At 42.1% G+C, this 142,590-nt stretch overlaps 4 protein-coding genes across 6 annotated transcripts; 2 read left to right on the top strand and 2 right to left on the bottom strand.

The window, feature by feature from the left end:
- Positions 1-349: 349 nt before the first annotated feature.
- On the bottom strand, positions 350-12,847 carry HELQ (helicase, POLQ like). Of its 2 annotated transcripts, XM_063415105.1 has the most exons (18): positions 12,635-12,847; positions 11,530-12,268; positions 11,039-11,217; positions 10,274-10,474; positions 9,079-9,151; positions 8,508-8,605; positions 7,859-7,957; positions 7,048-7,193; positions 6,121-6,360; positions 5,345-5,486; positions 4,843-4,947; positions 4,113-4,332; positions 3,582-3,739; positions 3,032-3,130; positions 2,573-2,746; positions 1,978-2,091; positions 896-1,030; positions 350-540 (listed from the first exon to the last, which is right to left on the bottom strand). In XM_063415105.1, the coding sequence occupies exons 1-18, from the start codon at positions 12,785-12,787 to the stop codon at positions 454-456; spliced, it is 3,162 nt and encodes a 1,053-aa protein (XP_063271175.1). In that variant the 5' UTR covers positions 12,788-12,847; the 3' UTR covers positions 350-453. The 2 variants fall into 2 exon arrangements, with proteins under 2 accessions (XP_063271175.1, XP_063271176.1); XM_063415106.1 differs by lacking the exons at positions 11,530-12,268; positions 12,635-12,847 and having other exon boundaries at positions 11,019-11,402.
- Positions 12,848-15,409: 2,562 nt separating this feature from the next.
- ABRAXAS1 (abraxas 1, BRCA1 A complex subunit) lies at positions 15,410-21,228 on the bottom strand. Of its 2 annotated transcripts, XM_063415107.1 has the most exons (9): positions 21,116-21,228; positions 20,105-20,195; positions 19,206-19,242; positions 18,695-18,761; positions 17,853-18,046; positions 17,136-17,255; positions 16,895-16,979; positions 16,305-16,413; positions 15,410-16,160 (listed from the first exon to the last, which is right to left on the bottom strand). In XM_063415107.1, the coding sequence occupies exons 1-9, from the start codon at positions 21,200-21,202 to the stop codon at positions 15,733-15,735; spliced, it is 1,218 nt and encodes a 405-aa protein (XP_063271177.1). In that variant the 5' UTR covers positions 21,203-21,228; the 3' UTR covers positions 15,410-15,732. The 2 variants fall into 2 exon arrangements, with proteins under 2 accessions (XP_063271177.1, XP_063271178.1); XM_063415108.1 differs by lacking the exon at positions 18,695-18,761 and having other exon boundaries at positions 21,116-21,159.
- Positions 21,229-29,693: 8,465 nt separating this feature from the next.
- On the top strand, positions 29,694-36,577 carry LOC134559875 (glycerol-3-phosphate acyltransferase 3-like). The gene is made up of 11 exons (XM_063415191.1): positions 29,694-29,829; positions 31,341-31,611; positions 31,980-32,054; positions 32,355-32,444; positions 32,760-32,853; positions 33,121-33,236; positions 33,918-33,973; positions 34,314-34,399; positions 35,038-35,166; positions 35,550-35,629; positions 36,072-36,577. Exons 1-11 carry the CDS (start codon positions 29,802-29,804, stop codon positions 36,184-36,186), a joined length of 1,140 nt encoding a protein of 379 aa, XP_063271261.1. The 5' UTR covers positions 29,694-29,801; the 3' UTR covers positions 36,187-36,577.
- A 6,690-nt stretch (positions 36,578-43,267) lies between these two features.
- On the top strand, positions 43,268-65,238 carry LOC134559899 (glycerol-3-phosphate acyltransferase 3). Its single transcript, XM_063415234.1, has 12 exons — positions 43,268-43,523; positions 52,851-52,923; positions 58,361-58,631; positions 59,100-59,174; positions 59,609-59,698; positions 59,892-59,985; positions 60,385-60,500; positions 61,574-61,629; positions 62,101-62,186; positions 62,592-62,720; positions 63,184-63,263; positions 64,101-65,238. The coding sequence occupies exons 1-12, from the start codon at positions 43,383-43,385 to the stop codon at positions 64,225-64,227; spliced, it is 1,338 nt and encodes a 445-aa protein (XP_063271304.1). The 5' UTR covers positions 43,268-43,382; the 3' UTR covers positions 64,228-65,238.
- The last annotated feature ends 77,352 nt before the right edge of the window (positions 65,239-142,590 follow it).

Raw genomic sequence — 142,590 nt, forward strand, 5'->3', positions numbered from 1 at the left:
ATTAGATTCCATTCCATATCACATGGAAATAATGGATATTTATCACAATAAATAATAATTGAATTCATCATGTTGCTTCTTTCCCTTTAACACAGGCCTTCATATCTGCATTTTTTAAAAAGGCTTAAACTAAACATAATTTACAACCTCTTGCACAACTCTGGGACTTCTTTGTCTTCTTTGTTATAAATTGCAGCTCCTTCCATCGGCTACACTTGGAGTACAGAGAATCCTGCCTTGGGGGTAGCTCACTCAAATGCACCTGTCCTAAAGGAAATATCCAAACCTTCAAATGAAGTCAACTTTCCAGGAAACATTCTGAATTCAGAACTCACTCAAAACTGTGGTATACAAAAGACATTAAATATTTATTAAATTACAGCAGCTTTAAGCAGGAGAGTTAAAAACTTTAAAATATCCAAATTTTGGATTCAAGGCTTTTCTTCATGACAATCAGGGGGTCCCTGGGATATCTGTTGGCACTTTTAAGAGTTCTTCGACTTCTTCCTGTAAAGCCTCAGCTTTTTCACTCAGCAGCATCTACAACAAAAAAACCCCAACAAAACCCCAAAAATTAGAAAACAAATGCAAGCATCAGCTATAACTCTTACATTAAAACACCAATGTTTCTTTCCAAACTTGCACCCAGGTCTGTAAAAGATTTCTGCTGCTGCTCCCAGGACTGCAGCAGCTTTGCCTCAAAGGACCAGGATTGTTTTTGCTGATAAGTGTACACCTAGAGATTGTTCCTAGCACAGATCAGCATTTGGATCACAAACATCCACCAATGCCTTTCCTAGTAAAAGGAATTCTCCCCTTTCAACATCATTCCAACACCCACTTTTGACACACTGCAGTTCTGAAGGAGGTTTTTGTAGCTTTGTTTCTAGCTCACCTTTGCAGATGAAACGATTTGTTTGGCTTGACGTCGTGACAAGTGCTCAATCATCCTCACCAGAGTTTCTGGATTTGCATTAGCCAAGTGTGCTAAAGTTTTGTACCCTGCATTGTAAAGCTGTTTGGCTCGTGCCTGAAAGTACAAAACTGTGTTAGATTATCACAACAGGAAATAAGAATTACTGGTAAGTGCCAATCTCTGCACCACCTCAAATATTTCATTCTGCAAATCAATCCAATCCTCTTTTTCTAACATGAATACTCAGTGAGAATCTTTATAGCCCAAAAGCACAGCTGTACCACTAAGATTTACCACCCTAGCAATCTTACCCAGCTCTTAGGAACTCATTTGCCTTTATTTTCTCTGAGCCTAGATGATACCAATGTTGCTGTCTTCCCTTGTAATCATGTTTTCTGCATCCCCTGTCACTGACAGGAATGACAGTCCCACGTTCTTTGGAGGTGTCTGTCTGGTTTAGCTTCTCAGATTAAAACCTCACTGCCACTAAATTCAATGGTTTTCTGAAAAACTGATTCTAGAATATGCTGGACAGGCAAGTCAAATCATTTTGCAAAGAATAGAACCTTGGACTGAAGCCCCCAAAGAGCTTTTATTTTAATAGGACTCTTTGATTCAGAGCCTGGTTAAATTTCTTATTTAAAATATGTACAGTACTGCAAGTGATTGCCAAAGCCAAAGTTCCCAACAGGACTTTGCATATTTCTGTAAGGATCTTCTAACTTAAATATGTAAACTCTTATTTCTCTTTACTCCCATGAACTGAAGAATCCTTACCACAAAAGAAACCTGGACTCTGTTTTCCAACTGAGTATACAGCTAAATTATTGTCCAAATACTGTATTTGCATGGTTGCTGTGGCAACAGCCAGAAGAAAAACATTTTCTCCAGCTCCCATTTCCTCAACAGATCACTTTTCCCCCAGCCTCCAGACTGTTGTGGATTATCTGCTGAATTCCTAGTAACAAATTAGCTTGGTCTTCCAGATACACTTGAAATGCACAGCAACATTTAGCACACAAATTAACATTAAAAAGTTTAATTCAGCCAGGTTTACTGACCTCTAGAACCCCTGCTACCTCCATCAGAGGGATGAGCTCTGTCTTCACACAGTACGTCAACTGCTTGGTAAGTTCTGTCAGCAAGGCTTTATAAACCCAGAATTCTTCCAATTCCTGCAGAGACAAAGATTGCTAAAAATCAGCTCCAAAGTTCTGTATTTGGGAAATATTACTGACAAAACTCTGCTATGGTAACAAGCTTATATTTGGCTTTTAGATGGGGGAAGCACTGTTATTTCTAGTCATCCTTTCAGGAGAGCTGCAGAGGTGTATTCAGCATTCTTCAGCTGAACATCCCAAAGCTGGGGCAATTCTGAAGTTTAAGCAATGCATTATTTCAATTATTTCACCAACAGCACTGGCAGTGATCAATGCCCTGTACAATTTGTGTATTTTCACCTTCTCAGTGCGTAAAGCTTGCTTTTACTATCAGAAATGTCATTGCATGAACATGCTTTGCTCAATAGAAAAAATAACGTGTAACAGGAAAGGTGAAATACCACACCTGTATTCAGTTCTAAAACAAGAGAACAAAACCCCAGATTTTGCAAAACCAAACCACAAATAATTTCTTTGCATTCTTGTAACACAGTACCTCACAGAAGTGTAGAAGGCAGGATGCAAAGGAGGCAGCAGAACTGAGCAGGTTTTGCACATAGCCCCGGGACATGTTGAATTTTTCTGACACACTCCATATGTTGGTTTCTTTCAGGAGGGCATAGAGGACAAATGTCAGGTAGAGCCTGTTCACCACAGCATTGTCCATGTTCTAGGAATAAGAAAAGCTGGAATTCAGAGCCAGAATCACACTGAATATGTTCTGTTAGTACTACAAGGCAAATCTTTTCATTTCCGCTCCCTTCACTGCTTTAAAACATTTCTGTATTACACACAAAGACATTAAAACATTAAGAAAACCAAACAATGAGATTAAATAAACTTTAATAACCAGAACAGCAATAAACAACACTAGCAGAAAAATAATCTGGAATTTGTAAATAATCAAATTAAATGATTCAACTCTCATCTTAGGTATGAGAAATCTCCAACCTACCTTTTTGATGGCTTGACCAGAAGCCTTTTTTGTAATAAAGCTTTCAGGTACTCCCACAATATCTGCTACTTTTTGCTCTGCTGCACTTAGCTGGTTGAACTAAAATAAAATTTTATAAAGAATTTTGAATATTGAAATATTTAGTTCTCTTAATATTATAGAATATATTTAGTTCTCTTAATATTATATTTAGTAATAATATTTAGTTCTCTTAATATTATAGAATATATTTAGTTCTCTTAATATTATATTTAGTAATAATATTTAGTTCTCTTAATATTATAGAAAACACAAGTATATTATTGACAGTGCAACAATGTTTTTGAGTATCTCTATAAAATCAGTAGAGTAGTAATTGAGTCACCAGTTACAGGCAGCTCTGAAGCTTCTTTGCCTACTTGTTTGATTTATCTGTAACTGTCCATCTCTGAATGCCTCTTTTTAACAGAATTAAATAGATTTTAGTGCTCCCCCAGTAAAAAAAAAAATAAAAATAGTGTATTTGCCATCAGATTGTTACCCCACTTCATGTCCTATGTGTATTTCTCACCTGTCTCAAGTATATCATCCAATCTGGGCTACAGGTAGAACTCATATCATAGGGAGTTGAGAGATACAGCAGGTGAAGATTGCTCTCCAGAACCAGCCCCTCCAAACCCTTCTTTAATTCTCTGTACAGAAGATTGCAGTATGCCAAGTCTATTGAGCCTAGAATAAGCACACAGGGTGAGAATAAGCACAATTATAAACAGGCACACTGAGTTAAATGAAATACATTTTAACATAGAATCAGGATTGTCTTAAATCCCTCTATTTACAATGACCTGCTCATAACAATTAATTGTAAAACAAGGTCCTGAGTCACTTTGATTACAGCCACTAGATCAAATTTTTAAGTTTTTTAGGGGTGCATTTCTGGTTTTGTTCCCAGTGGGATCAATATTATCACACTTCATTCCCATCACATTCAGTCACGTGCTGCTTCACTCCCATTTTCAGTTTTCTACATCATGTAGTAAAACCCTTTCTCTACAACTTATTTTTCATTGCAGTTTAATAAAAAGAATTTAAAAAGCCTTACCTTTATATGTAGCTTTGCCCAAGGGTGTGATTGTCAGCGTAGATTTGGAATCGTGGTCCTTCTCAGATATTCTTCCTTTTAGGAGTCCTTTTTCTATTAGATTTTCCAGCCCTTCTTTAATTATTTCTGAGAGGCTCTTCTCTTTAGACATCAGCTGCTGCTGAACACCCAGCAATGTACAGCACATAAAACTGTCCACTTCCTCATGGGTAACTGCTATCTGCACCAGTTTGGGAAGGGATTAGTATATTTAAATTATAATTTAACACATTCAATAAGACATAGGAAAAAATTACTGAATAAAGAAAGAGTTTGTGTTTCTCTAGAATTTCATCTCAACAAATAGAATGATAGATACTGTATGGTGGGTCTGATGGACTGCTGTCCATCTGTTCTATTATTCTAGCTACTGCATCATGTTAACTTCTTTCCACTGTTTCTATTTGTATTTTAAATCAAGTATCAGAAATAGAAATATTACTATTCTATTGTATAATAAGGTAGATATAATTTTTGCTTTTACACATAAGATAATAGTTGCATTACATCATCACTTATTGAGTTAAATGAAAAGATCTAATCAGATAAGGACAAAAACTTGATTAAAGCTGTTCTGAACTTGCAAGCCCAAGTGTTTAAGCAGTCTGTATTTTTCTACAGAACTAATAGATGACATTTTCTTGGCATTTCCAAGCACTTAAGTTACTCACAGAGAAGAGTTAACTGATACCTTCAGTCCAACCAAAGATAACAACAGGCTCTGCATCCCCTTGGTCAACTCCAGCAGAAGATTGCTGTAGCAATTCTCCAAAGGACTGTGAACTAAATCCTGAACCTAAAAGGGGCAAGGAATATATTAGTACAGTGGAATATTCATGCATTAATTTTACACTTTAAAAAAAATCAAACCTGATATGCATGATTCGGCTTATAAATAAAATAAGGGTATATTAAATATACCCTTACAGATAAGGGTGTACTCTTAGACCCTTATATATAATCACTAATCCCTTCCTATATCCTTATATATAAGGGTATAAAATAACATTGAAAGTTTATAGTTCCCATCTGAAAACAAGCCACATAAATCTAATTTAAAGGTATTATTACATAAGTCAAATACTTGTAACTTTAAGAGGTGAACAAAAATTAAGCTAGGCAGCTTAAACCTCCTGTTTATTCCACCATTTTAAACCAGCAATTTAAATTACCAACAGCTTTGTAAAAATTACCAAGTGTTTGTCTTTTTCTTGCACTATGAGAATACTTTCTCCAGCACTGTCAATGCCAGCTCGACCAGCTCTGCCAATCATTTGTTTATACTGGTTCTTCTTCAGGAAGTCACTGCCAACATAAGGAGCTCTGAGAATCACCCTGCAAAGAAATCTTGAATAAATTATGCTTCATATACAAATTACTAAAGCAGCAATAAAATGTTAAAATTCAAATTCATCCTTTATATGTGCCCCTTACCTCGTAACTAATAAAAATCAAATACACCTCTTTGGACAGACGTAAATCAATTGTAAAGCACTAAATTATTTAAGATGGATTAAATGTGCACACTTCTTAGCAAACAATCTTTGGTCACACAGAGTACAGCAATCCTATCATCAGAACTTGCATATGAAAAGATTTTTGTGTTAAAACATATTCCAACTGGAACTCCTTACAAAAGGTTTATTTTACTCTTCTTAGGAGAGTATCTAAAGAAATAACTGTTCTCTTGAACAACACTACTAAAAACGCTAAAGCAATTTTCAATTTATTAAAACTTCCTTAATCCATTTAGATAAGTGCTCTTCAATCACACTCTGAGGTACTTCCTACCAATTCACATTTCCTACATAAATCCTGCACAGTCTTATTTCCCAAAATCCCTTCTACTTCCAATTTGCTGGTAAATGCACAAACACACTTTAAACAGCACTGAGATTTCCAATTTATTACAGATTTTTTTTACAAAGCAAAAAAATCGATGCAAAAATTAAACATTTTGGCTACTAACCTTCTAGCTGGCAGGTTGACTCCAGCAGCTAGAGTGGCTGTGCAAGCCAGCAGACACAGGACACCTGAAGAATAAGCTTCCTCTATGCTTTTTCTTTCATCATTTGTAAGGCCACTGTGGTGATAGGCAACACCAAAAGGGATTGTTTGCTTCAAAACAGGACACACAGTTCCATTTCCAATACTCTTCAGGTTCTTGATGAGATCTTGTTTTTCTTTCTCCATGTAAGCTCTAAATTCTCTTGGAGGAGGGAAAGCATTTCTTTAGACTTTGATCAATCATTAACTAAAAAGAAAATAAAAACCAAGAGCCCTGCTTGCTGTCTACTTCTGTTCATCATCCATTCCTCTAACATATAAGCTGGAGAAAAAGTTATTTCCAAGAATTATTTCCAGTAACTTTGAAACAGCAATAAACAGGAGGCTGATTTAGTTGCAATAGAACCTTTCTTGTTTGGAAACACAGGAACAGAAGGGATCAAGTACTGGCTGCTTTAGATTTTACAACTCAGATTTCCAAATTGGGTGAGGAACAGAGATATTCAACTGACTACCAAAGTATATGACCAAATACCAGGGTATAGAGAAAAATGTTTATTTCTAAGCTTCCAGAAACCAGTGCCAAAGGGACACAAAATTAGATTAACTTAGTATGCTTTTCCTTCTTTGTTTTAGTATTTGCCCTCTGACAATCATCTTTTTCTACTGTTTTTGTATAAAAATAAGAATTTTAAAAAAAAAATTATTTAATAAGCTTTTTGCAGTTTGTTATCACTTATGTAATTAGCAGCTTTATATGATTCCATGTTCAAAGCATTTACTTTTAATCACCAGGGAAAGACACTTGCAAACTAGATGACAATAAATCCTAAATTGTAAGCAATTATTTCACATATAATTAAAAGAAAAAAAAAAGACAGAAACTTACTTCTTGAGGTACTTGCACACCATTGAAGCCACATTTTCACAATTCTTTTTAGTGGGACAAAAGATTAGGCAGGAATATTTAGGAATAACTTCAGTAACCAGTGCAACGATGTGGTCAGGATCTGCTTTCTCCAGATTACTAGAATACTGTAATAAGCACAGATTGACAAATATTTAAACTTAGGAATTAAGTCATAACCTAAATATCCAATACTTGTTGCCAACCACTGCTTGAATACTCCCACTGGATTTAAAGTGAGGTAATTCCAAGAAGTTGTAGGATAAACTCTTCTCCCACTCCTCATTTGAAAGATATCTAACTTGAGGGATCCATGGATATACAAATCAAATTCTTTGCTTTTTCCCTTGATACTTCATTTTCTTTCAGCAACACTTGTGATACTGGCAATCTACCATTAGAATATTTTTCTTTGTAAGGGTTGAAATTAATCCCTACAAAACTACCAAATGTATCTTCTTTCAGTTTTGTCTGAGAGTGATCAACTGTTGAGAAAATCCACCCCCAAACATAAAACCTTGAGTATTTGGAATACTCAAACATTTTACTCTTCACATGTCAAAATACTGAAGAAACTTCTGCCTTGAGGAGCAAAAAAGAAGTGACAATCAAGGTAAGCATTCAGTATTTTAAAGCTTTTTTCCTTCCCAAAGCCTACCACTTCTTTCTCATGGGTACTACAAATTAATTATCATGTTTAAGTAATTTCTCTAGTAAAAGGTTTGTAAATAAATCAGTGTAAAATAATGCATTTCACAACAGCTCAAAACAACTATAAGCACTTTGTTCTTACCTTAAAATTGAGGAGACGTGAAAAAGCAAAGCCATTTTCTGCTGTGCTGTCAACTGCATAAATGGTGTCTCGTACCTTTATGTATTCCTTTAATTCTACCTAGCAGGATAGAGAAACTTTAGTTAAATTACTCAGTTTTCTCCAAAGCTATTGCTGATGTACAGCTACAGCTGTTCTCTAAGCATCACATGTCACATACACACTTGCATATAAGCACATGTTTTTAAGAGAAATTAATTGTTTTAATTATTTGCCTTGATAAAGCATGGAATCCTGATGAAGAATGCCAAAATTGCATGAACTATTATAAACTATGCAGTCCTGACAGCATACAAGAGCCAGCACTACAGATTCTAGTTACACCAAATGGACAGCAATAATTAATCACAGTAGCTGTAATTTAGAAATGCTTAAGTTAAAATGAAACAAATGCTTTGGCAGAGCAGTATAAAGATTATTGCATTTGTGTATTTAGAAGTGCATAGTGCTATTTATTGTATTGTTATTAATTAAAGAGCAACAGCAGGCTTTATATTATACTGTGCAATTCAGCACAAAATTTAGGATTGTGATACAATCCTAAACAGATTTACTATGATTTTAAAGGCAAATATTCTCTTTATTAGTTCCAGTTATCTTGTATACAGACCGGTCTAAAATTATTAGTGTAGTACTCTGCTTGCAGGAACTTCTGCAGGTCTCCAACATTATTCAACGTTGCACTCATGCCAATGATCTGTGTCTTTTCTGCAAAACAGAAGTTGAGATGAATTTATTGTCACATCACCAATTTTTAACACTTCTATTCAGTATTAAAGTCCGGAGACTGCTTCATCGTTAGTCTTTTCAAAATGCCAAAGTAGCAGGTTTGAAGGGAAAGGCTGCTACTAAAGAAATACTAACTAATTAAGAAATAATACTAAGTTATAAAATACTGAGACTTAAATATAAAAAACCAAGCATTTAATTGCATATCCAAAGAGCTGCTACAAAGAAATGGAAGACATTTGACAATACTCAGGATTTCACAGAGAAGTATCAAAAGAGCTTCAAAAACTCCATTAGAGGTTCAATTAACACTTAAATGAGTAAATGCTGTTAATACATGGAGTCATGCCTTGTTTTTCAAAAGCAGCACAAATGCAGAAAGTGAGAATGATTTTCCTCAGAGAGGGCACAACTACAAAACTTTAATGATATTTACTGTAGCCATGACTTACTACTGGTGTAGAGAATTTTGGCCAGAGTAATTTCCAGTATTGCTCCACGACTTCCCTCCCCGAGCATATGCAGCTGTGCACAGAAGGGAAAAAGAAAAGGCAAGAATGCTGCTGAGTTATTTCTAAAAAAACTTCCAAAATATATAGATCTAAAGAAATGCTACACAACTGTCTTTGTTTGGCTTCCTCATGATATTCTTGGTGTAAATTTGGATTGCTAAGATGTATAACCTCACTCAAAAAGCATTTAAAAATCACAGAAAAACAGACTCATGGGCAAATGAAAACAAGATTTACCTTCCATTTAACAGACCACAACTGACACAGTTAACTCCTGACAGTAAACAGTGTGGAGATTTTTGTATTCACCAGCCTGAGGCAATTTTAAACAAAATTTTAAGCAACACTTAGAGTAAATAACATTCCCAGCAGCCAGCTTCCAGGAAAAGCAGAAGTCAGTGCTTCAGCTGCCCTCTGTTTAGAAGCCAAAGTATGGTCAGTCAGCCTGAAGAATTCCATGAATTGAAATCCCTGCTGGAGTTATTCGACCCCACAATTATAATAACAATAATATTATAATATATTAGAATGCATTATAATACATTATAATATTATTAATTATAATATTAATAATATTATTAATAATTATTATTATAACCCCACATTATTCAACCCTACAATCAACCCTTGATAGCACAACTCAGCCCCACCACTGTAAGGAGCGATTCTCACAGCCAAACTTTGTGTTTTTCTTTTTTTGCCCATGTTTCATGGGTCATTAATACCAGACACAAAGTTGCATGGTTTCACATCTAGGAGTTAAGGTCCAGCATTCATAAAATACATTCATACAATTAAAATTCTTTATCCTTTTTTGCAACTCATTAGAGACTTCTAAATGACAAGCTGTTGTGCAGGAATTTACCATCAACCACTACCACAGCAGATCTCTCAATTTAAAATAAAAACTCTGAAATAGCAATAAATGCTTCATTAAAAAAAACCCCAAAAAAACAAAAAACAACAGCTTTCAGAATTATGTGCCAATTCAGAACATAGAAGGTAAAAGTAATTTTCATGATGAACACTCTAAGCAAAACCAGGCAGGCAAAGAACTGCTCCTTCCTAAATAATTGCTGATTAGAACTCTAAAAGAACTTGCATCTGATAAATGTGAGTACATCTTGTGGCCTACCTCATCAACCACAACCAGGCCAAGGTCATAGATTCTTTCTGTTTCGATTAAGGAGTTCACCAGACTGTGTCCTTTTTCTATAGTAGCAATATAAAGAGATTTTTTTACTCTCCTCTTGACTGGTGGAAATCGTCCTTTACTTCCTGCATATTCTTCAACCAGGAAACCCAATTCTATCCCAAAACTTGATAAACCCCTAACCTATAAAAGAAAATCAATTAGAGAACAAATTCACACTCATTTTGGATTTCATTTTCCATTTTTTGGGGCTGTCTCAAGAACTCAGTGTACAGAAAACCAACCCACATCACAATCAGCTGCCTGAAACAGTGAAAACATATTAGCTAAGAATATCTATTCCAGCTACAGAATTGAAGTGTCTACACTCATTATTCTTTATTATGAAGTTGTTCTCTAAAACTAACTTTCTCTTTACACCAAGAAATGTGAGTTTTTATTTCAAGATCACTTCTTTAGCAAGTTGGGCAGCACAGCTCTTAGGCTGCAGAACTAAACAAAACACCCCAAAAAGCCATGATTTCAAAATTCAGTACCCTTTACTTCATAACTCAACATTTTCACCTCATCACTTGTGTTCTGTTGCAAAATTACTGACCCTCAGAGCAGCATTTAGGAGAGGTCACTCATTTCCCACTGTATATTCATGAAAACCTTGCAGAAAACCATGCAAGTGAGCAAATAAACAGAGCATATCAGGAAAGATTTCTATCAAACAAAGCAGTACCAGAAATACTCCATCCAGACCTTTTCTTGGACAATGGCAACATAAGGCAGGATCATCAGAACATCCTTCTGCCTGCACAGTAATTCTTGGAGAATTATTATTTCGGCTACAAGAGTTTTTCCACCGCTGGTTGGCAATGAGTATATCAAATTCCTCCTTTGCTGCAGGGATTCCAACATTAAGCAGTCGTGCTGCCACTCTGCAAAATGAAGAGGGAACTATCAGCAGCCCCAGGGGCATGTGAGTTGATACCAGAATGCCTCAAAAAAGCACTTAAAGCCTTTGGTGATGGTGATTTCCAAAGTATTCTGTAATCCAGATGGATACCACCCATCCATTCCATCCATCCAAAACACCAAAACAGCCACTTCCTAAAACAGGACAACCACTTTCCAACGTGGTTTACATTAAGCATTACCTTAAATATTTTTACAGTTTAATGGGTGAAACAGACAATATTCTTCTAGCAATTCTTTTTTTTTTTTTTCCAACAGACTATTAGTTACACTACCATAAAGTGTTTCAATCCCTCGAAGTTGTCTGAATAAATCTTTAACCTTGCTAGGTAATCCATAAAAAGGGCCTATATCAACAGAAGAAGATTCAATAACTTTCCTAGCCACAAAAATCTCTTCAGATAAAACAGCTTCTTTGAGCTGCTTGGTCTTGGAGACCTGCAGAGTCTGGGCTCTGGCATTTCCAGTCATAGCACTTTTCAGGTGATCTTTGAGACTCTCGGTTTTAGATAAAACACACTTGGAATGCGAGGAAGAGTCAGTAGGCCTGTTCCTGTGCTCAGCACCAGCATAAAAAGACAATGAGTCCCTGATTTTGTCTGAGGAAGAAGTCACACGTTCATCCCTCCCTTTCGAGACTGGAGATGTTCTGGAAGCAGAAGACAGTTCATCCATTTGTTCAAAATACAGAAGCTGTGATGATGGCAAGTCATCAAAAATAGACTCGGTTAACTCTTGATTGCCATCAGCCAGGTCACTGTCACGCACTGGACAAGCACCCTCTTTGTCACTTTTAAGGACAACAACATTTTCTGAGGCAGCAGAGTCATCTCGCTCTTTCCGATGAACTCCTGACTGGAGGTTCCCAAGCACGATCTCTCCAGCTGCTTTCACATCCGTATTTTTATCCTGCAGGTATTTGTGTTCAATATCATCCACCTGAGCCATCAGCGAATCGTTTCCATAGAAGCTGTCATAGTCACCGAACATATCCTCCTCGCTGTCCTCAGTGCACTGCAAGAACGAAACAGGAGTTTATTCAAACACCTGAGGAAACACCACGAAAGGCAGAACAACCTGCAGAGCACAAACATCGCAGCCAAATCACCTAAGTCTGCCCCAAACTTTACACAAAAGCATCTTGTCTGATATCGTCTGAGGAAACCCCAGCTTGGGTTCTGAAGGAACCTTGATTCAGTGAAAGAGATATCCTACAAGCAGGAGGATCCGTGCTCGGGAGATGACAGAGATGACAGAGATGATTTATTTTTTAAAGTTAAGCCAAACAGCATCACACCCTCTCACACACAGCACGGCCCTTCCCGGCACACACCACCCTCCCACACGGAGCCACCAGCCCAGGCCCCCGCCATCCCCTACCGGCGCCTCCGCCGGGGCTCCCTCGCCACCAGAGCTCGCTCTCTTGCGAGCCACCGGCGAGCTGGCGGCGACGGGCTGCGCCGGGGCCCGGCTCCGCTTGCGCTCCGAGCTGGAGCGGCTCTTCCTCCGCACGGCGAGCCTGGGCTCTGCCATGGCCGGGGCTGGCACGGCGGGGCTGGCACGGGGCAGTCACGGCGGGGCCGGCACGGGGCAGTCACGGCGGGGATCGGGCGGAGGCGGCGGGGCTGGCACGGCGGGGCTGGCACGGGGCCGTCACGGCGGGGCCCGGGCGGAGGCGGCGGGGCTGGCACGGCGGGGCTGGCACGGGGCAGTCACGGCGGGGCCCGGGCGGAGGCGGCGGGGCTGGCACGGCGGGGCGGCGCGGCCGCCATGGCGGGAGCGCGCAGTGCGGGCGCCGCGCGCGCGCCCCGCCCGCCGCCAATCGCGGCCGCGGCGGGCGGAAGCGGCGGCGCGCGCTGCCGGTGTCATGGCGGCGCGGGCTGTGGCGGCGCGGAGGCCCTGGCAGCGCCTGGTTCCCGGTGCGTCCTCCCGTTTATCCCTTTCCCCTCTGTCCCGAGCGTTCGCGTGTCCGTTCAGGTGTCCGTGCCGCCGCTAACCGTGTCGTTCTCTCCCTTGCAGCGGCGCTGTGGGCGCGGCCGCGCCGCCTGCAGCATGAGGGGCAGCGTGAGGGGCGGCCTGAGCGCTCGGACCAGGTGAGGCTTCCCCGCCCTGCTGTCCCCGCTGCTCCGCTCCGCAAGGCACCGGCGGTGGCTGCAAACGCTTTGCTGTGGTCGCTGTGTAGATCTGGCTCCTCAGGCCCCGAATCCCTTGTGGGCAGCTAAGGCCCCGCGGATCTGTGTTCCAATATCTTAACTAGAGCCTGTTAAAGCTGCTGGCTCAGTAGCTCGGATGTGGAGCCAGCCACAGGACAAGGACCAGTGGCCATAAACTAAAAACGCAAAAAGTTTCACCTCAGCATGAGGAAGAGCTTTACACTGAGGGTGGCAGAGCACTGGAACAGGCTGCCCAGGGAGGTTTTGGAGTCTCCCTCTCTGGAGACATTCCAAACCCACCTGGACATGTTCCTGCTCCAGGTGCCCCTGCCTTGGCAGGGTTTGGACTGAATGATGTCCAAAGGTCCCGACCAACCCTGACTATTCTGTAACTCTGTGAAAAGTGAAAAATCGCCTTTCATATCTTGTAAGAATTTGGTGCTGGGTGTTCTGAAGCTTGAGGAGGCTTTCAGTCCTTGGGAGGTATTTCTGAATCTCTCTCTTTAGAAAAGTGTGTGAGCACACAAGAGCTTCCTCAGGGTGTTAACTTTTAAATTAGTTTCAAAAAAAGAAATTCTTGTGACTTACCAGACAGAACTACTTCTCTACCAGCTTCTGTACATTTTGATTTCAAGGAGAAGGTGTAAGCACTATCTTACTGAATGATTTAATAGAGTTGCTAGTGTTATTGTTGCTAAAATATAAAAAGCTTGTGAGAAATCTTTTAGGCTGCAAGGTACCAAGGAGTGAGTTAATAAAGTTATTGAAAAACTTCAGTGGTGCATTAAATATCTTTTCTGATTTCAAGACAAATATTAATCAAAGGATTAAAAGTAATAAATGTTCTCTATTTTATCAAGAAGCTTACAGATAATAATTCTCTAATAATTCTCTGATTTCAGCCCATACAAATGGAAAACCCCTATAAAGACCCTCCAAAGAGATGTGTCTTATGTGGAATAAATGTGGATTATAAGAATGTGCAGGTGAGTCTGAAAATTGCTGTCCTTGGATGAAGATAACTGCTTTACTGTTTTTAAATGTGTGTGTAGGAAATAACAATGATTTTTAAAATCCATTTGTATTTGTAGGGGTTTAAAACTTAAAAGTAAGAATGTGTGCAGGATAAGGGCCAAATAATGTAGCTGTGCTAAGATGCTTAATCTAATTATGTGTGACAACTTTGCTGTTTAACAAATAGAGTGCTTGGTTACAGTTCAGCTGCCACAAAGCATGGAAGTTATTCCGTAGAAAACACTGTCTAGCTCCAAGCTGTACTTTTTTCTTCAGGTTGAACTGAGTTTTGAAAAAACATGAGAAAATTAAAAATAGGGTGCAAGTAGTAATATAATGCTAAAAAAAGAAGTTCTTAAACTGACTTTGATTTTTCTTAATTTTATGTAGCTTCTTTCTCAGTTTGTTTCTCCATACACTGGCTCCATTTATGGCAGGCATATCACAGGTATGTGATGTATTAAATTAAATCATATATGGCTTAATAATAATGTTTTTTGAGTCCAAGTAACTGTGCATCAGCAGTGTTTCTGAAAGTAACCAGTCCCAACTCTATACATTTTTAATAGTATTCCCCTGACTTAGTAGCCTGCATCAAGAAATTAAAATATTCCTTAATTGTATGCATTTTGTATTTAACAGTAAAAGCACACCTGCATTTTTCTAGAACGACTTAATCAAAGCTAGAGGGAATTGTCAGTAATGTACCTTTCACCCTCTAATGACATGCTGAGTGTTGAAAAGAATTCATCTCTTTAGGCTTGTGCAACAAGAAGCAGAAGGAAATTACAAAAGCCATTAAAAGAGCTCATGTATTTGGTAAGTATGATTTTGCTTTTGAGTTTTCTAACTCAAGGCTACTTTTCTACTAAGAACACCTCCATCTTTTTCTTTTTTTAAACAGGATTTATGCCAGTTATGTTCAAGAACCCACAATTTCTCACAGACCCCAAGCTATGTAATATCAAGTATCCAGAGTGATACACTGTACAGAAATAAATAATAAAACTGTATTTCATGTTCATATATTTGTTTGCTGGCTTGAAGTTGTATCACTTTGAGGCAGTATGTGACGTGCTTATCTGACTGATAGCATCCTGTAGTCTTTGAACCCTGAGAGAGAGAAGACAGATGGAACTCTGGAAGGCAAAGTGAGGGAATGTCACCTTGGACTTATCTTTATAAGGATTCGTGCACTGGGGGGAAAAACACCAACCTGCAAAAATGCCCTGTTACATACATCTGTGCAGTGCAATAATTCATACATCACTGGAATACACCAGCAGCAGCTTTTGGGGTGGAGTCATCAGATCAGAAAGTAGGGGAGTGTGAATATTCATTTGCATCTCTGTTTTTTTCAAACATATCCTCATCTGTTTCAGTGCCACTCAGTGTAAGCTTCCTTTCCTGGTCACTGTCCTCTTGGTCTTGAAGTGATTCTTGGTGAAGCTGCAATGATCTGGATTTCTTGAATGACTTTGAAAATGTTGTGGTCCCCCTGAATTTACGCTTGTTTAGGTGCCTTGTTTCAGCCTCAGTGAAGTCTCTTTCCTCTACCATGAGAGTCAGTTTGTCCATGACATTAATATGATGGTCTGTGTTACAGCAGTTCTTGGATATCTGTTGGCCTTTGAAGGAAACAATGCATGTCTGAAGTCCAGAATTGGGGAAAAATGTTTGCAGCGCCTGACAAAGGAGAACATTCTCCTCTGGCTCTGCTGGGTGGTTTTTGTCTTCTCCTGAGGAAAAACAAATAAGTCAGCATTGCAGAACCTCTTGCACCACTGCTGTTTTGGCTGCCTGAGGTTCAGAAGTGTTTTCTGCTTCTGTCACTTGAGTCATCTTGGAAAGGGCAAGGTTTGCATCACACTTGGTTAACTTACCTGAACAACTTTGTTGCTTTTTCCTCTTTATTTCTTCTTTTAATTGGCTCACCTCTGCTAAGAGTTTCTCTACAGATCGTTCACTGACTTCTACTGTAATGCATATTTTCTGCAAGAAGAGTATGTTGATCAGATTAACAGTATTTACAGCAGCTGATGTTAAAATTGTTGCAAAATCCTTAAAGGTACTCACGGCTACATTGGACACAAAGTAGTAAAAAGCTTAAGTAATGATCTAGAGGTGGATTTGTCAGAAAACTTAAACCTTGTGTTGAATAAGGTGCAAGATGTTTGATCCCATCTAGGCAAAGGAGATCTAACAAACTACAGATAGTACTCCTTCAAGATAATCCTCATGTGAGAATTTATTTGAGCACTTGGCGATTAAACACTGTACTTTCATCAACAGGGAACTGATATCCTCAGCTTTGAGGATCTAGTGTGCAGCACAATAAATGGAACTGGCTGATCTTTCATTTGTCCATGTTTTGGACACGGCTGTGTTTTCTCATGCAGTGCAAGATGTTGTAGCCCTTGGCTGCCTTGGTTTTGTAGAAGTGCTGGAGGTGAGGCAGGCATGCCTGGCTTACCTTCAGTTCCTCCTGCAAGGTTGCATACATCTCATTGATCTTATGAACCTCTTGTAGGGACCCATCTTCAAGGAAGAATTCAGACCTGTGGACCAAAAGTAGACCTGCATAATTGCAAGTTAGTGATCCCAGTGCTTACTTAGTAAGAGCTTTAATGAGCAAAGAAACATTTTGAGCTTCAGTCCAGGTGCCTGTGTTGAGACAGGCAGCTCCTGGCAAAACATGGGACCTTGTGTTGTACCTGTGTTGTCTCACAGCTCTCACAAAACCAGAGGATACGCAGGAACCAGACACTGTTCTGTAACCTTGCTGTTCTGCCATGCCCAAGTTGGTAACCACCAAAGGGACTTTCTGGAAAAGACTTAAAATGCAGAAGAATGAAAATGTGTTTCTTAATATCCCAAGGTCTCTCTTTGAAAATTAAATGTTCTTGACAATTTAGGGTCTGAGGGGAGGGTTACAGTATAATTAATGCTTGCTAAATGTATTATATCACATGCAGATGAGACTAAAGACAAACTCCAAGAACAACCAGAAGCTGAGCAATGCCCATAATTTTCCCTCCTTTCTGACTGCAACACACACTAATGCAACACTTGGTTGCTAAGCCTAGCCTGTGAGCAGGATGTCTCTGAAGATGAGGTTAACACCAATTTAAATATTTAGATGAACACCAATATGATTGAAGTCCTGTACACAAAACAATTTGATCAGGAGCAGTTTATGTGTGAATAAACTGACAGCGTCTATTTGGTGATGCTGGCCCTACAGATAAAAAAGGCAATCCCAGAATAAAATTCCAGGGTAAACCTTCAACTGGGCTCTGGCAATGTAAAGAACAATCTTATTAAAACTTTCAAGTTTCAAAGGTGAAACAAACAGTGTTACTCATTCAAAGTAACAACAAAGCAACAAAGTGGAGAAACTTTCAACTTTTGGTGCACACTGTAGACATTACCCTTCCTGAGGCCGATGTAGAGCATGTTCCAGTCTGTAAGTAGAACAACTTTCTGTCATCACACCAGAGGTTAAAAGGAGGAACACAAGCCCCTGGTTTGACAGGTGTGACTGCAGGTTTTTATGAAGAATTCTTTCCCGGAGTGTCATGGTCTGCTCAGTGTTACGTCTGAATTTGTACCATCCTATCACACTCTGCAGGCAGAAGAAAATTCACAGTTACTGTTGAATCATGATGTCCCTGAATGTCACACTGAAGCGAGTTCATTCAGTGCAGTCATGTCTGAATTGTTTGATAAGTAGGTGCATAGTCAAGCAGTTAGTTAACTTGAAACCCTTAAAACTTCTAAGCCTAATTCCCATCTTCTTTCTTTCAAAACCATGTATTGAACCGGTCTTTTTCTGTGCTCAAACTGAAACTGCAAGCTTCCTTCTGTCTGTTCTTTGTTTCTTTACAGCTTCTACTTTCCCCTTGTAAAACTTTGTTCTGTGGAAAAGACTTAAGTTTTTTTTGATTAAGTAGTCCTTAACCACTTGTGAGCTGACCTCAACTGATCTCAAGGTGCAAAATGGTGCAGTTCCTTTGGGATCCTTCAAGTGTTCACTTGAGAAATTAATAATTAAAAATAAAGTTGTGACACATGCATAGGCAAACCCTAGTCAAAGATAAGCAAAACTGTTTTTTTAAGGAGGAAAAGGATGTAGCTGCCTTGACCAGCAGCATAAGGGACTATAGAAGGTTTAAAATGAGAAAAGAAAAAACCTTGATGCAAGGGGTATCCAGAAGAGCCTCCAAAATTTGAGTGAGCTCCTCAGTATGGTTTAGATTTGAAAATAAAATACCTTCTTACAGCCTGACAGAATTTTCTTCAGGGCAAGTTCATTCACTTCTCCTGCAGAATTATAAAAGCTAGAAGAAAATTAGGACAATTTGAGGGGAAGAAATTGGACTGGAAAAATAATTATAGCATGCTGGGAATCATCTCACTTTTTAATTTTTTTTCTCAATTTTTAGTTTTAATTTTTAGTTAAGGATGAGGGGTGACAATGCATGGAATGCTTTTTTTTCCAGTGTGTTGATATTGTTCTGTAGTTTATGTGGTATCATAGCTCACCAGGAGGTGCAGTATGCCTTATCTCTATTTCTGTATGCATAGACAAGCACAAAACAAGACATAAAAAACCAAAATAGGAATGACATGAGGCATTTTGCATCTGTAATTCCAAGAGGTTGATACAGCTACTATAGTAACAGCTAGGTGATTTCTCAGGCAATATAAGTTTAACTCTTGAAGAGTTTAAGTTAAGGTTAATTTTAATTTATTTTCAATATCTGCTTATTTAAGATTCTTACCTGAACAACTGATAGCATGGAATATGCTTCTGTATGTCTGGAAAGAGAGAATGTAGTATTACTCTGGGTTCATCAGCTCAAGATTTATATTCTTCTGCATGCTATGATCAGCATGAAACTAACAGAAGGACCAAGAAATAATTCTGTATAGTTTCTTAAAATTGAATGCATTAACATCTAATTAGGTGAAGAAAGGGAATATTTAAAAAATATATTCTAATTAATTTTGTCAAATGTAAAGGGAACCACTTACATAAACTGTATTTTTTGTATATTTTTCTACTTTATCAACTGAGAAATCAAGCTGGTACTTTATATTTTTCTCCTTCCTGCTGGGTGCAGGAGTAGTATGTAGTATAAAAGATTTCACTTGAGTTACTCAGTGTACATCAACTGCAATCACATCAAGAGGATAACGAAAAATTCATCTGGCATCTGCTTAGTGAAATTATTAAAGAGCTTCCAGCCTTCACACACAGAATTTTATAAGCTCTAAATGAGGTAATAGATGTTAATACATTACAGTTCACATCACTGATAGATCAAGCATTTATTTGCAGGGCAGCTGTAGTCTAGGAGAGTTTGTAATGTAGTCAGGACAAGGGTCTAAACCCCAAGGTGTGTTTAAGGTAAAGATATTTGGCAAAGAGCAGCCATTCAAGGAACTAAGAACTCTTATTTCTTTTAAATTACTGGGGTTTCTGCAATAAAATTCTAATTTTTTAGCAGTTGAAATGTTACAAAATAACCCTTCCACGTGTTTTCGGCTGTTAGGAATTTTTACATCAGTGAAACATGTAGGATCTTGCCATAGAATTTTGACTGCTGTCCCTCAAAACTGAAAGCTGTCATTTACTGCCCCGAAACCAAGCAGGCTATAAAAACGTGGGCACACTAACCAATTGTATAAACAACTTCAACATCATCCATTTGTGAGTCTGTAATGCTGTTCTTGGCTTCACCTTTCACATCTCCAAGGAGAAAACCTTCCTTTAGAGGGGGAAAAAAAAATACCACATTAACAGTAGCATTGAACAGACACTCCTGCTCTCCTCAGCGCTGGCGCGGCCTCACCCCCTGTCAGTTTTGGATGCCACAATGTAAAACAAAAATACAAAAGTATTAGAAAATGTCCAACACGCTGGTCTCTCAGGACCCGAGGGAACAGCATGCAGCTGAGCTGGGGGAGGTTTAGACTGGATATCAGGAGAAAGTTCTTCCCCCAGAGGGTGTTCGAGTGATGGAACAGGCTTCCCAGGGAAGTGGTCGCAGCACCCAAGCCTGGCAGAGTTCAAGAAGCGTCTGGACAGCACTCTCACAGGCACAGGGTGGGATTTTTGGGATGTCCTGTGCGGGGCCAAAAGTTGGACTACATGATGCTTGTGGGTCCCTTCCAACTCAGCATATTCTATCATGATTTTCTCTCTAATACTAAGTGAAAGTGTTGTATTCAGGAGAGGAAAAATACTATCAAAACTACTTTTCCTATTTTTTTTTTTTTAACAGATAGGGGTCTCACTCATTTTTCAATATTACCCCGCAGTTACGAAAACTAAATTCCCCAGCGCGGCAGTGCTGTGTGCCGGTGGGTTTGCGGTGGCTCCGCGTTCGCCGAGCCCGAGCCGCCCGCGGCCGTGCTGGGGCCGGGGGCCCGGGCAGCGCCGCTCGGCCGGGGCGGACACGGTGCTGCAGCCGCCGCCCGCCCCGTTCCGACACGGAACACCCGCGTTTCTCCGCCGCTCGCACACAAAGCCATTCCCGGGCTCGGCGGGGCGGCACAGCCCCGAGCCCCAGGCTCTCTCCCGGCAGGGCACGGCCGGGCAGGGGAGGCCCGGCAGCAGCGCGGCCGCGGCGGGGGCGGCCCGGCCCTCCCTCCTCTCCCCCCGGCGCGGCTCTCCCGCGGCACCCACCGTGTCCGAGTCGGTGCTGAGGTGCTGGAAGGCGAGGGCGCCGAACACGAAGCCCGAGAGCAGGGCCGAGGTGCTCTCGCCCTCCATGCCGGCAATGGCGGGACGGGCGGGCGGGCGGGAGCCCCCAGCGGCCGCCGGCGGCAGCGCCGGGCCCGGCCCGCCCCAGCCCGGCCCGCCCCAGCCCGCCCCAGCCCGACCCGGCCCGGCCCTCAGCGAGCGCGGCCCCGCGGCCCGGCCCGGGCTCTCTCCTCAGCCGCAAAATGCGGTTTTTGGACAAGTGTTCTCTAGAAAGCATGTTCTCTGCTGTTTGATCTTTGTCTGCTTTCAAGCCTAGTCGGCAAGAAGGCAGATTTAATCCGTGAAACAGTCACAGAATCAATTCGGTTGGAAAAGACCTCTGAGATCGTCGAGCCCAAGTTGTGACTCAACCCCACGATAGGCCATGGCCAGTTCAGGAATTCTCCCATAGGACCCTGTGCTGTGCTTGCAGTCACTCCTAAGCCAGAGCTGGAAGAAAACTGTATGCATTTAATCAATTCCACTGTAGATGTGCAGAATCTCCTTGATTTTGATGTCTTTCCCAATTTGGGTGGTTAAGGTACAGGTGTTTTTTTCTGTTTGATTGCTTCTTTTTCTCTCCAAACCACATGAGATCAATGGTAACAGAATAGTAAGAACATCAAAATGGTTTTCATTATTTTGGGAGGTACGAAGGGGATAAAGCAAAGAATAAATGTAAAAAGAGCCTTGGCCATATGGATCTTGTAGTACCTTAGGGCTGGATGGTTTGACCACCTCAACAGAGAGGCTACTAGAAACTCTTCAGTTCTTTCTTTATATGGTTTCACAGGATGAAAAACAACTCTCCCTCATCCAGGACTGGAAACTTCTTCCTCCCACCCAGGCTAGGGAAGTCTGTCTTTCCCTCTATGCTTTTAAAAAATTATCTCTCTTGTGTGCAACTTAGTACTGAGGCATCCCACCAAGTGAGTCACCACATCTTCCTGTCCCTTGCAATACTTCATTTTGCCCACCTTTCCTGCCTCAAATCAGGTCCCAGAAATGATCTCCACCCTCCCTCCCACGGGGTTTTTAGCATCCAGGCTGTGTGCATACCGATCCCCTGTGCCGAGGCTGATGGCAGCTATGCACAGGTGCTGCCAGGTGGATCAACGCCCTCTCCTCCAGTTCTCCACCTCGGGCAGAGCTAGGGAATGTGTGGTAGCTGGACAAGCCACAATAGAACAATAAGGAATAGTAGCTAAAGAGGAATGGTTTACAATGGAGCGTTGTTCCTAGAGAAGCCTTTTGTCGGGCAGGTGAGAAATAGTGTTGATGGTGTACCCAGCAGCAGCAAGGTGGAGAGTGAGGGGCTTAAGGTTGCCACTGAGAGAAAGAGCATTGGGAAAGCAGAAACACTTAAAAAACCAAACCAGTGAGGTTTTGTAGAGGATACAGAAGGCTTGAAAGGCGGCCAGCAAGGGGAGAGAAGGTAAAGAAGCTAAGCAATGAAAAGATACAAAAGAGAAGTTATATTGCTGGAAGAGATTGCAATGCAGTTCGAAGGACCTGAGGGACGTCACGCAGCACCAAATCTGGAGGTGCAGAGGCTGCTCCACTCACTGTGTGGCACAAGAAGCGTGCCAGGGATCCACCTGGGCTTGTGACAGTCAGGAGTCTGCGTGCTGGTGCCTGGGTGTGAGGTGTAAGCTGGAGGTGTGCAGCCCCCTCTGACAGCTGTGATTCTCTGCTTGGACAGTGTTTGGTGCACGTTTTGCACAGCAGCTTTGGGGCTGCTTCCACTTCTAAGGAATCCAGCTGCTCCACAACACAAACCAAGCAATGGTGCTTGGGGATGGGAACGTTTTCAAAGGACAGCCTCGGCTTCAGACAAACACAGCAATGTAAGTATGGGCAAAGGGAAGATCTTTTTGTGGACTGGCATGTCACTGTCTTGTAAGTTTTGCTCTAAATGCCCATTCCACCCAGGCTGGTTAATTTATTCTGTGGGAAGGTTGTAAATGATCAGCTGGTGGGCTCCTCTGAGGTTCTAGAGTTACTCACCTTTGTATCATCTGTGATGCACACAAAAAGGCAGGAGAGGGGTGGCTGTAAGAGGTTGAGCTGGGTATTTTCTAAAAGATACTGAATTAAATCATTGAAATTTGATAGGCTAGAAGGAGAAACAGGATTATCTATTGCGTTTCATATCTGTAGTTGAATAGGTGCAAAGATAGATGGCTTGTTACTTCACCACAGTGTGTTTTGTAACCCTGTAATACAGGCTTTTTGGCAAATTTCTGATAGAGATAGAGTGGAGGGAGCAGGTTTATTGTCCTGTCAATCCTTGCCTGCTGAAACTTGAATCTTCATTTCATATGTGTTATTAAAAATAAAATAAAATAGAAAAATGCTGACTTGCAGGTCAAGCTTCTGTTTCATTCGCTATCTCACTATGAAGGCAGTTATCTCACCATGAAATAGAAAATCTGACTGAATAAGTCACAGATTTGTGCAAATATCATGTGTATTAATAAGATTTAGAAGAGAATGTTTTAGGCAGTCTGAAAAACACACCCACCTAGTTCTGTATTGTAATTTATTGGCAGGACACCTTGTGAAACCCAGTTGTCACATTGACAAGGTTCCTTATTAGCAGCACCTAATTATCTAACGTATATTATTACTTATCATGTTTTTTCTTTCTTCTCCCCTGGTGAGCAAATGCTTATCAATGACAAGGAAGTGGGTGGAGTTAGGGTGGGACAAAGGGTAGAAATTACCTTATCATTGGGACTATCAGTAGTGTCAGTCTTTAGTGAGGCACAGCCTTCTCCTAGGGACAGCTTTGGCTTTTAGAATGTGTAATTTTTATTTGCCTCTGTCTCTTGAAGCTTACTAGATTCTCCACTCCAGATGAACATATATTCTCAGAAAGGCAGCTGGTTGGCATTTTGGAGGAGCAAACATGGAAGAAAATAGAGAAGGCCATGGCCTTGCAGGAGGCAAGATTTTGTCTTTTTCCATGATGTTGTTTGTGGCATTAGTTTTGTTGCCTTCGGTGTTTCGAGTGTCACTGGGGATTTGTCATTTCTATGTGAAAATTGTAATTAAAATGTTAGAGGTAAGTTGAGAAGTGGGTTCAAAAGGTATGTGTTTGCTACAGGACATGTTTAATAAAAATCTAAAAATCTGTACATTTGGTAGAAATGCCATAAGAGTCAGCAGAAAAAAAATCCATTGATTTGCATGTGTCGTTGGCAGCTTTACATGATAATCTTTTAGGGAGTGTCTTTAATGATCTCTAGTTATGTGCTGGTTTATAACCTGCTAATGGTTTGAGGCTTTTTGGGGTTAAAGTAGAGGTTCAATGATACTTTCTTCTAGTTCATGCTTGTTAAATGCAAGTTGAATAATCATGACAAGTCAAGTATAAAGAAAAAGATCTATTAGTTTGTGGGAGTTGGTAAGTAATAAAAACAGTATTTTAGATGTATATAAATTCTGGTGGTTTTATTTGGAATATTTTAATTGCACGGAATTAATATTCCAGGTAAGAGCACTGATTCTGTGTGTTTGTTTCACTCAGTTATAAATCTGGGGGATCCAGAATTTACGAGTTCTGCTTTAAAAGACCTCAATGAATCTGTGTACAACCTTTTAAAAGTGTAATTTTTCTAGAGAGAAACAGATCATGGCTAAGATCCTGATCCTGCTTCTATCAGTAAAAGGTTTCTGGGGCTTTTTAGAAGCCAGAATCCCATTTAATTTTTCAAGTTTGACTTTCGATATCCATGATTAGCCAGAAGTAAGTGCTGCAAATTCATCACATTGAACAGTGAAGCATTTCCATTTTCCAGCAGATTACTTTTGTGCTTCTGGTATAAACCTGCTTTCTGTGAATATACTTTCTACTTGTGGCAGGAAACATGTTACTGTTATCGTTGCTATTATTATTAAGCCTTTGGAATAATCTGTTTTGCAGTAGAAAATGTCTGTAACAATGTGATACAGTTAATATCATGGCCATCCTACCTTGCCAATTCTGTCTTTTATTCTTATGTTTCCTTTTGTTTGTTGTTGTTTGGGACGTGTTTGTTTGTGGGTTTGGGGGAGGTTGTTAATTTGTTTTATTTGTTTTAATATTGATTTAGAGCTCTTGGGCAGTATCTGTTTTCAGCTGTATGAACTTCATCTAGTGTAGTGCACAACTGCAAAATTTAGGGGTTACTTATTTTGTTTTCAAAGGAAGTGTATCTTTAGACCTTACTTAATTTGTTGTGAGCAAAAAAAGAGGTGTTTTAGAATTAAAGCTCAAGTTTTCAGCTCCATCACTAAGCAATGAGTAATGGTGGCATACGATAAGTCATTTTGATTTCTTGACTTCACTGAAGTGTTTTAGCACTGTGACTGGTGATTGGAATAAATGGCAAATTCGTAATCATGTATGGAAATAATTTTTGCCCTCTGCTGCTTTTCTGTCAAGGAATCTAGATACTTGTTAGTGTAAGAAGAAAATAAATAATTTTATAAAAGCAAGATCAAGGTTTGAAAATTTGGGGCGACTGCTTTTGTTTGCAGGTGTTTTTTGTGGTTGGTTTTTTGTTTGGATTTTTTGGAGGTGTGTCTTTTGAGGTCATATGGATAATATAATAGCAAAAGACCTTGAATACAGTAATTTCTTGATGGCATATCTGTTAGCCCATATTATTATTATTAGTAGTAGTATTACCCTTAATTTATCCTTCAAATATTTCTGGAAATGATAAAGGTGAACATGGTTTGGGGTTTGTTAGGGTTATTCTTTTACATATGCTTCTAAACTTTTATTTGTAAATAATGTCTTTTCTCTGAGCTTTGTCCATCCTGGGGTTTGCTGGAGATGAAAATAGCAGCAAAGCTGTGCCAGGGACGTTAGTCCAATAATTGCAAAAGAAGATGCATTTGCTAGGATGAAATCTGTGCTGTGCTCTCAGAGCCCTGTGAAAAGCCAAAGCAACACATTAAACAGGTGCAACTCTATTTGCCAGGAAATATTTTGGAGTTTTACAAGATCTGAACTCCTGTATAAACAGGAGCATTGTTGCTTCTTGAGAAAAAGAAATCAGCCAGCTAGAAATTGTGAGCAGTTTTTGCACTGAGAGCTCACTTGTACACAGAGGTAGCTCTGTGCTGTAAATTCCTGCTGCAGTATGGCAGATAGTGCAGACACTTCAGCTGGTGACAAATTGCACTGCTGTGCTTTTAAACTCATGGTTATCCTTAGCTGGCCTCTCCATCAAAACCCAAACAAGTGAGACCTGTGCTTTTATCCCAAACAAACCCTTCTCAGCCCATTTCATCAGTCCTCATGGAGATTTGTGAGTCCTTTTCACAGCCTGAGGGTGGGCAGTCACATCCTCTCAGACACTGAGCAGAACACTCACACCATCTGATCTGGGTTCGTGTTTGTGGTGGGCAAGGGGAAAGGAGGCCAGGCAGAAACTGCTGTTGGATGAAGAGCTCACAAGTGCTTGATTTTAGAGGGGGATTTTAGTTTGTGCTGAAACCTACAACCTTCTCTTTGCCACCGTAGTGGAAGACTTTACGTGGAGGAATTGCCCCAAAGCCTTTGTCACTCATGACGAAAAGATTGAGAAAATTTTGTGTAAAGAGCGATTAGAAAAAGCTTTTGTGAGAATATGGAGAAGGGGTAGTAAAATATGGAGAGAGAGGCAAAACTGAATTATTACTAATATGGAAAAATGGAGTACTGAGCTGTACTTGAAAGAGAAAAGGGAGGAAAAATCCTGCAAGAAATGAGATGTCAGGAAATGAACATTCCACATTGTATTTCACGTCATGTCCTGTGTAGACAGTAACTAACATAATGAAGTATTGGGCACCCTCATTTTGTTTAGAATTTAATTACAGGAAGCTCAGACAAATGGACTGGTGGAGTTAAGCTGTCAAGTATTCAGTATTCCAGGTGGGATCCATTGTGTGGTGTTGGGACTCCTGATGTCCTTATCACTTCAGAAATGGGAGTGAGGAAAGCACAACACCTGAGTTCTCATTCAGTCAGCAAACGTAGGAATGATGTTGCTACATTTAATACTTAAATTCTGTGTTAGTTGCAACATCTGTGTTTTTTTTGTAAGGTATTTAAAACATCCTTTCATTACTGTTTTGCAACAAAGACCAGCATGACAGCTCTGTCTCAATACTGTGCAATACAAAGGTGATCACAAAGCCTTATTTCATTTTTGAAAACAAATTGTACATACAGATGCTGCCAAATGCAGAACACCACAGTAGCCACTCCAGAATTAATTAATCCAGAATTTGGACCAAACAAATGGCTTTGACAGGTGTCAATTCAATTTGACATATTCAATTCAATTTCAGTGACTGAAAGGCAAAGGCCTGGGTCACTGTACAGCTTTATTCCCCCCTCACTGCTTGTGCTTCAGCCTCCCATGCCAAGCCACAAGTTAGAAGAATTTCCTGTCCCACAATAGTTTTGTGGAAATATATTGCCTTTTTCTTGTTGATATGCTCTGCCCAAAGCTTTCCCATGGTAAATCTTCTTCTTGTAGTAGAAGAGAAAATGGATAACTGTTCCTTAAGCACCTGCTCTGTGCCAGTCCAGACTTGTAAATGCCTGTCTTAACCCGTCTCAGCCAGCTCTTTTCCAAGCTAATGAGCCCTGTGTAACTGTTCAGCCTTCGAAATCTCTTCCTCATCTTCCTTGGACTCTGCCTTTGTAGCCTTGACTATTTAGTTAAAGTCTGCCTCACTCTTTCTCTATGCTAGGAGGCAAGATTTTATAATTTACTCGTAAACCTTTCAAAATTTTTGTTGGTTTTGACTTGTCTTCCTCGTTTAGATTACTTAACTTGTAATTTTGGAGTCAGCTTTGTCAGTGATTGTCACCCTTTTCTATCTGGGAATCAAAAGCCAGCCTCCTGGAGGTATTCCAGATCCTTCAGGACACTATGAACAAGCTCATTTCTGGCAGTGCTGGCCAGCTGACAGGTGCTTTTTATGTAGGAGGACAATGATAGGCAAGATAAGGGTGGTAGACAAGAGACAGGAAGCAGAGACTAAAGCAGAAGGCTTTATTTATCAGTCTCAAATATTTTATACTTTTTCCTCCCTCATGCCACACAACTATCCTAAAGGATATTGGGGAAGGGATGAGGATCAGCAGTATTTTCTAAAGAGGTTAAATTTGCCACATCTGCCTTTACTCTCTTTTGCAACGTTCCTGTACCTGTCCCGTGTGTTCTTTCATTTCTCAGTGTGTGGGCTGCTGTTTTCATGACATCCCCTGGCTCCACCATTCTGAATGACTGTGTTGCAAAAGATTGAGAGATATAATGTACCTGTTGACCTTTTCAGGAGAATAATTGGGAAGTATAGACAAGATGATGGTCTGTAGTGTGTGTTTTTAATTCCTTTTTGGAATTAAAATTAATTGTTTGCTCTATGTTATCAAAGATGGTTTGTATGGAGTTTAAAATACCACATCAAAGCCTATTCTGCCTTCAGTTTTTCTTTTCTTTCATGATGGCTGGTAAAAAAAAGGTCAGCTAAGGGTAACTAAAGTATCCTGATTATGTCAAGGCAAAGTGTCCATTTTGTTACTTAACTTTAATGGCTGCAGAAAGAGCTGGTAGAGAGCATGCAAAACTTAAGGTTTGCACATGAGGCTTTGTAGTGTAGTGAGGACTATTTGAGATCAGCTTTGTGGTGACTTGTGTGGCTGCATGTGTCAGCTAGAGGGAAATGGAGTGTTTAGCAAGAGTTTATATGAAGCAGGTGGATTATCCTTATCTATTTAATACCAGGTGAAGGCATAAATGGAATAGGTCACTGAGCCTTTGATAATGAGCAGAGCCATCCTCTTTGTTAGGGCAGCTACCTTGACATAAATACAGTCAGATTTTAGTACTTGTGAGAGCTACTATTTATATGTCTATGTATGTATGAGGAAAACATTCAAAACTAGGAAAACTTCAAAAATCAGGCATATTTTTATATTTGATTTTGCTAATGGAGAGTTTTATGATGCACTACACAAGGAGAAGAAATGGTTGAGCTCAAATAGAGGAATACAGGGAAGGGTGAAAGCTGGTTACCAAATTTTCTGAATTACTATTGATACCAAATGTTGCCAGCTCTGTTTTCTGTCAACAGAGACCACTTGGATGCCCTCAAAATGAGATAATCTCTTTTAGTCTTTAAAATCCATTTTTGAGATCTACTTTTCTGGCATGTCTCTAATGTCAGTGATGTTATTATGTATAATCCTATTGCCTGAAGCTAACTGGAGAAGAGAGAGTTTTGGACACATTGGCTCTTATAGAGTCTCATAGGTAGCTCAGTGATTTGTTGGACCCCCAGAAAGAAACATCTGCCCGTGTCCTGAAAAGAAGTTTGAGCCAAACAATTTTTCCTGGAAATGCCAAAAGGAAGTCTATGTAACAAATTACACAGGAGACATGCAGGGCACCCTTCAGGCTGAATCTGAAAAATGAAAACCCTAGACCTGGCAGGGGTAAAAGAGGCTCAGACAATTCACCCGAGGTAATTACAGAATGTCTGGAAATGATGAAATGAAAACCATCAACATCTACTTTTCTTGTTTTGGGAACAGTGGGCCACCCTGCAGATTGAGGAGGGAGTAAAAAAGCAGAAGGCGATGGCACCTGAAAATTTAATCTCCACTGGTAAGATCTCTGGATGAAGGGGACACAGCACTATTTATCTTGTAGAAAGGCAACTATTTAACAATCCTACTTAGAAAGGAGTTTGATGAGCATATATCTGTTAAAGTTACAAACTACATAAGCATGTTATAAAAAAGATAATCTCTGACTGAGTTTTGTGAATAAAAGGAATTAGAGACTAGTATGGGTATAGAAAGACATTGCTGATAAGCATTTGGGAAGCATCTCTGTTTTCACAAGTGTTTTTTGCTTTCTGGCTCCATCAGCTCTCTCTTTACAGGACTGGAAGGAATGAATGTTCCTTGTGCTTGACATGGCTCTGCATGGTTTTCTTTTGCTTCTTGTAATTCCTAGCATGCAAAAAATCCAGAGTCTCTCAAGTAAAAGAGTTACATCATCCCATGGATCACAATTACAATTTGCACTCTTCTCTAGACATGAGTATAAAATCCAAGTAATTTTTTCCCCAACTATTTTTATCCAACTTCTTTCACCAAAGGGGAGTGGGTTAAGTTCTCATAGTTATCCTTTTATTTGTAGTGCCATTTTTAGTAGTTAGTCATGTAGGCTGCTTGGTTTGTCAGCGAATAATTTTCTGATCTGATGATTTCCTGGAAGTTGGAAGTTTTACTGAAGTGCAGATGGAGGAAAGTTTTGTGATTCTGATCAGGGGTAGGTAGGTTAATCAAGATAAATTAAGTGTATTTTTATAATGCATACTTAATGTTATCCAATACAACCCCTCAAAAAACCAAAAAAAAAAGGTGTGTGGGCAAACAAAAAAGCCAAGTGTTAGCTGATATGAACCAAGAGAGTTTTTATCACTGTGACCAGCCAGATAAGGATCTGGTCTCAGGCTGACCTCAGCAGATATCTGAGACTTGCTGTGTGTCCTCTGGGGTGTGATTTTACAGATAGCAGAGCAAGAACGTGTTGCCATTCTTCCTGCACAGTGTGTCTGTGTAATGCTTTGTATGTCTGAGGGGGTTGAAATCCAGGCACTTCCAGCTTTATTAGTAGTGAAGTGACTCTCAACAAAGAAGGGATGGAGGAAGATAGAAGGTTCCAAGAAAAAAAAATGCAGAGGAATGTGTTTTTTACAGCTGAGAAACAATAAAGCTAATCAACAGTACCAAGAACAACAATTATACAAACTCTGCCTGAATTTGAGGAGGGATCTGCCATCTTGGCAATGTATTGGTGACATTTCTAGGTGTGAGTGCCTATGTTATTTGATAAACCACAATGAAGTAGGTGTTGTGCCCAAGGTTTTAGCTGCAGCTTGATTGGAATCCTTTTCTCCTTCCCCAGTAATTTAGGGGCTTTATATGGCACAGGCTTAGAGAAGTGACTTGTGGAATGAACTGTCAGTACAGAAACGAGGCACAGCAATGCCATTATGGTTCTTGAGTAGGAGGAGAGCTGTTTCTAAAGCGCACATGCATTTTACTCCCTTTGAAATCCACATTATCCATTCACCATGTGGAAGGAAGGCTCTTTTCCTCCTGCAGGGATCATCCAGAGGGACGAGACCCCCATGGAAGAGGAGCTTGTTGGCCGCTGCCGAGGATGTTTCAGCCTTGCCGATGTCATGTACTTCTGCAAGAAGGGCTGCGAGGCAGTCGCGGAGGACGAGGTCACCCGACGGTTCTCCTCGGAGGAGCTGCGGTCCTGGAATCTCCTCAGCAGGACCAACGCCAACCTGCACCACGTCAGCTGGAAGCTGGCTGCCGTGTGGCTCACCGGCATCCTGACTCGGTACTGCCTCCTGCTGCCTTTCCGGTGAGCCACACAGAGATTGCCGGGCTCCTTTTCCACGGTGCTTTTTGCAGAAATTGTGAAATAATACACTGTTGGCTAGCAGAGGAAGGAGAACCTGGCGGGACCTTTCTAAGAAGCCATCTGAACTCAAATATCCCTTAAAAAAAAGTGAATTTCTCATGTTCCACATGTTTATTAGCAATAATTTGCTTTTCAAATCCTGCAAAACTGGATTAAGGGGTCTGTGTGCTAGTTAGCTAATGGTTTGTTGCTAGTTAGATGCTATTAATGCTGGATGGAAGGATTGTGAAGTGGATCAAAGAATATCTTCTTGCTTACCCCTCCAGTTTTGCTTCTTGGCATTTAATTAAGATTATTTTACTTTGTAGCATCTGCTTGTCTGTTTTCAGCATCCTGTTGCTGGTGTTGGCCACTACAGTAGTAGGACAGTTTCCAAATGGCAGGTAGGTGTTTGCTGAGGGCTCTTTCAATTTCTTCTGTATTTCTTTAAGGATTTGAACTAGTAGTTGGAGCATTCTGCTGGAGTTCAGAGGATTGATGTGGAATCTCATGGGGTGACTTTTTCTCTCCTGTAAAATTGTTGTGAGAGAGAGAGTTATGGCAATGGCATCTGAAAGCAGACGTGCAGTGTGAGCCTTAGTATGGTCTTTGTAGTAACAGCAATTGGGGATAACTCAGGGAGTTTACATTGCATGTGTGACTCCATAGAATTGGAAATGTATCTGTGGCTTCATTTCTTTTAGAGTTAAAGGCTGGCTGAGCAACCAGGTCCAGATGACCTGTGCCACCTTGGGTGTCCGATGTCTGAGTGGCCTCGTTCACTTCCACAACAGGTGAGTGCTGCCTCATCAGTCTGGAATCTGTTCCTTGCAGCATTTAACATCACAAGTTTTGCAGCAGGATTCTTATTCCATTACTGCCTGGATACCTGGTGATGGTACAGCTTGATCCAAAAAGCTGCTTGGATCATCCAGACTGTCAGGATGTTCACGTGCCCTCCTGTGTTTCCTGTTGTGCATTGGCAGGGTTTGTGTAGATGATATAGTACTTTCTTCAGACATTTAGATATTTTCAGTTCTTGCCACCTGATTGGGTCTTTAGTCTGGAGAATAAACATTAACTAATTACTTTTCTGGTTGTCATTGCAGGGAACACAAACCACAGGAAGGAGGCATCTGTGTCGCCAACCACACATCTCCACTGGATGTCCTAATCCTGGCCAGTGATGGATGCTATTCCTTGGTATGAACAAGACACTTGGTAAATACCAGTAATGTTGAGATGCCTGTAGATGTAGCATTAGGTAAGAAGATAAACTTCCTGGTAGAAAGACTGGGATTTGAAAGCATTCAAACTTGCATTCTGGACTGCAAAAAACCAGATGCAGGAAGGTGTGTGCACATTCCTGACCAAGGGGATCGTCAATAAGCTTAGAAATGGTTGCATCTGTGTTTAGAATGTAATAATTTAAGTGTGTGTGTTTGTAACAAGTTTCTTTTGGGCTTGCAGGTTGGCCAGGTACACGGAGGGCTTCTGGGACTCATTCAAAGATCCTGCATGCAAACCTCTCAGCACGTCTTGTTTGAGCGCTCGGAAATGGAAGATCGTCACCTGGTGAGGAAAAGGTAAGGTAGTGTGGTGTTTGCTTCATTCACTGCTCAGCTGTGGTAATTCGTCATCACTGTTGTCATTCTTTGTCATCCGTTGTCTTTTTGGTTTGATTTTGTTTGATTTTGTTCTTTAATGCAAGGTGAAGAGGAGCTCCACGTTCTTGGAGATGTAGGAAAGACAGTTGTCTTGGAAAATGACAGATTTCAGTGTCAGTAATCTGCTTAGTGGTGATATTTATGGTTTAAAGTGATGCAGCAAATGTAAGATAGTAATCTGTCACTTAACTAAATGTAGAGAATCATTAGATACATGTAAAACTGATGTTGTGAATCTAGAAAGCATGACAACTAGAAATTTGGAATATATTTCAGTCTAAAGAAAAATCTGACAGCACTCATAGCTGGTATGTGGGAATTCATTTTCACACACTTCAGATAACACCATTCTTTGGTTTAAATGGTAAAATGGAACTTCATATTTCATTTGAAGCTTTGTGAAAAAATTACTTTTTTAATTAGCAAGAGATAATGAGATAAAGGCCTGAAACCAGAATATATTCCAGCTGAGGCAACTGACAGGGCAAAGGATAATTGGGCAAGGGCTTTTCTTGTTCTGTGTGAGAGGGAATGGATATTTAGATTCTTGGACAAACATAAATATGAAGTATGCACTAAAATTTTATTTTCTCTCCACAGAATTAGAGAACACATTGCAGATAAGGCCAAGTTACCCATTTTAATTTTCCCAGAAGGTAGGAAGCAACTGTATTGATTTTATTGCTCTTCTCACTTCTTGCCATTGAGTGCAGCTTATTATGTCCAGTCTTTAGAAGTGAGGTGTTTGTTTTTAGTTTGTAGAGTTAATTAGCTCTTGTGAGATATTAAAAGTCAGGTTCTAGTATTTTACAACAGTTTTATGACAGTTTATTTGCTTTAGCATATAACGTAATGAAGACATACAAGGATTATGTTCCAGAATTAAATCTTACTTTCTCCTTTAACAACTAAGTCTCCTTAAGACAGTATAGAATTAATTTCCTGATACTTTTCTCTGAGTGCATTAAGCCCTTCATCTATTTTAATTCTCACCAGGCACCTGCATTAACAACACATCAGTAATGATGTTTAAGAAGGGAAGCTTTGAGGTAGGAGGAACCATCCATCCAGTAGCAATCAAGGTACTGTAACTGCATTTTTGCAAATGTGGAAGGATTGTTTGCAAACAATTCTCACATCAGAGAAGCTGTTGATGTGTAAGCCTTGAAAAGGGTTATTTTTGGTGTGCATAAAGTACTGAATAAGCCCCCAGAGACAGAAACTTGTTGTGGTTTTAAGCACTATGGGAAATGTGTCATTTCTGTCCTGGCTCTTGCATGCTCTGAGGATAAAGACAATTTTCTTGGCACTTTCAAGTCTTTCTGAGTCGCTTTAGCCAGGTCACTCTAGATCTGGAAATATTAGTTAGTTTTTCTGGAATATAATGTTGTCTGATCTTATGGAAGTTGTTAAAACTGATGTGAGCATTGTCAAGGAAACCTTTGTAGTCAGCATATCCGTAGCTGACAAGTTTTTACATTTTGAATAAATCTTTTGCTATCATTGTTTCAACAAGTCTGTCACAGTTTGGGGTCATCCATTACTTGTAGAGGTTAACTGTTAAAAAATTGTAATAAATGTTAGAGCTTTGGTCTGAACTTACTGATACTTTCAAGAGGTGTGATTAGATTTGCCCCTTGTGATTGTGATTTTTGTGGCCAAAAAAAAAAAGTAGTTTATGTGATTTCAACCAAGGCAGCTTTTTCTTCTTGTCTTCCAGTATGACCCCCGCTTTGGAGATGCCTTCTGGAACAGCACAAAGCATTCTGTGATGACCTATGCTTTTAATGTGTTAACCAGCTGGGCTATTGTCTGCAATGTGTGGTACCTGCCACCCATGGTCAAAGAGGTTCTTACACTTTTGTATCTTTTGTGGACTGTTGTCTGGAAGGAGATCTGCTTTACACACAAGGTGTTCTGAATTTTTATTGATAATTTCATGGACAGAGGACAGGAAGCAGTCTAAATTTTAAGTGAGCATGGATTTATGTGGGATGCATCCCCTGCTCTGGCACCTCAGGCTGTGTTGTTTGAGGTTGTCCCAGAAAACAGAGAGTTTCCCATGTAGTTCTTTTTGGCCCCAAATAATGGCAAACCAGGAACTGCCCTGCAGCTCGTGGGTCTGACATAAACCCCAGTGTCTGCTGTCTGACAAAAGCTGTCTCTTTAAGTGAGGCACAGAAAAATGTCTATGTTGTACAGCAATTAATTCCTTTTTTTCTTTTTTTTCAGGAAGAGGAAGATGCTGTTCACTTTGCTGACAGAGTCAAGGCTGTCATCGCTGCTCGGGCAGGAATGTCTGTGCTTCCTTGGTAAGAAACAACACCTCTGGAATTGTTTTTAAAGGTGTTTTGTATTCTGAAACATTGCCATGGAATCCTTTAAAACCTGCTTTATTTGCATTGTAGTCCACCACCCTTACTGACTCTAATTCAGAAAGTGTTACTTTATTACTTGAACAATTACATTAGAATAATTAGAATAATAAAGTAGACAGAGATAAACAGAGCTGGACAGGTGGATCTAGACAGCAGGCAGTATTAGGTGAAAATGAATTCCTTGCCTGTTAAATGCTGGGTTAAATAAGGGCACTGTGGTGTGGCAAGTCTTGGCAGTATAAATCACTTAGCATTGTCTTACAGAAGTCAACATTAAGAGTGGAAACTGCTTTGACTGTGTAGTCTAAAGATAGTAATGTTTTCCTGCCTTGACCCTGAAGTGAGCTTAAGGCTGTTTCTTTTCTGTATCTTTCAGGGATGGGGGACTGAAAAGGAAAAAGGTCAAAGAGTCTTTCAAGGAAGAGCAACAGAAAAAATATTGCCAGATAGTAATAGAAAATGGATCTGTGGGAAACGGAAATGTTTGTTAAATGCTATTTATTTTATCTTGTTTTTCCATGAGTTATCTCTACCAGAAAATAGACTGGTTTTATATTAAACCAAACATGTTTTCCCTCTGTCCCTGTAAGATATTTTGCATGTGACACAGCAGGGAAACCATAAAGATATATCCTTATTTAAAGCAAAGTACTATAATTTTATAAATAGGAAAACATAAAATATGCTAAAAAAAATTCTCCCTGATGCTGAGAAGAATCTTCGGTAAAATTAATTATGTTCATTAAAATACCACTTTAAAATATTTGCAATACCTTGATACCTGAGTGGGTGAAGCTGAGCTAAATTAATCACAGCCAAGGACAGTTTTATAGAAAATATCTTGTGTTTTTAAATCTTATTACTGTGGTTTTGTTAGATCCCTTTCTGAGTCTGCTTGTATGCATTACATAAATTAAAGAGAACCTGTGATGTGACATCCACTGTCCTCTGTTGCTGTTATTTCTGGATAGCTGCTTGCTTGTGTTCCCACTGGATGTGAAGGCTGAGGATTTGGCCTCTGACAAGCCCATCCTCCAGGAACAAATGCACTTAGGGGCTATGCAATGGGAATATTTCCATCTCCTATAATATTTAGTGATATAAAATATTTCCTCTCCTGGTAAGTAGCTCCCATCTGGAAGGATCAGGCTTCTTCAGCTGTCTGGATGTCCTTAATGAAACACAGAAATAGTTGCTGTTCTGGCCAAGGTGCTCTTAAGACAGACCTTGGTAAAAACAGATAATAATGTTTATGTGAGAGCAGCCTGTTTGCTGAAGTCTCAAAAAAGACAGAGGATCAGCCTTGGTGAGCACAAATACATCCTACAGAGAGGCAGATGCACAGATACAACTCTGCACAGCTCTGGAGAGTCTAGAAAAACAATATCCAGACAACAGAAGTGATAATTGCCCTGAGGCTGCACAGAACTGAGCTCTCCTCTTCTCTTCTGTGGCCAGGCCTGGCTTTGCTACAGGTATGTGAATTCTTTTGGTGGATCAGTGTTGGTGTCATGGGTAAGCAGAAGGAGAATCTGCCTTTTGCACAGCTTTTAGCCAGCCAGGCTAAAAGCCACCAAGCACTAAGGAAAATTGCCTCAGGCTCTCTCTCCTGCTGTGGAACAGATCTTGCTCCCAACTTTAGTAAGATGTACTTCCATGGCTGTTTAAGCTGTTGATTTATTTTCTAGATATAAAAATGTGAAGAAATGCGATTGCAAATCCTGATAACTCAAATGTTTGCAGTGCGCTAGAGTTTAAAACTGGGAGATTCTCTTTCTGTGTGACTGATTGCTGGGAGTTGCTAACAGAGACTGCAGTAAGGAGTGTTGGGAACCGCTGAGCAGCAGAAGGGATGTGCAACGGGGGCCATCTGGTGGCGTCCAGTCCCTGGCAGCAAACTGCCTCGCACAGCCTGCTCTCCCACTTCCAGGAAACCATGAAAACGTGGCAATAACGCTGCACACCCCAAACACTGCATTTTTGAACATTGGTCGTGGTTTACTACCCGCAAAACTTGTGCTCGCTTGAAGTTTCAGCAGCCTTTGCTGTGTGGGGTTTCTTTAGGCCATCTCTTCCCTGTCACAGACCAAAATCAGAGCTACTTCTGTCCTTTAGTTCATTCAAACTCAGGTATGGGTCTAATCCCCTAATGAGCTTTTCTTTTTTGTATTTTAACATTCAGTAGAGGTGACCAACCTGGGATGATCCTGGAGGCAGTACAACCTTTGCATCTGCTGGGATGAGTTTCTTCAGTACCCTGCTGCTGTTTGGTCTTGATCTGGGGCTGGGAATGCTTTCACAGTAAGTTTTCAGGATAATGAAGATGGTCAGAACTTGTTTTCTACCAGCATGCACTTCCTTGAGCTGTAGTGAGAACTACAAACTGTTAGTGCCAAATTTAACAATTGAGTTTCACTCAAACTCTTCTGTGTGGAGCTTGCCCTGAACAAAACCAAGAAAAGCAGCCTGGGCAGCTCCTCACTCTAAGGAACATATTTTGTTACACATCCAGTCTGAGGCCTGATTTTGAGCACACCAATGGAGATTGGTCCCGTGTGTCACAGATGAGAGCTCTGGGGTTTCTGCCCTCTTGGTGGGATGTGCTTTTGGAAGTGTTTCTGCTGTTCAGACTGCTTTGAGCAGGTTTCCCAGCTGTGGCACAGGTTGTGGAGATGACCTGGGAGGAGCTCACAGGTTCATTTGGTTTTGCAAAAAAAGGTTTGGGAGTGAGTGCACATCTAACACACACAGCCTTCCTGTCTTTTTGGTTTTTTATTGTTTCCTTGCACAGACAGGCAGGACCTTAGCTTTGTAGCCATTTCTCCTCTCCCCTCCTCCTCTATTTATTATTCTGTTTAAGGATGGCTCCTCAATTAGTGTACCAGACTCCTCTGCGAGCAGAGTTCATTGTGATCAATTGTCATCAAGGCTCACGTTTAGTACATCCAATCAATGCTATTCTAGGTAATGGCTGTGGTATTGACTGGTTCCTAATTTTACAGTATGTTGAGCCCTGTTGAACTCTTTTAATATGATAATTGCTTTACTAATCAGTAGTCATGATTTGTGTGCAGTTGTGGATTATTGACATCAGTTGATATCCCCTGGCATTTCTATCTGACAGTATGAAAGATGCATGTGGTAAAAGATGTGTAATATCCAAACTTAATTAATCAGAGTAATACTGGTAAAAGTACTATATCCTTGCATATCAAACTTATAAGAAGTAGGTTATTAAATAATTTGGAAAGGTGCATTTCTTTTTATAAGGGATAGTTATTAATAACTATCTTTAAAGTTTATACAGACATCTGGTAAACAGCCTTTTTGATAAGTATTCATTAGTTCATACGTTAAATACTGTGTTTATCAATTATATAATAGATTATTTTTAATGATAATAGATTATTATCACTCAAGAAAAAAAAAGAAAAACAAACCAAGATGTAAAGGTAAATTAATTTACCAGCTATCAGCATATTTTGTCCTTCCTTAAAATCCTGATGTGAATGGAAAAAGTTTCCTTTTAAGTGGTTAATTTAGTTCCCTTGGAAGTTTCAGTCATTAAGGAGATCATGGAGTTCTGGAATAATATTGGAGTAGTACTTCCATGTTTTTTCCTTCACTGTTTCCTCTCCCAGTGCAGAGAAATCCAGGTCACAGTCAACAGCCAAAGGAGCTGCCATCCTCGTGGCCTGCTCCTTGTATTGGTGTCACAAATTGGGTTAGTTGGTTTTAATTGCAGCTGGGTTGATGAATTCCTAGAAACCTCAATTTCTGAGCTATGGAAATTAAATTGTTTGAGGTGGGGCACAAGCCCTTGCTGTTGCTGGAGGCAGCACACAAGGCTGCAGCACTGCCAGGCTCAGAGGCTGTGTGGAAACCAAATTTATTTTCAGTATAATAAGAATTGCAAGTCCATGACAGCAGACAGTAAAATTCCACTTAGGATACAAAGTGAAGCTGAAAACATCTGACTCCTTGTATAAAAGGTATCAATTTTTCCAGTGAGTTATAGCAAATACAGTGGCAGAGGGAAAGCATGACCTGCCTGAAAACAGATGAGAGAGTGCAGAATTCCCCCGAGTGCTTTGCTGGCTACCTGCCATTCCTCAACAGCACAAGATAAAAGGGAGCACTGGGATAACCACCCTGACCCTATTTACTTGCAATAAAACACTGATATTTACATGAGATGAAATGGTTTGATATTCTGAAGCTGCCTGGTCCAGTGACAGGAGACAAATGAAATGTTACTTTTTATTAGATCTACTAGAAGCCAATAACACACGCAATAACTTAGCAAAGGGAGACTGGGGCTGCCTCATGAGGTACAGGATCTCTTCCCAGCTTGGTTTAACAAGATTTCCCCCATCCTGGAAACCAGTCATATTTCATACACCAAAACTTGAGAGGTACTGATAATTGGAGGGGATAAAATAAATGTGGCCAAACAAAAAAACAAAAAACCCAACAAAAAAAATTAGAAAAGCATTGTGGTAAGACTGATCCTTTCCCTCTGCCTTTGATTCAATCTAACCCACATTAAAAGCTTGTGTTACATCAGAGTCATGTTTATTTGGACAATATTCTTGCCACAGACATAAAAATACACTATTGCTAGTATTAATAGGGCAAAAATTAAGAATCTCGGAAACTTCTCACAAAGTTAAAGAAAAAAACAACAAAACTTTTTGCATCCATTTGGAGCACCTGATTTAGGTAAACTTGAAGCATATCACTTCAACCACAGCTTTTTTGGTATGCACTCTACTTTGTGAAGTAAATTGAAAAATAAGGATATATGAAAATGTTTTCTTCCAAGTATAGCAACATTGGTATAGTCTCATATGCAGTGTTTCTTTTTGGAAAATACTCCACTAGAAACATGACTAACTGTAGCCTTTCTATGTAAAATAGGCCTTGAAAAAATTAAAGCATGGAGAATTGTTAATTCTTTCTATATCTTCAATGGAATCATGCTATCTTACCCATACTGAAAGGATGGTCTTAGTGCTTGACCAAAAAAATCCTCCTCTCTTAGGAAAGCATGCTCACTGGTAAAAGCAAGGCAGAGAAATTTTATGTCCTCACGGATTACAGTGCAAACAAATAAAATGTAATGATGTAATCAATTTGAAACTAAATCGTCAGTAGATGGGTGATCAGCAGTTTATAACAGCTTTATCTTTAAAAGGCAAAGGCCACTTGGTAAAGAGAGCAAGTAGATTTGTTGTTTTTTTCCAAATAAGTCAACAATTTTTGCAGTTAACAGCCAACTATTCTTTGATGGGAGAGCAAGATCTGTGCAAAGGCCGAACTTCAGCACAGTCATGACAGGACTTTGGCAGCAGCTCTGTCACCAGGAGCTGCTGGATGAGCAGGCATGTTTCCTTCCTCCTGTCCCAGGCAGAGAAGGTGGTTTTTCAAGCAACTCAATAACAGAATTGATTTTTTTTCCTTCCCATTTAGCATTAATGGCTTTGTGAATTATTCATGCAAGCAGGGAGGGGAAGGCTGGGCTCAATAAATAAGAGTATGTGTTTATGTGTGAGCCTTGCCTCACACAGGATTTTTAAATCTGTGCCTAAAACTGCCTCCTGTCATGATACATTTCCAGTGTTTTACCCCACTGTTGTGGTGAGAGGTTAACCCAGGGGTTAACCCAGCCACCTTAAAACACAAATGTTGTAGGGACTGCTCCCTTCCTACTCTTTGTTTACGGAGCCTGAGGACAGCTCCAGCAGGTCCAAGAGCCAGGCTATTGCAGCAAAAAAAAGCAATGCCTTAATTCCATGTGACGAATATTACAGGGAGAGGTCTCCAGAATCTTCTTGCGTTTCTCCAGGAGCCCTGATGGGTTTCAGCCCTCTGAGACTCGGGAGTTTGCCACATGCCATCAAATTTGACATACAGTGTGCCATTTCACTGAAGCACAGGTTAACAAGCATGTGGACTAAGTCAAACTCTTTTCAGTTTTCAAGGTTTGTTTTCTCAGCAAGCCCACAAGGCAGCGCTTTGCCTTGCACAGGATTATCTCTATTGCAACTCGTTCTTCAGGCAATATTAGATGTTGCTGTCTAAATGAAGGTACTGAAATATCAGCGAGACACAGAGCTGTATGACCCATTACTGTGAACACTGGACTGTTTTCCTCCTGTTGCTGCTTGGGCTACATCTGTCCTCTGGATGAAGATTTTTGCTCCTTTGCCAGATGAAAACAAACCAACTGAGCCTTTGGTCTCTGCCATTTGCACCCCAGATGAAAATTCACAAGCAACTACTAAAAAAACTCTATCCTTGCTGCTTAGGAAGCAACACACAAAATACAAAATTAAAATATCTTAGCCATGTATGTGTTATAAATATAGCCAATCTGGAAGGTAATGTTCTTCTGATTTGTTTCTGTTTGAGGCTTTGGGCACTTTTAATTGACTTGGATCCACACATCTTTGTAATATTTAAAAACCACTTTAAAAATATTTAAAATTTAAATTAAAATATTTAAGAATATCTGTAGCGCAGATAATAAGAACTCTTTATTGCCATGTGTATGGCACTGACAGGGTATGGCCTTGATCCTAACTGGGCCTTTTGGGCATGATCATAACTAAACACTTGGGAGAATGAAGATGTTGAAGTGTTTGGCAATGTCAGATCTGGCTGGACAGTCGTGGTTGTTGTGTCTAGAGGCTTCATCAGGGATCATCCTGCTTCTGCCTTAGAGAAATTATTTAACCAGATGAGGCAGAGTCGGAGGAGAGACACCCGAGCCAAAAATAGGAGCCAGAAAGCAACGCCCTTGTCCACACGACTCTCCTGGAAATAGTTCTTTAGGCCTTGGACTCCAATTCAGGTTTTTCATTTTCCTAAGCACTTGGCTCTCAGATATATTTCTGATCTCAGATCTGGAGAGGCACAGCAAACAGCCCATTTCTGTGTAACAGTTATGAAAGATGCATACAGAAAACAAGCTGACTGGTTTTTCTCAGAAGATGATACTACCTTTCCCCGGGATGCTTTCTCAAGGCTGCCATTCCTCCTCAGCCCTTTTCTGCTAACACGGCTTTCTCGGAATGGATTGTGTCACGCCAAGTGCTGTAGGACCGCTGTGCAAACCCTCCTGTGACCATTTACCACAAAGTTTCCTTTCTCTTGGAGTGGCCCTGATGCCGAGCTGGGGCTGGACCCTCAGCGAACCCCTCTCCCCTGCCCAAATCACGAGAAAGCACAGGCGGGCCAGCAGACCTTGCCCCTTTTCTTTAGCTATCCTTGTCCTCTTTGACATTCACCAGCAGCTTTCCCCACTTGTCCTTTCCACTATTTCTCCCGGAGCTGCTCGTTTCGGGCTCCCTACGGCGCTCCAGCCCCGGCTGCCGCCCCGAGGCTCCCGGCTGGCCGCGGCAGCGCCACCGGAGCCGTTCTCTCGCTACCCCGGGAGCCTTCCGTGCCCGCTAACCCTCTTTGAGCTGCTTCCCGCCCCGCGGGCCTCCTCTCCCGAGGCACATCCGAAGCCGCAGCGGCCCAGCCCTCCTCGGGCCGGGCGCAGGGTCCGTGCGGGGCGGGCCGGGGCGGAGCGGGGCGGGCCGGGGCGGCCGCGGGCCTTTAGGGCCGGCGGGAGGCGGCGCCGCCCGCTGCCCGCTGCCGCCCGCTGCCCGCGCTGCCGCCCGGCCCTGCCCTGCCCACCATGGAGGTCGTGTGGGCCGTGGGGCAGGTGGGCGCCGTGTGGGTGGCGGTGGTGTTCGGGCTCATCGTGCTGCCCTCGGCGCTGGGCATCTCGCTGGGCATCTCCGAGGCCTATATGTGGGTGCTGGTGAAGACGCTGGAGGTAGGCGGGAGCTCTGAGGGGAAAGGGAGGTGTCGCCGTGTTCCCTGCGGGGCCGGGCACGGCTCCCTCGGGCCGGGGGCTCTGTGGGGATGGGTGTCCCCGAGCAGCTCTGTCCGCTCCGGCTCCTCCTGTGGGTGAGAGCGCTCGGGTCACGTCCTGCCTGCCACCAGCTCCGCCCGGCCGCCGCTTCGGGGTTAAAACCCTCAGGCAAAACGGGGGATCGGTGTTAATTTCGTGGCTGTGCAGGCTCTGGAGTGCTCTCCCTTGACCCCGCAGCAGAGCGGACTAAACCTCGTTACCTGAGGCTGTACCATGGCCTGGGCGAGGCCGTGGCTGCTCGGTGGGGCTGAGCTCCACCCGGGGAAGGGCTGCGGGCCGTGCCCGGGGAGGGTGGGAAGCTCTGGTGCCGGCAGTGCTGATGCTCAGAGACGCCGAATCGCATCCAGCCGAGCCTGTGCAGCGCCTCAGTTGCCATCTGCCCCTAAATTCTCAGGGATAGCCAATTTCTGCTTTCTGCATGGGGCTTATTTAATACGCGTGTGGAAACGCTCCCTCTGAACCTCATGGTAGTGGTGAGGAAGAGTGTTGTTAAATTAACACCGGTCAGATTTAAATATTTCCTACTCATTTTCCAAGGAGGAGGGGCACCCAAACCAAGGAAACAGCTGTAAGGAGGAAAAGTGAAATGACTCACAGCACAGGCAGTGGCCATGCAATATACATCAGTATGTGACTGTGGAAAGTAGATTTTGTTTAATTTCATCATGTTCTTCGAGGTTTTCAGGCAAGCCTTGTTCTTGTACTTCAGTGCCTGGCTAAAAAAAAAATCCCACCTATTAAATCAGCATTTGTTGAATGCATCTTAAGGCAAAATGTTTCAAGGCTTTTGGGTGAGAATGAATCTGCTCCAAGTACTTTCTGGGACTGTGAATAATATCAGGATAACTTGGGGAGAGAAGATGCAATTGTTAGTGGAAAAAAGGATTTGAATAGCAGAAGCTGAGGAGGTAAAGATCACCCTGGCCTGAGGGAGCAATCCAGATGGCCCAGTGAGATAGTCTTGTTTGGATAACTTGCCTTCACCTGTGAATAACCACAATTTGCATTCTTTATTCCTAGATCATTAATCATTATTTTTTTGGTGTCATCAAATGTTGCAACAAGAGGTGACTCAAAATGTTTTGGGCAAAATTATGGAGAAGTATCTGATGGCATATTGACAGTGGTTAATTGTGAGAGCTCTCCTGTTGCCTGAGGGAGGAAATAATGACTTATCTTGCAAGTTATCATTATTTTTTGCATTAAATAGTTTCTGGAGTTGCATGCTGCTCAATATATTAAAATATATTAATACATAATTATATAGGACATAGATATGATCTAAAATAATGTATATATTAAAGAAAAGGCAGTGAAAAATTGGAAAGCATTCTGAGAAGAGTCAGCTGAGTTGGACTTGCTGTGGGAGAGTGAAGAAGCTCAATCCACCCAGGTATTCTGCTTATCTCAATTTGGCCTTGCTTTGCCTGTGAATTCTTTGTCTTTAGAATATTTGCATTAGGATAATCCCTGAATGGAAGTGGTTTTCTGTGGGATGTCTCCTTTTCCTTGGCTCTTCTGTCTTGGTTAGAAGCCCAACAGGCTGATTGTTTGCAGCCAGGTCCAAGCAGTTCCTGCAAGAGCACCTGAAGTGTAATATCTAAACTGTGGATATTAATCAGAGTAATATTGGGAAAAGTACTGTATCCTTGCATATGAAACTTTTAAAAAGTAGGACATTAAATAATTTGGAAAGGTGTGTTTCTTTTTATAAGGGATAGTTGTTAATAACTATTGGGTTAACAGTGAAATGTGCTGCTAGCTGGCTGTCTGAGACTGCCTGGCACGTTGAATTGAGTGTGCACGTTTTCTCCTGAGAGGAGTTTTTTGGCTCTGTGAAGTCACAGGATGCTGCAGTCTCTGATGGCTGAGGCCTTTTCCAGCAGAGTGTTAACTTTATATCTTCCTTAAGCTTCCTCTTCCTTTTCCCAGCCCTGCATCTCCCCAGGCCTTTTCCCCTCTTTGCTCTTACACCTGCAGAGCAAAAAAAAAAAGCACCTCCAGTCAGGATGCTTTTGTTGCCTCTTTGATGGGCCAGATCACAGGAACTGTCTGCACAGTGGTGGCTGTTTGTGACACCCAGTTGCTCCCTGGCTTTCCCTGTTTATATCCCGGGTCTTGGCACAGTGGAAGGACACGAGTTCACTCAGGTTTGTTTCCTACACAGCCTGTGTTGTCAGGTTACAACCTCTGCTTTGTTGGAGTCGATCCATTTTGAGGGTCCAAGTCTGTCCATAGTTCAGGGACAGTTCTACAGTTTGCTGTGATGCCTCTTTACATCATATCAGATAAAACAAGGCATCTAAGAATGAGTCTCTGGTGTTCAGTTGCTGTGTGGGCTGTGGGATGGAGCAATTTGAAGATGATGGGGAGGCTTGTGCTTGAATTTTTTCCTACCAATTAAAAAAAAATCCTTTTCTGCTTGTTTCAGAAGGGCAGAATCTTGTTCCCAGTTCTGCAAGCATGATCCAAGAAAAGGGAGGGGAAAGCTCCTTTTAGGAACAAAGTGTTTTTGTACTTTGACCATCTGACATTTCTGACAAGGGACATCAGTTGGTACACAATAGATTTTTCTCTCTGCTCAGCTGCCTCAGCAAGCACATGCTGCCAAGCAAAACGCAGCGTGTACAGATGAGGATGTGCTTCTGTTGGGTTGCATTTGACCCTTAAGGACTGCACTAGGGATTACCAGCTTCATATGGATATATTTTTCCTACGTGATAAGGGAAAATGTGTAGAAAGTTGTGCTGAAGAAGTGGAGCAGGCAGAGCACTTGCTGTTTGAAATACCAACATCATGTGGGTATTCCTGAAAGTGCATTACCTTGCTTCTGAATTACCTTACCAAACTCAGCAAACTTTTAGGAGACTGCCAGTTTTTGCCTGTAGCTTTCCTTCCAACATTAATAGAAGGATTTCTAGCACTTAGTATGGGTTCTTAAAATGTAGGAGTACTGCTGCAGAAACACCTCCAGCAGCTGTTTGCCCTTACAAAGAGCTGTCCTGATGTTGTGGAGTCACTTGCCACAGAAATATTCCCTATTGCTGAAGTTCTGGGGACTGTCTCTTGCATTGCTGCCTGTTTGTTTTTCAACATCAACAGATAGATTCCAATTTTAAATTTAATGCATCTTTACCTCTTGGTCTCGTTTTTGCTCTGTCTTAATCCATTGCCTCTTGTGAGCTCTTTAATATGATTTGGGGCTGTCGAGGCCCCTGCAAACATTGGAGCTGTCTTGCCACTGGAGGATCCAGCCTTTCATTTTGTCTTTCATTGAGACCCATAGAGCAGCCACTGTGACAGAGGATCAGTTTCTCTATTTCCATCAGAGTGTAGAAAATCTGGAGGACTGGTTTGGACTGTGTGTCTGTATATTTGGCAGTAAAATGAACCCCCAAAGTGATAATTTCTGCTTGATGGATTGCAGCTCACCTTGTTAAATACTTTGGGGTTTTTTTTTCCAGCCTGCTGGGGTTTTTTTTTCCAGCCTGCTGGGGTTTTTTTTGGGGTGTGTCTTGCTGCTGTGGCAGTAAAGTTGTCAGCAACACTTTGTGCAGACTGCCCTGCTTGCCCTTTCTAATGGGAAAAAAAATTTCTTGTGTTTTTTAAACTGTGCAGCGCATAATACTTGTGAAATATTAAGAAACAAGAAAGCCTGAGGGAAGTGAGGTCTTCAGGTCACATTTGAGTCAAGAAACAACAACCTGGCTATTAACTAACATCACATTATTGTCTATTTCTGAACTAATGGTTTGTTGATGACAGTGCACTCCCCTTCCCAATCTCTCGAGGCTTTTTGTGGGGGCTTGCAGTGAGCAGAGAGGGCTCCTTGTGTGGCTGGTTTTGCTGGCTGTAATGCACAGCAGATGCTGCACTTGTAGGTGGTTTTTATGTCCTGTAATTTATCCATGGGGGGATGCTAACAGCAGCCCCTTGTAACAGAAGCAATTTCTGATCCCTGCTGCCTGTAGGGAATGTATTTTTGCTAGACAAGATTATTCTGTAGCTGGAGGTTAAGCCCAGGTTCCTTGTGTTGCAAATGACCTTGGCAATATGAATGGACCTAGAAGTGAGGGGAAAAAGGACCTGTCAGTGCCTCTGGTCAGTCTGGAGACCGTGGCTGTGCAGGAAACAGGGATGGACTCTTGTCCTAGGTATGCCAGGCTGCATCTTCTCCCCATGAGTCACCAGCAGGATTGTGAGTGGTGCCGGGTATGAGGGTGGGGAATGGAGGAGAGGAGTTGATAAATAGATGAATCATTGTGGGCTTTGACTGCTGCTTGTGTAACTCAGTGGCCTCGGCAGCAAGCTTTGCTGACTAATGTCATTGCACAGAGTCAATGAGGGCCTCTGTCTGTGTAATTGGTGTCCTTCAAGGACTGCTGGGCAGAGGAGAATCCAGAGCTCTGAGAGCTGCCAGCTCAGATGGTAAAATGAGAAGCGTGTCTTGGAGACGTGCCTGATGTGAATGATGCACCCTTGTTTACAGGGCTCACACTGACTTTTGGAATAGTATTTTAGCAATTTTTGTGCAGATGCTTGGAAGTAAATCCCCAGCCTGTATTAACATAGACCCCAGTCCTCTGAAGGCCTTTATGTATGTTTAGCACAGATTTAAAAATCAAGAGTCCTTGCACATCAGTAAGTTTGGCAGAGCTGGGGCTTGCCCTCTGCTGTGCTTGCATCAGTAATTAATGCACCATATTCCAGATCAACAGCTCAATTTTACAGCATGTGAACACTGTTAATAAGCAAATGCTGTTATAAAAATAACAGCAGCTGTATTCAGAGCATGCCTTGAAGTAAGACTTGGTGAAGCTGCTGTAAAAGAATGCTTGGCATTCCATTTGCTGATGCCATTGGTGTTATCCCATAAAGCCAGACTCTTAATTGCTCATTGGATACCTGTCCACCAGGAAGGACTGGCTATGCAATTCCTTTGTGCAGAGGAATTTGGGAAACTCCTTGGAGGCTCCAAGGGAGAAGTGCATGGGAGATGAGAGAGGCTCTTTTGCCCTGACTCGGAAATGATTTCTCCTCTTGGTGGTGGTGGTGTTCTTGCCTCACACAAAACAACCCAATAACTGGCATGCAGATTTTGCTGTGTTAAACAAGGTGGCATTTTGTGGGATGTGCTCTGCAATCTTTCTGTTGTTATTGAGGTTTGGAGACATCCCAAGGAGTGCTCACCTAAACTAGAACATAAACTTCTGTCTCTGACCCGGCACTGCCTTTAAAAGAGGAACACCAGTGGTCTGTCTCCACGGGGTTGCAGATTTCAGTCATCTCTCTCTTCTGAAAAATCAAACATTGTTGAGTCAGAGGTGACATAAAGGTGGTAAATAAGGTGAAAGGCTAAACCCCATTTCCTAGGGAACAGGGCAATGCTCTGAGGCGTTCCTAATGATTTGTCTTTTGATCTCAGCAAAGAATGTCTAGAGGTGCTTTCATGAAATAACACATCAGGCTTGGCTTTGGAGGTAGTCAGACCTCAGAGGCAAAAATCACACATTTATAAGAGATATCAAAAGCCCTTTCTGACTCCAGATAAGACAGTTGCCAAATAAACAACTACCTCAAGTACTGTGTATGTCCTCTATGTGTGCCAGTGGCTTAAATGATGCATAAGTAAAACTGATCTTTTGGCCACTTCGGATTTTTTTTAAGGTGCTGATAAATCAGAGGCCTTTTCTAAGAGGATAAGGAGGGAGAACTTTTCAGGGTAAAGTTGATGTTTTCTTTGCCTAGTAAAGTAAATCAGATTCTGCATTGTGTAATTAAAGCATCCAAACTACTTTTTTGTCAGCAGTTAGGATACTAAAGTTTCAAAATCAGACTTGTGGTAATGTTTGTGCTTCTGGGATCGTGCTGTTTTCTAACTTTACATTTTCAGTCCAGTGGGTAGCCCCACTGTAGAACAGTTCTTAATCTGTTCAGGAGCCTGGTGTTTTATATTTATTCCCCAAAGCTGCTTCAAGAGTCCCTGCTAAAAACACAGGTGTGCACCAAGGTCTTTGGGACTGCCAGCTCAGCACCAGCTGGGAGAAGCCACTTAGATTTGTGCCAGTGCTACTGAGAGATCCAAAATACTTCCTAGTCTGCTTTTTACACATTTCCTGAGTAGAAGAGAGTCTATGGCTTATAACTGTTTCATGCTTTGATCTCTAATACACAAAGATATTTTCTCCTCTGTGGGGTGGATCAGCTCACATTTTGGTAGCTCTTTGTAGCAAAATGTTGTCCTTCAGCATAGGAACCAGCTGAGGCAGCCATGGATAGCACACATCCCTGAGTAGCAGGAAGGAAGAGGAATTACTCACATTACTGTGGGTGGTGTCTCTTTTGTTTCCCAGCCTGGATATAAACAAGCTTTTCCCTCGATCAAAGTTGAGCTTCTGGCTTTGATGGTAGCACCTTTAATTCAGGTGCCTGAGAATACATGAAGGAATTATATGTTAAGTAAAAAGTTCTCATTTTTGGTCCTTGGTTGCTGGAACATGTGGAAATATGATGGGTTGAGGTAAGAAGAGAGCTGACAGAGAACTTAAAACTTGTTTGCCGTGTCATCTGGTAGATGAGGATCCTTAGGAAAGCCCAAATGCTCCTGACCAAGAGGGAGAGCCGGTCTCATCATCGCCTATTTTATGAAGTGTGCTTAAATCCCCTGAGAGACCTGGCATGAAATGTAAAACTGCCTCAGCCACTTGTGGAGCACAAGCCAGCTGTCCCCTGGAACGCTCTGTGCAACCTTTGTACACAATGCCACGCTGGTGACAGGCTCGTGGCACTGCTTCCATCTCCTGGGAAGGCAAAGGGAATTGTCCTCTCCAGGCTTTCCCCTTGCCACTGTTCCCCCATCCCCCAGGTGGGCTGCTGCACCTTTCCGCAGTTGGATGGACCTGAGGAGTGTGAAAAAGTCATATTGTGTGGCTCTACGCAGATATTTACTATATGTAATATGCTAGGTAGAAAAGTTATGCTGTATTAACATTTGAATAATATAGTGAATGTAGTTTTGTAATTAACAATAAGTTGTAGTACAGTAGAAGCTGTGTATGTGTGTGATATTTTTTTGCTCAAGAAGAAAAATTCCTCAGCACAGAGATAACATTCACAGAGGCCCCTAAACCTTCTAGTGAAGAAGAATTTATGGCCTCTTATCCACAGAACCTAACTTTCTCAAGGACGTATACTCGCATGCGTTTTTTTTAATAACAGAAAGCTTTTGTGACAAGAAAAGGCTGAAAATTACTTGTTTTACGTAAGATATGAATAGTCATAAACCGAAGGCTTAAAAAGGAAAACTTCTCTTTGTTCTGGGCCCTTCTCCTTCCTAGCCTTTGTCTGGAAGGGAGGGGGGACCGTAGTCCCGGGCTACCTTCTTTGCTGTTATTGTCTCATAAATTGCCCTACTCTAAATTGTTTAACTTTTATTTTTGTATGTGTATTACTAATTTTTTATATAACCATTTTTATTTTTATTAAATTTCCAAAAATCACAAAGCGAGTGATTGGCATTTTATTACAGGAGCAAAGGTCAGACCACTTAGGAAGAGGAAGAAGGAATGTGTTTTTCTGAATAGGGTTGATAAATGTGTCTGAGCAGTAGAAAATGACTCGAGTTACATGACCCTGCAGTTTCTCTGCTTTGGGAAGATTGCACTGCCTGCTTTGCATAGCATAATGTCAAAAGATACTGCAGTACAGAGGGGTGTTGCAAGCTTTTGGGCATTACAAAGGCCTGTCTCAATAACCTGTGTCCTCATGATCTCTGCTGAGGCTCAGGCTTTGACACACTCTAGCATGAACCCATAACTGCAGGATTTCTGCAGCCAGAGCTTTCTGAAGGGAGTGTTGCATTCTCTTTCTGAGCACCAAACAAAGTGTTCTTCCAGGTTTTGATTATGCCTTTGAGAGGACTTGAAAGATGAAAACTTATTTTTTCTGCTGGTGTGTATGGCTGAGACCATTAGCCAAATATGCTCTTGTTCTTCTGAGTGATAAGTGAATTAACTGTTTGTGGGGATTTTAATTTGTTGAATGCAGTGGTTCAAGTCTGGTCAGAAATGATTGTGTAAATGTATTTGCTGGTCCCTCTGCACCCCCAAATCCAGTCCATAGACAAAATGTAAAAGGACAGTGCTGTGAATAGGTTCTTCCTTGAACAGTGTGTTGGTTTGGTGTTTCCCAGAACTTTTATTATCACAATACTGCTAAGAATGGTGTGTAGCCAGAAAGTTCCTGAAAGTACTTGAGTACTACAGAAAGAACTGAGTTCCTGCTACAGTTAAAATTAATTCCTGGAAGAGCTATTTCCTTAGCAGCAGCAGAACTGAGAAAATGAGTGACTTTATTGGCAGGGTAGGTTGTGATTCAGCAAAACCCCATACAGTGAGCAGTTCTGGCTCATACTGGGAGGTTGTTTGGTGAGATTATGCCATGAGTCAGGATGCTGAGCTTTCAAAGGGAACTGCATCTCCATCTGTCCTTGTTTGGAGGGGAAAGGGGGAAAATGGTTTAACATGGGACTGGGTCCTTCCTGTGCAGACCAAGCATCATCTGTATGCTATTAAAAATATGCCTTTGATACTGATTAAGCTATTATGATTTGAACAGGATAATATCCTGATATGAGCTCGTTCCTGCCAGGTCACCTGTCTGTGTTGAAAATGCTCATTATAACAGTGCTCCTAGAAGTAGTAGAAAGGATTTCTGTGGAGGAGGAATTGATGTGGGTAATGGGGAACCACCAAATCAGCCTTTTTTGACTGAGCTTTCCATCCCTTGACAGAGCTGCTGTGTGGGGAAAGGAAGGATTCAGGCCAGAAGGGCTACTCTGACATCACAGACTTTGGGGTGGAAAAAGGATTATAATTGTTAACTCAGTAAAAATGAAGCTTGTATAAAAGCTCTCTGGAATTCAGTCAGATGGAGGTCAAGAAAGCCTGAAGACTGAATACAGAGTTGGGAAGTGGTGACTAGCACTGAGTGTTGTTTTGGTTTGGTTTTTTTAATTATTATTAATTACTCAGAGTTTCTTCATAAGAACTTTGTATGGGTTTGGGTGTGTGGACACATCTGAGGAAGATGAATGATGATTACCACTCAAAGATATTCTTTGAAAATCACAACGTGTCTTTGACTAACTGTTGGTATTTTTGGTGATTTTTTTTTTCCCTTGAGCAAATGCTGCATTTGTGAAATGAATGTTTTCTTTCTGTCCAACAGTGGGCCACCATCCGGTTACAGAAAGGTGCCAAAAAGCCACAGCCACAGATGCCACGGACTCCTACGGCCAATGGTGAGAGCCTGGGGTAAAGCCACAGGGATGGGACTCATGTTGGGACAGTGGAGTACTCAGGGCTGCTCCAGTGAAGCAGTCAGATGTGTGCACAAGGAGGGGTGTTACATGCTCACTGAAAGTCATGGTTTATCCTCAGGCAGCTGCTCACACTCTGCCCCAGCAGAATCAGGGAGAGAATCCCAAGGGTAAAAGCCTTGGGATGAAATAAAGACAGTTTAACAGGGAAAGCAAAAGTCACACACACAAACAAAGCAAAACAAGGAATGAATTCCCTGCTTTCCGTGGGCAGGCAGGAGAGCAGGGCCCCATCATGGGTAACAGTGACTTGGGAAGACAAATACATCACTCCAGATGTCCTCTTTCCTTCTTCTTCCTCACACTTTATATCCTGAGCATGATGCCATGTGGTCTGGAAGATCCCTTTGGTCACTTTGGGTTGCCTCTCCAGGCTGTGTCTCCTCCCACTCTCCCAAGCACCCCCAGCTTCCTCACCAGCGTGGCTGTATGAAAAACAGGAAAGCCCCCGGCTCTGTAAATCTTGCTCAGCAATAAAAAAAGTCTCTGTATTATCTACTGTGTGTTCAGCACAAATACAAAACACAAAATACAAAACACAGCCCCATACCAGCCGCTCTGAATAAATTTCACCCTACCCAACTGAAAACCAGCACATTTATATATCTAATAGTTTTGCAATGCTACTGGCTAGCAAACAGTTCCTGCAGAATAAAATGCTGCTTTTACTGTCTTGTACTGAGTTGTTGAAAAATCAGGGGATGAGGAAATGAAGGGTATGAAGCAACATGAAATTTAACAAAACAAAGTGGAACTTAAGATGGAGGTGGTTCTCAGTTGATGGAAATCAGTTTCGTGTTTAAATATGAGGTTAATTTTCATCTTGAAATTTATCTTTACTCTGATACTTGCAGGGTTGCTGGCCAGCTATCTCAGTCCTAACTGCATTGGAGTGCACTTAAATAATCTCTGAAGAGATCTAAGTGTTTGTTGGACAGCACTTTTCTTTCCCAAGCTCAGTGTTTTTTCTGTGGTAGGACTGAAAGTTGAAATGGTGTGGTGGGCTACTTGTCTTTTTTTTCAGTCTGCTGCTATTGACCTTTTACCCTCTGGAGTTAATATCAGTGTTTGCCAAACTTCTTACACTCACTGTCTGTAGAAAGACAGCTGAGAAGTTGCTTCATCTTTCTTCCTTTAGCCTGGTTTTGAAATTAGTTCTTTAACTTCATCTTAACCCATACTGTGTGTGAGTTGTGGTAAACTGTAGTAGGTCAGAGTTGGCTTTAAGACTTTGGAGCCATGAGAGAAGTTTGCTCAGGAGACAGAAGAAGGCTGAACAAGGCATTGCAGCGAGCTCTTGTTTCCTCCTGGTTCCCGAATGCTTCAGTTTTGTCATTCAATTGCTGTGTTTTGACAGCTTTTGGCAGCAGTGTGAGCAGTTTGTGTGCTCCCCCTTAGGCTGCACAGCTGCCACTTAGCAGACAGGCCAGTTGTTACCTGAGCCTGTGGATTGGCTCATGTGAACATGATCCAGCAGTGGGGACTGAACAGCTGAGCCTGCTCTGTGTTTATCAGCTCCAAAGGGATATATCCTTATCAATAAATACTGCAAACACTGGGCTGGCACTGTCTGCAGGCCAGGTGTGGAACTGGCTTCCATGCAGCAGGTACAGCTGTCAACATCTGTGGTGATAAACTGGAGGCACTGCACAGCAGCTCTGAAAACAGGTTAAAACTTGTCGTGCTTAATTGCTGACTTAATTGCTGAGGAATAGTACATCCTGTCATTCAGCAGTGTCCTGAGAGTTGTGGGGTTTTTGGGAGGAAAGGGGGAAAGGTGAGGTTAGCAGTGCTTTCAGCTAATTGTCAGTGCCGTGTTGTCTGCTTCCCAGGTTGTCAGTGGTGCAGGAAAAATCCCGTTTTCTTCCTGTAAGGCTGAAGGTGCCCCATCACATCATGGGCCAGTGAGAGGGCAAGAGACCCTCCTGTGCTGCTTTAGCTGCACAGTGAGAGCTGTCATCCTCCTCGACATCTGATCATTCTTACACTGAGTTATTTCTTCTCTAGTAAAGAGACCTCAAAGGAGAGAGGTCCTGGCTAGTAGATTGTTCTTTGAACTATCTTTAAAAAAAAATAAATCTACAAGTAGCTATTTCTCCTGTGTGCAGCTGAGGGGTGTGCAGTGTTAATATGTGCTGTGGTTTCAGAACCTGCACTAAGCTGAGTGTACTCCACTCTCTGCAGGACCATTAGAGATAGTAAAAATGGCCTGAGGTAATTAATACAGATGATTGCATGCAGGCTACGTTCATCCAGTTGGATGGGAATACACAATCACAATGGTAGCCTGAAGCCCTTTTTAATGTCCTTTGTATATCTGAAATAAAAATTTAAAACTTTTCCCTGCTGGAGGTAGCTCTTTCTGCCAGAAGCTGGAGTTTTAACCGTTCCTTATTTGAGAAAATATGGGGAGAAATGCAGTGCCAAGCTGTGCTCCATATCCTGCTCTTGGGAATTTTTTAAGGCTAGTAGTGACTGACTTGTGATGAGGAGTTCCTGGCTGTGGAATAAAGTACTGGAGGGCCAGGGCAGGTGTAGGTCTAACAGTGCATTATGTAAGTTGGTGTCCCCTGAGGTGACAGAACATGAGCAGATAGAGAGGCCCAATTGCATTGCACAATATTTACTGAGGGAGGAGACACTCCTGCTGATAATGAATTACAGAGTAGTTGATTAGAACAGGGTAAAGGTAAATGTTTGTGTGTGTGTATGCATCCATGTGTAAGTGCTGAATGTGTGGATCACCTCTGACGTCTTTCCTGACCACCCAGCCAGTACTAGGAGGTGGTCAGGATAGGAGGGAGCACTGCAGATTTAAGGGCAAGGCTTCCTGTTCCCTGGCAAAGCCAAAATGCTAATAAGAGATTGGAAAATCACATTCAATAAAAGAAAAGCTTATGCAAATGATGTTAGTAGTATCTCATTAATACATAAGTAGATACTACCAAGGAGCTAATTAGTAGATACTACTAGATAGATCTGCTATGTAAGTAGGTAGTGTCAAATATGAGCCTGGTATAATTAGTTGTCTGGAGTATTTGAGCTTGAAAGCTTGGAGCTTGTGCTGCTATATTGAGAAAAACAGTGACTATGGCTTTTTTTTTTTTTGGTTGAGAGCAATGTTTGCTGTACCCCTGCGTAGTGCTGCCTTTGGCAAGCTCAGCTGTGCTCATGGCCAAAGGATTAAAGGTCATTAAATGTGACTTGTGATTACAAGAAGGCTAAGTACATCACCAGAGCAGTGTGTGTGTAATTCTGTTCATAACAGCTCCATGTGCTGCTGAGGTCTGAGCCTGGAGGAGCTGTCCCAAGGCTGCAGGACAGCTGGTGCATGGGGCTCTCATGTGACAATGACAGCACAGGCTATGAGGCAGGACATCACAGCCCTGCTATCTCAGCTTGCTGGCAGTGTGACCAGCTTGAACCCTGGGCAGGATTCAGCTCAGAAGCTGGAGCTTGAGTGGTGCTGAATAAGGGGGAAGAATAAGGGCTGGATAAAGAAGAAACATTCCCAGCTCTGGAACTGGAGAGAGGGGTGTACTTATGTGATGGGTGCTGGAGCATTCCCCTGGTTCCTTACCTACAGCCTGATTCCAGCAGCACAGAGCAGACAGGTCAGTCTAACTCACCTACAGTCCTGGATATTTTAGTTTAGAGATTTTCTGAGTGCGAGAAAAATTGAATCAAAAACTAGGGCTCTGATTTGGGTTCATGTATGACATAAGCGTAGCCCATTTTGGTAAATGTTTGATGTGATGTACGCTTGTATAATTTAGATCCTGAAGAGCATGTGGCTTTTGGGGTGTGCCATATTAATGGTTTATATCTGTAGGTTTGTGACAGGAGGATGCAGTCAGGTGGCCTGCTGGTACAATTGGAAGCTGTGGCTGCCAGGTTGCAAGCTCAAGGTGTAAATAGGTTTTGTTGCAGTGTTGTCCTTTAGTGTTTACCTCAGTGGTTTGTGGGACCTGTATCTCAGAGCTTCCTGTGTTATCCCATATGTATGTATGTGCAATATGAAGATTTTCCATATCACTTGTAATTTAAATGTTATAATTATTGGCACAGGAAATACATTGAGAGCTTTTCTGCTGGGAGGAAGATTTCCTACAAAAACACATCCTGTGACATTACAAAGGCCTGTCTCAATAACCTGCGTTCTCATGATTTGTGCTAAGGCTCAGGCTTTGTCTAGTATGAACCCATAACTGCAGGATTTCTGCAGCAAGAGCTTTCTGAAGCGAGTGTTGCATTCTCTTTCTCTTTCAATGAGCGTGGAAAGTTCCTAGTAGCGTGACAAAATTGGGTGCTCTGTCCTTTCCCATTTTTTTTATCTCAGCATGGAAGCACAGAGATTATGCAATTTATCAGAGGGTGTCTGACAGAGTGGCAACCTGAACTTGGACCTCTGTAATTGAAGCTGAGTGTCTCAGGGGATGGTTGTTCTGGTTAACTGTTACTCTAGATTTCTTTGGTCATCAGTTTCTGGAGCTGGACTTGCTTACCAGCAAGCAGCTACTTGATCTTTGTTTAGCTTATACAATTTGTTCTTGCCTTTGGAAGCTCTGATGAGAAATTTGTGCTTATCAGACCATAAGCTGAGAAAATGAAAAGGGTGGAGGAAGGGGAATACTTGTTTGTCCTGCAGTTCTGAACTCTCCGGGTTTTATGTAGTCAGAGTTCAGCTGAAACAGATGTTAGTGCTGAACTAAATCAAGGCTCCTCTAGGCACAACTTTCTTTGATACGGTGTTTTGGAGGGGTTTTTCATTATTTGATTTTAAGTAAAATAAAACAATAGTGCGGTCTGCCTGTACTTACAGAAAATATTTGTGCTGTGAAGGCAGAGAGATGTGTTTGGTTCAGAGCTGGGCCATGCACAGTGTTGTGATCTGGGGCTTTGGCAGCCTTGTGGCTGTGGGACCAGAATGTCAGACAGGAGATGGGAATAGGGAAGCCTCCATCAAGGAGATTAAATGCCCTTAAATACACAGAGCACAGCAGGGAATGCAAAGACCAAGTTCTCACTTGATTTCTTCTGAAAGCCAAAGAGAATCCTGGATAAAGTTTGAGTTGAAACATGCTGAAGGGTGGCGAGGGTTTGCCTTCTTGCTTGGTGTTCAGAAGGTAGCAGAACTTGGTACAGCTGCTGCTCAAGATGTTCATGTGAGGAAGGAGAGCTGGAGGTGGCCTCCTGCAGGATGTGCTGTATTCAACTGCACAGCTTCTCTTTCTGTCCTAGGAGGAGGTCTGATGGTAAATTTGTCTCCTTGAGTAATGCAGAGTGACAAGTGGCCTGGAGGGTGACTGTTACACCACAGAATTATTTTCTCAGGTTGTTACCCTTTTTCCTTCCCAAGGTATCATTGAAAGGGATGAAACACCTATGGAGAAAGAAATCGCCCTTCTGCATCGAGCAGACTTCGAATTCTCCCACATCTTCTACTTCTGCAGAAAAGGGTTTGAGGCCATTGTGGAAGATGAAGTCACTCAACGTTTTTCCTCAGAAGAGCTTCTCTCCTGGAATCTGCTCACAAGGACTAATGTCAACTTCCATTACATCAGCCTGAGGCTGACAGTTGTGTGGGTCATTGGGGTGATAGTGCGGTACTGCTTCCTGCTGCCCCTACGGTGAGCTCTGGTGCTGAGGGGTTTTGTCAGCCTGGGAATGGGGAAATTTGTGTTTTCTTGGTAAATGGCATCTCAGCTTTCTTTAACCCAAAAGCAGCGTTGGCAGATGTAAAATATTCACTTGCTTAAAGGCTACTTTTATGTTGGGATGTCCTTATTCACTGTTGAGAGTAGAGTAGGGCTGGTGGTCATCTTTTCCGTGAATGCTTCCCCTAAGTCCATGTGGCAAAATAAATGTAAGCTCTAAAGCTCCCTGACACTGTGTGCACAGGAGTGTCTGGATCTGCTGCCTTTGCTACACCATGACTTTAGGCAATAGGGCAGGGAACTGCTCAGTTAGAGACCTGCATATGTCAAGTATCAGAGGAATAATTGAATTTCCACAATCCCTTTCCATTTTAAAGGCAGAAAGTGTTATTACAATGAGCAAAGCCACTTGCTCAGGTTTAATGTCTGTTTTGTCTGTAGCTTTACCCTCGCTGCCATTGGGATTACATCAATGATTGTGGGGACAACACTGGTGGGACAGCTGCCAAACAGCAGGTGGGTACTGTGTGTGAGGGATGGCCCTGCCAAACTGCATCCCTGCAAACAGTTGAAGATTATTTTACCTGTGACAGACTACTGACACGAATTTGTGGGCCTTATTGTAGTGCATTTTGAATTTGGGCCGAGGTTGGGTTCTTGTCAGTCCTGGCACTGAGGTTGATGATTTCTGACGGTTCCTCCTGCTGCCATGAGATATTCATATGGGGCATTGTAAGGCAGGTAGTAGTGTTGGGATGAAAAACACTCACCGAAGAGAGGTTACCTTGCCTAGCTAAATGGTGCTAAGGGTATGATGTATCTTGGCTGAGCTGCTGCAGAGAGTGGTAGAGGTGGGAACATCCCTCTGCTCCAGAATATCAGGAGAATTTCAGCCCTGAGTTGTGTTGAGTGGAGAATATCACATGTCTGTCTACATGTTTTTTTTTCAGTCTGAAAAACTACCTGAGCGAAGTGGTTCACCTCACGTGCTCCCGCATCCTCGTCAGAGCTCTGTCTGGTACTATCCACTACCATAATAAGTGAGTGAGCAAAAGGGTGTATATGCTTATATGTGTGTGTGACATCTCATTGGAAATGGGGATTGCTCTCTCCTGAGCTGCAGGTTGATGTCACACTAGAGGCTGACTCACCTGACAGCTTCATGGAACTGTTTGGTGTGTAATGTGGTGCTTAGTGCACTTTCAGTCTAACAAAAAAAAAATGTAATTGCAGGGAAAACAGACCTCAGAAAGGAGGAATTTGTGTTGCCAACCACACATCACCGATAGATGCGATCATTTTGACAAATGATGGATGCTATGCAATGGTAGGAGACCTAAGATAACCACAGCAGAGGGGCCAGGAGAGGGAAAGATCGTGGGGTATTGCTTGTGGGCTTCAGTACTTAACTTTGACAGCAGAGGTGTTTGCTTGAGCACTGGTCAGTGGGGAAAAGGGTAAATTGTGTTGAAACTGGTCTATATTATGTGCTGGAGAAGTTGTCCTTGGAGTGTCAATGCCAGGCTCTCCATCTGTTGAAGTACCTGAGATAGGCTCCAATGTGAGTGTTCAGATTCTCCCAAGTGAATGCATTTTATCAGTTCCATGGTCATTGCTTGCAGTCTCCCTGAGCGTTTGGGTTTGTTGGGTTTTCTTGGAGGGTGGAGAGGAGGAGGTTCTGCCCTCCAGGTGTCCCAGGTACTGACGTGCCTCGCCGGGCTCGCAGGTGGGCCAGGTTCACGGCGGGCTGATGGGCGTCATCCAGCGAGCCACGGTCAAGGCCTGTCCTCACGTGTGGTTCGAGCGCTCCGAGATCAAGGATCGCCATCTAGTGACAAAAAGGTGAGGTGTGTGCCGGGCTGCCTCCCTGCACAGGCATCGGGCTCTCCAAGAGACCTGGATCTGGGAACGAGGTGCACAGTGCATCTCTCAGAGTGACCTCAGTGTGCTTGCCTGTGTGGGCTTTGGTGCAGCACCCTGTGGGCAAAATGTCACATCCCCAGGTCACCAGGGAAGGCTTGAAACGTTTGTGCAGCGTGTCATGCTTCAGACCAAGGGTTCTGGGAAGGTTTGGATTGCAGACTCACAAAGCATCTCAGTTGGGAAGCCATCAGCGTAATAACCAATGTCTGATGAATTCAGATGTGTATTTTAAAAGACACTTAAACTCTACAGTTTTCTGTTGAAGAGAAATACTGATGATAAATTGGCTCTCTGTGACAAAAACTGTCTCAGTTTCACTGGAAATTGTGAGTCCCTAGAAATAAAAAGCTTATTTCTTTTCGCCTTTGAGAGGCGAAATGTCTTGTTATAAGAATATAAGCTGTGTACGAAAGTGGTTTTCTGCAGGATGTCACCAAAAGCATACCTGTGAATACTGCAGTATAGGGATAAAAATTCTTCCTAATTTGTAGAGAACTTTTTAGGTTGATTTTGACAGGTTAACTTCTTCACTGGCTTATTTGCCTCTGCACAGTAGGACAGCTTTGCCAAGTTGTCCAAGTGTTATTCAAGTAGTGTGAGCTGTAGGCCTTTAGAATTCAGCTTTTTAAAAAATATGCTGTTAAGTAACAGAGGCCGCATGGACCACTGCAATAATAAGGTTTTTTTCTTGAAGGCTGAGTTGGTCACAGTTAGTTGGACTGGCTTAATGGCATATAATAGTTGACTTCTCTGACAGTCAGTAGTAAAATTATGTGGAGGAAAGGATGTTGCCCCAATGTAATGCTCCAGGGCTCTAAGGGCTGGCACAAAGCTTCAGTTTATGTAGAAAAGAAAAACAAGTACAAATCAGTGTCTGGTAAAAGGCTTTGGTTTTATACATCTGTAATGCATAAAGGTATTTTCAATGCATCTGCCTGGGGAAAGAAGAGTGGAAAGGAGCTGTTTTTTAAGCTTTCCTTCTGTTTCCACAGACTCAGGGAACATGTGGCAGATAAAAGCAAGCTCCCAATCTTAATATTTCCAGAAGGTAAGAAGCTGAACTACCTATCTCCATTCAGTGTGGATGTCATCCCTGCTCTCTGTTCATGGCTTCTGCTGCTCAAATCTATCTTCACCTCTGGCTTCAACTTCGTTAGGGCATTCCTGGTTTTCATCTTTAATATAAGATGAATATACAGGGAGACAACACAATACTGTCCCTGATGTTTCTTCTCCTGGCAGAAGCTGCAGGCAGAAGAAGGGGAAGATTGTTTATTTTGCCCTGAGATTATTAATTTGCTGTCCTACAGATTTAACCTCAGCATTGTGCTGTTTGTCTTGCACATCTTCTGGCTTCATTCAGGGAATCAGTCACAAGACAAAGGCTAAAAAATAAGCAGGGGAGAAATGCTTAACTCAGTGAGCAGCAATTGCAGGCCCTCTGTGGGTAAGACCTGTATGTGGATGTTGTGTTGTTCTGAAATGGCTGTGTGAAGCAATGACTTTCTCTTCTGGACAGGCACCTGCATAAACAACACATCTGTGATGATGTTCAAGAAGGGGAGCTTTGAAATAGGAGGGACAATCTATCCTGTTGCAATCAAAGTGAGTGGGAATAGCTGGCTGCTGAATTTCAGAGTTGGGGATGGGTTTTTGTCAGAGCTGTCTCAGTACAGCTGCTATTGAAAGCACAGTAGCTCTGGCAAATGGGAGCATGCTGGGGATGGCTCCTGGAGAATGAGTGGCTGAAATAAAAGTGAAGTCCTTTGGCCTCTAGAGCCTGGCTGTAGGCCCTAATGGGGTCAGCTTCTTCCAGAAAGCTGGAAGAGAAATCCAGCCAGCCCTTCCCAGTGCTGAAGGGAAGCACCCTGCTCACTGCAGACTCAATTCTTGTGGTGGTTCAGGCAAATGGATGACATCTGCTGCTGGTTCTGCCCTGTAACCCAGGTCTGAGAGGCTGTGATGGTCTGGGGAAAGGCTCAATCCATTGCTTTTTATGCTCCATTGCAGTATGATCCTCAGTTTGGAGATGCCTTCTGGAACAGCAGCAAATACAACATCGTGAGCTACCTGCTGCGAATAATGACCAGCTGGGCCATCGTTTGCAACGTGTGGTACTTGCCACCAATGGTTAGAAAGGTAATCCAGCATCTCACTGCTATTTAAAACCTTGGCTGTGTCTGCAAGTGCACCTTTACTCTTTTTTCCCCAAAAATCTCTACCCACCCCATGTCTCCAAATCAGTTTTATACTGGATTTTTGTCAGTGCTGACTGATGTATGATTGGACTTGGCTTTTCCTGGTGCAGCTTGGTACCATCAGCAGTGCATCAAATATGCAAAGGATAGGAGTAAATGCAGTGCTGTTCACAGTAGCAATAATGGTAATGTTCCATCTTGTTGAAGCAACATTTTCTCCTAATTTCACCACCCTAGGGGAAAAATTATTTATTATCACGTGGGAATATCAGATTGTGATGTTAGCATGGTGAGGAATGGGTTGTGAGCTAATTTGATGAGGCAGCAGATAAAAAAAAGTTATGAAAGTCTGCTTCAATTGACTTCTGTCTGCTTTGATTATGCTGAATTTATGACCCTTGAAGGAAGATGAAGATGCTGTTCAGTTTGCCAACAGAGTGAGGTCAGCCATTGCCCGCCAAGGAGGACTGACTGAACTCCCCTGGTGAGTGATGCCATCCTTGTTAGAATTCATGGATTATTTGTGGTTAATTTGACTGATAGGTGCTTCCCTCCTTAGCTTTGGGACAGATAACATTCAACATCACTTTATTCCACCCAGAGAAAACAATGCAGTAACTCCATGTGCACGTATATGAAAGTAAAAGAAATATAAAGTCTTTGGAGCATGTAGCATGCAGTGAGTTTCATCTAAAGGTTTGATGCTTTTGAAGTAGTTCCATTCACAGTTCTCATGTTGAGATTAAGTAGCAAAAGTGAAGTTTCTTAGCAAATCTGATAAACCACAAAAAATTAAACAGGTCTGGAGGCTTTCTGCTCTGACTTTCTCATCCTGCCTCAGTAAGTAGCAGGATAATGCCATGATTTCATATGACACAAACTTGAGAGCAAAATTCACATGAAGAGAATGGTCAAATAGATTCAACCATGAGACCCAGCTCTGAATAATATAAGGCAGGACACAACCATAGTGTTGCAGAAGATTGCCTCCCTCCACAGTTTGGGGAAGTAGCATCCCAGATTGCCAAAGATTTCTATTGTAGGTACAGCCTGTTATCAACATGAATAGACTGCTTTAATGGGCTGAATTCAAAATTTGAACTGCATAAACATTGTGGCTTAAGGTAAAGGTTTTAATAAACGTGCTTAAAATTGGATAGTAGAGAAGTTCTGAACAAAAGCCTTTACTACTTCTACTACTAATTATAATAATTTAGATTGCCTACCTTAATCAACTATAGAATTTGAATGTAATCCATAGTTTGATAACAATAGCCATAACAGCCCTGATGGTTTACTGTTCCCTCTTGGTCTGTTGCAGGGATGGAGGTCTGAAACGAGCAAAAGTCAAAGATACCTTCAAAGAAGAACAGCAGAAGAACTACAGCAAGATGCTAGTGAGAAATGGATCAGTAGGAAGCTTGTCTGCAGAAACTGAGTCAGACTGATTGGTGGTTCTTGAAAAGTAACTTTGCACAACCAGCCTTAGCAGGAATAATGTGGGGTTTTTTAATTAAACAAAAAAACTGACAAAAAATAGAGCAAGAAAACAACAAAATCCTTTATTGTGTGTATGCATATTCTCTGTGTGGCTGGTGCAGAGCCTGCCAAGGGCAGTGTCTCTGTGTTCCTCCCTGTTCTTTCACTATCCTGCCCCTCTCCATCTTCAAGTGATGATGCACTGCAGCTCCTTTGGTATTCCCAAGCTGAATGCCTGCAGAGTTACAAGATGAAAAATCCACCCCAGTTTTTCTGAGTTTGTAAGGATGAAGGGAAGTGCACTGAACAGATGCTGTCAGGACACTGGTTGTGAAGATACCTCTTGTTCACGGTACTTTAAAGGTTTAAACATTGCAAAATTTTGTCTTTTTTTTTCCTGTTGCTCACAGACTTTTTGTTGTAGATGACTTAAATAACATGCTTTAGAATATTGTCAGAACTGTAAGATTGACTCTGTTAGCTTGCACCTGGATGTGCAAGGAGGGAATGGAAGCAAGGGCTGCAGAGACCCTACAGGATGGGAGAGGAGCTGCCCTGCCAAAAGCACAGACCATGGACCATGAGGAATTTGGTTGCCTTATAACATGGTATTGCCTTTATTGAGGGAAGATAAGGGCCAAGTGCTCAATCTCCCTGTCCATTGCTGTTGTTGAAATTGCTTTCTTGAGCTCTGAAGGTGTAAAGGTAAGGTACAGTAAGGGTTGGATAAGGCAGGCTATGACAGATGAATTTTTGTGGATTGTTTAGAGTGCCCATCTGCAAAAATTATTGTTCATGGCTTGAAGTTCTCAAGAGAGCCACTCCAGAAACAAATTTTGTGTTTCCTGGGCTAGCAATAGCTATCACAACTATAAACATAGGATCCATAAGTCAGCTTTGATACAAGACATGGCATGTCCAAATCTGCAATATATTGCTGTCCGAATGTAATGAGAAATAAATTCTATATTTCTAATGGGTCTTGTGTGGCATTACTACTATTCTTTAAATCTATAAATCTGATTGAAGCTGTGGTACAAAACAGTGTTATCAGAGAATGATTTGGGTTAGAATGGACTTTAAAGGCCATCCTGTCCAACCATCCTGCAGGGAGCAGGGACGTTTTCAACTAGACCACAGTGCTCAGAGCCCTGTCCAATGTGATCCCAAATGTTTTCCAGGGATGGGGCCTCTACCACCTCTCTGGGAAACCTGTGTCAGCATTTTGCTACCTTCATTGTAGAAAAATTCATCCTTCTCTCTAGTTCTAGTTCTAGTTTTTATCTCGTAATTCTACCTTTCAGTTTTCAGCCCTGTGTGAGGATAGGCAGTTGGACTGAGAGCTGCTAAAATTCTTGTGGATTTTTAATATTTATTTGTATGGCAAGCTGGCTGCTCAAGCCTAGCAGTGAGGGTGAATTCTCAGATTTTGTCACCGATGTGTTTTTGGGCTCTGCTGTGCTCTGAAGGATGTGGCCATTCAATTGCCAATCCTGATTTGTTCCCATCAAAAAAGGTTTTTTGTTTCTCTGAAATGAACATAATAAAAACAGCAGAACTGTGACTTCAGGAGTCAAGATACAGACTCCAATGATTGTTCACTGTCTCCATCTTTTTATTCAATTTTTCTGAGGCTCTTTTATGCTGCATAAAATCCATACAAATGAAATACAAGCACAGTCAGTAAATAGTAATGAAAAGGTAAATTCATTTTGCAAAGAAGCCAGTGCATATAAGACATCATCTGGAATAATGATGATATTTTTTTCCTTTTTTTTGCACAGATCACAAAGCTATTACAGTCTTTTAAAATTAATATCTGGCTTTTAGGCTCTGTAATGGTTTGTATGACCTCTTCTTACCCTTTGGCTAATAAGAAAAATAATACTGTTTTTAAATACAAGACAGATACAAGATATGATAAATGTATGGATAAGACTGATATTTCTGTTAAATATCATGGAATGGGAAAGTTGCTTGGCTCAGTATCCAAATTGTGGCCACCTTTGGGGCAGGGATGTATGAATTTATATCAGAGCTTCAGCAGAGCTGCCCTGCAGCTTGGTGAGGAGGGGCAGGGAAATCTCCCTGCCAGCTTCCCACCTCTCTTCTCAGGCCAGGCATGGTCCAAGGCTGGAAACTCAGCTAGACGTGGCCAGGTTGCAGCTTGTGCATCTCTGTGGTGGGAAGGGCCTGTCTTGGACCTGGCTCACTGAAATCCAGAATTTCCAGCATCCCCAGGGGCAGACTGTTGTGTCCTTGTGTTATGGTAGTGTGCAGTTCACAGGCTGGGCTGTACCCTGGTTTTTGTCACACACCACATGATATTCTGTGCACACAGCATGTCTTGGGAGACCTAATTTTTAGGGTTTTAATTTCAAAGAGAGCTTGAGAGCTGCATAACCTTTAACTTCTGTGGGAAGACAGACAGAGACGGTGCTGAGGGCAATCTTGCCCTTGATGCACTGCAGCTGTGTTAATCCCCAGAGTGCGGGAACAGCCCTGCCCTCACAGCTCTGGGGGTCAGCTGGGGTCTGCTGGCCGTGCTGTGAGGAGGGACAGGACATCGTGTGAGGGACACACAGGTGGCCCTGCTGGGGACAGGAAGGAGTGAGCCAGAACTGGAGAAGGAAAAGAGAAGGAGAGAGCCAGAGCTGTGTGGAGCTGCCCATGGGAGGCTGCATAGAAAAGGTATGAGGGACTTTTCGATAACAAGGTGCTGATGCTTGGAGCCTTCTTCAGTGAGTTCTTGAGTGAGTTGCTCTGTCACAGGACGGCTTGACACCATTCCACCAGTGTAACTTGGTTCATTTTACTGGAGTCATGTCAGTTCTTAAGGAATCACAGAATGGTCTGGGTTGGAAGGGACCTTTAGGGTCATCTCATTCCAATCCCCCTTGCCGTGGGCAGGGATACGTTCCATTAGACCAGGCTGCTCAGAGCCCCATCCAGCCTGGCCTTGAACACTTCCAGGAATGAGACATCCATCCAGGATGAGGAATGAATCTCAGGAGTGAGGGTTTTAGGTATACCTTAAATACATGTCCTGTCTCAGTATTTTGAGCTCTTGATTCCAGAGTTATCTCATGCAAAAGCAAGTTGCACAGAAGTCTAAAGGAAATTTGCTCTGGAACCATGAGGCCATGACCTAATCCAGCCACATTGCAGGGAAGAAAATTCCCTGCAAGCAGCAGCATCTATCACCTGCTGACTGCATGAAGTTTTATTGAGTTTTGTGGTTTGGGGAGGGCTTTTGGGAGACCTGGCACTGAGCTAGGATGGGAGCAGGGAACTTGTCCCTTTTACAGTTAAGCCTTCCTTGATGCCCTTGGAGTTTTCAAGTAAAGGGCAATCCCAGCAGAGCACTGCCACCCTCATTGTGGAGCCCTGTGTCAGTGTCAGCCAGGCCAAAACTTTCTGCCTCTGAAGTGACTTACTGGCATAAATCAGAGCTTTATTGGGAGCAGCAGGTTTCTGCGAGTGCTTTGCTCATCAGGACTTTCCACCTTTCTGTATTTTGTGTCATGCATTTGTTGTAACAAATTTTTATTTTGTTTTTTAATGTTATCTGGCTGTGCAATTCCATGCCTGGTGTTCAGGAAAGGCACAGGTTTTGTCTCTGAAGGATGATGTCTGTACTTTCAGCTTTGTCTCATATTGCTTGCCTGTGGGCTCTGTCTTTCTACCTCCATTCCCACACAGTAGCAAGTCACTGTCTCCTGCAATTAGTTACAAAGAAGAATGATGAGATTGGCCCTGTGTTCTCCTCACTTCATCCTGGGATAATGGATTAGTCCAGATGCTTGACAGCATTGCATAAAGTGAGCGTGATGGAGTGTAAGCCCATGTGGGGACAGCTCCAGCACAAAACAACCCTGCCATGGCACACTCTAATTTCCTTCCTCATGCTTCATCTTGTGCAACGGTTCCACTTAATTATTGCACTGTGGAAGTCAGCTGCCCGGGCAGGGATTAATCCTTTCCAACAATTGCAATCAAACTTCCACTTGTGCCCTCGACTCCTAATGCTGGGTTCGTGCTCAGGGAAAGAGATGGGAATTCAGAAGCATGAGCTCTTGAGAGCAGCAGAAATTTCCTCCTTGTCTCGTTCAATAATTATAGTGGCACTAATTTTTGGGGAGGGAGAGGAATAATGTTGTTTATGAGGTTGTCAATTCCCAAGTTAGCCACAGGATGAAACCAGTGACTAGCTGAAGTCCCAAACACGCCTGTTTAGCTGGGCTGGCCTAGGCTGAAAGTTAAACACTTCTGAGGTTTTGGGGAGGATTTGGTGGGTGAGAGAGGATATTTAGGCTTTAGGGTTGTCAAGTGCCTATTTGGAATGCCTAAAAAACTGGTATTTGTCATCTTCAGGTGCCAAAAGCTCTTTGGAAATTGTCCCTGATATCCTGAGATAGGTGATGCCCAAATGTGAATCTTCAGTCCTTAATTCAGAAGTAACTCGAGGTTGGTCTAGCTCTGTGAAACTAGAGATAACACAGGAATTAAGAATATGCAACTGGGAAGGGTTGAAGTTATGGCAAAAATAACTTGCTGTCCAGAAAATATAGTGCTGAAGCAAAACTGCATCCTTAGTTTGTAGCCACCTCAGCATCCTTTGGAGCTGTGCAGGGCGGTCTTACGACCTTCATGGACCAAAGGGGCAAAACCTTTGCTCTTATTCAAGCTCGATATGTTGTTGTTGGACTTTTAAATGTGTCCTGGTCAGGATTCAGCTGTGCTCCCACTTCTGTCAGTGCAGAGTTTTTTACTGTGTTTCCAAGGAGCTCGAGGGGCATGGCCAGAACAGCGGCAGCCCCATGGCTGGGCTCAGGCTCCTACTGCCTTTAATTCCAGCAGCAGGATGGCCTGACTGGGATATTAACAGCCCTTGGGGACAGATCTGGCCGGGACGGAGCCCCTCGGCTCCCTTTCCCCTGCCTGGCAGCCACCGAGGCTCGGCGTGGCTGGGACAAAGCCCTGAGGGCTCCCCGGGAACGAGCCCGGCCCTGAGGCGGAGCCCGCCCTGCCCGCGGCCCGGCCCTCGGAAGAAAAAGAGACTTTTCCCTTGCTCGTCTTAAAATGTAAATCTCACAGAGGCGTATTCAGCCCTTTAACTGGTTTAATATTGTCTATAATTTAATTGATATTTCATATTAATAAGTATTAATATTTATTATAGGTCGTCAATATTCAAATTTGCCACCGATTAGTCAGGCACGGAGGAAAGTGCTAGCAGCTTCTCTCAGAAAAATCATTCCTGTGGGTGGCTTCTTCTCTCTTCACCAAATGTCAATTAGTGCAAAGCCAGCACAAGTACTTAAACAGAAAGATTATTTTTTAAATGAAAAAATTGCCAATGTTTGGATTTAGCTTAGAAATCAATGTTAACGAATATGCAGAGAGAGTGAGGATCTACAGTGTTTGGAGCCCTTGAACAGCCAGGTTTAGCTCCTCACATCTCTGGGAAGGTGTGTCAAGATTTAAAAATAGGAATGGTTTGTCTTCCATGCTTTAGCATAACCATGTTTCTTTTCAAGGTGCTTAAAAAAACCCACCCTTGGCTATAATATGACCAACATAAAAATAACAATATAAGAAAAACAAACAAACACAAAGCTTCCAACCACACACAGCCCGAAAGCCTGGAATATGCTGCAACATCAAGGTTTCCACACCAGAAAAAAAACTAGAGGCACCCTGTTCTTGCAGAAGTTGTGCATTTAATTTTAAATCCTGCTGTATTTTACCCCAAGCCCTGGCAGCACAGCCAAGTGTGGCAGGAAAGTAAATATTACATCATAATTTTTAGGTAGCCAATGGAAAAATGAAGCTGTCTGTCAAAGCTGGCTCTGAGGCCAAGGATAGAGTCAGAAAGCCACTATGAGGGAGCTTTTAGCCAAAAAATCCTTGGGCTGTAGCCAGAACACTGGGAAGCTCTGTTCCTGTGAGTGGCTCCTTGAGAGGAATAATCCTGTCTGTTGTGAACAAATGGTGGAAAAACTGGTCAGGACGAGCAGGACTGGGGAAGGCCAGATTTTTGTGGGTGCATGAAATTGGATCTCGGGGTCTGGCAGGCCTGAATTCTGCAAGGATGTGTGTACAGTCACTGTCAGCAGCCTCAGTGCTCCCGTGGGTTTAGGGTGGCACTGACAGGAACAAGCCCTTGAACTCAAAGCAGTTCATGCTGCAGTGGCCTTGTGTCTCCAGACAGCTAAGGACCATGCACTGCAGGCAGGAAAATGCTGGCAAACTTTTCCTTTATATTTTTGAATTTTCACAGGGAAGAGGAGAAAGCTTCCTGAAATGTTATGGTTTGGTGCTGGGAAAAACAAGCTCAGCTTGGTGGCAGGATGGAAGTGTACTACAGCTTTATGTTGGTAGCCAGAATTCTGTTCTGGAGACCCAAAGCTCTTGGCTGCCATTTGAGAGGGCGAGAGGTTTAATTGACAACACTTGGATTAAATCCTTGCCTTGCAATTTCATTATTAATATTATAATTATACCATTATTATATGCATCTTCAAGTGTCTTTTCCTCTCGATGTAAGATGATGAAAGGCAGGTAGGCTCTCTGTTTCCTGCAGCTTTGCATGCCCCGTTTTTTGTAAATAATGCTGAGACACACTGCTGGGTTTTCCACCCCTGAAATTCCAGGACAGGAGGCTGCTGAGGAGCTGCTGTTTGGTCTGTGCTGCCTTTACATCCCCTGCGAACGAGCCGTGAGGAGCTGGTGTATCACAGCACAGGCAGCTAGGTGCCAGCACCAGCTCACGTTTGCTTTTCCTGACGCTCTCTCCCAGTGCCCAGAGCAGGAGCAGCTCAGCTCCGCGGGGCACTATTTGCATACTCTAACGAGTTGGGCTATAATTGGCCTTCATTGATTTTGTTTTCATTGAGCTAAAATAGAGTCAGAGCTTCTTAGGCAAGAAGAGCTGATTGATTTGTGGTAGGATTCAGGACTATTCAGTTGAAGGAATAATTAATTATGTTCTTATTTAGTAATTGGCAGGGTCTAAGTTTACTCTTACCTTTCAAGTAGACACTGCTAAATTTGCTCTCTAGACTCTGTCTCTCCTTTTAAAAGCTTGGATAAGATGCCAACATGCAGAAGACAGTTCACAGGAAACACTCAAGTCGTTTCCTTCTCTAGCTTTTCATTACCACTTCTTTTTCTCCCTGCACTATCTCCCTGCTTATCCATATGCATGACATCCTTTTTTCCCGGTCTTAATTGATCAGCTCCATTCTCTGGCAATTTTCTTTTAAACAATTCCAAGAAAACACCTTTTTTAACCCAAAGTTGGAAAACAAAGGAAAAAATAATGGCTTACTTGAGAAAATTTGAATGGTAATCTGCTGTTAAGATTTTTATGATTTTTTTCTTTTGTTCTAATTCAAGCTCTTGCCCCAAAGAAATGTTTTCTTGTGATGAATAATTACATCTGCAAAACTCAGGAGCTGGGAGTGTTGATTGTGTGCTGTTTAACACTCACAAATGTGAAACACTGGGTATGTGTGTGAGTGATGGTCTTGCTGAAAGTGGAACCTTGTCCTTCCCTGTGCTCTTCTTAGCAAGTATCCATTTAATTAAATATTAGCACTGTGTGTGCAGGCTGTGCTCTGTGGCAGAGGCAGATTTTATGAGCTGTTTCTGCAGAGTTGAAAGCAAGGTTATAATGGCCACATACAGCAAGGTTAGCATTGACACACATCTAACAAAGACGATGTTTAGTTACATTTTCTCCTCTTCTTATCTTGTGCTTGCAGCATAACGTGGTGGCAACGTTTGCTGGTGGTTTTTAAGTGGTGGATCTTATTACAAATATAATGTTAAACACCAAAGAATTGAGCCCAGGCAGTTTCTGTGCTGCTGCCAGGAATGCAGCACTCAGTAAATACCTTGCACCAAGCAAGTAAATGACAAAAGAACTCCCTGGGCAAACAACAACCAAATGCAAGGGATCATTCTTTGTAACAAATTAGTTCTTAAATAGAAGGGTCTTCCAGCAGCTTCACCGGATGAAAACTCCTGGCTCAATGAGGGCACTCAAGTGGACACGATTGCCAATAATAAGTAGGACACAACCCCTGCGTGGCCTCAAGTCCTTTGCAGTATGTGAGTTTGCAGGGGTGGGAAAACCAGAAGAGAAAATTACTGAAGAAGTGACAGGGGGAGAGGTTGATGGCTCTAAGTAAAGGGCCACAGCACCACAACTGTTTTGTCTGAAACACACATGGGCCTTATTCTTCAGACACAGAAGGTGCCTCTCAGTTTGGAGATGTTCAGAGGGGTGCACTTTGCTTTGGGGAGGTTGCCTCTTTGCATGGTGGAAAAACTAGGGAAACTGCCATGGAAAACCCACAAAGTTCCTTTTCTAATGTGCTTTGCAGGAAAGAATAGAATTAGATGGAACTTAACAAAAATGCTATCTGATAAATCACTGTGTTAAGATTTTTTTTTCTTTCTTCCCCTTTAATTTCCAAGGAAAAGCAGGAGAAACACTGATATATGCAGAAAAGTCATCTTCCCAGTCATCAGTTTCCTACAAAAAAAAAAAAAAAGACTGAAAGAAAGTTTGTTCTGAGATTTTGGGGTTTGGTTTTTCTTTCCATTTTGGACAAAAGGTGGGGTTTGTTTTGGTTTGGATTTTTTGTTTGAATAGAAGATCTCTTATTTAGAAAAGCTGTAGCAGATTTCTTTGGGAAATGTCATTCCTACTCATTTACTTTTCCAAGATATGAGCAAACTTCTTTAGTCCTACTGCCTGAAAAGAGCTTTCACAGAGGGAGAGAACTGGAGGCAAGCTTCTCTAAAACTGATGTCTGAATGGATTTTGAATGCCATTCTGCTTCTGAAAAGTTTCCAAACTGTGGCAAAGTCACAGCCAGGTAATTACTGCATAGGATCTGGGGCACTCAGCAGCTGTTTAGTCTCACCTGGATCCTGCTGGGCTGAGCACTCATCTTTGGACACCAGGTAAACTCTTTTTTTGATGGGAAACAAGGTTACGTGGGAGGCTGTGGAGTTTGGAGACTGAAAGAAAAGAAGTTCAGGGGGTGAAGCAGGACAAACAGCTTTGTGGTCTTACAGTGGTAAATCAAAGTCTGTGCAGACCAGCATGTTCCTTTGAATTGGACACTCCCATTACATCATCGGAGTTGTTCTCTTTTTGGCAGTCACTTTTCTCTAAATAATGCTTTTTATTACTCTGGATGGTCCTATTTTGAGAGTCTAAGGTCACAGGCTCCACCATTACCATAGAATTCTTTTTTCTCTTTCCTACTGACCTGTTTTAAGGAGCAGAGAGGCATTGAATTATCTTTTTTCCCATGCTGATTCTTCCTCTGCAAAGTGGAGCTGCTTCGTCGTAAAATACCTTTTTGCTAAAAAAGTGAATGGGTGCACCATAGCCCGAGACAATTAGCACCACTTTGTGTCTGAGTGCTTTCCAGTGAGGAATTAACTCTTGTGTGCCTCCTGGGATTTCTGTGATTTGTGCTGCCATCTTGCTATTTGTCCTGTGTCAGAGTTCACCGATCATTTCAGAGCAAGGAAAGCGGGAATAGCAAGAATAGCTGGGCTATTTCACACATGCGCTTTCTAGGCTTTCATTTGCCAGGGGCCTGGAGGCTCCTGCCTCGTTCACTTTACTGAGAGCAGCTTTTTTCATTGCATTTATATCTCTTGGATTGGATTCCTGTGTATTTCTGCCTCGGGACAGAGGTAACAGTGCATACCAGGGCGTTTGCAAAGTTTGCCTGGTTTATGTCGAGGCTGTGAAATGAACCTGAATTCCAAGTGCTCAGTATTTTTCCTGTGCTTTCACTGAAAGCACTGGTTAAACACACCTTTACAGGCTTTTAAAACTTCATGTAGTTAAGGTGCACCAGAGTTTCAAAGACTTGTCATTTCTACTAGACTGATTGCCTTGGAAATTGAAGAATTTTCTATGCTGATATGCTCAGGGTAATGAATGATCAGCTTAGAAGAAGATGAGTATCTTGGGGGTTGTAAGGATTATTGGACTGCCTACCCTGGAGCTCCAGCTATTGCATTGTGAAGATAATGAATGATTAATTGATCTCATACTTTGTACTTAACTTAATTGGTAGCAGCGTTTTGGATGCACTGGCTGCTGTGGCAACTTAGAAGATATACCTGTTCTGAGTCAAAAATTTTAATAAAAGTGAAGGGGTATAGGACAAGGAGCAGAAATCACCACCTCACTGGCCCACATAATTGTGTGGAAAATAAGAGTAAAGGGAAGAGCTGGGAAAGGGAACTACAGCTGGGAAGATGTGGAAACTCCCCCTATCTTGAGAGAAGAGCTTGCATTGCATCCTTCTCCTGTGCTGAGATCTATTTTTTTTTCTTCCTTTCAGAAGAATGCAGAAGTTTCCCTCTCACAAGATATCTCTGTAGCAGTCTCTATCTGGAAGGAGGCTGACCCTGGGTCTCTCCTGGGTACCTGCTACTTTACAAATGAATTTATTGTAGCAAGCTGCAGCTACAAGGGCTTATTCCTGCTGTTGTGTTATTTCCTCTTCCAAGCATTCCTGCTCAGGTGTTCTGTGTCCTTGGTGGATTATTAAACCCTGTCCTCCTCTGTTTCAAGGGGTGAGCTACAGAAGTAAGTGGCTATTAAAAGCAGCAGTTGGCCACAGCAAGTCTGTGTTAGACATGAAGTCGTTCCTGTTATTCTTGCTTTTGTCTTTGTAACCAGTAAATCCCTATTTTCCGCCCCTGTTTGTGTGGGTATGTAAAATAACTTGCCAGGTCTAAAGGGAGCACTGGCAGCTGTGCAGCTCTAATCTTGTGTGCAACAAGGGAGAGTCACAATCACATTTTGTCTAACAGTCTGCCAGAAACCATCACACATTCATTTCACAAAGTGGAAGGAAAAAGCTCTGCAATTCCTTACGTAAACCAGGGAACAAGCTGTAGAGCTGCATTGTCTTCCTTCCTTCCTGATGGAACAAGAAGGGATCCTATAGTGACTTGCATCAGAATAAGATGCTGGAATGGATGTTTTATAGGTTGTTCACCCATCCTGTGTCCAGGTGAAACTTCATCTTGGTGGAGATGGTAATAGTAATGGTTAGAATTGTTTCTCTCGCAGAAATTTCTCACTGGTTTGGAAAAAAGCTGAAGTAAAACTGGTAAACTGCAATTAAAAATAAAAACATGGATATTACATAGTGTGTAAATGGTTTGATGGGTGGAGCATGAAACTGCCAATACTTCTGCAGCAGTATTTGTCAGGACACTGACTTGGGCAAAAATCCCAGGAATAAAGAAATTTATCTTTCAGCCAGATTGTGAAAAGGACAGACATCTGTCATTAGTGGCCCAGAGATGTGAAAGTCTGTCAGTGGGAAAATAAGTCAGTTTTCTAATGTGCTGCTTCTGCTACTGCAGCTTAGAAATAATTGCCAATGTAAGAGTGGAAAGAGATGCAAATGAGTATGTTATGGTGTGAGCAAATTGAGGTTGTGTTAATCTTGATATGAGGAACCCATGTGTGTTAATAATGATCAAATTAAATTGCTCATTAATAATCACCGTAAGTAATATTGATCTCTACAACACTTCCTACCCACATGCTCAAAAATGTTTTATGACTCTTTGAAACTCACAGCAAGACAAGGTAAGAAATTTTATGTGATGGTGGAGGGGTGGAAATGAAATCTGGGGTCAGAATGATTTGAAAAATTTCAATGAACAAAGCTGAGTTGTCCTGAGAAGAACTGAAATTCCTTGACTTGATCTGATGTATGAATTTACATGTTCAGTGGCACTGCTATAAAGTGACTCTGCTCTGGGGCCACCTGCAGCAAAACTTAGATCTGTACACTGCTCGTGCTGCTAAGGAGCAACTCCCTCTTTATACTGACTTTAACATGCTAGATGCAGTCAGAAGATAGCAAATATTGTATATTTCATAGCAATAATGCATGAAAAATCTTTTAGGTTGGTTTTCTAATTTGTTTCTACTTCAATTAACTTTTTAAACTGCATGTCTTGTCTCATAAAATGATGAACGCTTTCCAATTTATTGAAACAGTGGTTCCATAAAAGAACAATATGCTTGAGCAACTCTTTGTACTGATACATCATCATCAACCTTAGTAATGAGTGGGAGAGAGATAGGGCTGGGCTTGGCTCCATTGAAAACATTTGTAGATTTTATCTGGAACAGATTTTATTAAAATTGCAACAAACTTTATACAGCCCAATATACGCTTCATTAAGGGAACATTACCTTACAATTATGATTAATTAGATTAAACTTATGAAAGTGTGTTATTTGTTCAAATCAAAAGGGTGGCAGGGAAGAATGATGGATGATGAAAGAGTGTGATAAATGAAGAAAGCAGCTGAACTAAATTGAATGTGTATTCATCCGTTTTCACTTCATAACTAATGATAAATTGAGCATGTCACATTTAACAATACATGTCTGAGCTTAAGCACAGTCCCAGCCCCTGTATCTAATGTCTTTTGTCAGGTAGCTGCATTCAGGGGACGTGATATTTGGTTTGGAGAAATCTACGCAGTTCATTATCTATCTGTCCCTGCAGCTAAAATCACAAATGAAGGCTGCTGCCCTCCCTAGAAATGAAATCGCGGAAGTCTCAATTAGGATAGAGTTGTCTAGGAGGCAGAATCTGACTGTGAAGTGTTAATTTGACTCGAAAAGCAAGTGATGTATTGAAAATTGTGTGTTGTTGACAAGAATACGTTTTGGGATAATTGTGAACTCGAACGAGCCTGCGAGGTCAGAGTCTAACTCACAGGCTCGGGCACTTGTTGTGCAGCCATGTGAGCAAGATGCTGTTCAGCACCAGCTGAAATGTCTGAATTCAGCCTGGAAGGCTCAGGGATTTTGTATGGGCAATCACTGGCTGCCTTGGGAAGGTGTGCAGGCTTCTCAACTTGTACCTCAGTTTTTGGTGGTCAGCCTTTCCCATGGCAATCAGCTGCTGGTTGTATCCTTGGATGTCAGAGATGTGAGGCAGGATGTCAGGAACAGGAGTGTACTGAGGGGAGGATCTTCATTTTGTAATCATCAAAACAAAAAAAGGAAAACATTTGGTTCTGGGATCTTTGGTCAATGTTTCATATCAAAAATGCAGTTTTTGGTTGGCTTTGTTGTTCCATTCCTGGTCCAAAATTATTCACACATGTTAGGCCTAACTGAGTAATGATGGATTGAGTTGCTGAGCCACACCAGGGATGAATTTTGAGCATGAGCTGTTTAGCATTTCCAGGATAGTTCAGCTGTGATGCCACAGATCCTTGTGTGCCGTAGACCAGAGAAAGAGAAAAGGTTCTTGTACAGTTTTAAGGAGTAACAGGAAGCAGCTGCAGAAGAGCTGAATGCATGAAATAATAGCTGTGGTCCTCCAAAACTGAAATAAGGAAAGTTCTGCATCTCCTAAAAACACTTGGGCATAAAGGGATGTGCTGTAAACAGATGAAGAATAACAGTGGGTAGCTAAGCATGGGCATAAATGTCATATACAGGGATAGGGAGAGGGAAAGGGACAGTCCCTTGCATTTCTCAGGTTGCTTTAGAGCAGTATCAGAGACCCCTCTTGTTCTCTGGGCTGTTCCTCAAATCCTCCTTGTCCCTCTCTTGCAATAAAGTCTCTTGACGTGGCAACTCCCCATCCCTTGCTAGGAGCACTCCAGGAATTTAAATGATATTTTTGAGCTTCTGAGTCAGGAGTGGACAAAACTTTGTTCTTGTACAGTACTGCCTGTAAGACTGGATATTAAATTTGTTCTGGGCAATTAAGGTAATTTAAGAAGGTTAATGATATTTAACTTTGCCCAGCCTCTCTAAATTTAGTGACAGGAGGAAAGCAGTTTGTGTGTAAAAGTTAAGGAAACAAAATAGAATATGAACTAAAGGGAAGAAAACTGTAATGTTAAACTTTTCAAGCAGTTTTAGTCATGACATCGTTCCCCTCTGGACTGGTGCCAGTGTTTCAAGTGGCAGTAGTATTGTTCACTCCTGGCTTTGTGTGTCCAAACACTTTGTGCTTCTGTGCCAGACATCACACCTGGATGTGAGGGAACTTCCGTGGAGTTGCCTCTGCTTTTCCTCTTTCTGTTTCCCAGGAATGCTGTGAAATGTTTGCCTATTTGAGTGAGGAGTACAACTGAGCATTTCTAGGTGTGTAAAGAAGTAATTTATTTACACCTGTAGCCACCTTCTATAGAACCACATCCTGATTTCACTGAATTATTGAAGCCTTATCCTTTGGGAAGCCTGTGACCCCACATGGCACAGCACTGGCTCTAGCAGTGAGGTTATTAGGAGCAGGATTCTAATTGACAGAATTTGTAGTGAATTTTAGCCTGCAGTTCAATTGTACCCTTAGTGGCAAGAAAAGTCTAAGGAATGTAATGGAAGTCCTGTGAAAAACAGCAGTTTTATCTACCCCTCATGCCATGAAAGTGGTTTGGTGAGGTGTTGGGGTTTTTTTTATGTAGCAGATACACAAAGAGCTAACTTCGTGCATATCTCTGGATGTTATTAGTAATGCTTCCCAAGCAATAATTTATAGTGGCCACTGAGATATTTCTGACTCTGACCTGATTGATTAAGGTGGATTTCCTGAGAAATGGTCTATGGTGTGAAGATGATTGAGACCCTACGACCTGGAGGTAAATGGACCATTTCAACTGTTTAGGCAATCTGAAGATTCAGTCTCTCAGTATCTGATTGTTACAGTGGGGCGAGATTTGGGTGAGAAAGGAGGGTGTGAGGTGCTGGAATGTTCCCACAGGATCTTTGGGAAGAGAACAATACACTTTAAGCATCTCTGCATTGCCACCAATGCAAGCCCCCTCCCTCTGAGCTCTGCTTAAGCAGCTGCACTCTTTTGTGGAAAACAGGGAGTGACTAAGGTGGGAAGGACTCCTCTGGAGGAAAAGCTGCAGAGGGCTCAGCTCCTTCGAGGAGTTCACTCTTTCCATGTGCCCCAATTTTGGGCAGCCCAGCTGGTGACTTTTTCAAAGGAGATGGCTCTGGGTACTTTCAGGACTTCAGATTTCTGCACGGCTCTTCAGCGTGAGCTCCTATAAAAGAAGGGCACTGGAAGTGATTCCCATTTTTATCTTTAAAAAGATATTTAGGCCACCCTTCCCCCATGGCTGAGCAGAAGGCTCAGAGGAGACAGGGGTGTAGGAATCATTAAAGTGAAATGTGAGTCATGTTCATTAAAGGCAAGCTAGCAGAATGTCTGATATTAGTGGCTGCGTAATGATTAGAGCTTCCTGTAATAATGATGATGGCGATTCTACTATATGAATTGAACATTCATTCTAAGTTAATTCACATCCTTTTAACTAATAAGTTATTTAAGGGAACAAGAAAAAAAAAAGGAACCCTTTTTAGCTCATAATTTGAATAGACTGATCAGAAGAATGCTGAAATAGCAACTCTTCCTCTGTGCTGGGGAGATTCAAACACTAACCTTTATCTCAGTTTTGAAGTTTTATTTATTTATTCTTAATTCGTTGCATCTCTGCTAAATACTAGGCCTCCCTCCCACTGGAGATTGTCTATGTCTTCACTAGCAATATGTTCTTAGTCAAAATGGTAATAAAAGACTTTATTTTGGGGTGAAATTATTTGGAGAAGACTTCATTTTTATTTTTGTTATTCTGAGACATGGCAGGGAGATAAATGATTAACTGTTTGCCTTTCAAAATCTCCATTTTTGAGCAAGAAATCATGGTCTACAAATAATTTTCATCAGGAAAAAATAAAAAAGGGGAAAGAATTATTCATTGTATATAGGACATAAAAAATCTGAATAACAAGACGAAGATTAGGTAAAAGGTTTAGTTTAAATATTGAAGACAAACTGTGATGGTGGCAGCCATGGCTTTGCAGTAGTCTCTTGATGGGGAGGAAAAACTCTGGTTAAGCTGTTTAAAGATAGCCTGGGAGGTAGAATAGCATATAAAGCCCCAGCAGCGTGGAAAATGGATACAAGAAGCTAATTGCTCTTTTGTACCTGCAGCTTTTGTCATTCATTGGTAGGCCTGACTGTTCTGATTTCAAACCCTATTTCCTCCCTCAGAAGAATTTCTGTGCTTTCATCACCTTCACTGGTGACACTTTCCAAAAAAATATTGAAATATGTAAATATTGAAGGATTCTGGCTGTTCTAACCCAAAACCTGCAGGAAGCAGAATATGTGGCAAGGCCCACTGTGTTTGCACATTGCAATGGAATTCAACTGGGTGTTAGCAAGTGAATCAATAGTCAGGATGATAATGGTCAAAAAGGATGTTCACAGACAATAATTACTCATCTTCTGGCTTTATTTTTTTGCCAGCAAATATAATGTTCTGATGAGGTTATAATTTAATTAACTTCATCGTAACAGTATCCAAGAGCCTGTACTCTGCAGGAATCAGTCATGCTCTGTCTACACTGATGTTACCATTGCTCTTGTTTGCTGTAATCTTCCTGTGTTGACTGTGAAAATTGCATCTGGCTTTAATATGAAATTCATGAGGATCTCTGCTTTTGAGCAACTGTCAAAACAGCTTCTTATACTTCAACCTGAACATTCATGTATTTACATTTAGCTTTGTGGAGAACCACTGGGAAAAAAAAAAAGATTTTCTCTTCCCTCTCCTCTTACTTTCCTCCTTCAACTGCCTTTCCCAGTGCTCTCCTTTACTTTCTCCTCCCTTTCATAACCTCATCTGGATACCTATTAGCTCTCTGTTTCAATAACACTGCTCTGGCTTCCACGAAAGTGCTTTTTAATGTAGGAGATGTACTTCAGCCATAACACCAGGGTCACTTTCTGAGTAACATTTTATGGGATTGATTAAACTTTAACACCATAACTGTTGACTTTATAGGCCAAGGAAGAGACACTGAGTGCTAAGCTCTGGATAATTTGTGCTTCACAATTTTTTAAAATCAGATAGAGATCAGGTTTAATGTGTTTGATGAAGCAACCCTTTATTTTTTGTACAGCGTGTCCCATTTTAAAAGACCCACAACATTTAACACAAAGCCTTTAAAGCTAATGAAGTAAGTTATAGTAAATAACCATATACATGTAGAAAAAGTTATTTAGCTCCATGGGAAGAATATGAGATTTAATTTGCTCTTTCCTTAGCTCCAAAGGTGAACACCTCATGATTTTTGTTATTGCTAGCAAGTGAATGAATGGTTGCTCTTGGCTGAGAGTTGATGTTGCAGGAACATGTTGTTCTTTCTCACTGCAGGTTCTCCCCTTGCAGTGACTTTGGTAGGACAGAAAACAATGGTGGTTTGCTAAAAATAAAAACCAGAAAACCCTAAGATCTCCTTAAATCTCTTCTTTCAGTGTGGTGCTGAGAAATTGCTGGACAGTGGTGCCTCTTGACATGTTCCAAGAAGGAAGAGGAGTATGAAGGAGTGCTTGATGGATGGTGTGACTGCAGGTACAGTTCCCAGGCTGGTTTCAGTCTCTCATTTTTTTAGGCAGGCCATCTGTAATCCCCTGATCACCTCACCTGCTCAGTGCCTGACAGAGCCAGGGTTTCCCTGTTCTTCTCTGCCTGTGGGCAACTCCTCTGACTGGAGCTGACACACTGCTCCTAATTACTAATTATTGTTCATAATTAATGGTATGTTTGCCCATCCAAAGGGAAGAACAGTTGTACTTTCTGGTGGAGGCAGAAGAGTTAAATCTAATGCTTGGTTGACCTCGGATGGGAGCACACAGAGGTTCAGTTTCACCCTGGCTGAGCAGTGTGGATGCAGATTCCCTGGAGGCCCTGGGGACACACCCAGGCTGCATTTTATGGGACTGAGCCTTCCCTGCACATTTTTACTCTGTCAGAGCAAACTCTAGTGCAGGGATGTTGGATAATGCTCTGTTATGAGCATGAACTACCACTGGGGTTTCTGAACCTCAGCTAATAAATGATAGTTAAGAGCTCGTCACAAATCCCTAGAAGTGTTCAGCCTGTGTTATGGTGAAACCCAGTTGTTTTCAAGGTGACAGAGACCTCCCCAGCCAGAAAGGATGGCTTGGTGTGGCCAGGGAATGCAGCTATGGCCAGCATCAGCAGATTTCCTGATGAAGTCACAGTAAGATTGCTATTTTAGAAAATCAATAGCATGGTTAATTGTCTTGTCCTAACGTTTCTTGGGAAGGGTAACTGTGCAGCTTAAAAAAGAGCCAAAATTTAAAAGCCTTGTGGCTTACTATTTCAGTTGAAACATTTTTAAATTGAAACCCAAGTCACACTTGTAATGCTAACTTTCATAAAAGGGTTCACATATTTGAACACCTCTTGAGGCTCAAAGGAGTCATTTGGTGGGTTCTGTGTCTCTTCTGAATGAACATTTGGCCTCTCAGGAAGCCAAAGACCCCTGGAGCTGCTGGGAAGAGCTGGAGAGCTCAGGGTGGGTTATTGGCAAGGAAGGAAGGCCAATGTCTCCATGAGCCCTTCACACGATGCTCCTCTGTCTGTGCTTTGCCAGCAGCACTGACCAACATCAGTTTTAGTGCCCCTCTTTGGGGATGGGTGGTGTTGGGAAGGGGCAGGGGCAGCACTGAGTTAAGGGCAGCCCTCTAGAGCTGCTTGAAGCTGCTAATTGATCAAAACACAATTACACTGTTGAGGAGGATTGCATATTACAGGTGATGCCTGAGAGGAAGAGGCAGCCTCTGGCTCAGGAGATCCCTGAAACACTGATTGCTAGAAACTGGGAATAATATCCAGGAGAAGAAAAGCTTTGCCTTGTTCTTAGCAGGTTCCTGAGGAGTCTGCCACCTGTGGCTGGCAGAGATAGGTCCAGTACTAAATGGTCCTTCAGTCTGTTCTCACTGCTCATAAAACCCAGTTCTTACCTTAAAACTGAAATGGTTTGCTATAAGCTTTCAGGCAGCTCCACAGCACACAAAACAAAGATTGTTGCTTTTTTTTCCTGTGGATAGGCTGAATCTAGGAAAGTTCAGATTGCTTGTGGAACTGAGAGGGGCCTTGGTCAGATGTCTTTTCCTTTCCACACTGATGAGTCAACCTGTATTTTCTCCTTAAGTCAAAAGTATTTCTTACATGATTTCTCACTATCTGTTACCCTCTCTCTCTCAATCCATACCACGTTTGTTACTTGCAATTCCCCTTCGGTATTTCCTTTGCTCTTGAGTCTCGTGTCCTTCAGCATGTGCCACTTTAGCTGATGGCTGAAGTCTCAAGAGGGTCTGGCAGGCACTGTTGCTGTTTTCCAATCTTGCCAACTGTAATATTTCTTCCAGGCAAGGTCCCTCATAATTCAAGAGAGGTCAGTCAGGACCCAGGAGCTGAACCTGTCCTTTACAATGAATCAGCAGTGGCATTGAAAGAATTTATGCAAACCATCAAAATTATTTTGTTGTTTCCCGGATTGAGGATAGGTCTGACAGCACCATTGAGTTTTTTCTGTTCTGCAGCAAGGAGTAAAAAGTGTAGGATCCATTAAAGATCAGCCCAGGCTGCCTCCATCCTGGATGTGGGTCTTGAGTCAGACTCCCTACGGCACAGGGAACAGAAGAATAGAGCTAAATGCAAGCATATAACAATTTAACAAACCTGTTTGTTCTTCTTTGGAGTCTCTCACACTACTGACAGCCCTGCCTCTCACTAAAGCAATTTAATTTTTCTTTTAGACTGTATTTAATTCCATTCTCAGACAAAAACAATTGATGAGGAGTTTGTCTCTTACTGTGTGTTTGGCAATTTTTGGAGACTCTCAGAAAAGAGAGGGAGGTATTTTTCTTATAGAAAGCTGTACTTTCAGAATTAGTTAGTGTAAAAAAAGTCCATCTCCCTGCTGTGGTGTTTTATTGAAATTCAAGCTGTTCCAGACTTGGCAGATTATATTTTGGTATCACTTAACTTCTTGAAGGATTTGAGATCTGACTCCTGGTCCAAGCCTGAATTTTTGTTTTGGGTACTCATGTTGTGCATCATAAGAGAGAGAAACAAGAAACACAGAGGATTTGAACCTTCAGGGAGAGCTTGTCTCCACAGAAACACTATGGGAAAAAACAAAAACCAGTTGAGTGGTAAAAGGTACAATGCTAAAACTGATCAGTAAAATCAATCTGTAAACAAAAAGATAAGAAAAGATAAAACTTGCAATGTGTGTGCTTCAGTCTGCCTGGAACCAGATCTGCTCTGGTGGGGAAGCTCTTCCTTCAGTGCTGGTTTCATCTAGTATTTTACTGCCTATATGCCTTTGTAAAAAGTCTATCCTTAAAGGCCAAGATATTTTCTAATTCTCATTCCAAAATACTTTTGACATGCAGATTGCTAAATTAATATGCTTTAGAAACACAGTTTATTTTACCCTAAAAGAAGAAGTGGTTATGCTCAGAAATGGGAATTTGACCCACTGCAGCTTGCCAGTGCCTTTGGGCTGTGGAGCCTGTACAGTCCAGGTCCAGCTCCAAAAGGTGCAGATGTGGGGAGTTCTTTGTTTCATTCCCTTCTTTACCAAGGAAAAATGTCTTTTATCCACGTAAGCATCTAAATAGTCTAAAATCTGGGATGTGTTATCTTTGCTCAGGTGAAAGGCACCTCAGTTCCTGAGCAGTCTTTGACTTGTCAGTGCTTCCAGAGCGAGGTTCTACCTGAAAACTCTGATGTGGTGGCACATGAGCAATGCAGAGTGAAGTGTTAAACTCACACAGCAAGTTTTTGCACACTTCTCTCCCTTGAGCACGCTGCCAAAGCAGACATTAATCAGCTTTACTCTAGGAGTTAGAATAGAAACTTGCTTGTAAATTACGACCATTACATTTCCGGCTTGAATTTCCCTACTCCTTTAAGCTAATGTTTTAAAAGACTAACCCTACCACTCTGGCAGGTGCCACGTCTTCCCTCTATATCCATTTGGCACTCTCTCTCTCTTTTTTTTTTTTTTCCAAGTTGAAGAATTACATTATCTCTGTGAAATAACTTTCCTTCTTTAGTTGTTCCGTTTGATTCAAGGATTTTTGATTAAGCGTTCAGGGGTTATGAATAAATAAGAACCAGCAGCCCAGTAATTGGTATATCATTACTCCCTAGTAGCACATTTAATCCTCAGCTTCGCTGCACCACATAACCTTTTCCTTCAGTCCTCCTCCTCCTCAATATTGCTTACAAAAAAAAAAAAAGGAAAAAAAAAGAGAGGGAGGGGGAAAAAAAGCCATGTCACTGCAAGCTTTGCAAGTTACCATTAAAATGAATACTTTTTAATTTCTCTGGATGAGATGGAGCCCTGTGCTCTGGGACAATGCTGATGGATGACATTTTAATGCAGCTGAAATGTTATTTTTACTGAACCAGGGAAAACTATAAATTTTGCTTCATTGCCACTGATGGCTCTATGCATAAAACTATGGTGGCGCCCATTGCCCATGAATAATCACCTCGGCATGGCAGATGTTACTTCGCAGGGAAAGCAATTCTTATGCTGAAGAATTGTGGAAAGATTAATTGTCTACAGCTGTTTCATGGCCCACAGCAATCTTGATACATTTATGATAAGTTTAAGAGCTCACTAGAGGCAGCTCCTATTCCCTGTTGTGAGAGAGGGAGGAGGGGGAGCTGAATGGTTTTATTTTGACACCTGGATCCATAGAATCTGTCAGCTCCATTACAGCCTTCGCAGAAAGCCGGCTGTTGGCAGGTTTGGGATGATTGTGAGTGGGCTAAGATGCAGGAATTATCTAGACCTAGATAAAGAAAAGGAGACTGAGAAGAATTATTCAAATTTGTGCAAATGAATTACTTCCATTTTTCCTCCCTCTGCCAAGTGGAAATTGAACGTAACCCGCTCTGACCTTTCTCTATTAAGTGCTGCAAATTGCAGTAAATGCATAGTTCTGAGTGCCCTAATGAGACAAAGCTCTAGCAATGCCTCATTAATAAGGAAAGTTTGACCTTGCTGGTCAGCCCTTCATTCGATATTGAAAAGAAATAGGAAAAAAGAAGAGATGACCCGCTGTAAATTTTGAACAATACCTTTGATTTAGTTTGTATATACTCCCAAGCAGACACTTCACAACCTTCTTTTTTTCCTTCCATTTTTACTATACAAGTCAAGAGGAGGTATTTACTCACTAGGTTCCTCTGTAAATTCATGAGGACAGTGGTGATTTGTGACTGGATCACCCACAGATGATCTGATGAAGCTTTTTCAAATGTGTTTTTAGTATCCTTGTAAGGATGAAAGAATGTTGATACCCTCTGTTCTGCACAGGTTTGTTTTCCTTTTTCCCTCAGCCCCTATCCATTGCCACTGTGTCTGAGTGCCAGTGTGTATTCTGCCATGACTTGAAAAGAATAAGGCCAGGAAATCATATTCTACCTTAAATACAGCTGCTGGAGCAGGAGGTGCCTCTGAGAAGGTGATGGGAGATGTTTGCTCCCCACCCTGACAGAGCAGCGCTCTGATTCTGGTCCCTGGACTGTCCCAGCTGAGGGAGAATTAAAGGATCCAACACTTCATTCACTGATAAATGCCAATAATCCAGTCTAAAGAGATTTATTAGAAAATCCCAAATCTATAAATGCACGCATGTTAAGGAGAAAAAATACTGAACAAAGGTAAAAATTGGGAGGGAAATCTGGAAGTCAATAAATAGATTGATGGAAGATGAATGGTTATAATCTGTGGTGTTCTATGGTCAGTCTCAATTTTAGAATTCATAAGGGGTCAAATATTGCAAGCATTGACAAAGTATATTTCTTTTTTAATGACTTGTACATGATACCACCTCTGGTTTTTTCATAGTTACAGAGTCTAGCTTGATGTTAGTTTATGTTCTTTGTATTTGTAAATACCTGTGTTGTTATATATTGACATAATTTTAGTTATATAGATCTTCTTTTTACTAATTATTAGTTATAATAATCATATATAGTAGTATTCATTTAAACAATATTTTTGTAATTAATATATTTATCTGTATTTATACTTTGTACTTGTTTCTTACGTTTTTTATTTGTGTTAATTATTTCAAATATTTTAAGGCATGCATTCAAGAAATTTAAATAAGGAGTCAGGCTCACACCTCTGATCAGATGGCTGTGAAGCTTTGAATCAAATTCCCACAGTGACTATTTATACTTGAGACCTAAAATGTTCAGTTTGCATCAATATTTTCCGACATGAAGTTAAAATGTACTGTTTCTGCAAACATTCCTCCAGAAGGAGTAATTCGTTTGAACACAGTGAAAGCACCTCAGAGAGGGTTGCCCACACAGCTGGAATAATTTCGAATAAAAATTCTTATGTATTTACCTATAGATTGTATAATACTCACTTTCCCCTCATAAAAGGTGCTATTTCAGCCTGATGAATAAGGTTAATAATCTGTTGTCAAATTCTCCATTCTTCAGGATCAGTTTTTCAGCAGAGCTCGAGAATTGCAAATACTTAGTAAAACATTAATTATCTAAGAAATCTCTCTGAAGTGCCTAGTGAAGAGTAGAGACAAGTCTTTTTTCTTACTTGGGTGTGAAAATACAATAGTATTTATTCAGACAAGCAGAAAAAAAACAGAAGAAGCTAAAATGGTCTTTTGTGGGAGCTGTCACTAAACTAAAATATGACACGATTTCAACTAGATTTTTTTTTCTGCTATAATTAACTTTGTCTTTTGACAACTCCTTCTGAGGCATATATTAATTAAATATGGGATAATGAATAGAGACAACTAGATCACTAGGGTATAAATCAATTGAGGGGGTTCTGATGATACCATAAACCACAAGAATGGAGTATGTGCAGTTAATAATAACATCAAAAGACTGTGATTGATTTGGAACTTAGCGATCCTTCCACATTCATTATTATTTTATATAAAGCATAAAAACGAATGGTGTTTTATGCAAAGACAAGGCGATTTTTCTCCCCCGGGTTCCTTGATAATGGAGAAATTGTCATTGTTCACAGATAAAGAAAAAGGCTGTGCTTATTACGTGGAGAGGGATGGCAGAAGATCCTTGTGTGGTCTCAGAGAAACCCTGGGACTAAGAGCAGTTTTACTGTAATTATTTGTACACCTTCTGTGGAGAATTTGGGGCCAAGTTTTCTGGTGGTTTAAAATGCTTCTGCTACTTGCAACCCACTGATTTTTTACTAATTGATAATTTTTTAATTTTTTTTTTTTTTTACCCTCAGGTTGTGCCCATTTGCCAGATTCCATTTTATAGAGTCTAAGACCTTTTCTGTATAAGTGATCTGAGATTTAAATTTTTTCCAGAAAAATAGAAGCATATGCTTAAACATTGAAATGCTAATAACCTGAAAATATTAATGGTAATAATGTGTATATATTAATGGTAAATGTAAGGTCAAAGAAGTAGATTTTCCCTGCAGTTGTGCCTCTTTTGCACAGTAAATCTGGATCAAGGTGTGGTCTCTGTGGTACGACAATAGATTTTTTAGAACACTCTATGGTGATAAATATGTGTGTGTCTATGCAAACACACATTCCTATATATAGAAATTAATTTTTGTAAAATCATATTTGATGAGCATATCAAAAACTCTCTGGGCTATGCCACATACACTCCTTACATATTCAGTGTTTTCCATTTTAAATTTACTGGGGGTGGGGAGATGAGGTGAGGGAACAAGGGATATTTTGGTTTCTAGTTCTGCATGTTCAATGAGGGAAATCTTCAGGCAGAAAGATGAGTTTCTGCTCCTTTTAGTTGTGCTGTGATGCTGTCAGAAGTGCATATGGAAAGGTTTGCAGCAGATAAAGAGGACATTGGTCAAAGTCTTATTACTGTCCCTTGATAAACCTTTCAAATGTGGTCAGGTGTCTCTGGGCTGTGAGACACTTTGTAAAACAAAATGTGAGAGGGTGGCTCTGTATGCCAGCTGCAGTGTGGAACGTGAGTTTGGCTTTTTGATCAGACACAGCTTTTAAGAATGAAGAGTCAGTCTGACTTTGGCAGTTAACCCAGCTATCGTTGCCAACTGTTAATAAAGGAATTAACTTAGTCTGTGTCCCTTCCTGCCCAGCTCTGTCCCCAGGCTGGTCTGCAGAGATTTCTGGCAGCTCTAGCAGCCCTTCTTTGCTGGTAGCTTTTGAAGCCATAGATGCTGAAAGGAAAGGCTCTGTAATCCTGGAGGGCAAGTGACCCTGAAAATGGTTTGCTGTGCAGTTTGGTGCTTACTGCTCCTCTAAACTCCTTTTGACACTTGAGAATGTGTTTTATGTGCATGAAGTTAGAGCCAGGGTTTTGAGGAAAGGCTTGGGACACTGGAAGGAGGACTGGCATGTGTCTTGGTTTGAGAAGACAGGTGTCTGCCAGGGAAAACTGGAGTTTCCCTTGGAATGGAGAATGTAAACTCCCCTCCCTCCTAATTATTATAATTTTGCAGTTAAGGACTTTCAGGCAAAGTTTTGGGAAATGAAATAACAGTTGTTTACTAGGAATATTAAAAAAATTAAAATGCAGTAGTACAAAAACAAACTAGCAAACAAAAAAATCCCTAGAAACCCTGACCAAGTCAGAGATGACACCCTGACGACCTGACACCCTGTTGGTCAGGGTGTTGGAAGCAATCCAAATAAATCCTCCTGGAGTAAGATGTGGTTCTGTGGAGTAGAGATAATCCTGCAGACAGGTTCAGTTGTGGTGAGATGAGTCTGGTTTTCCTCTGGGAATCCAGTGGAACACAGGCTGCTTGGTGTTCCAACATCTCAGTTTTTATCTGGGTAGGGAATGGTTGGCTCCTCCCCACTGGGTGGAGCATCTCCCAATGGATGATGGAATGTGTGATGGCACTGGTGACCCTTAATGGCTCATTAACAGAAGATATCCCTGAGGGAGGACAGTGGTGACAGAGATCACAAACACTGCCCCACCTGGTTTAACAGCTGGGCTGTTATCACCCTCCACCCCCCTGGAGTTACAAGAGATAAAGAAAAAAAATCTCCCCAGCTGCTTTCAACAGATGAAATAGAATACACTTTTTTTTGGTTACATAACCCAGGACAGCATGGTGAAGGTATGAGGTAGCACATCCAATCCCTCATGGAAAGCCAGGCTCAAAGCCAAGAGACAGACACTGCCTGCTCCAGCACCACCCCATGCACACAGGCTGCCTGAGCAGGTGAATCCCAGCACACGGGATAAGCTCTGGGAAAAGTGTTTCCAAGGCTGGAAATGCCCAGGAAGTAAAGAAGTGTCAAATATGTGGCACTGTTCATCCAGCAACATAAAAAGAATATCAAAGTCTCCAGGGACATTTTTGGTTTATCTTGGCTGCCTCGCACTCTAGTGACATTTTAAAACCAAGTTCATTTATATTTACATTGCAGTTATAATTGCCTGCACACGCAGACCAACAAAATTGGTTGCTTCAGGACCTTATCATTCAGTGTAATCTGCTCTGAGCCCTAAAAGAAACCCGCAGATAATTTGGGCTCAAAATCTTTTTGTAACAGCTTAAGCTGGCTTCCAAACACTTGGGCAATGACAACCATGTGTGATTTTTGAAAGTCTCTGTCTGTTCATCTAAAATGTAAATTCGCTGCTAAGGGCGCTGTGTATAAGTAAATCACATTTTAAACACCAAATCCATTTTATTTGCTGAGGCCTTGGGCACATTTTAATACTGCAATGCTAGCATTTTAAGTGTATTTTTGTGAGGCCTCTAGAGCGTTGTCACGGATAGGCACCGTATAAATAACATTTATTGTTATTATCATTGTATGTCGTATTCACTCTGTTTTGCTACCATTAATAAACCATTCAGGCAATGTTGTTGTAATGTATAATATTAGCAGCAGCCTCCTTTGGGAGACATATAACTGGGTACTTAATATTCTAGCTGTTTCCTGGGCCATCTCTCCACAGACGCAGACGCTCCAGTGTGTTCAAAGTTCAGAATAAAAAAATGGGCTGGCTGTGCAAAGATCACAGCATCTTACAACACCCCTCGCAGTAACTCACACCCTGGCCCTTGCTGTCAAAATTCTGCAGCACTAGATAATAGTAAATTAGGGAAATTGCCTGTAATTTGGGGAATGCTTTGTCGCCCCTTTTAAATTTGTCATTGCTCAAAAAAAAACCAAACAAAAAACCAACAACAAAAAGGTGCATTCACTGGATTCATATATGCCTTTGCATCAGCCTTGCAGATAAAGCTGTTGCCCTGCAGCCCTCTTGTGGGGCTGCCTAGATTACAGAAAGCACTGGTGCTAAGGAAAAGTGAACTGTGAAGCCCAGGGTTGTTTCAGGGCTGTATTAATTTGCACTGAGGATCAGAGGCTTCTGAACATCCTCCTTTAGTTGCTTGCAAAGCAGAATTGCTGTGACCTTTTCCCTTAATAAGCAGCAGGCAAAACCCAACCATGCTTCAAATTGCATTCTTAAAAACACAAAAACAAACAATTTTTTTGTGTAATGATGATGATGTGAATACAGAAGAGAAAAATATGCATATTGTGAAAGCACTGGTGGATTAGCAGGTGGCTTTTCCAGCCAGGGAGGAAAGATGGGGAGGGGAAACCTCCCTGCTGCAAGATCTTCTCAGCACTTAGCCCCACAAATGCTTCATCAGCTCTCAAGGGAGAAGATCCCAGTTGGCAGATGCCTCTGAAGGGCACTTGGGCTGATTCAGGATGTTGTCTTTAACAGTCCTGCCTCTGTGATTTCCTCACGTTTCCTATCTCTCTGTAGGCTTTTTTGCAGCTTTTCCTGACACCCTGGGTCATGACATGTGGCTGGACACACCAGCACTGGCCCAGGGGCTGTGGCATGTTGGCTGCTCCCCACAGGGGGATCTCAGTCCAGGCAGCCTCAGCACCAACAATATCCAGGTCAGAGCCCACAGCTCCATCACTTTGAACCTCTAGACACACTTTTCTTCCCTTGTTGCCTGTCTCGCTCGTACATTTTTCCCCTCTGGGAAATAAAGCCTTTCTGACATCAGTCACCAGTAATACACAAAGAGCTCGGAAGAACTTTTGGGCTGGAGGGTCCCTGTGCTGCACAGCCCCCCTGCCTGGCAGCTTGAGAAGGAGCTGGAAGTATTTTGGCCTTTTTGGGAGCTCTGAGCCTTTACAGCAGCATTTCCCAGGGTCAGGCATTCTCCCAGGAGTGGGGAAAACTGGATGTAGGGCTGGGAGGCAGCTAGAGGAGGACAGAAGGTGTGGAGGAAAGAGCAGTGAAAGCAGCTCATCAAAGTCCACTCTTGGCTGCTACCTGTTGATAGTGAAGAGAAGATAAATCACCAGTTTAGGTCTGTGACAGGTTTCCTGAGATGAGAAAAAAGGGGCACAGTAAATGCACGCAGCCTTCTCCCATCATCCCTTTAATAACCTGTAATATTGCAGCAGGATATTTTTGTCACACCGAATCTGATTGATGGTCTTGCCTATAAGACATTACAAGTGTAGAGTAAATTGACCGAGCACCTAAACATACAAATTATTAAAAGGAGGGGGGAACAGGCCTGGGCCTCCTGGGGAAAGCAGGCAGGCTTTAGTTAAGATGATCCCATTTCCAAGTGCAATTTATAGTCTATTGACTTGCAGCAGTGTCTTTTCAGATGTGAGGAAATTGTCATACATTGCAAATGAGAAGCTGTTTTGACATCGGGATCGCAGAGAGTGCCAGGAAGAAATGATATCAATGCCTGGCCTGTTAAGGTTAAATGAAGTTGCATTGTTGCCAGCAGATAGGCATTCATTTCCTTTTCTTCCCTGCCTGTCCCTGTGTACAATTACTGTGATTAGGATGAGTAACAATGTGCTTCTGACACCCTTTGTATTGACAGCTCGCCTAGTTTTTTCCACTCAAGTGGCACTAGTCATTACTTAAACACTTGTGTATTTTGACAGGGAAGATCCATGCCTGCCAGTCAAGTGTATCAATGACAAGGTGGCCTTAGCCCCTGGACACGTACTGCTGAATTAAAGCAGTCAAAGCCATCCCTGCTGGAATGTGATGAACCCTCTTAGAAACGGGGCCCTAGCAAACCCAGAGAGACACTGATGCACTTGGTGTGCCCTCCCTGTCTTCTCCACACATTACTGCCAGGGATGGGGTTGTTTTTTCCATCTACATCTCCTTCTCCATCTACGTTGTGATCTCTTGGAAGAAGAGCATGAGCAAAGTAAATTATTACAAAGGGGAAAGGGGTTAAAATTATTTGGGGCTTTTATGTTTATATCGGGGGACAATTTTAATTTGGACTATTCTAGAAAAGAGCATGAGTTAGCAGTGGTGGGGCAGAGTTAAGAGTTAAATAGGTTAATTTAATTGAGAAGGTGCCTTGATTGGTTGCCAGGTACCCCTGTGGCAATTTTCTACCTACACACTAATTTCCTCTGCTGTGTGCTCTGAGATATCTTCAAATTACATCTTACATATATATCTAAAGCAAATTTATTTATCAAGGTTCCATGATTTTTGTTTGTTTGTTTGTTTTTTCCTGCTCTCAGGATAGTTTGGGTTCAATATAGAGAAAAACATATGAGGACTAAAAAAATAGCTTTGCATAGAAGGATTCTGAATATTGAAAAAGATATTTCTGCTGAAGGCTAAAGGATGAAGGGTGAAAATTTTACATACATAGAACACACAGAAAAACCCTACTAGCTGCAAATTTTTGCCAGGCCTTATTCCAAGACGACTTAAAAAAAGATCCGGGGCACATCCAGTTGCTTAAATATTATTGTGCTTTCAAAGACCATGAGGGGTTTGCAGATATCCTTGCATAGGTAAATGTATGAGTGTGTGCACACACACACACAAGGAATTCAACAGGTTATTGTTGGAGCTGCTAAACTGGCACTCTGCAATGCTGCTGGATTTTCATGATGGGCTCCCTCCTGCCTCACCCCAGCCCACACCCTCCCCTGGTGCTGGATGGTAGTAATAAAGAAAATGGTTTGCAGATTTCTACTGGAATCAGAAAGGAGTCTTAAGCTTTACTGGAAAATCAATTATGTAGCAGGCGAAGTAACCCATAATGTTCAGCAAAAAAAAATATGCTAACATCCAGGTCAGTACATTGGAAAACACATTTATCATGATTTCCATGAAAGCCTCAGCCCAGGGTGTCCCAAGAGCAACCTCTGAACTTTCTTGAACCAAACAGTCAAATGGAAAACTCTGCCTACGTAGCATTTTAAAAATCTGCTTCTCTTCTGAGCCTTGAACTGGAAGCTTCATAAAATGGGCCCTTCTGTCTCCTCAAAGAGGTTTTAGTAAACATTTCCTATGGAGAAGATATTTTTTGTTGCCTGACTTTTCTTTGACTCAGCTCTAAAAAAGGGCTTTATACAGATCCCCAGACTTCTTCTACCAGTGATTTACCTCATGAAACATTGACTATTAAATGTAATATATATATATTATTTTATATATATATCATTAAATACATATTTATAAATACACAGAGCATTAAATGAGTGTACTATCAAATTACTGCTTCTGGCAGTCACTAGGTTTCCTTTAAATATTTGCTTCTATGTTGTTTCATATTCCTCATTTCTGTAACAGATTATGGTGGAAAAGGTAATTATATATTGGCAGTGTTGGTCTAGGTGATGTACAAATACAAGGTTAGAGACAGTTAGAGACAGGAATGAGCTGTGTTAATGTCTCTCTTTTACATGATTGCATAAAATATGATTTTTTTTTTCAGCTCATACGTTAAGATTAAATCTTTTCCACCTGGTCTGAAGGGAGAATGGATAAATAGGTTTTTTATAGTCAAATTAAGTACCAACTGTATTCTTAGATTCTACAACCACCTCTGACTGATAGAGTTATTTCCTGGAGCATTTTTAAGCATTCTTTACATGTCTAGGAAAAGGCCTGACTGTAGCAGTCAACAGTCTTGGGGGAAATGCTAAGCATGGATATCTTCATTACTTTTCAATTAAGAGCAAGTTTATGGATTCAGGAACCCTTGAGGGAGAAGCTGAGCTCTGAATGTAGCTCTCAGGGGTCACACTGGGAAAGTTTATCCCCCAAACTGTGTATTTTTGGGAAAAGGATCCCAAAGATGTGATTTATTACCTGGAAGGCACAAGATGGTGAGAAGTACCTTGAGAACTGCTTGCATCTGAGGATCTGCTGACTGATAGGAACAGGAGATAGAGAAAACCCAACCTCCAGATTTTCTCATTGTCATCACCTCTCATTTACTGTGAAAAAGTCATAATTTTGTTAAATTTGTGGTCCCATTAACTCATGTCCTGCTCCTATCTCCAGTTTTTCAGAACCCGATATGATTTCATGGTTTTTAGAAATCTTTCCTCTTGAGTTGGCTGGGGAGAATGATCAGCACATGGGGAGATATTTACTGTGGCATCACTGTGGAAGGAGGGTGAGAACAATGCCTCTGAACCCCAGTGTGGCCATTACAAGGCACAGACAATGGAGTTTTTTGGGAGGCCCATTCATAGGGATTGGCTTTTGAGGATATTCCTCAAGTATTGGTGCAACCACAGCAAGGGTAAAGTGTCATCTCCTAGAAAGCACTGACAGAGAGAAGATTCAGGCTGTCTGACCACCACTAAGCTGTTTCCAAGGCTTGATAACCTCCTGGAAGCCAACCTGACTCCTTGCCTGTGCCTGCCCATGGCAAAATGGAATAAATGGAGATCACACTTGGAATATCTGCTGGGTGTCAAAACAGGATGCTCTGCCACGGATACAGGTGTGTATGGATGCATCACAGAGGGACTAACAGGGAAAAGTTAAGTAGACAAAGCACTTTCTGTTCAGTTGCCTGATAAATAAGATCTCTGAAAATGTCCTCTGTGTAAGGAAAAAAGGCTCACATTGGCTTCATTGACTGCGCAAAACTAAATGCCTTAAAGGTTAAGGAACAACTATTAAAAATGTGAGGTGTCTTCAATTTATATTTCAGAACTTTATACCCATTATAAAACCAAAGATATTTTATAATTATGCCAACAACAATTAATTAACTTAACATCAGGAACTCCAGAATGATTGAATTAACAGTAAAATCATGATAAGGCTCCAGTTCATCTTAGAGTTTTCACAAATAATTTATTATCCAGTAAATGCTTTGACTCAGTAACATGTTTCAAGAGTCTCTATTTATCTGTCTTCCTTTCCAAGAGTTTCAGCCCCAGTCCCAAAGACCAGGCTGAACTGCCATCTCCTATGCTGTGCTCTGCTGATCTCAGCAAAGCTCTGCTGGAGATTCCGACTCAGTTTGGCTGGAGCCTTATTTCAGAAGAGACTGGGTGATTATTGAGTGGTTATTCACTGACAGCAGAGACATGGATAACTGGAGATGAACACACACGTCATGTTGGGGAAAGAATCAGTATTGGTGAGGAGAGATTTCTGAAGGAACTGCATAGAAGGACATCCTAGAAAGCTGGTAAACTCCTAGCTCCCTCTTCTTGGGAACCAGCTGTAATTCTGGAATTGAGTTCAGACTGGAATCTGAACAGCATCTTCTGCTGTTACCATCTAGGTGAAGCTCATCTGGGTGAAAAGAACAAACCACCAAAGAGTCTTGTATGTTCCAGAGTCAAGAGAGAAAGGAAGAGAGGATGTTACAGAACAGTAAATATTTTAGTTATGCTTATGATTCCAGCTACAGAGGGCATGAGCAAGGAGCATTTAAGGCATCTTGGGGCCTAGGCTGTGTCCCTTCGTGGAGCTTCATCCTCATAGTGTGACCTGGTTGCTGGTGGATGCAATTCCTTAGATGTAGAGAAGGCAAAGTGGCAGGTCCATATGCTCACAGACAAGTGACATCTGCCTTTCAGGCAGTATGGCCAGCTGAGGTCATGCTGTGCGTTTCAAAATAGTTGAAACATGTTCTGATATTAAAATCTCTCTGTTTCCCAGTGGTTTGGAATTGTCAGCTTCTGAATGACTGGAGACAGGGGAGGCTGCAGTTCTGTGGACACAGGTGTGCAGCCTGGAACTCCTGCAGCTTAGTGCTCTGGGCAAGAGCTTCCCTCATTCAGCTGCTTAAAACAAATTTGGGTACCCAGCAAGAGCAGGATTTGCCTTCCTGGATCGTGCAGCTGTTGGAATAAGCAACATGTGACACTGATGATTATTTTAATTTCAGGAAAAGAATGACTGCGCTGCCCTCAAAAGTTTTGTTTTGCTTTCCAAGGGGGTGTGTGCTGTGGGGGGAAAGGCTGCCTGTTGAAACCTAGGAGGAGGTGGCTGTTTTTCTCTAGGTGTTTGATCTGACTGACAGCCCTTGTCTGAACCTGCTGGTGATTTGCCGTTTCATTAGCTGCTGGGTTTTCAATTTCTGCCTCTTGGAAGTTACACCGCTTTGAACAAGTCCCCACAGTAATTGAATTTGCCACAGAAATAGAACGCTGGAAAATTTCATTTTCTTCCCCTGGCGAAGGCAAGCAGGAGGGCTCATATTCCTGCTGGACTGCTTCTCTTACTGCCCCTCTGCCTCCTCCTGCCCCATTCCCCCTGCCCAGCACAGAAATGCACTTGCTGGTGGCCCCCACCCTCCATCCACAGAGCCACAAAAAAGAGATCTCCTTTTGAATCTGCTCCGAGTGCATCAGCCTGTCGCTTTGCAATTTTCCCCTAAATGCCTTCCACAAATAATGGTTTTCAAAATGAGCATTAACAGGCTTGATTACACGAAATTGTCCTTTTAATTTACACCAGGATTCTATTGATCACACAAGTGCAGATTAAAGTGTTCAATGAAGCCCATGATGAGGTATTAACCAGCTAAGGGTCCTCCAGGGGCCGCCGGGGACGGCCAGGAATATGCTAGAAGTGTACAGTTATTTCCCCATAATGAAGTGGCACTATGCTGAGGCATGAATCGCTGGCAGGAAGAATAGATCGGAGATGATGAGCTCTTCAAAGTCATTTCTGGCTCACTCATTCAGCCTCATGCCCAGATCCTCTTGCGATTCTTCTGCATTACTTGTCATGAAATGCCAGGATTTACTTAGCCAGCTGATGCAATTTTTATGACCTTATTGCTTTTTCACCATGGTAATAGTTTTGAATCAATTTATCAATCCAGCAGTGCCATCAGACGCATTGCCCTGAAGATCAAGTCCGGGTCATTCCATCAATTCACTGCGGTTTACGAAGATGGAGAAAAAAGCCAGGCCGTGTGGGCTATCAACTTCAAATGGCTTAGTAAACATGCTGCTGCTGCTTTAACTGCTTCACTTCTGACTCCAGACCTTTCTGCTGATAAAATCAACCATCACCTCTCCTCCTCCCCCTGCGTTTTAATTTTGGACGTGTTAGCCGTGCCACAAATAATCTAAGGGAGAATAGGTCTTTAAGGGTTTCAAGCCTGCCATGAAAGCCTGGAAAAAAACAAGGATTTTTTAAATACATTTTTCACTGCTACATTTCCAGCTTTGCTACTCTGCTGCTTTTTGTGCATTTTCAAGGAACAGCAACATCGTGTGTCAACAATGCAGAAATGAAGGGAGCACAACAAGCAGCAGGAGAGCACAGCTTCAGGAGCAGCCAGCTGGAGACTGGGCTTTACCATATTAAAAGTCTTGATCACAGTGTCCAGAAGTCTTTTCCATTTGGTGGAAGTTTGATGGACAAAACCCTCCATTCACACAGCAGAAATCGATGCAAGTTGTATTGGCAGGCAAAGAGGCAGGCTCTGGATGAAATTACACACAGCAAGCAGGACTAAATCATGGCAGAGAAAATCTGCCAAAGAGCTGGCAGGAAACTGTGTCAGGTTAGAGCCACTCCTGATACTTCACCAAGATTTTAGGAGTAGGGAAATGGTTTTTTTTCAGTATACATTTCCTTTAAGGTTTTGTAAAACCAATGCTCAATTCCATCCAGTCAGCTCTCTGAACCAATGTTCTTCAAAATTTTTGGACACATAATTATTTAACTACATTATATCTCTTATAGATCTACAGAGCAGTGTTTTAATTATTTTGGAGGAATTCTACATTTTGCCCCATGATGTGAGAGGTATTCTCTAAGTGCTAGGAAGCAATGCATGTTCCTCCACCATAGTAAGCAGGGCCTGAGGTATAAATCCCATTTTCCAGTGCTCACATGCACAGACTCATGAGGACAATCCCTGAAAGTCTTCCTCTGCCTCACTGCAGCTGTCTAAACTCTACAAACACGTGTGATGGGGGCACAATCAAAGCCTTCAGAGGGAAGTGATGAAACCAGGCAGAAATCATCCTCACAGCATGGTTTCCACACGTCCAGTGATGCGTGGCATCATCTGTACCTTGCCTTCACAAACCCAAGCAGTGCCCTACAGCAGGAATAATGTTTGTGGAAACAGCCTGTTGCAGCTTGAGGAGTGCATGCACAAATGAGATCAAACACGTGTGAGCTGAGCTGCTCTGAAGCCTGAAAAATCCTTGGGCTCAGAGAACCTAAAGAATGTCTTGAAGTCCCATCTCCCTCCTCCCCATTTCTACCTGTTCATCTGTTAGTAGCTGTGGCTCCTCCTACATGCCTTGCATTTCTTGCTCCATTAGAACAGCACAGTTGCAATAATATTATCAACCAATAAACATTATAAACAATAAACCCATAAAGATTATAAACCAGGTTTATGAAAAGGAACAGTCAGAACACGTGAGGACACAGGCTTGGGACTGGTGTGGGTATGAGATAGTTAAGGCACAAGTATGTAAATAAATGGGGTAAACACAGCTGAGCACTTCAGTGATTTTAAATACAAGGCAGAGGTGACAACTTTTTGTTGGATTGTTGTAGCAAAATCAAGGCCAAGAAGGAACTGGGGAGTGTGACTTCAACTGGGTAAGAACTTTCAAACTCAGATGGCCAGTGTCAGGGCCAGCTAGTGTATATAATTATCCTATTTATAATTTTTAGAATGATCTTGCTTTACAGCCATCAATTTTTGGTCTCCATGTCAAACTTGCAGCACAAGGCTGCTGGGAGCCCTGCCTTAGCTGTGTAAGCCTAACAGCTGTTCACATTAGTAAGGCAGGTTCAAATTTATACTTGAAAAAATTAGTGGCTCGTAAAAAAAAATATGGAACAATGACAACCATGGGGAAAAGGTAATAATTTAAGTCATGAAAAATTAATCAGGGAGTGATACATTATTTTTTTAAGCAAAATGTGTTGCGCTAAGAAAAAAAGAAGACGCCCGTAGCTTTAATTAATTCTCCTTAACATTAATAGAGTAAGGTCAGGCACACCAAAAACTGTTGAATAAAGCAAAAATGTGTGAAAGATATATAATCTGATGTTATTCATAATGAAGAAGGGTTATCTTGTGGTCAATACAGCACCATTATTTTTAAGTTAGAGGTACGACTGCTGCAAATATACAGTGGCCATAACAACTTACCTGACTAGATTGTGAAAAAGGGTTCACATAAAAAGCATTTTATGAAATGATACTCCCATTTCCACGATCAAAATTTACGGCTATTTCTATGTCTTAAGCAACCTCAGGTTTTATTCTATCCAAAACAGGGACCCTTCCTAGAATAAAAAGAGGCTGGAGAAGATGACCCACTATAGTCCCTTCCAGCCTCGCCCATTATGTGATTCTGTGCATTTAAAGTCGTGGCAAAATAACAAGAATATATATTTGGGGAAAATTTCCTCCTAAAAGCCCATGTGCCAGGGAACGGCTCTCAGACCAGCTGCTTTGTGGGTCTGCAAAAGAAGAAGTTTTTGGGCAACCACTGCAAATATTTTGTTTATAGTCAGAGACAGCAGAACAGGCCCACACGTTTTCATTGTGGCACTGTACAGAACCTATGGGAACTGTAAAAGGAAAATGCTCTTAAAAATATACAGAAACAAACATGGAAGAAACAAGTGGGCTCAGAGAAGGTTCTAGAACCAATTAACTGTCTTAATTGATTGTTCCTGAGCCTGAGAACACCTCTGTGGCAGTGGGAGGGATTCATCTCTGCCGATTTTAGGCACCTGTGGTCTCCAGGCTGCCCAGGTGCCTTTCAGTGCCAGTGAGGAGACTCCTCTGGACACTGACCTGTCTCGGGTGTGTTGAGTGACTCACTGGGTTTCCCCAGCCAATCCCATGGCACAGACCCCCTCAGAGGCCAGCTGAGCAGAACGGGCTCATTATTGTCTGAGCAGAACTGGCTCATTATTGTCTGAGCAGACCTCAGGACACCTGGAACCTGAACTTCCCCAGCCAGCTCTGCCACCCTGCCTTCATCCCCTCTGCCCGCCGGCTTTGCACTCTGATTTAACCTCAAAAAAAGAGTTGTGGCTCTTCCCTGGTGTGTCTCGTGCTCTGAGGGCTTTGAAGACTTTTGGCTGACCTGATTTGCCACCCCCAGCCTGCTCTGCTCTTTTTGAGTGCTGTGGCTGTTCTGCCTCCTGGATTGCCTGACCCCAGGATGTGTGTGCAGCCTTGCTCCTGCTCCTCCAACAGGTACTGGCAAATATATATTCCTAAGTTAATTTGCTGCTGAGTTAATAAGAGTTAAAAAAAAATTTAGAGTGTTGCTGACAGTATTTGGTGTTGCTGAAATGCTATGATTATTGTTTTGGCTTGGCAAAGGAGATGACTGTAAAATAAAAACCCAAAACTCTTGTTGAAGCAGTTGTTATAGAAAGACTGTGGAAGCACAGGTTTAGTTCGAGTATTTCTGTTGGTTAATATATAATTATAGTGAGCTTTTTCTGTCATGAAGAGCAATGCTGGAACAGTCATGCTTTTGTGAAGTTGTTGTAGGTTCCCTATTGAAACTGGCAATAGGTTGTGTGATACAGATGCCATTTGTTTATGCCTGAAGCAGATTTTTTTGGTTGTTGTTCATCTAATATTTTTGAATGGTTTCTAAATGGCAGTATTGTTGCGGTGTGTTTTGTTTCAGGTCATTGTATTTCTTGATTTTTGTAGGCCTCTTTTTAATTAATTTGTAAACCCATTTAATTAATTAACCCCTGCTGCTGTTTAATTTCTAGCATGCTGTGTGAACTGTCCTTGCATCTCTTGCTTTGTCCAAGTTTGTGCTGCACATGATAAGACCTTCCTCACATTTTATTAGGAAATATAAAAAAAGTGAGAAAAGTGGTGTGTTGAGATAAAGGCAGTTTGATAGGTAAAGTAAAAACTCTGTGTGAAAGCAAAGCAAAACAAGGAATTCATTCACCACGCCCCATTGGCAGACAGGTGCTCAGCCCAAGAAAGCAGGTTGCCACCACACCAAATGATTTCTTTGGAGGAAAAACTACATCACTGTGGATGTCCCTCCTCTCTTCTTCCCCTGGTTTGTGTGCTGAACAACCTCTGATAAAAGGCTGTGTGCTAATAAACTGTACTCATCCTTGAGGCACTTCTCTTAGAGCATCCTTCGTGGATTGCTTGCCTATTTCCTAAAGTAAACATTTTCAGTGTTTTCCTATGATATTACCTGTTTGATTTGGTCATGGGGATCCCACCCTACAAACACTGACACGAGGAACAGAAAGCAGAACTGTGTCTATAACTATGCTCTTCTTTTTAAAGAAATGGCAAAACAACTTGTCCCAGTGGTAAAATTAATTTTCATGGGCTTTGCCTAAAGTGAGGCCCTTAACTAATTCCATAGTAAATAGGTTGCCATTGGCTATGGGAGTGGGAGCACTCTCAGTGATATTTAGTGTAATCCTCCCCATTTAATTCATCCACTGAAGCCACAATTCAGTATTTCTGACGTCAGACTTAAATCCCATAGAGGCCAGCGTGGCCTCAAAAGCATTGAACTGTGGCTTTGCTGAATGAATCAGGCACAAGAGATAGGGATAATCATCAAGGAGGAAAGTGTGTATTTATACACAGATCGTTGTCATTGATAATAGCTGAAAGGAAAATGCAGAAGAAATACATAAGGGTTTTAATGAGGATTTTGAGTAGCAGTTCTCTAGCTACGCTGCAGGGGTAATTACTCATCAGAGATATAACTCAGGGATTATCCTAATGCAGTTTTGTGAAAGTGAACAAGACCTCTTTAAGAAAACACCCACCCCTTTAATCGGTGTTTCCCTTTGACAGCAGGTGCTTTAGCCCTGCCAAGACATTTTTACTATGAAGTCAGTTCAGCATCAAAGTTCTAAATGATGCATAGGATTTCACGGCTAGCTCTGTGGTTTAAATGTTATGACTGATCGGGGCAGAAGAAATGCCTTTTCATTTCACTGATACTACAGGAAAGCCTCACGTTGTGTGCAAAGAAACTACCATTTTTTTTTCCTCTACCTTTTCCTCTTCACCACACATCTGAAGTTTTTCCCCCTACTGTTAAAGCAGTTCAGTCTAAACAATGAAGCGCCGTGGGCAGACTGTACAAAGATCAGGCTGGTTCCCATGTTTATTAGCCTGAGAGTTCTGGGGTTTAATGATGGCCAAAAGACAGGCTGTCCTTGCAGAGAAGGGGGGGGCTTCAGCAGCCTTCAACCTTCAGGGGTCTGCCTTCTCTAACAAATATCCCAGTGGTGGTATCGAGCTGTGTGGTTCAGAACTTTGGCTGAAAGGAGCAGATGGCAGAAGTGCTTCTTTTCACACAGCCTAGGCCTCAAACCAAGCTAAATCTTGGGCTTAAGGCATGTGGGGCATACAGAGGGGATGTGGCCAAACCCTTCAGTACCCAGGGTCCTTTATGAACACCAAGGACAAGAGAGAACTGCTCTATGTGCCCTTGAGAAATAATGAGTGTGACTAGAGCAAGGGAAACTCTGAGTGGCACAAAACATTCCTGTATGGTATTGTGGAGTGTAGCTCTGGTTTCACGTCTGAGATGTTTTGGTTTGTGAAATTTCTTTTCCAGGAGATTTGCTGTACACAAAAAGAGATGGTTTGGGTTTTATGACAACAGGGTGAGTGAAGGTCTTTTTATAGTGGAAGGATGCAGGATTCAGCAATTGAAACCTACCATTGGGTGGTTACCTGAAGAGATTGAGCCAAAATCTAAGATTCTGACCTTTAGTGATACCAGCCTAGCATCCAAACCCAAACCCCTTGGCACAGATTCATCTCTGCCTGAACAGGTACTGAGAAAGGTATGAAATACTTCACAGTCTTGCTAATATTACTCTAATTAAAAACAAAACTGAGGGAAAGAGTCCAGACACAGAGAAAAGACTAATTGCCTGGAAGCTGTTAAGAAAGCATAATGATCCTGATGCAATTAATCCACAGGAGTTATGGGGTTTTAGGTTCTCCCAAAGGTCCTTCTGCCTCAGTTTTTGCCTATTGCTGATCAGCAGGTGGAACATGGTGTGCTGTGTTTGAGAGTTTTCTGTTCTGACTCTGTCCTTGTGACCTCGGAGCTGCCCACATGAACTGAGATTTGTTGCACTGAAGGAGAGGTCTGGAATTCTGCATGTAGACATCTTCTAAGGTGACAATTCAGCCTGAGGAGAGGTGGTCCTGCCCTCTGCTTCGAGAATTTATTTCTCAGGAAGCAGAAGCTGTGGCTGGTGACATCAGTGTTGCCAGGAAAGCAAATGAGCAACGTGTTACCAGAGGATTTTTCTGTTGAAATGGAGGCACTGGCAAACTCGTGCCCAAGAATTGATCTGATGGTTATGTGAGCTTTGTTTGACAGAGGATACTGTCAGTCATGTAAGCAACTTTCTGGGCAGGAGGGTGTCAGGCTCTAAGCTCACCTGAGGAATAAGCCAAAATTTCTCAAACTGAAAAGGCTTTTTACTAAATCAGAGTTGTTTTTGTTAGAGGAGGAATGGGAAAGATTTCTCTTCTCTGGTAAAGTTGCCATGTCAGAGGAGTGCAGCAGATAGTGAAATATGAAAATACAAATAGCATGGAGCCAACAAAGCATTTAGCTGAAAGTGAATGAAAAATAAATATTCTCCTGTAGAGCAGGCAGGATATGTTCAGGACCTGTCTTTCCTGTGACCTACAGGATTTTAAGAGAAAAGCTTCAGAATTTTATTGGCACTGCCACTATTAGACGAACTTTTCTTTCCCTTCTCCCCAGACTGGGGTCAGCTTTAAAGAGAGCATTAAGTGAATGGCTAATAGAATTAAGGGTATAATAATAGAAGGATATAGTGAGACAATTGTATTAACAAGAAATAAATCATGTTGAGTGTAAGGTAAGTGTTTTTTAATTGATTGATGGGAAGGATGCTCCATAGGTTTTTTTGAGGACTAACAGCCACTCGCCTTCCCATCTACAGTAAAAAGCCAAAAGGGAAAAAGAGATAAGAAAATTATGCAGTGAGGAGATAAATTATTCAGAGAAGATGGCCATTTTGTGCTGACATCACTAATGTGAAAAAGCATTAAATCTTTGATACTAGCTGCATTCCTCAGAGGTTGTGGTGGCTGCACAAGGTATTAGAGATTCCAGCTGGAGCACTTCTTCAGCTTCCCTGGATGCCTTAAGTGGCTTCCCAAGGTGATCCACTAAGTGAAGACTCAGCAATGCCTGCGGGTACCAGGCTGCTCTGACTTTTTTTTTTAAATTTACATTATTCTAGTGACTTCATCAGCTCCCATATTTTATGTGATATGGGCTGGAGATACAGGCAGTGTGTGTAGAGGTGAATGAAAGCTGCTGGTTGTTTTAAGTGTGGAGCTTACACCTTGCACGTGTATAATTCCACTGAAAAGGGGGAGATAGGAATGTCAAATATGAAGTGAAGCTTTTAAGGCCAAATCTTCCTGCTCTGTAAATAATCTGATTTTACAAGCAGAAACACAGTGTTAGTCTTGCACCTTTTCAGGACCTGGTTTTCTTCAGTCAGAGAGTGGAAAAATTAGGTCCTAGCTAAGATGGAACTGAAATTGAAACTTTGGCAAAAGGCAATTAAGAGTAACTATTAAAGGTCTATAGAGTACGTGAATAAAATCAAAGCAATGTGAAGAGAGGTCATTTCATGGACTTTTTTTTTTTTTTTTCAGTTGAGAGCTTTTAAGCAGTGAAATTAAAGTGGCTTTCATTGTCAGTAATTCAGCAGGACCCTCTGTGTGATGCAAGACCTTAAATCTAACCTCATTTTATTCCTGGAGACTTTAATCAACTGTTCCCCCAACAATTCCCCCACGTGTTCAGTGCCTGTGTGTGTTGCTTTTGCTGGGGTCAGAGTTGCAGCTCTGATAGGTTGTGAGAAAGATTTGGAACCTTTAGTGGTGTGGACGCTGTAGGAAAGGGATGTGTGTGAGTCTCTGAATTTAGGCTGGCTGTATTGTCACAGGGGCAGGCGTGGTGACCCACTGGACCTTTCAGACCCTGAGTCAGAGATCAATGACCCTGATTTCAGAGATGGTCAGCCTAAGAGGCTTTTTATTCCAAATAGAGTAACCCCTGGCTTCTTGCACCACTTAAGCAACAGATTTCACCTACAGCCCTTTAGTGAGTGTTAACAGCTGGGTTAATGGGTCTCTTAGAGCTCAGAAATCCGAATTAATCTCACCAGGCAGCTTGGGCATAACTGTGATGTTGCTGTTTGCAGCCAGCTTGAGTTACGTGTGAACCCTCACTGTTTTTCCAAATGGACCAGAAACCTGCATGAGCATATCAAATTTTTTGATATGCTCATGTAGCTCTCAAATAAAGCAGGCCAAAAGTGTTTTCAAACAGTCAGATTAGCAAAATGCATTAAAAATAAAACTGAGATCTCTAATGAATGTGTTTTTGAAAGACAATCTCACAAGATTTTCTAAGTAGACAGCTTTGCATGTTGCTGTTATCCCTGAGGAGGAATTGGCTGTGGTGTTGCTGTCCTGCAGCTCCAGAACTCTCTAAATGCCTGTCTTTGCATTAGTGGTGTCCTGTGGTCAGCCTGTCATTGACTTGTCAGTAGCCAATCATACCAATTTTTGACCAAGTGGTGTCATTTGCTGTAAATTAATTTACTTTTGCCATTAAGTGCAGACAGTATGTGGTCAATTCAATTTTGTCCATTAGAGACAATAACCCCAGCCAAGCTCTTTGATGCTATTCTTAGTTCACCCCTTGGGACTACTCTACTTACATCTCCAGAGGTACTGGTAAATTTGTATTATCGTTCCTTGTCTAATATTCGTGATTTGTTGGCTTTGCTTTAATACATGGACAGTCAAAATGCAAACTCTCCTGCTCAGAGTAATCTCAGGGATGTGAAAGTTCTGGGAGGAGCAGAAAGCAGAGTGATTGTGTGTAGCAAATCCAATACTTATCTAGTTTGGAGAGGGGTTATTTTTGTGTTCTTGCTCCCAGGCTGGCAGAGGTGACTGGTTTCACCACAAAACATAGTGGGTGCTCTTGGATTGCTCAGCATGGCCTCAGATTACAGCAAAAATTATATATATATTTAGATATTCTACTGATGGGGGTCCTACTGCAGGTAACTTTGTAAATCCTTGACTTAAAGAATCTTTATTATTAAAGTATATATAAGGAATATTATTAAACAGGGAGACTGGGGTGCTTGTGGTTAGTGACTCTTCCATGGTTTTGTCATATATGGGTGAATCTGTTTATTTTGGCTGCTTTTAAATGCAAAGATTACTAGCAAACAAGGGAAAAAAGCAATTAAGCTTTGTAGCAGGTACTTACAGAAGTCATGCTTTCCACTATGGATTTAAAAAAAGTAGTAGCCATATTAAATAGCATGAAACTTCTTGTGGTCATGAGTTCCCTTTTTCTCCTGCTCATGCAGCTAATGAGGAAATGGTTTTGCTTGAGTCCTCTCTGTAACAATGTTAGTTATGGGGTTTTTTTATAGGGCCCTGTTACCTAAAAACTGGATCAGGCACTGGCTTGATGGAATTTGCAGGGAGCTAAAGTAAGATTTTGAGTTCATGGCTTGCTCAGTCTCCTGGTGTGTATTCTTCTTAAAAGGTTAAGACAAAATTATGTCAGTGTTGCAGGGTCCTGGTTTGAAAGCGAACAAGTGTAAAGCCAGAAATAAAAAGGAAAGAAAAAGACTGTTGTGCAGAGCTGAAGCTGTTTAAATATCTGTAATCTGCTCAATTTCTAAGCTTTCAATTCACCCGTTCCCTAATTTAGCCACAGGAATTGCTTCTTATACCTTGCCTCACAACCCACCTGCTGCTGTTGTGTTTTTCCTGGGGTCTTTTTCTTTAACTGCTTTACAAAATGCCAGAAATGAATTGTCCTCTCTGGATTAAAAACTCAGGGTGCCTTGAAAATGTGTCTGCTGCTGTGTTAAGAGGTGTAGCCCCTGCCCTTTTGATTTCTGCAGCCTGAGGACTGAAGTGGGAGCTCAGTGGGCAGCCTAGCAGCAGGAGGGGACTGGACAGTGTTTGTTGGCTGCTCCTGGTCCTGTGCTAATGGCCTCAGGATTTTAAATTCCCCCAGCCAGCCCATGATGGGATCTTGTAGCCCCTTCCCCATGGGCTGACTCTGTAGGCACAATTGCCATTTGCCAATTGGCAAATGGCCCTAGGTGGGAGGTCAAAATGAGGCTCAAAGTAGTTTCCCTGCGGAGTTTTGCTCACTATTAATTCACAAAAGGTGGAGTTTTTTTCCTTCCTTAATCTGAGAAAGTTTCATTTTCTTTCAGACTGATAACAGTGGTTACCTGTGAGTGTCCAGTCTAATGGCCTTTCTGATTTTCTCAGGGAAAACTGAATTTGCACTGGAAATGGGCAGAGCTATTAATTGCATGGCTTGCTGCTCAAACTCAGAGCAGGCTTTCATCTAGACAAGTGAGAGAGATATGAGTCCACATCTATCTTCTCCCTACACATTTATTTCTTTTTCACATCTGTAGAGCCAAGAGCAAGACAAAAAATATTCTTTTAAAAGCTGTGAAGTGCCACGTTATGAATGAAGTATAAGTTACAAAAAAATATGGATTGGAAAGTAACATCAGTGAGCTGAAAGGAAAGGGCACCCAGCTGAGAGGCAGCAGCAAGGGCATACTGCAGAAGCAATAACCAAATTTAGACATTAAAATCTGTCCTATCTCTCAAGCTGTCAGCAGAACTCTGTCCTTGCTGCCTTCTCCCTTAACTCCCATTTTCTGTGGGCTGCTGTGGAAGTGCTGCTCTCTGCCCAAAGGGTTTGGGTGCCTTTTCCAGCAGTGGGGGGTGAGCTGTGTGTGACAGGCAATGTCTTAAATGTCTCTAAGCAATGGCTTAAATTAAACCCTGTGGAATGTTTAATCCAGCTGGGTGCCAGCTCAGTGAGTGCTGCCACACCCTGGGGACCCATGGGCAGGGTCGGGGCTGGGTGTGTCACTTCTGGTGCCCCGCAGCTCTTGCACGCCCCGCAGCTCTTGCACGCCCCGCAGCTCTTGCACGCCCCGCAGCTCTTGCACGCCCCGCAGCTCTTGCACGCCCCTGGAGGAGTCAATTCACTGCTTGGTTTATGTTCTCTGCCTTTCAATCAGAAGAGGTAGCCTGCGTTTGATACTGTTTTCCTGTGCTTTCAGAATCCATTTGCATAGGTGAGGGCCAAGCAGTGAAAAAATGAGATGAAATGAGGATCTATTCCCTAAAAAGTTACAGAACTTCCAAGAAAAAGCTCCTGAAGGGAATTTTTGTCTTTATGCTGGGATGCTGACCCAAAGCAGAACTTTACAATGAAAAATCTGTAATTAATGGAAGCTCAGTTTAGACCTTGCCCTAGTAGTACCTGGATACCAGAGAGAAAAGCAGAAACTCTTAGTCCAGTAGTCCAAATATTGAAGCCTGGATTCAGCCAATGCTCTTTTATAGCTTGGTAATGTTTTATGTGAAATACTGGGATGCTGGTCACAGACTCCTCTGTAATACAAAATTCCTACCTGCAGTTCCTTGGAGGCCAGCAGATAAAATTTCAGAGACCAAGATTTCAGTATATTGAGGGACATTCTGACAGTCTTTGAGCAAAATCAATAGACTGCAAAAAGTGGGAAGAATATTTTTGTATTTTCCTCAATTTTTACAGGTCCCTGTTGAGCTCTCTCTGGCATCCTTGAATCAAAACAAATAACAATCAGCCTGCCGAGACTCTAGAGGTAAAAATGACAACAAATTTTGTTGCTGTGAAGGCTGCCAACATGCAGCTTTAAGATATTGCCGAGAAAACTAGATAATCAAATCTTGTAAAGAGAGTTATTCAAACACAAGGTGAATTGGTTGACCAGATCAGCTGAAAGCCAACAGTTGTTTCCACTGCACTGCTGAATTAAGCTCATGTATTGACCCCTTCTTAAATCTTTGACTCCTGGAAGGACTGGGGAGAGGCTTTGTGCCTTTGCCCTGCTTAGGCTGATCTGCTTTTGGGCAGACAGGGTGTGCTCAGCTCCCTGCAGTTCCACTGAAATCTGCTTTTTTTGCAAAAGGCTGGGGATTTTTGGCTGTCTGTTCTTCCCTCAGGAGCAGCTACTGCACGATGCCAAGGATCTGCTGTCTGCTTCAGCAGAGGGGTGGATCAGGAGTTGCTTTCCCAAACTGAACAAATCAGGCTCTGCTGTTTCTCTTTCTCTGTCTGGCTTGACTTGAGCAAGTCCATTCCCTAAAGGACAGCTGCTTACATCCCACCTGCCTGTGTGTCACCACCTCAGGCATCTGTTTGGATATGTAAATCAGCTTTTCTGATAATTCTTGTAAGAATATTTGAAGAGCTGAGATGTCACTAATGTGACATGATGAGCAAGAGAGAGGCTGTCCCTGACACTGTTTTTCAAGTTCCTCTGTGGACCAGAGAAATGTGAGGGAGTAGCTGACCTGAACTGAAACAGCAGGAGAACAGATCTGTGTGTTAAGAGATGCAGCATCTGAATCCACTGCATCCCAAGTGAATTTTTTTGGTGAGTGCCTCTCCCCAGCTGGCTCCATTCCTCCCCTCGTGCTGCCTCCTGCACCCATGATAATCATCCACCCCCGGCTGATATAAGCAGGACAAACAAATGACAAATCTCTGGGTGCAGGAAGTTAACAAGAGGCTGATCAGTAGCTTTAGTTATCTTTCCTTCATGTTTATTGCAGTCTGCTGCAGTTATTTCAAAGGCACTGACATTGATCGACAACTTCTATTAAGGCCTATCCAAGGCAGCTGGATTGAACAGATACATTAAATAAAGCAGTTATTGCTTTTCATTGCCTTTCCGTAAAATATCACTGCTAAATAGCTTCTGCCATCAGATGCAGTTAGGTACATGGTTTTAATTTGAGGGACTGCTTTATAACACTGCACAATTGACACTGGGCTTTGTTTCCCCTACAATAATGATTGTGTACATCCTGGAGAATTGATGAGCTGTCTTCCGAGGAGGGAGGGGGGAGCAGGGGAGGGGGCAGCCGCCTTTGTTGCTCTCCCTCTTTTTTTTTTTTTTTTTTTATACTTGCCATGCTTGTCAGTTGTTTGCAGCACAGACAGAAATAATGTCAAGCAGGGCCCCTTATCTCAGGATGTTGTAATGTAGCTGCTGTAAGCCCTCGCCTGGAGACGAGATAAGAGCAACCTTACAAGCTTGAGGGGGGGCCAGCAGTGCCAACAATGGCAGAGCTGTCACTCCCACATTATGGCTCTTTCTGGTGCCAGGAGAAGATATGTGTGCTGAGGGGTGAACAACAAGCATGAAAATAAAAGTCCCGAATGTTCATCTAATAATGATGTATTTGTAACAGGATTATACTGCCCAATGATATTCTTTCTTTATCTCCTCGCTAAATGGTGGGGCAGCTGTGTGCTTTGGCAAGGCGTGATGTCCTTCCTTTTGTGTGCTGCATATTAATCCTTTATTGGGGTAATTAAATGTGTGCTTAATGGCAATGAGCTGGCAGAATGAACGTACAATTGAATTAGCAGTTATGATGGGGACCATGCTACAAGATGAACTAAATGCAATTACTGTAGGCATTTTTCTCCAAGTCGGATCTGGCTACATGACATGACTTAATTACAGGTTGTTAGACACACTCTGATCCCGTAGCACTGCGTGTGGAGGCACAGCCTGGGCTCTGTGGTGTACCTGTAACACACACACAGGCACCACTCACTGGGAAATTCAGCCTGGTGGTGTCAGTGCAGGTTCCTGAGGGCAGCTCTTGGAAAAACAGAGATTAAAAACCAGGCAGACAACAGAGGAGCATCAGTGCTCTGCTGCTGGGGGAGTCTGGTCTGGTCTTTGACCACGTCCTTGTTGTCTGGTGATCATCCCCCCTTTTCTTTAGGGGAAACTTGTTATTCCTTGAGGACAAGGTGGACAAAGAACAGGTAGGAGTCTTCTGTGAGGTTCTTTTCTCAACATGGGTGCCTCTGGTCAAACTCAGCCCTCAGCAGGAGCACAGTCCAACTTGTCTGACCCTAGCTGGAACACAGTTTGGGAGCTGGTGTTGGGAAACAGTTTAGAAACAAAAAGGATAAAGGCAAAGCTATTTGAAGCTTTTAATTTTCAGTGCTGACCAAGTTCTACAGCGTGACCCAGAGCTGCATCGGGACAAAGGTGGTGCTGTAATTGAGGATGTGTGAATTGCTGGGATTTCTGACACTAGGGGGACTGTAACTACAGCATTGCAAGTAGGGGTTCTACAGCTTCTTAGTGATTTAGTATGTCAAATCCTGGATTCCCAGAGGAGTTCTGCCACTGACTCAAAACCAGGCTAAGCTTCAGCTGTCACCGAGGGAAGATTTGGTCTGTTTGAATAACTAGAGAGCCCGGCTCACTGTTAGCAGCACAGAAACATCTCCAGGGTCAGGGCCTGCTTTCTGTTACTGGCACACAGAGGGTGAGGAGTCCTTCTTGTCCCGTGCTTCTCTGCCCTCCTGGTGCTCCGTGCCCGCTCTGGAGCACGGCATTCCCCTGAGGGAGGCAGGCTCTGAGGCATGGGACCTGTCAGGGAGGGTCCTGGGTGGGGAATGTGTTGTGGCCAATCAGTCTGGGGGCAGCACAAACCTTTCCCTGCACCAACAAGAGCTCTGCTGCCCAGCAAGAGCATCCCAGAGCCCAGCGAGACTGCCAACCTTCTGCCACTCTTCCCAGGTGGCTGCAAACATTCCAGGGTGTCTCTGAGCTCCTGTGCAAAGATCAGGGTTGCATTTGGGTGCCCAACTCTCTTGTGTTATCTGCAATTGAATTTCCAAATCTGAGGAGAAGATGCTGGTATAATATGTAACCATGGATGGCACAAAAGACAATGTTTTCTATTGTAACAGAATGAGGCAAACCTTCTGGTCACCAGGACTCTCGAGGTTTATTTTACAGCCTTCACTCTCTTTGGTGCCATAAATGAAACCCTTTCATCCCTAATGACCACAATGACTTTCCTCGATCATGTTATTGCTACTTTGGCACATTTATTGCTTTCACATGCACTAATGGATGAGTTTGGATATGTTAACAATTTATATATCATTTGATCCTAAAAAGAGCCACCTCCCACCAACCAAACTAACTTAGCCTTGAGGATTGAGTAGCTTTTAAGGAGTATAAATGAATTTAATGCTTTAGAAAGAGCTTCTGTAAATTATGAACATGACACCTATTACATTAAGCTGCATTAAGCATTAATACATCTTCATTACTGGCAGGTTGCCCAAACCTCCAAGGTTGAAAAAGCTGCCTGAAATGCCCAACGTGGTAGTCACCTAAGCTGAGATTTACAACCTCTTTTTGGGCAGATGGGACACCCTGACTCTCAGTGTGCTGCATTTGCCCATGAAAAAATGTCCTCAGAGTACCTGTTGCATGATGGCTTTTTTCCTAGAGTTTTGCTGGCCTGTCTAATCCAAGTGTCAGGCTCTAGGTAAAAAGGTATGATAAATCTCATGGAAGCTGCTGCAGAAAGAGAAACTGGCTTCACTAACCTTTTAAAGCCACTGGTAGTGGCAGATTTCTTGGCAGATTTTTCTAACCACTGGCCAAAAATTATCTCACTGAGCATGTAATAATCATTCCTTATTGTAAATCCTTTCTGCGCTGTAGGCACCAAAGGCTGGAATTGCTGAATTGGTGATTCCAATGGTTTTGGAGGAAGAAAGTCTAAGAAATAATCACAGTACATTAATGAGAGCCTGCTCTACACAGTCAGGGAAAGAAATAAAAGTGATTTTAGTGTCTTAAAAAGCAATATCCATTAGACTCAGATTTGGCTAAAAGTGGACTGAAAGGCTCTTATTTCAACAAGATGTACAGGCTCAGGGGAAAAAAACAAGTTAAATGCTTCTGACATTGTAATTGATTTTATGTGGTACATTTATGAGACTTTCAATTCATGTTCCATGTGGGATTTAGCACTGAGATGTTATTGCAGCTTCTGAGATGGTTATGTTGTCGTTTTGAAGGAACAATTTGGTGGTTCCTCTGCTCCCAGGACAAGTACTGACTAGAGTTCAATGTTTATGTCCTACCACAGAGAAATACTTTAAACTGGAGACTGTTTTCTCACAAGTGGGGGAATACCTGGCTCATCTTGGGAATTTGGGTGCCACAGGATGCTGTAGGGAAACTCCTGGCACTGCAGGAGTGGCAGGGAGAGGCTGCAACATTGGGACTGCAATCCAAGCATAAAGCAATGTGGTCACTACATGAGATGGAGATTTAATGGATATTGTTCATGGTGTTGGAATATATGAAGCAATAAATTGCTTTTCTGGATGATTTAATGCTGAAGCAAGGTTGGAGACTTAGGTAACTGCACATGGTTTACTGCAAATACTAACTTTACTGAGGTAAATGTATAACCTAATAGACAGCACAGGAGGGAAGGAAAAACAAGCAAAGCCCAAAGCCTTTTAATCAAAGCAATATCCCAAGGTTCAAAGTCAAGCTCTCAGAAGTTGAGAAATACCATATTTAAGGTAACCTATTTAAATGACATGCTCTGGGAATGTGTGTGTATCTGTGTGAGGTTATTTTTATATGGGTTTCAATTATATAAACACATGTTTATTTCTCCCAGATATTACCAGCTTCAGTGCACAGCATGAACCATGCACAAAGTGTGAAACAACTCCACAATATTTCTTCCTGTAGTGATGGCTCAGTGCCAGGGGTTATGTAAACCTTGCAATGAATATGCATTTAATAATTTCCTGATGTTGTTCTTTGTGTGGCTGTCACAGCTGTAGACAAATATTAATGAATTTATCTTTATTGCTTTCCTGTGAAACAGCCAACTAACATGCTTACATCATTGGGCATAATTCACCAGAAGTCTGTGAGAAAGTTTGAGTGCCTAAAGTTAAGCACATGCTCAAATCTCTGTGGGATCAGGGCCCCAAATGCCTTCACTGGATTAGTGACAATGTGACAAAGAAAATAAATTGTAAATGACATTAGTGTGCCTTATTTGAAACTGTGAAGTTTACCAGTGTGTCCTGAAAAAGCACATTACAAGGAAATACTTACACATGCAGGATTTAGACACCTGCTCGTGTCTAACTGTATTTGCTGTTCCTTGGCTTGTCTGCTTGTTTTTCTTGCTGTTTGCAAGCAAACACAAGTGGTGGTATTGTTGTTTGCTGTCTTAAGTGAAACTTAATTCAAAAGGAACTCAGGTTTTTGGAAGATTTTCCTGGTTCTATTGGTGTCCATGGCAAAATTCCTGCTTTGAGGAGTGTATCCAGGATGGTGTCCCTAAAGGTGATCTGCCATAAAAGCTTCTTTCCTGCTGGAATGTGCCTTCAGGAGAGCTCTGTGCACTTTACCCCCCATCTAAGAATTTCTGAGGAACACACTTGTTTACTTCATTAACTCATCTTGTGTAGGTTGTCCAGCTTACTGTGTGTTTCTCAACAGAAAGATTTCCTTGTTTAATGTCTTTACAATTTTTAACAGAGACTTTTCATAAACAATACTGTTAATTATTTGCCCAGGCCTTGTCATAAATGAAATGTTTGCCAGGAGAATTAACCCTGCATTTGCTTTATAACTGCTCATTATTTCCTACACATTTCAAGCTGTAAAAGACAACATGGTCTTGAGCCTTTTTGACTATTGTAAAGTCTTGTTCATAAGCTGGCAGAAATTATAGATCCCTGTTGTGCAAAAAAAAAAAAAAAAAAAAAAAAAAAAAAAAAAAAAAAAAAAAAAAAAAAAAAAGTACAACATATTCCCTGGTTTAAAGGCCTGAAATTCTTTCTTGGGAACAGGTATGAGATAGACAACTATTTAGAATTGTGGAAAGGTGTATAATAAATTCTGTGTATATGTATACATGATATATACAATAATTTTATATAATATAATATATAATTTTTTGTATATATAAACACGTGTTCACTCTGAAAGTGGCATTAATTACGTGCTAAACTGAGTCTTAATGTGACACTGTACCTTGTGCATAAGTATCCAAGTGTTGTCAGTTTAATTTTCCATACCTGTTAGTGATTCACAGTGATGTCAGGTGGAAGAATTTAATATAAACAAATGAAATTTCATAAAATAAACTTATTTTAGAAACTGTGCTTATCAAATATTAAACAAAATACTGTGTTTCAATAGACATGAAGTTGGGAATCCCAAGCTCAGAAACTTAACCTCATTTAAGTTTTCTCTCACTAATAAGTAGTGGAAAAGCTGCTGTCTTTAAGCCAAGCCCCTGACTGCATTTTGCTGTGCCCAGAGCTAACCCAGGGTGACCCTGGGCCCTTTGGGTGAGCTCACTCTCACACTTAGTCAAGCGTAGATGAAGACATCTGAAGTGTGGGCTTGTGTTGATGCAGCTTCAGTCCCAACCAGTGGGATGCCAGATGCACTGAAACCCTGTCAGAGATAAAACTGCATTTCTTGATTATTTTAATGCTGCTTGAGCACATGTTTGCTGGGGCAGGGACCAGCTTGATGTCTCTTTCACAGCTTGAGGTGGATGTTGTTTCTCTGCTGAGTGAGTTAAGTAAGAAAATGCTGTTATGATAAGTAGGGACTGCTTTGCCCCTGCATAGCCCCCATTTGGTGCACCTGATTGCTGCTTTATTGCTCAAGGGTAACCTAAATATCAGAGGTGAGTTCAGTTCAAGCTGCTTGTGAGGCACATGGGGCTTTGCTGGTTGTAGTGAAACCCTTCCTGACCTCCTTGGTGTCTGTCTGCCACCCAAAGAGCAGGGCAGCAGCTGAGCTGGTGACCAATTTCAGCACTGTTGGGTTGAAAATGGGAAAGCAGGCACAGGAATCAACTCTGCAGGTTTTGTTGCTAGTCATGTCCAAGCCACTCCAGTTTCAAGGCAATACTTGCCCAAGATGAACCGGCAGAGAAAGGAAAACCTTTTAGTTTTCCAGCTCAAGAACAGTTGGATTTAGAGTTGTACACATTATAAATGTACTTACAACGTTGCTCTGTGCATGCATTTACCTCTGGTCAGCCAGAGGAGTGCAGACATCCTGCTGGTGCAAGTAAAACCTCAGCATTGGAGGGCGTGGGGGCTCTCCCAGTTCCCACTGGAGGGCGTGGGGGCTCTCCCAGTTCCCACTGGAGGGCGTGGGGGCTCTCCCAGTTCCCACTGGAGGGCGTGGGGGCTCTCCCAGTTCCCACTGGAGGGCGTGGGGGCTCTCCCAGTTCCCACTGGAGGGCGTGGGGGCTCTCCCAGTTCCCACTGGAGGGCGTGGGGGCTCTCCCAGTTCCCACTGGAGGGCGTGGGGGCTCTCCCAGTTCCCACTGGAGGGCGTGGGGGCTCTCCCAGTTCCCACTGGAGGGCGTGGGGGCTCTCCCAGTTCCCACTGGAGGGCGTGGGGGCTCTCCCAGTTCCCACTGGAGGGCGTGGGGGCTCTCCCAGTTCCCACTGGAGGGCGTGGGGGCTCTCCCAGTTCCCACTGGAGGGCGTGGGGGCTCTCCCAGTTCCCACTGGAGGGCGTGGGGGCTCTCCCAGTTCCCACTGGAGGGCGTGGGGGCTCTCCCAGTTCCCACTGGAGGGCGTGGGGGCTCTCCCAGTTCCCACTGGAGGGCGTGGGGGCTCTCCCAGTTCCCACTGGAGGGCGTGGGGGCTCTCCCAGTTCCCACTGGAGGACAGGGGCTCTGCCAGTTCCCTTTCCAGGTTTTGGGAGCCTGCCCAGAGCTGTGTGTGGGATGTCTCTGCAGGGCTCAGGGTGAGGTATCAGGGAACATGAAATGGTTGTGGGCAGTGCTCCCCTGTGTGATGTTGATGTGTTTTACGCCTGTTGTGTTTGACCATTTCCAGTGCTTCCCAACAGGAAGGAGGATTTGAAGGCAGGAATGTTCTGCAGAGTCAGCTCCTAGATTTGTAGCTGTGTTTTAATGGTTCAGCTGACTCTGGGGTCAGAGACATTTGTTCTTTCAAATCCCAGTAGAGGCAGAGCCTTTTGTCTTTGTCCTTGACTGATTTTAGCCAGGATCCATCCAGCCCAGGTACGAGGGATCCTCTTGCTGTTCCTAATTTGTTGTCATGATTGCTGTGAGCTTTCTGGATGATATAACTGCTGAAAGCTTTAATGAGACTAAGATTGCTTTTACAAATGAGCACTCAACGTGCCATTAAAATTGTTCTCTCACTGAAAGACTTCATACTTGAGAGGCTGCTGTAGCCACGGCGAAAAAATGGCTCAGGCAGCAGCCAATGAAGTCAGTAAATCAAAATAAATAAATGGAAATGCCAGGGGCTATGAGCATGCACTAGATGCAGTTCAGAGCAATTACTGTTACCTGAAGGGTGGGAATCCATCATGCAGAAGGAGCCCTACCTGTGGGTGGAAAACCTGCTCACATCAACGTGGTTCCAGTTCCAGAGGTGGCCTCTCAGCAGCAGACATTACCTCTGAGGGCACAGCTTGAAAGTCAAGCTGGACTTTTTTCAAGGACTCCAGTTATTTCTTGACTTGCTATTTTTGCACAGGCAGCCCTCTACCACTGCAAAGTGTTGGTTCCCCACTTCTGTCCAGGAGGGATGTGATTTTCTTTGGACCGCTGAGCACAAACAGATCTTGTAATGCTGCTTGTTTACACTAACCAAACATGTCCTGCATGTAAAAATGATCAGTGAAAGTATGTGTGCTGGTGGAGGGATTTTAAACTCAGATTTTAAACACTGCTGTTGAATTAAAGCAGGATTCCTCCACGTATTTCCTTGTTTGGAATAAATGGTGGTATGAAATTCAGCCTAATTTCACCAGAAAGAAAATCAGTTGACCCTCACATTCTTAAAGGCTGAACTAAAAATTTGGAGGCTCACATCAAAGCACTGTAAATAAAGTGAGTAACACTTTGGACACTTCTGGCGGGGAGCGGGGGAGGGGGAAATTCCCTCCACAAAGAACACCCAAGTATTTAAAAAGAAATGGCTAGGTTTAAATATCTCACTGTTTTTCTTCTCTGGGGCTCCATGCTGAGGATTTTATTTTCCTTTGCAATGCCTGTGCTGCTGAGCCCTTTCTTTCTGAGGTAGGCTGACGTTAGCACGCTGCAGCCACTAGCAGGTTCACCAGAGCAAGTTTATTTGTAGTGAGGACTGAGTTGTGTTTGAGGGTGCCATTAGGATTCAGAAGGCTCCCCAAGGCTTGAATATCAATGGCACTTCAAAGGACCAGAGCTGGGAAGGAGCAGACAAAACTCCCTCACAGGCTCTGGGATGAGGAGTGGGAAGGACACAGGTTCAGAGGTAGGAAACCTTTGTCCAAGTAGTGAATTAGGCACCCCAGATCTTCATAAATGTGGTGGGGCTGGGATGTGCAGAATGTGAGAGCTCTGCAGACAATGCTGAGGGCAGCCAGGCAGCTCCCCCTGCCTCTCTACCTGGTGTAATCCTTGGATCTAGCCAGGAGCTGAGGAAAAAGAAATACAATCAATTTTTGTCCATTAATTATTTTTTTTTCCCTGAGAGATATAAATGGAAATCTTGTAATTTCTTACATTTTCTTAGGTATCATTTTAGATTTTGGGATTCTTTCCTAAGCCACCCAAAACTCCTTCTTTGTTTGGCCAGTCTAAGTAAACCTTAAACTTGGGACAGTTCCTTTTGTCTTCATCTTGTAGTTTAGCTAAGTTTCGTTTAAGTTTATTGAGGATGAAACCAGTGATAGTGTTTGATCTTAACTGCTTGAGGCACTATTAAAAACTGTGTTAAAGACTAGCAAAGGTGAGCAAAACTTAGGACTTCTAACTAACATGATCAGAGATGCCTGCTTTTCTAAGGAGATGGTATCCTTAAAAGCCTGGTGGATATGGAACAAGGCCCATATCCTTAATTTAAAGATAGGAAGCTTGTGAACAAGTGTTAAGTGACTTGACCAAGGTCATTCAAGCAAATGGTGTCAAACAGGAAACTGATGGTCAAACAACATGCTTTCATGCTGTAGTAATGAGCTGGAGCTAATAGTGTGGCCTTGATACCTTTTAGCTAAATTAACTCAGCCCAGGCAGTTTGTTTCATTGGGTTTTCCGTCCATTTTAATTTTTTTCAACAGGATTTTGCCCTCCCACCTTTCTCTCTGGAGAGTTCTTTCTATATCAGAACTCATATTGCAAACTTTATGAGGCAGGAGAAACAACTGTGTGTCCATATGGCACAAGACATTGGCAGAACCTCTTTTGGATTGGGCCCAGATCAGGACAGGCTTTCTGGGTCTGCCACGAGGTAGGAAAAATACTTTAATATCCACTGCTATGACCTCTTAAGAAATGTGTTCCTCATGAGTGTTTAAAAAGCCAATTGCCTCTTTTTCTGGTGGTGATGTGGTTGTTTCCTGTGTGGAAGCAGCTGGCTCCTGACTGTGACCCTGCAGTCACCAGCACAGACTGCTCTGGAGATGCTTTGTGTCACAAACCCCCCTTGATGGGAGAACATTCATTCTCTTTATATTCTGAACTGGTTTTGCATCAACCACAGTAGAAAAGGGGTGAAGGACACTGCCCAAAAGGGATTTACAGGCTGCAGATCCTTGTTTTGCTGCCTTGTGAGCTCTTCTGAGGTGGAGGTGGCTGTGTGCTCCATCTGAGCCTCTGGGGACAGGCTGGGACCCAGTCTGATCTCTGCAGGAATGACATCCTAGCTAGCCACATAAGCTAGGAAGAAAAGTAGAATTCACTTTCAGTTAAATAAATGTTAAATTTTAGGTTTTTCAATGCTAGCAGAAGGCTGCCCAATGTGTATATTTCTCTATGTAACAATTTTTTTAATTTTTGGAACTTCTATTCATCCATATCTGGCTTGAGACACATTTTCCCTTTTAAACCAATGAGCTGCACTTGTTTATATTCACAAGGAAGTAGTTCTTCTTTCAGAGTAAAGGCTGTATTTTATGTTGATATTCCTAATTAGTTTACCTTCAAAATTGCTGCAGCATACTTTTGTGTTCTCCCCCTTGGGTGTGTAATCTGACCTCGTTTGTTTTGGAGGCAATATCTCTGTTAGCCATTGTTTGCTCAGGACTCTGATAATACAGGCACTTTGCTAGTGTTAATTATTTGTTTTTCCAGTATTTGGGTTTTTATTACAGCAGACTAAGGCCTGCAGCACATTGCTCCTGGAGAGCAGCCCATGTCATACACAGGCATTGTCGTGCTATTGCTTTGGCTCCAGTGACAGACCCTGTGTGGGAATTAGGGCTTAATTTTGGCATCTCAGGAGCAATTGCCCATCTTAGTGGTGTTCATGCTGCTCAGCAGGGTTCAGAAGAGACTGGAAACACTCAGGGCTTGGCCTTGCCCTGTGCTGAAATCTGAGGAGCAGACAGAGGAGGCTCTTGCCATGTCTCAAATATATATTTAGATGACAGAGAAAGAGATCCCAGGATAGGTGGAAGAAAGCTGGGGGTAAAAGCAGCCATCACAGGTGTTGCAGGGAGGTTACAGACACAGAGTCCAGATTTCCTGACCCCTCCTCCAAGCACTGCCAAGAATCTGGGCATCACCAAGGTATGAAAATGGGCGTTCCCATTTTGGGAAGCAGGGATTTCCTTTTTTCACTCATTCTGAACACATCTCCTCCTGAATTTGTGCAGCATTATTCACTTTGTGATGCAGAGGACTCTGGGATGAAATGCACACCTGCAGCCCATGGGTTCAGGGGTGCCAAGGCACATGAGTGGCTGTGGTGTCACTCCAGCTGCCCATGGCCATCCCTGCCCCGTGCAAGGGCCAGGACCCCCCAGTACATCCCAGTACAGAGCAGCAGTCCCCAGCTCCAGACTGGTGTGCTGTGTTAGGATTCAGCTGCCGTGCCAGCCTCATGACACACTATTGCCTTTTTGTGAACTCCACCAGGCAGGCAGGAGCTTATTAGTTCCTGCAAGGATTTATTTTTTTTCCCCAGCCCCATCACTTGTTTTACAAAGCTAGCACGTACCATTTAAATACTTACCACTGTTCTACAGTCTTCTTACACCACTTTTTGCTCTGATATATTGCAAAATGACCCATGTTAAATCCAGGGCCGTAATGATTCAATATTAATCATTATTATAATTTTTTAGTTCAATGAGATCTGGTGAGGTTTGACTAAGATAAAAGGAATTAGTCTTTAGGGATAGACAGTCATTATTTTTCATTATTTACTTTATTCTCTGAATGTTCCCATTGATTTTTTTTCAGATCACTTGCGGTATTGGAATGAGTAAATAGGGTAAGAATGAAAGCATCGTGTGTAGGAGAGCTCAAAGCTGGGAAAGCAAATTGAGTCTGATAAAATTTTTCTGTTCGTGTATTTTCTATGGCATGTTTTCACTGCTCTTAGCTGGTAGTTTTCTACTTTGCTCCAAATACACATGCATTATGAGAGTGCATTCTAGACTTGCTTGTATTTTCTAAAGAGACAAGTGATTTTTTAAAATTGTTTGGGTTTTTTTGAAGTCCGTGAACATTCTCAGCTCGGACCTCCTTTTACGCAAGTCCTAATTCTTTTTATTAAAATGCTCAGCACCTGTTCTCTAGTGGCCAAGTGCTGTGTTGCACTGCTTTGGATGGATGAGCTTTAATAAACACAATTCTATCTGTGATACAGCTCACTCTCCTGTGAGTAGATGGCTGCAGGCAGTTATTTCTCAATACTCAGCCATTACTCTTGACAGCATAACAGAGCATTTTCTGCAGCAGGTTCTTAGGCATTCCAAGTGGCTGCACAGATTGTATCTCACCAGTGACAGGGCACAGCAAGGAAAACATTCCACACTTGAAATTTAACCTGTGGCTCCAAGGTATTAGGCTATTAATTTGAAAAAATTCTGGTGAAAATCGATGTGGCGTTTTTCTGTCTGCAAAACAGGCCAGAGAGCTTCGTGACCTCAGGATCCTGAGCCACAGACCCTGCCTGTGAGCTCTGCAGTTTCCCATTCAAGAGGAGGGGGCACCTCATGCCAGGCCATGGGTGTCTCTCTCTGCAGTAGTTTTGGCATCCAGGGACAGCAGGGAGTAGCAAACAGCTGACAGAAGCAGCTGGGCAATGGAAGGTTTTCCATGTTTTAGGAAATCGTCATTGAGGATCAGAAGTCCTTTAGGAATCAGCTAAAATGCACATCACCCCCATTCTTCAGACAGTGCTAAAACAGAGCAGCCTTCATGAATGGTCTTTGGATTTTAGATGCCTCCTCTCTGTGTGTTTCTGAAAGGAGAGTAAGGAAGCTCCAGAAAAATTAAATTGCCTGCCAAATTCAAGGCTGGATCACAGATCTGACCAACTGATAGGAGCTGCTGCACGTGATGGAGTCACTAGGAGCCAAGCGGGGCTGCTGTAACTGTACATCCTCTGAGGCTGCAGTGGCAGAGGGGACATCTGGCACTGTCTGCATTGGAAAGGGCCTGTAGGATGTCACTTGTGTCTAAAACAAGCATTCAGTGAAACTCAAAGCCCTGCTGGAGCTCACATTTTATTTTGGCAGGCTGATTTTTTTTTTCCCCCTGGTGGGTGGAGGGGAATTTTGAGAATTCCCTGTGATGCAGGTTCCCCTTGCTGTGTGGGCACCAGTGGAAGGAGGCTCAGGTGTGTGGCACAAGGGGTGGCCTCCCCTCCTTCACAATAATTCCACCCAGCCCAGAAGCTGTTTCTTGGTGGTGCTGACAGTGTGAGGGGACAGCAGGCAGGCTGGGAGCTTGGAGGGGCTCCCTGGGCTGAGTGTGAGGCTCAGTGAGCAGCTCACTGCAGCCTTTGGGTTTGGACATGCAGATTGTGCAGCCTTATGTCTCAGAGAAACCAGCCCAGCAGAAAACATGGGTTGTGTTCTGGCTTTGTGAGTATCAGATGGGGCAAGACACATCGTGTGCCAGACACCAAGCAGGCACTGCAGCTTTTTGTGCCAGAGATGACTGGAAAGGGCTTTGTCTCAAGCCATGTCAGCAGAAAGGCTGTGTGGTGCACACAACATGTGTACCAGGGCAGGGGGAAAAGGAGAATGCTGCTAATTAATCATTATTCAGCATTATCAAAAAACATTTCTTTAGCTTAGCTTACTTATGGCTTTTACATAATTAAGTCCCCATGCATTAAATATATATATTTTAGTGTTGTTTTTTTTTCTCTTAGAGACACACACTTTTTTTTTCTTTTTTTTTCTTTTTTTTTTCCCCAGGACAGCAATTAAAGCCTGAAATCTTCCAATACCAGAAAAAGGGTGTTCTGTAAAGGTGTGCAAAAAAAGGGCAGCTCCTCAAGGTGTGAGGAGCTCATTGCTGTAATAAAGGGGGATAAGTGAGTAGGTGTAGAATAGAAAATCAGTTTTATGAGGGCTTGCTTGCATTTTATAATTAGGTGACAAATAACACAGCTATGTGGCCTGACAGCAGATGAAGTTCAGCTGGAGATCGTGAGTGTTTTGAAAGCTTTGCTTTCTTTTTAATGAATTCCATGATAAATAGAAGCAAAATCCTCTTTTAAGTGATGTTCGTAGTACTTCATTTGAATAAAATCAGGACTCAGTTCTGGGAGCTGAATATAGAATAAGAGCTGAAAGTAGGAAGGAGCCCTATTCTAATATACTTGAGGCAGTCTTATTGAATCTTTTATTCAAAAAAGTCTCTGAGCATTCCTCCACAATCCACAAACCAGCTGATGAGGTGTTTTTCTTATCCTAACCTTTCTGGCTGACAAAAAGTTTCTGAACCTTCCCTGTGGGTTCAATGCCAAGAACAGTAATAGGGAAAAAACCTTCGAGTGTATTTATATGTTCACGTCATTCATTTGCCTAAATAGTTGTGGGAGCTTCTTTGATTTATATGGTCAGCAGATGTTGGAGCTCAAAGCACCTGCTAAGGAAAGCAGATTCTTTCCAGCCATGGCTCAGCCCTGTCTCCATTGGTTTTTATTTTTTCCCCTGGCCTCCTTGCTGTGGCCCAGCAGTGTCTGTGCTATGAGTTCATCTGCGCAGGCAGAGCCTGTGGTGGGTCTTGGATGCTCTGCTCTGTGGATCTGCCAGCCCTGCTTTGATAGTGCAGCCAAGCCACTGCTGGCTGAAATGTGAAAAATGCCAGAAGCTTCTTTTTCTGTGTGTACAGAATCAGCCCAGGAGGCCTGTGACACGAAGAAAGCATAACTAGTTCTACTATGCTGCTTAAAAAAAAAACCCAGCAAAACCCAAAATAAATAAAAGAGGCTTGCTAGCAACACCTAGGCAGCACCGCAGCTCAGAGCAGGAGCTTGTGTTATGAGAGCTTGATAGCTGACAAAAGAAGTTGTATTAAGAAACAATTAGGGAACTAAATTAATCCTAAACAGACAAACTGTTTGCTCCACTCTTTTCCTTGTACCTATCAGTGTGCCTGGGAACATCTTAGGAGCTTTTCAGTCAAATCACATTGGTTTTAACCCCCTTATATTTGGTTGTAAAAACAATCTGATGTTCATAGCTGCTCTCCTCCCATCATAAACTCTGTTGATCTTGCCTGTGCCATCTCTGGCTTTCAAAAGAGATGCACAGCAGATGTGGAGGAAAGCAGGCCAGAGCTGCAAGTGTGGCACCAGGCATCAGCAAGCTGATGGAAAGGCAGAGGATGGAAAGTCTGTCTTTAGCAGCCTTTGCCTGTTTTTAGTGTAACTGCTGTGAAATATGTGCATGTCAAACTTGAAACAAGTAACGTGTGCCCCATCAATAGCTGGCCTGCTGTTGGGGAATTCTTAGGAAGCTGACATGAAAAATAACCTGGAAACAGTTGAAAACCTCAGATATCTGCACCAAAACACGCACAGAAGGGTGATGTCCTCTTCTTTAAGAGCAAACTGGACTCCTTGGAGGGACAAGACAAACACTAGGCATGGCATGCAGGCTGGTGGAGCCAGTCCTTACCCACAGTGAGGTGAGATGAGTTGGTTTGGGTGCACTGAGTCACAGAAAACTCTTGGAAGAGCAGTGAAATGGATGCAGTAACTTCCTGGACAACTCCCATGCAGAAATGTGTGCTTGCCAATCTTCAGCATGCAGTGAGGAGCTCTGCCTCACTGGAGTCCTCCGTTTGTGTAAGGTACTATAACTTCAGTGTGTGTGAATGATGTAACTGAAATGTGAAAATAAGGTTAGGCTACCTTAAAAAAAAATCACATCACAGTTTGCAAATCCATCATTGATAAGGTTTTTAATTTAATTATAAATCTCTAAATTATATTTAGATCCAGGTTGCTGCTGTTGTAAGTGTCTGTAATGCTGTGAATGCTCTGCCAAGCACAGAAGCTGGAGAGTTAAAGGAATACATCATACCAATTAGTTGATGATGCACTTTTGTCTGGCCAAGTATTGTTAAAAAAAAGAAAGCTGGAGAGCACTAAAGGAAGTGACATAGTTTGGCATCTTGACTGATACTGCGTGATCCTTGACCTCATTTAATTGAAGTAGTAACTGATCTTAAACACAGCATTTCTTTCAGCTCAGAGTGATGTTTGCAATACCTCCTTGCAGAGCCAGCCCCCTGCCATGGCTGTTCACTTGCTTTTAGCTCTCAGTAAGCCTTGGCTTCTGCCTTACCCTGTGTTACTGAAGTCCACATGTCTTGGGTTTTATAACCAAAAAAAAAGTGTATTCTATTTCATCTGGTGAAAGTAGTTGGGGAGATTTTTTTCTTTATCTCCCGTAACTCCAGGGGAGGAGGGTGGATGCCTTCTGATCACAGCCCAGCTGTTAAACCAGGTGGGGCAGTGTTTGTGATCTCTGTCACCACTGCCCACCCTCGGGGATATCTTCTGTTCATGGGCCATTGAGGCTCACCAGTGACTGACACATTCCATCATCCATTGGGAGATGCTGCACCCAGTGGGGAGGAGCCGACCATTCCTACCCAGATAAAAATGGGGACACAGGGACCCCAGGGATCCTCTTTTCCACTGGATTCTCAGAGGAAGACCAGACCCATCTCACCACCACTGAACCTGTGTACAAGATCTTCTCTACTCCTCAGAAACACATCTATCACCCCAGGATGATTTATTTGGACTGCTTCCACCACCCTGGCCAACAGGGTGTCAGGTTGTATTTCTGACTCTGTCAGGGTTTTCTAGGACTTTCATTTGTTTGCTTGTTTTGTTTTTCTTTTTTTTGGTACTACTGCATTTGCATTTTTAACATTCCTAGTAAAGAACTGTTATTCCTATTCCCATATTTTAGCTTGAAAGCCCCTAATTTCAAAATGATAATAATTTGGAGGGAGGGGGTTTACACTCTCCATTCCAAGGGGAACTCCAACTTTCCCTGACAGATCTTTCCAAACCAAGACACCATGCCTTGGCATTTTTCTCAACAGTGATACAGGGTTGGTCCCTAGCACAGGAGGTGCTCTCTGTAGATGGTAGGAGAGGTAGGACAAGTCTCCCCGTGATGGAGATGATGGATGGGGACAGTTAACTCTGAAGCAGCTAACACAGCCCTCATGCTGTTTGTATCAACAGGAGTTGTTTTACTTCATCTGAAACCAAGTCCCTTCCAGTTGGGAGAGTGATTTCTTGATTTCTCTCAGCCTTCACCTCGATCTGACATGCTTCACAACGGTTCCCTCCCATCTCTTCCAGACAGCTGGCAAGTTAGGACTGAGGATTGCTGAGGTTTGTTTGTCAGAACACAACTTTGTGTGTTTTCCTGCCGCCTGGCCTGCCAGACAGGGAGAAGTAGTAAAAACAGATGGTGTGTCAAAGGGTGGGAATGAGAGCAGGGCTTTTGTGTTGTTCAGCAAACTGGCAGGCTGTCCTGGCAGAAGCCAGCTCCTGGGAAGGTGTTTTTGGCTTTGCTGCATCTCATTCACTAAAGCACTCTCCTTTGAACACTGACTGAATCTGATTCTTTGAGCAGAGCATTTAATCTTGTGCTTGGCATTAAGTTGTAGCTTTATTCTGAGGCACGTCAGAGAATAGCCTGATGTGTTATAATGGACTCTGCTGGTGAGCTGGGATGGACTGTGTGCAGAGAGCTCCCAGGGCATTGAATGACTGGAAAGAAAATGGAAGAGGAGTTTAGATCTGTGGTGTGTAAATTCAGTTAGATGAAACATCTGCTTAATCAGATGTGACAGTCCTACTGCTGTAGTTTATTAGTGATAAACTAATATAGGCTACTCATAGCTGATGGAATTGGCATATCAGTCCTCGTTGAAGTCATTCCTAATTTAAGGCTGAGGTCTCCATCCCTTGACTGAGTGAAAATGTTGCTGACACAAAGCGAGAGGCCCTCTTGGGTTTAGGATTGCACACAGAAATTGTCCTGTTTGTGAATGACAAACTCAGCTTGAAGAGGCAGACTCAGGAATGTGGGAAAAGCAGAAATCACTTGAGCATCAGCACAGCTCAAAACTGGCATCCCACATCACCAGAAAGAAAAACCCCTTAGCAGTAGGAACAGTGAGTGTAAATTATTGGCACAAAGATGTGTGAGAAGCCAGTGCATCTCATGCTGATCACCGTGCTGAAATGGAGAAATGGAGAAATAGATCCACTGGCTCAGCTGATGTAGGGGACCAGCACTGTGTGAGCATCTCTGGGGATAATTCCCTCCCCTGGCTGGGGACAGGAGGTGCAGGTGAGTGCAGGGAAGACAGCTGGATCCCCTCTGTGCAGAGATGATTCTATTGACAGGCAGGGGTTTGTTTTGCCCAGATGGCAACTGGAGCAGAACACAAAAGTAACCAGGGAAACTTAGTGTGGAGAGTCTCTGGCATCCATCCTGGTGGAGTCTAAAATATCTAAGATATTCCTGCTTGAAAGGAAGGGAAGACATGGGGCTTGATGAATAGGGGATGACTGATCTCCAGAAGAAATTATTAGTTACACTTAAAATTATAAGGTTGGAAATTCAAATCTTTTCCCTTTAAAAAAAACGAGGAGAGGTGAGGGGTGACCAGACTTGAAACAGTAAGGTGAATTTAATCACGTATATACAATACAGCTCTGAGGAACAAAATGCTGAGGAAGAAGGTTTAAGATATTATTTCACTTCTTTAATGATCTTGAAAGGTAGTAGGCAGTACATTAATGAACTGATAATAAATTAGGAGGATCTTTGGATAGATAAATGATAAAAAAGGGGCATTGATTTCTTAATACAGAAAGAATAGCAAAATGATTTTCAAGCAATTGCCACTGAAGACAGCTGTGAATGCCAGAAATATCTAATATTAAAGAACTACTTGTATAAAACAGTGGGTGTTCTGGCTGCATGGCATTGAAGCTAAAAATTTGTGCTTAAGCTCCTGCTGTAAGTGACAGAAATACCTTAGTCTTGTAAGGTATTTAGAAAGTCTTATACTTTCTAAATATTTAAATTTTGGTACTTTATCCTTGATAAAAGATTTTCCAAAGAGGTTTAACTTGGAACCAACAATGCATTGCTACTATGATATTCTGAGGTTGTTTCCAAAATATTCTTGAATTACTTGCTGTCCTTTTCCCATTCACATTTCTACATTCCCCTGCAGCTGGATCCTCAAACTAAGGGAAGAATTATCAAAGACTGTTCAGAATTTTGCCCAGTATTTGACTGCAGCTGAAAAATGGGAAAGCATTGCACAAGATACTCTGTAACTTCCCCTCTACCTCTACAACAACAACAGAAAAAACAAATAGTAGTGTCCTGAGTTAAATAGGAAATGTACCTTAAAATGAGGTGGCTAGCAGGAAAACCCTCTTGGCCAGGCCAGCTGGAAGAGAAGGTCCCTGAACTAAGGGAGATGAGATAAAGTTGAATCACAGGAAAGGAATTTGAGCATTCCAGCTTCTGGGAGCCTGCTGTGCCATAGGGTAATTCATGGCTTGTTTCAGGCTGCTTAGGCTGTGAGGGTGGTGTGAAGTGTTCCCTTTGCTCCAACAGGATGTTTGGATCACAAGCTCAGGAAAAAAGACACCTTCCTATTGATATTGCAAACATTTTTTCTTATATCCTTAAGCTTCTTTGATGGAATCATCGCAATTATTTTGGTTCAGTGATGGAGCAGTAAATATTTGCTGAAGCTCTAGGAAAAGTAAAATCACGTGACAAACTGTCTTTTTATTATGTGTTAATGGAAAAGTAAAATACTTTTATTAAGTACCTTAGAAACAAGGCTGATAATCAACTGTAATAGGAAATGTAACTAATTTCTAGTTTCTCTGTTTAGGTAAGTCTCAAAAAGCCTTGATGTGTTGTGGTTTGGGTTTGTTGTGTGTTTATCATCCAGTGGCACAAAGCAGGGGCTGGAGGGGATTTTGTGTCAAGAACCTGATTCCCTCAAACTGCTAGAAACAGCCCACAGCTCATGCAGTGTGTTTTACCTGTGTTCCCTCCTCTGACTTTTGCACATATGACTGTAATTCAGCATTTATTCACTCATCGTGTTCTTTTGAACCTATTTTTTATTAGACCAAACCTATCCAAGCAGTGTGAGCAGGAAGAAGCTCTTGAGGGTCATGGAGAGCTGGGTATGGCACAGTCCTCCTCCCTCACCCTGCAGCCCTGTGCTTGCTGTCATGCCAGGTACAAACCCAAACTGCTGGCACATCACCCGGGCAAACATTCTGCTGTCCTCACTGGAGCATGGGAAAGGGCTCCCAGGAGAACCCAGTGCTTCTCAGAGGCCTCAGCTGCAGCTGTGGTTTCTGGAGATAACATTTGATTAAATGAGAGCTGCTGCTCTCATCCCCTGCTCTTTGTGCTCACAGCTCCCTTTGAGCTGGGCTGGGCTGGGGAGCCTCTGCAGCAGGATGCAGCTGGGATTTGTTAACTCGTGTGGCAGCGAACCTTGCCCACCCTGAGCAGCCTCCAGGGGTTCCCAGGTCCTGCCTTGTCCCCTTGTGCTGTTCAGGGGTAACCTGAGGATGCTCAGTTTTGTCCCCACAGCTCCCTGGAAGTGCTGGTTGTGGTGTAGAAACCCTGGGGTGCTGCAGTTTTTCAGGAAACACAACAATTGTTGGTAACAAGGCTTCTTTGGAAGCTCCCAGCTATCAAAATTCTGGAGCCTCCTCTTGGAGTGGTGCTGGAAGCTCATAGACAATTCCTTTCACTTTAACAAAGGGCACGTTTTTGCTATAAGTGACATACAGCCATCGTATTTAATTCTGGGAAAATGCATACAAATGAAATGAAGGTGACTGGATGAGCCTGGTCTCAGGGGAAGAGGCAGAAAAACCTGCTCTAGGTGCCAAGTGCTAGGCAGGGGCCCTAAATCCGGTGAGAAAAACACACAGGAAACTTCTTGGGTGAAAAGTATTGCTACTACTATGGTCTATTTTACAAGTTAAATATGTTATTTTTGCATGTTTGGGGGATTTTGGCCTGAAACTGTGTGCATGTTTGGATTCTTTAGATCCAGTAACTTCAGTTTTATGAAACTTCAAATGACCTCAAAAGGGACCTTATTTTTAAAATGGCAATAAACTCTGCCCTTTGTTTTATTGGTAACTCTAAGTATCAAATGATTTGGTCTTTTCTTGCTGTGCAACCAAAAAGACATTTTTTTTTTCCCAAGCTGTCCTGCAGTGGAAGGGGAATGGTTCTCACTGCACCTCATTAGTTGATCCCAGGAAGGATCCACCAATTAATTACTTTGCAAATCTTTTGAGGTGGACACTTCTGATTTTGTACCCTGTCCTATTGGATATCCCTTGGGCACAGACACTGATTAACAACACACCTGTAATGCACAATACACAGCCCATAGATATTGATACTGAGAGCTGTAAATGTCAAGAGAAAACATGGCTCAGAGAGGATCTAATTAGATATCTCTGCCACCCTCACCTACTAGGTCAGGCCTTCAGTGAAAGATTTGGTTCTGAGTGCTAGTACCTTATGAAACTGTAATTTTTTTTAATCCAGCCTTAATACTCTTCCTTCTGAATAAGTAGGTTAAATGTGCCATGTTAATTTGAGAGAGAATGTAGCAGCAAGAGGCAATCATGTACAATTGGAAAGAAATATTTACGGTCAGTTTAGCAGGATCAGCTATCAGATGACCTCTGACATCTACCATCATCTACTGGAGAGCTAATTAGCTGTAAAAGTAGATGACAAGTCAATTGCATCAGCACAAAGGCTGAATTTGTCTTTTTGGGTTTTACTGATGATAAAGTCTGCCAGATAAAGATAGGCAGAGAGCCACCTGTGTGTGAAAAACAAACTTTCCTGGAGGAAAGTTATGAGAAAATGCAGTTGTAAAGAGAAACATAAAGCAAGGTAAAGTACAGGATGAGGGGGTGCTTGGGGTGGAAAGGGTGAGGTTCTCATAGCTACAGTGAGGTAATGAAGCACAGGACACAATTCTGTGGACAGTAGATTTATTTCCATGCTAATTCAGATTGTCCTGGCTTTGAAAAAGCTGAGCATCCTCATAGCAGCTCTCTGAGTGTGGCTGTGTTCTGGTCAGTGCTGTACCATGCTGTTCTCGGCACAGAATGCTGCACTGGTGGCTTTTCCCAGCATAAACTCAGGTTACCCTTTTCTCTTGCTGCTTCTGAAATGATGGTTGGTGTTGTGAACACAGTTTGTGGCACAGAGACTGGATCTGCTAAAACCACTGGTTACTAGTGTAAAAAATACACTGAGGGAAAAATAGGAGAAACTGCACTTTCTCTAGTATGTGAGGTGGGCTCTGAGGGGTGTGGTAAATCTAGTTAGCAAGTGATTCCCACTTCTATAGCAGCACAGCTAACTACACTGGCTGATTTAAAGAAATAAAAAAATGAGTGTTCCCTTTTGAAGGGGACCTGCATGGAATTGTGCTCACATTCAGAATATGTTGGTGCTTTGTGCCATTCTGGCCCTGGCAAATGCTTCCTCTGTGTTAGCGAGTGGGTCAGGCATGGTTGCCACTGTAATTTTTGTGTACACCCTTGAGTTTCTGGAGCACTAGCCCTAACCCAGGCCAGGTTGTTCTCAATTGTCCTCTGCTGCTGGAACACCCTGACAGCTGTTGCAATTGTGGCAGCTGCTTTGTCTTCATTACATGGTTGAAATAAAAATCAAAACCACTCAGGCCAATTTCCCAGGTTCATAGCTGAACACAAATCCTCCACAAAGCTGAGGGGCAGTTATTTGAATATGGATGTTTGTAAACTGTAGTTGTATGGAAAACTCAAAACCCCTGAAAACCTTTAGCTAGGATTCTTCAGCCCTGCTGAACTTGGGAACTTCCATGCCACTGTGGGCTCCAGTTTGCTGGACTACCTTTAATGAGGCTTCATTAATTAACAGAAGCCACTGGGAGCTTCTTGCTTCTTCTTTCTTAGCTGAGTTGCTTTGCTTGTGAGATACCTATGGGTTTTTTTCCTCCATCATGTGTCCTAACGATCCAAGTGATAAATTCAAGCAGTTCAAAAGGGAAAGAGAAGCAGAACAAATTTGGGGCGTTGTTACACAGGGCAATGTGTCAGAAGAGAGAAGTGCAGAGGGCCCAATTCATGTAAGTGAAACACTCCTGCACCAGGAATACGGGGTTTGAGTCTTTATTTTCTAAAATAAATAATTTTCAGCAAGCAGTGTGTGACAAAGGCGTGCAAACCTTAAACACCTGAGGCACAGCACATAAATATCAAAATACCAGCGGGGCAATTAGAGTTTTAGCTACACATCTAGCTACAATTAGCTGTTCATCATAAAGGCTGTGAGACACTTGAGTGTTCCCTGTATCATAGAGAGCCAAAGCTCATGCACTGAGCTGAACACTCTATGCTTTCCTGGAATGCTTTGCCTTTAAAATCTAAAATACTCAGTGTACCCTGCTGGAATGCTTTGCCTTTAAAATCTAAAATACTCAGTGTAGCCTCCTGGAATGCTTTGCCTTTAAAATCTGCAAGCAAACAGCTGACTCTGCATGGCAGTGTTTGTTCTACCTGTCCTGGTCAGGTCTGTATGAGCTGGAGGGAAGATGTTGAGGGAGGTAATCGATAGAGTAAAGAAAAATGAACCAATGGAAAGAACCTGACTGAAAGGCCACAGCAGAGACCACAGCAGTATCATAATTGTCATTTTGGGGGCTGCTGAATCAAAGTGCTAGCACAGAAATTACAGGATTGATAAACCTTGGCCAGAGTCAGGTTTTAGTTTTAGAAGGAAAGGCCAAGAGCAGAGGTTGTTGGACACAGAGGAACACTTTCCCTACTCTGGTTTACCAGCACAATCATTAGTCCTGGTGGGATCCAGGCCTGTTTGGTGACTCTTTAAAACAGCAGCAGTATGTCAAAAAACTGGAGAGTGTGGGGGAAAAGGTGTTTTTATATGTGGAGGTTACAGAAATCAGATTTTTCCTGGGTTGTAGTGCTATCAGCTGCTTGTGTGACCCTGAGCACAAAACAGATTACTTCCTGATGACTCCGTTTTTCCAACAGAAAAAGGATTGTGCCTTTTAAATTTGTGTTCTGAGGGTTCTTTGCTATACTTTGCATGAGTGGCAACTGTTAAAATTCACATGCAGCTTTCAGCTTTGCATTGCAGTGGTGTGAGTTGCTGTCAGCTGTAGTAAAAATGTGGCTTCAGATCTTGATTCACAAACTCTCCTGTTAATATTTGCCATATTTGGAGTTTAGGGCAAGAATATAACTGAAGGTTGTGGAATCATGCAGGACAGTGTCATAATGGATAAGAAAATAAGTTGTTTTTAAATCTGTGACAACACTCCTGTGCATAGAACCTGAGTTTTAATTTCATGAGTTGAAAGATCTGTTTCCATTTGTAAGTCAAAAGCTGGAAAAAAAAATCTAAACTGGACAGGAGGAAAGGAAGTGAAATACTGGAGGTGAAAGAAAAGCATAAAGAGAAAATGGGAAAGGATATGTAAAAGCTTTGCTAGAAATCCATATTTGTAAAGATAAAATCAGAGTTGAGGCTGGCAGGCCTCTAGAAAGAAGATGAGCTCCCCTCACAGGGGCTGAGTCAAGGGGAATTATCTCTCTTGACCTGCTGGCAACTCCCCTCCTGATGCAGCAATTTTCAGGGAGTAATCTTTGCAGAAGACGAGATCCTAAAGAAATTATGAGCCAACAGAGATTCTCAAGAGCCATGTGTAATTTTGAATATGTGATCACTGGTTAGTGCATGCAAGTCTGTAGGGCTCTGAAGATGGAAAGAAATGCTGATTAATCTTAAACCTTCAGTTTAAACCTTCTTAAAACTTCAGTTGGTAGGCAGGTTTTGGCTGTAACCTTTATTTGTTATCATGCATAAAAAGGAAAAGTAATTTTTAAAGTAGGAAAATTCATTATAATTATCAAAAAAATCCTTAATTTGTTCCAAGGGGTTAAGTTTTGTTAGTAAATCTGCATTTGGGATTAAAGAATCAAACCTGAGTTCTTAATTCCTACTGTTTTCTGACTCTACACTGCGACTGCACCTTATCAGGATCTCATATAACTTAAGTTTTTCTGTACTTTTCTATTTTGCCTAAGTTCCACTCACCTTATTCAAGGCTGACAAACACCATGTGATGTGCACCAATAGCTTTTTTTTTCAGCTGCATTCTGCTTTAATTACCATGTGTCATGTATTTCCAACCAGCTTGTGCTCTTGCAGAAAAAAAATTAAACATCTCCATAAAGCAGTTAAAAAATATCCAAAATTAGGCTAAGCTTGAACCATGAATATATTAATGAAAATCTCAATCTGTTCATGGGCATTTTGTGAGCCACAAAAAGCAGCATTAATCAAGCCTATTACCCAATTTGTGTTTTTCACTTGATGGTAGGAAAAGTCACAGCATTTGGCCCTCAAAGTTCTGGTAGTAACACAGGCAAGGGAACTTGATTTGTAGCTTTCTCTTTGTGTGTCTGTCCTTTATAACTTTTGTTTTAGAAGAGGATTTTCTCCTTCTGAGGGCTGTAAGGCAGAAGTGTTTGTTAGCTCACACAGCTAACATATATTATGTATATATATGTATATATATCTGAATATAACATGTATTATGTATTATATATAACATGTATTATATATTATATATAACACGTAACAGTCCATGTATTTCCCTGTACTTTTAGAAAACAAAGCCTGGAACTTGGAGTGTGTGCACTGCCATAATTCATGCTGGAGGTGTCAATCAGCAAGCTAAAATGTCCACAGGTATCTGTGTCCCTGTCCACAGGGTAATATTGCTTTTTATTTTCTAGTGGAGGGCATTATCCTGGCAATGGCACCACTCCCAGTGTGTCTGAGCTTGCCTAGGAGCAAAGCACAGCTCCTGAAAATAGGTCAGGAAAGGACTTTGTTATCACTTGTGTCCTTGATGGAAGCTGGTATGTGCTGAATTTGCAAAAAGTCTGAGTTGGGTGTCATCCGTTTTCAGTATTTCCCGAACAATTGATTTATTTCACATTATTAATGAACTTTGCAGCAGTTCCACTTGTCAGGCCTACTCTGCAGGGGTCAATAATGAGAGGAAACCTGATGTTAGTGGATCCAGCTTAAGTGATTCTGTCATGCTAACGATTCAATATATCAGGACAAATGTCAGCTCCTTCCAATATGTTAATTCCTCTGATCCTATTTGCATAAACTACAGTCAATGAAATACAAGTTTTCCCCCTAGGATAGTTAATGGAGATCTGTAAAGGATTTTTTATTTTCCTTTTTCTGAGTTTCCAAGAAGGCTGGGGAGAATGGGACCTCACTCCTAAACACCTTGAGTCACCTGGAAACAAAGATGTGGCTTTATTTGAACATGAGCTGTGCATCCTTTCTATCTGATTTTGTAAATCTCAGAAGGGATGGCTTGTGGGGTTGATTTCTGCTCTCCTGTGCTCAAAAGAAAGGATTAACCCCTCAGGTTAGCGTGCTCTGAGACATTTCCCAGCTTTTCTGGCAAAAATATTGCTTGATTCTGTGTCCTCATGAAATGAAACCTGTCAACAAAGTACCCTTGGCAGCTCTGCACTGGAAAGCTTTTGGAGCATGTACTTCAGGCTCTCTGTTGTCTTGTCTTGAGTTCTCAGTTGCTCAAGATGAAGATTTTTCTTGCATTCTTTAGTTTTGTGAAATGCTTACCTGTGGCTCCTAAGTTCTTTAACATCAGCATGGTTTGCACCTGAATTTACCACAGGAATGACTTTACTTACTCCTTAAAGTGCAGGTCTGTCTGCACCTGCCTTCCTTTAGGAATAAAAAAGAATATTTTAAGATCATTAGAAATAGAAATAAAAATTCTCCAGATATTTTGTGGAAGAGATATTATTTGTTTTCATGCACTTCCTTGTGGCCCATGTACTGCCTTGCTTGATAGACGAAGATGCTACGGTATTTTAGCAACTTAAACATTTTTTCACACAAGCAAATTAAAGGCATTATTTAAAACAAATTTTCACCGAGGTTCTCTGTCACCTCTTTGCTTCTACCAAGATGAAATTAAAATAAGGGATTTTGTTTAGCACTTCCCCTCTTCCCTGAATTTTTGAGATAACGCTTCAGTGTCCAGGCACAGCAATAAAAGCATGGAATAATAATGGTTGAAAACACCATGAGGGGAAGCAGCCTTTCCCACAGAGTGTTAAAGTTTCTCAGGACAAGAAAAGATAAGTAGCCACTGCTTTGTTTTCTTCTACTTCCTCTGTGTATGAAATCACTTTGATAGATCTGCAGGAAGAGATTTAGTTGCAGATGGCAGAGGTCAGTGTATTGTGTATTCAATGTAGTCAATAATAAAGTCAGGACTTATGCTAACTGAATGTTAATAAGGAATCACAAGGACCTTGGAAAGTCATTATGTCTGGTCATTTGCTTCACAATATTGCTCCAAACAGGCTCTGGAGGCCAATGCAAGGAGATTAAAAAAATAATCTGGAAGAAGAAGGGAAAGCGGAAAGGCTAAAAATAGAGGGCTTGTGTAATGTGTAGCAGACCATTGTAAAGACAGAGGAAAACTCTTACTTCATTAAATTACTTCAACATTGAAACTCATCCTTTGTCCCCACGAGTTTGCTGTCCTGCTGGCCTTGGAGATCATGATGGAGCTACGTGTTTTTCCTGTAAGAGCAGAAATCTTTAGCTATGGCTGTAAAATTGAGGTGACACCCACTGCATTCAAATGCCAAGATTACACAGGAAGTAGTCATATTAACATAAGTGGGTTAATTCCTGTAGCTCTAGGTAACTGGACAAAATTTTTGTTTGCTGGGATTTTCATGTCTGAACAATTAAAGATTTGCCTAGGAGCTCTGTTTTTGGGTTGGGCTCAAAAGGAGAAAACTTCAGGCTGTAGCCTAGTCAATATTGACCCAGGTCAATAGTTTCTCCTTCCTGCAAACCAGTTATTTATTCTCCCTTATATTGAGTTGTTACTGCTTTTTGTCCCAACCTTGAGATGGCCAAAACTGGAAGAGCAAAAACTTCAAATCCTAAATTGAATTATTCATCCTCACCTAGACAAAGTGATCTTGGGAGGAGTAATATCACCATACTTGATGTAGGGTTTAATGCTGCTCCTCACCCTTTTTTCCAGAGGCTGTTGAGGAAGGAATCTTCTCTCATGGCATTGTAAATGCAGTCAGTGAGCACCCAGAAGGTGTTGCTGCCCTCTGATATGTGGTTACCCCTCTCCTGGCTGCTTCAAACTCCAGCCTTTATCATTTCAGTGAGCTGTGACCAGCTCTGCAGCACACCCAGTTCCACTACTTGGCTATGCATGATTCTGTCTCTGAGCCACTGAGCTGGCCTCACTGGCTAATTTATTGCAAATGCCTATAAAATGCATGTAGAAGGCAGATAGGTCTGTCATAAATCTCAAAGTGTTAGCTTAATGCTCCTATTGTTTGCAGGCTGGGTCTGTGGGCATAATGCCTCTGTTCATTATAATTTGGTTCCAGGCTAAGAGTTCAGTAGACAGAATTGCTGGTTATACAGCACTGTTCCAGTGTATTTACAGGGAAAGGACCAGTGAGATTGTTAATATTGCTTTGAATTTCATTACTGGACAAGGCTCAAACTCTTTGCATAGGGCACCTTAATTTCCAGCAGTTTTACAGTAGTGAGGAAGCTCAGCCTTTGCACAGAAAGTCATTGTGGGACATAAGGCTTCAGATGATTTGGGGTTAGGAAAATTGATATTCTTATTTATAGTCCATGAAGCCACGTCCACAATATAGATGTAACAGCCTGAATTCTGGACAAATGATTGATCCAGCAAAATGCTCAGTGCCCTCAGCTTCCATTCCATTTCCTCAGAGGAGAGAGCATGGATCACTTTTGCATTGCAAAAAGTTTGTGTTTCCAGTGCCACTGTCCTTGTTAAAATCTCACACATTGTATTGCATGTGAAGGGCTGTGAGGAATGGAAGCTTCAATGAGCACACACATCCTTTTCTTGCTTTTTTTGCCCAGTGATCCTTTATTTGTTAAGGAATTGTAGTGTTTCGAAGTTCCCATATGTAAAAACTATATAAAACTGCATTTTTAATGAACTGGGAAGCATGGAGGCTAACTGCCTTTCTGCTCAGCTCCAGGCATGGTGACAAAATGAGGGTGAAGCACCTGTACTGCAGTCAAGGTATAGAAAGGGTATTTATCTTTCATCCCTTCCTAAGACTTGTAAAGAAAATGTGACTGTTGTGTGTTGGATACCTTCCATCTGAGAATAATAATATGCTGGAAGCACTGATAGTCTTCTTAAAATGGAAATTATGTAGTGGATTTGTTATGTGTCAGTGACACACTTTCACACCACCCTGGCTGAAACAAATATGACTCTTTCAAATATGAAGTCTACCAATATTTGGGATTAGTGGGACTTATGTAGGCATTTCTCACAGCATGCAGGACACAAAAGGAGACATGAATTGGGGGAGACTTTTTAAGGAAGCAAGCACAGACCCTAAAAAGCTGCACAAGTGCCCAGATGGAGCATTCATGTGCAGCAATTTGGATATCCACAATTCCTGCACAAGACTGAAGATCAGGTCTCCATTTTAGACATTATATATCATATATTGATATATCAAATACATCCATAATAAGGTAAGAAGATGTGATTTTGTGGATGGTTAATGATAAAGAGGGGAGTGAATGACAAGATAGCTCTGGGCTAATCAAGGTGAGATGGCTGTAGGAAAAATAAATATTGCTGTAGCCAAGGCAGATGTCAATCTGTGGAGGGGTGAGGTGCTGCAATTGTAATAGGGATTGAGGGGACCTCACACAGATGCACAGGTCTGCTCAGATATAGTGCAGAAATGATTCAAATGCAAAAGAGGCACCTGGAAATAATTAAAGGACTGATCTGACTGTCATTCCAGAACTGAAAGAGCGTGGCTTGCTTAGCCTAGCAGTATTCAGAGGTGATATCATTGTTTCCTATAAATCTATCAGGAGAGTAAATTTCTGCAAGAGAGGCTACAGTCAGCACAAAGCCATGGGTATAAACTATGAACTGATTTCAGCTGGACACCAGGAGACTTTTTCTTCGTGCTATTGCCTACTGGGACAATGAGGGAAATTCTCCTTTCAGCTCCTTTTGGCTCTTACCTAGGGATAGTACAAAACTTGGTGTGTGAAGGAATAGCAGGGGTACCTGAACCCACTGGGTCTAAACTCCATGGCCAAGAGGAAAACTTGCAAGGAATGAGAAAAAATACCTCATACCATTAAACAACTTAATGGTCCTTTACTGAGTAGTCACCTCTCTCCTCCCCAAAAGTCTGGGTGAGGAAGAGCACTGTCCTAATTGAGAAAGTAGTCTGGCTCAGAAAAGGACCTTGAAAGCAGTTAGAAAAACATGGACATCACATGGAAGAAAGTGGAAAGCTGGTGGTAATTACTACAAATCAGAAGATAAGGAGAATAGAAATTTGGCATGAAAGCAAAAAGGTACTAGGAGAAACACGTGGCTGGCACTCCTGAGGTTAGTAAACACATAATTTTATAACTGCATTAAGGAATGAAAGATATCTCAGGAACAGTATTGGTCTGTGGCTGGAGAGAAAATAAAACTGGAGATAAGGATGCAGACCTTATCAAGTAAAGCCTCTATCCTGTGTTTGCAGTAAAGGTCAGATGGTCATCATGTGGTGCTGATCTGGCTCTCCACCCCAGCAGTGTAAAAGTTGTCAAACAGCAACATCAGGGTGGATGCTTCTGAAAGGCTGAGGGGTCTCAAAGCTCTGCTCCTTATTCTTTAAGAACTGCCCAAGAATTGACTGAGGATTTACTTGATAATAACCTTGAAAAAGGTGCTGAATTTATGTTAAGATTATAGAGAAACCAGGATGATGCAAAGACAGCATTGGAATTGCTTGGAACAGTGGTAAGATTAAGTCTCAGAAGCTGCTTCTGAGCAGCTGCTCTTTCCTGAGTAGGGAGGGAGTTGTCAGCAGGATCTGTTGGGGTGGATTCTTGGCTCTGAGACATTTACACTCTTAGTGACCTGGCAGAAAGAACAAACCATAGCAGGTAACATTTTGAGCAGGGAACAGAAACACAGACCTGGGTCACAGGGGAGAAACTTGTTATGTGGAACTGAACAAATAGTACTGTGGGAGAAAAGAGCTCCAGTAGCAATCCACCAAAATTGTGTTGGATTTTTTCACTCCTGCTGTTTAAAATCAAAACGTTTTCCTCCATTAAGAATGCTTCAGACAGCAGTTGTGCCTGTTGCCTTTATGGAATATATAAATAGCACCTCTGGAATCATCTGATGTGGGTTCAGCTTCTCTGTCATGTGCATCTCCTCCAGATGCTTCAATATCCTAGGCTGGTTGAGAAGCAAGCTGTGGGGTTTGATGTTGAACTGCTGTTAACACAGAAGATATTTGGATTCTTAGAGCAAGGGGCAGGTATCCAAGCTTTCCTTTTGCATGACTATTAATGCTAAAGTTTATAAGGGAAAAATGGCTTTAAAATTCTTTCAGAATGGTTCGAGTTAGCAGGGAGAAACAGTTTACTGAAGTGACAAAGACAAGACAACTTCTGATCTGTTAATGTCACTTTATCAGCAGCAAATGCTGAAAACAATGAGTTCTTTCAATGTCTGACCTGGCCCTATATGGTAGTGTAATAATATAATTTTTTGCTGTCATGGAAGGCAAATGGTATAATGCATCTCAGTCTGAAACCTGACTGAGCTAATTGCTTTTCAGCCAGTTTCTGTAGAGCTGCAGAAATCAGAA

This window comes from Prinia subflava, chromosome 18 (assembly GCF_021018805.1).
Source record: "Prinia subflava isolate CZ2003 ecotype Zambia chromosome 18, Cam_Psub_1.2, whole genome shotgun sequence".
In the NCBI taxonomy this organism is placed as follows: domain Eukaryota; kingdom Metazoa; phylum Chordata; class Aves; order Passeriformes; family Cisticolidae; genus Prinia; species Prinia subflava.

Coding starts and splice junctions, on each gene's coding strand:
- ABRAXAS1 (XM_063415107.1), bottom strand. CDS start 21,202: ATGGAGGGCGAGAGCACCTCGGCCCTGCTCTCGGGCTTCGTGTTCGGC. Junction 16,414..16,894: donor CCTTGCAGGAGGAACTGAAG/GTAAGCCAGGCA, acceptor CTCTTCTTGCAG/AAAATATGCATTACAGTAGA. Junction 16,161..16,304: donor AAAGCAACAAAGTTGTTCAG/GTAAGTTAACCA, acceptor GTTTTTCCTCAG/GAGAAGACAAAAACCACCCA.
- LOC134559875 (XM_063415191.1), top strand. CDS start 29,802: ATGGCACCTGAAAATTTAATCTCCACTG. Junction 32,055..32,354: donor GGACAGTTTCCAAATGGCAG/GTAGGTGTTTGC, acceptor CATTTCTTTTAG/AGTTAAAGGCTGGCTGAGCA. Junction 33,237..33,917: donor CGTCACCTGGTGAGGAAAAG/GTAAGGTAGTGT, acceptor TTCTCTCCACAG/AATTAGAGAACACATTGCAG.
- HELQ (XM_063415105.1), bottom strand. CDS start 12,787: ATGGCAGAGCCCAGGCTCGCCGTGCGGAGGAAGAGCCGCTCCAGCTCG. Junction 12,269..12,634: donor GAGCCCCGGCGGAGGCGCCG/GTAGGGGATGGC, acceptor TCGTTCTTGCAG/TGCACTGAGGACAGCGAGGA. Junction 4,333..4,842: donor TATCTTTGGTTGGACTGAAG/GTATCAGTTAAC, acceptor AAACTGGTGCAG/ATAGCAGTTACCCATGAGGA.
- LOC134559899 (XM_063415234.1), top strand. CDS start 43,383: ATGGAGGTCGTGTGGGCCGTGGGGCAGGTGGGCGCCGTGTGGGTGGCG. Junction 58,632..59,099: donor TGCTTCCTGCTGCCCCTACG/GTGAGCTCTGGT, acceptor TTTTGTCTGTAG/CTTTACCCTCGCTGCCATTG. Junction 59,699..59,891: donor ACTATCCACTACCATAATAA/GTGAGTGAGCAA, acceptor ATGTAATTGCAG/GGAAAACAGACCTCAGAAAG.